At 50.6% G+C, this 131,043-nt stretch overlaps 3 protein-coding genes and 1 long non-coding RNA gene across 17 annotated transcripts; 2 read left to right on the plus strand and 2 right to left on the minus strand.

Moving 5' to 3' along the window:
• The first annotated feature begins 15,343 nt into the window (after positions 1–15,343).
• On the plus strand, positions 15,344–39,940 carry CYS1 (cystin 1). Its single transcript, XM_059078424.2, has 4 exons — positions 15,344–15,679; positions 32,639–32,691; positions 37,117–37,601; positions 37,640–39,940. Exons 1-3 carry the CDS (start codon positions 15,344–15,346, stop codon positions 37,220–37,222), a joined length of 495 nt encoding a protein of 164 aa, XP_058934407.1. The 3' UTR covers positions 37,223–37,601; positions 37,640–39,940.
• A 3,271-nt stretch (positions 39,941–43,211) lies between these two features.
• KLF11 (KLF transcription factor 11) lies at positions 43,212–65,818 on the minus strand. 10 transcript variants are annotated; one of them, XM_067008159.1, is made up of 8 exons: positions 65,303–65,634; positions 61,562–61,731; positions 59,750–60,248; positions 59,056–59,220; positions 58,430–58,525; positions 51,748–52,017; positions 49,521–50,484; positions 43,855–46,512 (listed from the first exon to the last, which is right to left on the minus strand). In XM_067008159.1, exons 4-8 carry the CDS (start codon positions 59,173–59,175, stop codon positions 46,232–46,234), a joined length of 1,731 nt encoding a protein of 576 aa, XP_066864260.1. In that variant the 5' UTR covers positions 59,176–59,220; positions 59,750–60,248; positions 61,562–61,731; positions 65,303–65,634; the 3' UTR covers positions 43,855–46,231. The 10 variants fall into 10 exon arrangements, with proteins under 10 accessions (XP_066864268.1, XP_066864265.1, XP_066864260.1 ...); XM_067008162.1 differs by having other exon boundaries at positions 59,056–59,100; positions 59,750–59,891; positions 65,303–65,537; XM_067008167.1 differs by lacking the exons at positions 58,430–58,525; positions 59,056–59,220; positions 59,750–60,248 and adding an exon at positions 43,212–43,762 and having other exon boundaries at positions 46,307–46,512; positions 65,303–65,650.
• Positions 65,819–66,001: 183 nt separating this feature from the next.
• Positions 66,002–73,546, plus strand: LOC136792189 (uncharacterized). Of its 2 annotated transcripts, XR_010835652.1 has the most exons (6): positions 66,002–66,729; positions 68,916–69,172; positions 70,252–70,311; positions 70,413–70,700; positions 71,304–71,545; positions 71,944–73,546. It is a non-coding gene; the product is annotated as an uncharacterized lncRNA (long non-coding RNA). The 2 variants fall into 2 exon arrangements; XR_010835651.1 differs by lacking the exon at positions 68,916–69,172 and having other exon boundaries at positions 66,019–66,729.
• A 1,321-nt stretch (positions 73,547–74,867) lies between these two features.
• On the minus strand, positions 74,868–121,551 carry GRHL1 (grainyhead like transcription factor 1). 4 transcript variants are annotated; one of them, XM_059078379.2, is made up of 16 exons: positions 121,339–121,518; positions 117,908–118,094; positions 115,316–115,386; positions 112,994–113,384; positions 111,866–111,942; positions 110,251–110,407; positions 109,953–110,064; positions 108,887–108,981; positions 90,079–90,237; positions 85,996–86,047; positions 84,572–84,711; positions 83,450–83,487; positions 80,945–81,036; positions 80,522–80,607; positions 77,970–78,034; positions 75,138–76,792 (listed from the first exon to the last, which is right to left on the minus strand). In XM_059078379.2, exons 1-16 carry the CDS (start codon positions 121,356–121,358, stop codon positions 76,678–76,680), a joined length of 1,857 nt encoding a protein of 618 aa, XP_058934362.1. In that variant the 5' UTR covers positions 121,359–121,518; the 3' UTR covers positions 75,138–76,677. The 4 variants fall into 4 exon arrangements, with proteins under 4 accessions (XP_066864259.1, XP_058934362.1, XP_066864257.1 ...); XM_067008156.1 differs by having other exon boundaries at positions 75,146–76,792; positions 85,960–86,047; positions 121,339–121,532; XM_067008158.1 differs by lacking the exons at positions 111,866–111,942; positions 112,994–113,384 and having other exon boundaries at positions 74,868–76,792; positions 121,339–121,551.
• Between the last annotated feature and the right edge of the window lie 9,492 nt (positions 121,552–131,043).

Here is a 131,043-nt window from a genome sequence, read left to right on the forward strand (position 1 = left end):
GCCTGCCGATGCAGGGGACGCGGGTTCGTGTCCCGGTCTGGGAGGATCCCACGTGCCGCGGAGCGGCTGGGCCCGTGCGTGGCCGCTGCGCCTGCGCGTCCGGAGCCTGTGCTCCGCAACGGGAGGGGCCACAGCGGTGAGAGGCCCGCGTACCGCAAAAAAAAAAAAAAAAAAAAAAGAGCCTAGTGATTAAAATAGGGCTCGACAACAAAATACGTCTCTTTGGTATTTAGACAATATTCCCTTAAAAAAGGTATATGCACACATATGTAAAATCATGCATACATATGGTACATGAAAAACAAAACCTCGTGCCAGCTGTTTCCTGCCCGGCACTGGCTGATAGCCCCAGGGTTTCAACTCACTTCTTCACTAACTTCTCTACCTGTTTAGACGCCTTTCCACAGTTACAATAATCTTACAAGACCAAAATTAGAAGAAGTGTTTCCTCACACGAGCAGGTCCAGGTTGTGAGCTGGCGCGGGCGGAGCCACGATCCGGGATGGCGAGTGGTCTCGGCTCGCGGTGATCCGGACCCTGCTGAGCCTCGGGGATCGTTTTATGGGGTCAGCACGACGTATCTTCCCTTTGGGAGTGTCACATCCCGAGCTGAGCGCTCTCCCCAGCTTGCTGGCCCTACACACTGGGCTTTTCATCCCTCCTTAAAGGACCACCCAGAGGTCACCCTCCAGTCCCTCACGAGTCCCGCTCTTCTCCCTCCTTCCATATTTGAACCTCCTCCTGCCTTTCCGTTGCCGGTGCGGCGTCCTGCTCGGGCCCTGGACTGTGGCAGGAGCTTCCCAAGGCTTCCCGCTCTGGCCCCTCCACTCCATGTGCCTCGCAGGACCAGAGCGAGCCTGCTCATTGAAGCACCAGCCCTCTCTCCTCAAACCCACCCGCCCCAGCTCCAGGTGCAGCCCCGCAGTTTACCTGGGCCCTGAGCCCCTTGCAGCCGCCTGAGGCCGCAGCCCCCCGCTCCGTCCCCCGCTCCAGCACCGCGGACCCACTTGTCCCGTGCTCACCACCCAGCTCTGCCTGGTGCCCTCGCGCATGCCTCCCCGCTTCCTGCTCGAGTTTCCCATCCGTTTTCAAGCACGCAGCTCAGGCGCCATTTCTAGGGAGCCGCCCCTGGTCCTCCTCTTACCTGTGGAGGGCTCTTGTCCTGCCCACCTCAGTTCCTGCTGTGCTGGGAGCCGGGCTCTCCAATTTTCCGATCAGTTCCAGTCTCCATCCCACGAATTACTTTTCTGCTTACGGGCTGTAGTTGCTGGCAACCCACAGGCCTGACGCACGCTCACTGGGGCAAGCCACCCCTTCTCCACGATGCTCCCCGGAGACCCCACTGGTGGCATCCCAACCCTCTTCTGAAGGGTCTGTCCCCCACTCTAGACCATGAGAGCCTTAGACCTTGGGTCTGCATCCTCAGGGGCCAGCCCGGATGCTCAGTGTTGGGAGAATTAATTCATTCTGTAGCCTCGACCGTCAACAAGCCTGAGCTAGAGCCCTGTCTGCTGCGGCCTGTCACTGGCTGGCTTTCACTAACGCCAGGGGCTCGGCGAGGGCTTTAGAGCAGCTCATCCATTAGAGCAGCTGTCTTTCTTCCTTCAGACTTTGGTTCAAGGAATTCCAAATACGGTGTCATTGTCTGGATGCCACAAGCAGGAATAGTGGCTTTGACTTCAGTCCCTGGGCTACTCCTCATACCCGAGGAAGCAAAACCACTTAAGAACCCAATGTTATTTGTTTACCTTTGGGTCCCTTGTATGGGTTGCTTCAACTGCACCTATTTCCAGTGGCTTGTTTTGAGCTTTCTGTCAAAGGAAGAAACAGACGCATCTATCAGCCCCTGGTTACATCACTGCTGTGTTTAGTGACCCAGCGCTCTGAGATTTCAGCTGACTGTCCTGGCAAAGGAAGAAGAGACCCCACTGACAGTGAACCTGGACAGTCCATCCTGCTTTCAGGGTGATCCCTTGGTCACCTTTGTCTGAGGCGCTGCTCCTGAGCCTCGGGAGAAAGGCTCTTTGGGGCAGCTTGCCTGCGTCCAGGGCTGAATTTCAGAAGCACCAAGGACAGCTGCCAACCTGGTTGGCCTTACAGGGTCCCCACAAGGCCACGGGGACTCTATTTCCCCCTCTGAACACTCGTCCCTGAGAGATGCTCCTTGACAAAGGATGCCGGGAAATGTTACCTCCTCTTCTCCCTCCTGGAGGTCACGTTAGCAGATTAAAGGCCCGAGAGTCCCGCAGGAAAGGACTCCATCAACCTCAGTGGCCGAGACTAAAATTGGTGGCCTGTACCCTGGGCTCCTGGACCACCACCTGGCCTTCATCCTCTGGATCTTCCTCAGCTGTAGGAGGAGGTGTGGGAAGAAGACCCCACTCCACTCCCCCTGGCCTTTCCAGGAAGACGGGGGAAACCATCCAAGCTCAACTTCTTTTTTCCAGCACCGTGGATGCATTAAGAGAGAAAAAGCATTTGAACCAAAAGAGTTATAAACATACACATACATGTGTGTGCATGTGTGTATATGTATGTATATACGTGTATGTATATGTGCGTGTATATGTGTATGTATATATATGCACCCGTCATTCCACTGGAAGCCCCGTCTCCCACTCTGGGACCTGCAACGTGTCCACTCGTCCTTGACCAGCGGTAGAGCTGATGATCGCTCACACTGACGGAGCACAGGCTGTGAGGTGTGTGTGCCCCGTCTCTTGGTTCAGGTCCCAACCCTTGTCGCCTTTAAACAATCGCACAGCACGCTCCTCAGCCCGTAGCAGTGCTCCAGAGGTCGAATGGAACACTGGGCTGTGTTTTCATCTTTGGGAGTATGCATCTTATGAATCTTTGTATTTCCTACTGCCCTGAGCACAGTGCCTTGCCCCTGGTAGCACCTGAAAAATACTAATTTCGTTAAGTGAGGTTGAAGGAACAAGCCAGCGGTGGTGTGAATTTGGGGGATGGGGCATGTCTCCTAAGCTCTCCTCAAATAAGCAGACAACTCAAAGCAAACAGTGCATTTTCCAAAGGGCATCGGTCAAGGCCCATAGCCACTCCAAGCCCCTCCACGTAAGGGCAGGTGGGTGCCCCTCAGCCCCTCCCATATAGAGGTTCTGGGAGCCCATGCTCTGCTGGAACTGGGCTTGTTGTCCTGGAAAACGTTTACCACTAGTGGTCAGCAGGGGGTGTGCTTAGCCTTTGTGACCTGAATGAGTTCTCGCCCTCAAGGCTGGGAGCCAGCCAGCCAGAAGGCGGCCTCGCTGCTCTCCAGGAGCTGTGAGAGCGACCGTGTTATGAAATGTGACAGAAAGAAAGTGACACTGGAGAAGGGAGCTCGGGCCACGCAGGCCGAGGCCGAGAGCAGCGGCACAGTTGTTCATCACAGAGAAGACACCAGGCTGTGTTTACTACAAAGGAGACATTTTAATCCATGAAATAGTTACTGACACAGTCATGATGAGCATCCGAGAGGGCATGATTCTGGAAGCAGGCGGACCTGTGTTGAACTCCTCTTCTCCATCGGCTGGTGCGAGCCTAGGAAGCTATGTACTCCGTGTAACGGCCACCTGGCTGAGGTCCATGCACGCTGTCCAGTCCTTAGGGCAGGACTTGGAGGAGGGCCATGGTGTGAGGCACACGCCAGCTGTGTGACCCTGGGCAAGGTATTTACACCCTCTCCAGGCCTCGGCTCGCTCATCCTGAAGGATGGCATTTAGACTGTGTCATCGCTAAGGGTCCTTTGAGCTCTGTCCCACTCTGCTTTCTAATCCTATTGATGAGTTCAGAGCCAGAAGGTAAAACCAGGTTGTGCACTGCGTAAGAAATAAGTCCTACCTGTCACCACTGCACTGGACGGTATGTCTCCAGTAACTGTTCGCCAAACTGATATCAGCCTCTAGTTGATTATACATCCTCAGTTCAATTACCAAACTTTCCTCACGAGCTCTAGGGAAGCATTATCTTTTCCATTCATTCTCTGGAAAAAACGTATTTTGGATTTTAAACAGTTGCCTTTTACAAATGCATTATGAGCTCACATTCTTTGAGTGCTGGTTATGGGCTAGACGCTGTTCTGTGCCGATGGCTTGACAGGCATTACCACATTTTATTTTATTTTTCTAAATTTATTTATTTTTTATTTTATTTTATTTATTTTTGGCCGCGTTGGGTCTTTGTTGCTGCACGCAGGCCTTCTCTAGTTGCGGCGAGCGGGGGCTACTCTTTGCTGTGGTGCACAGGCTTCTCACTGCGGTGGCTTCTCTCGTTGTGGAACGCGGGCTCTAGGCCTGCGGGCTTCAGTAGTTGTGGCACACAGGCTCAGTAGTTGTGGCTCGCGGGGTCTAGAGCACAGGTTCAGTGGTTGTGGTGCACGGGCTTAGTTGCTCCGCAGCGTGTGGGATCTTCCCAGACCAGGGCTTGAACCCCTGTCTCCTGCATTGGCAGGTGGATTCTTAACCACTGCGCCACCAAGGAAGCCCACCACATTCAATTTTATTCACTTCTCACAACAACACGATGAGGCAGGTGTTATTAATCCCCATTTGACAGATGAGGAAACTGAGGCATGGTGAGATTAAGCTACACAGATGGTACAGACCAGATTCACACCAGAGTGTCTCCATTTCCAAGGTGCCACTGTCACATACCCCTTCTCTCACACTAATCACCGACTCAACCAATAGTTACCAAGGGCCAAGTGCTATTCTAGATGCTGGGGTCATCACCAGGAACAACAGTAGGAGGAGCTGTGTGCAGTATGGAAACAGAAAATCCCGCCCCTGGGAGCTGTATTCTAGCAGGAGGAAAACTGAAGCAAATTATCAGCATGATTAATAAGTATATCAAACTTATGTTAGAAGGAGAACGGGCTATGGAAAGAAAATAGAGCAGAATAAAGAGAAGCTGAAGTGTAAGAGGGGAGATTTCATTTAAAGTAAGCCTCCCTGCAATGATACGGAGACTGGGGACGGATGTGAGCCGTGCAGCTTTCTGGAAGAATGACGCAGACACGGTCAGTGGAAAGGCCCTGAGGTGCGTGTGTGTCTGGTTGAGGCCGAGCAAGGACTCCGGCGAGGCTGGAGAGAGATAAGGAAGGGCTATGGAGGTAGTCAAAAGTGGCCAGATTCTAGATATGTAGTTGGAAGGCAGAACTAAGGGAACCTCTGGTGGTTTGAAGGGGGGATGTGAGAGAAGAGGAGTCAAGGAGGACCCCAAGTAACTGAGTGACTGGAATAATAAAGAATTTAGAATGATGCTGTAGCATCAAGAAGAGGCCCGCTGTTCTCTTCTCTGTAGCCCATGGCCTTTGTGGACCTTTGCCCAGTGGTCTGGGTGGCATGCATGTGCCAGAGTTATAGGAGGAAAGACAGAAGGCAGTACGAGGGCTGGGCTTCCCTGGTGGCGCAGTGGTTGAGAGTCCGCCTGCCGATGAAGGAGACACGGGTTCGTGCCCTGGTCCGGGAAGATCCCACATGTCGCGGAGCGGCTGGGCCCGTGAGCCATGGCCGCTGAGCCTGCGCGTCCGGAGCCTGTGCTCTGCAAGGGGAGAGGCCACAACAGGGAGAGGCCCGCATACCGCAAAAAAAAAAAAAAAGAAGGCAGTATGACAAAACTATTTTACAGTGTACCAAGATATGGAAGCCAGCACCTCCTTCTATTTCCATGAAGGAAAATACATAATGTTTTAAACTTTTCATTTTGAAATACTTTTAGGCTTATAGAAGATAGTACAGTTTCCATACTGCAAACAGCTCCCCCTACTGTTAACATATGGTATAACCACAGTACAGCTACAAAAATAAGACATTAACTTTGGCGCAATACTACTAAAAACTGCAGACTTGGGCGTCCCTGGTGGCGCAGTGGTCGAGAGTCCGCCTGCCGATGCGGGGGACGCGGGTTCGTGCCCCGGTCCGGGAGGATCCCACATGCCGCGGAGCGGCTGGGCCCGTGAGCCGTGGCCGCTGAGCCTGCGCGTCCAGAGCCTGTGCTGCGCAACGGGAGAGGCCACGGCAGTGAGAGGCCCGCGTACCGCAAAAAAACTGCAGACTTTACTCACATTTCCCGAGTTTTCCCCCTACTGTTGTTTTCGTGAGACAGGATCCCTCCCTGTGTTTTGTTGTCATGTCTCCTTACTCTCCTCCAATCCGAGACAGTTTCTCGGTCTCCTTGGCGATTGCCAGGCATCTCTCTCCTTTCTCCTTGGGCCCCAGGTCTGGGCAGGAGTCTGGGGCCGGCGTGAAGCTCGGGCTGCCCACCCAGGGAGCCTGCCCGAGAGAGGAGCCGCCCAAGCCGCGTCTCTCCCTGGCCTGGGCCACTGCATTGGTCTGCAGCTCACTGGAGCTCCTAGCCCAGGGACCACCAACCCCTGGTCACCACGGCCACTTCTGATCAACAGAGCCGGACCTGGGGGGCAGCAGAACGTCCCCCTGTGTTGCCTGTTTCCCAACAGAGCACAGGTGGTTAAGGGAAGGGTGGGGCCTCCTGAACTCTGTCCGGATCAAAACACTGACTCTGAAATTTGCCCTGAAGCTGAAGAAAACCGCAGCCAGTAAGGAGAGGCCCAGCTGCTCCTCCTCGCCCCTCCCTCCCTCCCTCCTCACCCCCTCACCCCCTTTCCCCCGACCAGGGACCCAGAGTTCCGCAGCGTGCAGCCAGAGAGCGAGCTGCTGGAGGCACAGTTTGGAGTTAGGACCACCGTGATGCTGCTGGCAGTATTCAAGTCAGGAAGAGGCTGATGGCCCAGTGACCATGGCAACCAAAGTTTGCTCTCAGGGCAGCTGGTGTTCAGCACTTACTTGTTGTTTTTGTGTGTGTGTGTGTGGGGGGGGTTCTTTTGCACTTTTAAAAAAATTTATTTATTTTATTTTTGGCTGCATTGGGTCTTCGTTGCTGCGTGCGGCCTTTCTGTAGTTGCGGCGAGCGGGGGGCCACTCCTCGTTGCAGTGCGTGGGCTTCTCATTGTGGTGTCTTCTCTTATTGTGGAGCACAGGCTCTAGGCACAGGGGCTCTAGGCTCGCGGGCTTCAGTAGTTGTGGCACGCAGGCGCTGTAGTTGTGGCACACGGGCTTAGTTGCTCCGAGGCATGTGGGCTCTTCCCGGACCAGGGCTCGAACCCCTTGTACCCCGCATCGGCAGGTGGATTCTTAACCACTGTGCCACCAGGGAAGCCCCGCAGATAGCACTTTTTGATCAGTTACTTTGTGCCCTGTTCTTGTGTGTTTTTAATTTATTTATTTTTGGCTGCACTGGGTCTTCGTTGGGTGTGCGGGCTTCTCATTGCGGTGGCTTCTCTTGTTGCAGAGCACGGGCTCTAGGCACGTGGGCTTCAGTAGTTGTGGCACACAGGCTTAGTTGTTCCGCGGCATGTGGGATCTTGATCTTACCGGACCAGGGCTCGAACCTGTGTCCCCTGCATTGGCAGGCAGATTCTTAACCACTGCGCCACCAGGGAAGCCCTGCTTCTCTTTCAAAATCCAGCTCTGGTGTTTTCTCCATGATGCTTTATCGACCTCTCCTAGACTTCCTCTGATTTTATACCTATTTCACATTTCTCTCTTTAATTGTTCAACACAGCTGTCTCTCTTGCTGGTCCCTGAGCTCCTGGAAGGCAGGGATTATGGATCATTTATTTGTATATTCCCCAAATTTACCATATGGTAAGTGCTTTGCAAATGTTTATAGAGTTGAATTAAATTGCATCTACATACAAGGGGTGTATCCTTGTTCAAACAGACTGAGTTTCTTTTCTGATGATTTCATTTTGGTGTAAGTTTGCTTTCAGTTTAAATAATCAAAACATATTTGGATAAGTATTCTTGAGTGGATCAAGAATAACTTTTAATATATTCCTAGTGTTGATACTTGCAAAAAATCGAAAAGATTTTTATTTGTATAAAAAAGATTTGTATTTGTATCCAAATAAGAGAGCGAACAAGGCAGGGAAATGCTCTTAATATTTTATCTGTAAGGAAAAAATACTATCCAGAAGTAGAAAAGTAAAGGTGACTTTCAGATCTAGTTTCTGGTTCATACACAAGAAGGAATTTAAACACTGGGAAGGCTGATTTGTCTAGAAGAACCTTTTCACTTTGGGTTTCGTAACTCAGCGATCTCACCTGGGGGCCCAGGTAAGATGGCTGAGTTACATGTGAAGGGCGAAATAAGTTACTAAAAATTGTAGGTGGTTAATATTAACTTCCTTTTCTTTCATGAATAAACCCTATCATCCAGGACTAATGGGTGAAACTCAGAGCAATTTCAACTAAACCAGGGCTCCACACACTTTCTGTAAAGGGCCAGATGGTACATGTTTTAGGCTTCATAGGACAAATGGTCTCCAGGGATTGAACCCTCACCCTTGGCAGTGAAAGTGCACAGTCTTAACCACTGGACCTCCAGGGAATTCCTTTTTTTTTTTTTTTTTTTTTTTTTGACAAATGGTCTCTGAAGCAACTACTCAAACTTTCATACACTAGAAGTGTTAACTTTCTGAGAAATGTAGGAAAGTACATTTGCTTCTTTTATTACTCAGAGATTTTATGTGGCTTCTTGTATTAGTAAGGGTTCTCAGAGAAATAGAACCGATAGGATACAGATAGAGATGTATAGAAGAGGAGACTTATTCCAGGAATTGGCTTACAGGGTTAGAGAGGCTGAGAAGTCCCACAACCTGCCATCTGCAGGCTGGAGACCCAGGAAAGCCAGGGATGTAATCCAATCTGAGTATAAGGCCCGAGAATGAGGTTGGCGGACGTCCAAGGGCAGGAGAAGACTCTGCTGCAGCTCAAGCAGAGAGCGAGAATTCTCCCTTCCCCACCTTTTGGTTCTCTTCAGGTCCTCAGCCGCGCTGGCGAGGGCCTCTGCTCTACTGAGCCCAGAATCCAATGCTAATCTCTTCTGGAAACAGCCTCCCAGACACACCCAGAAACAATGCTGTGCCAGCAATCTGGGCATCCCTTAGCTCCGTCAAGTTGACATGTAAAATTAACCACACATCTACCATTAAAGTAACTTTTACTAAAAAAAAAAAAAAAGAAGAAGAAGAATATATTTAAGACTAACCTTATTATTAAACTTATTCATGTTTAAAATACCCAGTGAGATAGAGTAGGGTGGTCTTTGAAAACTGCAAACCTGGCTCTCTTACTCTCCAGGGCCCCGCATGGGTCACAGAATCGAGTGTCACTGTCTTTACCGTGGAGTATCAGCGAGGGTAGGCTGGACTAGGCCGCAGTAGGACACACACCCAGTAGAACTCGCTTGGGAAAGCCAAGATTTCGTTCTTACCCAGGCTCCACGTCCTTCATGAGCTGGCCCCTCCAGGACCCTGGCTGACAGAGCCGCCACCATCTTCAACACAGCCAGTCACCGAGGGACTCTTTCAGCAAGATTGATTGCTCTAGTTCAGAAAAGACACACTCACTTTTGCTCATGAGTTATTGGCCAGAGATTGCGCCAGGACCACCCAGTCCCCAGCGGGGAAGTACATCCCTCCCACCATCCAGGGATGGGTGGTCCCTGGGCTAGGAGCTCCAGTACATCCGGGAAGAAATGTTCACAAAGCAGCAGCACTCATGACCATCAGACGCGGTGTTCTAGATCTGCCATGGTATTTCTCCAGCTTCAATTCCCATCTGTGACAGGACTAGTTTGTAAGAACATGATTAGGACTTTGTGTTTTGATCCTCTGTGTGTGTGTGTGTGTGTGTGTGTGTGTGTGTGTGTGTGTGTGTACACAGGGATTGGGAGAAATTCTCTGGCAAGAGAGTGTAAAAAGGTTAGTTTAAAATGAAGCCGTTGGGGCTTCCCTGGTGGCGCAGTGGTTGGGAGTCCGCCTGCCGATGCAGGGGACACGGGTTCATGCCCCGGTCCGGGAAGATCCCACGTGCCGCGGAGCGACTGGGCCCGTGAGCCGTGGCCGCTGAGCCTGCGCGTCCGGAGCCTGTGCTCCGCAGCAGCGGGAGAGGCACAACAGTGAGAGGCCCGCGTACCGCAGAAAAAATAAATAAATAAATAAAATGAAGCCGTTACCTTAATCGTTGAACTACTTAAAGTTCCGGGTCAATAGTGCCAGAGCAACCAGCGGGGCCTTGGTGAGACCATGCTGCCCTTTGTCTAGGGGGATACAGCTCTGTTCTACAGGGGCAGCTTGGTGAACGGAGCGTGGGTGGACTGCAGCCTCGACTTGCTCTTTGGTCAGATACTTTTGTGCAGTGAGCAGCCTGTACAACCCTACATGTCGGGCGACCTACTCATCCAGTTGAAAGTCCCATGACCTGGGAATACTGCCAGACCCAGGCAAGCAGGAGTGGTTGGTCACCCTACCTGCATGGTAGCCCTGGGTACCAGGGCAGTAGTTCCTTATACTCAGAGGTCAGCTTGTCTATTCTACTAGGTTTCTCATTAGTCTGGGCATAGCTAGCATAATGAAAAGACCCTGGGTTTGAGTCCCAGCTCTGCTACTTACTAGCTTTGAGACCTTAGGTAGGTCCCCCGCTCTCCTGAGCCTCAGTTTTGCATCCGTAAAATGGAATAAGTTGATATCCACATCAGAAGGATGTGTTGAGCGGCTCCTTCAATGAGTTACAGCCTGTAAGGGAACCAGGGCAGCTTCTCAGGAAAGGGTAGTTGATGGCACAGAGGAAGAAGGTACATTCCAGAGGACAAAAGATCCTTCCCAGCAGGAGGACTTGTGCAAACAGCTCACAGGCGTTCATCAGGAACAGATGTGAGCAGGCTAGGACCTTAACTGCACTTTATAAGTTAAGGAGCTGCGAACCAGAGAGTCAAGAGACTTAACGTTTAACCTGAGCTTTAAGCGGAGACCTCTGTGCCTTCAGCTGATTGCCTCACTAGTTAAGTCTTAGGTCTCCAGCAAGAAGTGGGACTCTAAGCATCTTCCCAGCTCTCTGGAACCACGGGCTGTTTCTGTGCAGAACTGACCATGCAAACAGGGCCGTTTCCACATTGCAGAGTTGCCATTCATGGTGAGGACGTTTGAGCTTAAAGTTCGACATTTCACGTATGTTGCACACTCTCTTTTAGCCAGTGGTATTGCAAAGGTTAACTTCTGTGATAAACAGAGCGTGTTAATGGCCACATGTGCACGGGCTTCATTGCCCCCTCCTCACCATTGCCCTCCCCGCCTCCCCTCCTGCTACACAATTTCCTCGGGGTGATAAATAACCCTAACAAAGCCTGGAACCTGAGTATGCTTTGCGTAGCCTCCAAATCTCCAACTCAAAACTGTGGGTTCGTGGCAAGAACACTCAGCCTGCGGCTTCTGTGCAGCGGCTCTGCAAGGAGCAGAGAACGGGTTCACCACGGCCAGCAGCCGTGGATACTGTACTGCACTCACGATGCCTGCCCTGTCCACAGCCCCTGGGAAGGACAGTCTTTCCACACAGGCCATCACCACAGCTCAGTGGGCAGGTGTGAGCACTGGAGGAACGCAACTCCAGAGCGGCCAGCGAACACCCCGTCCACACACAACTCCCCACTCCAAGTAAAAGCTCAGCAGGAAAAGTCTTATTCGCACGGCAGCAGAGTAAAAGCCACAGCGGCGACCTGCTCCTTTCTGCTTACGCGAGAACGGGCTGGGGGCTGACGCACCGTCCGCAGGAAGAGTCCCAGAGCCTCATAATGGCAGAAGGCTGACCCCTGTTTCCTCTCCAGCCCCTGACATCATAGCTTAGGTTGTAATTTCTCTTCCTGTTTCATCTGGCAGCTCTCTACTGTCAGCTTTCCATCTTCCAGAAGTGTGTTGAAATCTCTCATTTGTGATTTCCTCTCCCCTTTACAGCTCGATCTCCGTCCCTTTTTTTTTTTCTGAACTTCCTTTTTAAAACTTCAATATCTTAATTTTAGGGGGGTCTCAAGTAACAAGAGAAGCAAATCAAACTCTGCCTGTTTTTTTGTTTGTTTGTTTGTTTTTGATACGCGGGCCTCTCGCTGTCGTGGCCTCTCCCGTTGCGGAGCGCAGGCTCGGGCCATGGCTCACGGGCCCAGCCGCTCCGCAGCACGTGGGATCCTCCCGGACCGGGGCACGAACCCACGTCCCCCGCATCGGCAGGCGGACTCTCAACCACTGCACCACCAGGGAAGCCCTGATCTGTCATTTTGAACCAGAAGCCCGTAGATGCTTCTCTAAGCAGTGAGAACTGGTCAACTAATGAAAGTCTGCAACACAAATGCCACTTTCCGTCTTTTGTTCAAACGGGGTATATGTCATCCATGTTCTACCGCAAAGGGTCAGAATCTTTTACAATGTTGTAGAACGGGCCAAATCAGTCATGATGTAAACATGCCAACTCTGAGGACTTAAGATAGGTTATTTCTTTTCTTTTTTTAAAGTTTTTAATTTTTGGCTGCATTGGGTCTTTGTTGCTGCGTGCGGGCTTTCTCTCCTAGTGGCGAGTGGGGGCATCTCACTGCGGTGGCTTCTCTTGTTGCGGAGCATGGGCTCTAGGCTCAGTAGTTGCGGCATGCGGGCTCTAGAGCGCAGGCTCAGTAATTGTGGTGCACGGGCTTAATTGCTCCGCGGCATGTGGGGGTCTTCCTGGACCAGGGCTCGAACCCGTGTCCCCTGCGTTGGCAGGCGGATCCTTAACCACTGCGCCACCAGGGAAGTCCAAGATACGTTATTTCTGAATAAATCTTGCAAAGGAGTTCTGTAACTCATTAATAGTCCTTAATGAATGGTGTTGACTCTCCTTTACAACTTCTCCCACCCCTCTCAGTGGTGAAGCCATGAAACCAAATGCAAAAGCTTGGAACTTTGCAAGAAGACGATAGCAATTATATGAGATACTGCTCTCAAAAGGTATGAAGGTATCAGCAATAACCGATAGCACTGTGGCTCTCTCAAGTTACTGATTAAGCATTAAAAATAGAAACATGGCTTGCCTACATTTCAAATGCTGTCTCATTTCTCATCTGAATACAAACACTACCCTTCTGCATATTCATAATGACGGGCACCTATACAATATCTCTCTCCTATGTAATAGCTAGTGATGGGTCAGGGATGGTGGGAAATCATAGAGGTTCTGAGCAGAGAGATCTAGAGGGTTCCTGAAGAAGGGCACTTGAGTGGGGCTTTGCAAGGGGGGCAGGGGTCGCCCGCCCACTGCAATGAGGGTGGTCCTCAGGCTGTGGTAAGGAAAGGACCCGCTTCATCTCCAGATGCCAGGCTAGTCCTGTTGCCAAGGGAAACATCACTCAGGACACATCTCCTGCCCAAAGTATCAACAACTGTAGTTCTCTCGCAAAGTTTAACTTATTCATTGCAGGATGTTCTTATTTTCCAGGAGTTTAAGCAGACAGCTCCCACCCTGGGCCTCATCTTCCACCGCCCTCACCAGCTACCACCCCAGTCGCTGCATAAAGAAGTCCTTTAGCTGGAGAAGTGTGGCTGCCAGTATGGCTGCTTCCTTAAGAGGGATCAGACCCCATTTTCAAGGTCCCAATATTCCTGGGACTTGGCCAACCCTTGGGGACAAAGAGACTCTTGTTTATTTATTTGTTTATTTCTAGAGATGATCTGAGGTGGCATTGGTCCTGTGGGAAAACGCAGGTTGTTTGCTTGTCATGGGAAGCTTCTAATGAAAGCAGTCTGGGTTTTCAGCACAAGTAGGTGGAAGCCAGGTCCCCAAACGTCGCTCATTTTAAATGCACTCTCAGAGTGGAAAGAACAGAGGCTTTGGCGGTTTCGCTCACTGAAGCTGAGTGAGCCAGACAAGTCTAGGGAAACAGGGCTGGAATCAAGAGCGTTCAGAAAAATCAGTTGCCCTGGGAGGTGAACACAGGGAGCTCTGGATATATTTAAACTGTGAGTCACATAACTAGACTCAACTTAGGCAGTAGTAAAACATGTTTTCCTTTAAATGATTAAACTTAGTTGAACTTAGTACAAGGAAGATTTCTTTTCCCTGTGACTGTTTTTCTACCAAGTTTAAAGAGTTTCAGGCTGAGATTTGTTTTCTTAAAAAGAAAACATATCAATAGCTTCCAAACTAGACACATCTGTGGAATCAGAACACCCAAATGACACCAAATAATGCATGGGGCCCATCTCCTGCATCTGGATGGTTAAGACAGCACATCAAAAAACTGTAAAAAAAAATAAATAAATAAAGAGGAGTTACAAATACTTCCTTAGTCTCTTGATAATAAAACAAATGGATATAGACTCGAATCCCATGTTTATTCCATTGTCTTGGGCATAAAGCTTTCAATGCCTACTCCTGAAGTGACAAAATAGTAAAATTTCAAGTCTATGGTAGGGAAGCTTTAGCCAACATTTCATTTTAACAATTATTCTGCAATCCCATCTGGATTCAGGTTAATGTCTTCAAATTTTTTCTTTCCCCAAAGTAGTTACTTTTTTAATGAGACTCGGCATTCAAGCACCGGATCTCTCTGGGGGCAGGAGGAGAGGGACGGGAAACCCAGGGCCCACCACTGCCTGCTACCGCCTCCCTTGCGGAAAGGCTGCAGCGGGGAGTCCGGTCCGGGAGAATGGCCCCCCTCCCTCCTTCTGTCCTGTCTTAGGTCGCGCGAGGGAGCAGGGCAGAAATGGAAGGGTGGGAGGCACGGCACCTTCACCATCTTACTCCATCCTCAGAGGTATTTTTACCGTCCGGCCCCTTCCCCCAGCTTAACGAGTGAGGAATAGGAGGCTGGGAGAGGTGAAGTCCCCATCGCGCTCTAAGCTCGGGAGGGGCCCGGCTGTGCAGTCACCTCCGCACTCATCACCAGCCCACGCAGGCCGGTCTGGGCGTGTTGCAGGAGGCCCAGTGCCTGCAGTTCTTCCAGGCGGCGGGGACCCGGAGGGTCGGGGAGCCAGAGCCTGGAGGGCTGACCCCGCAAGGAGAGGCGGGGCCCGAGAAGGGCCAGAGGGAGGAGGAAGGAGTCGGAGGAGGAGGGGACGCCGCGCCCCAGTGCCCTCGCCATCCAGTGCCCGGATACCCGGCCCTCGCTCCCTGCCCCCGGCCGCCGGCTCCCCGAGAGCCCTCAGCCGCGGCTCTCGGCCCCCACCTGCAGGCCGGGCTCAGCGCCCCGGCCCCGGTCGCGCCCCCTCCCACGTTCCCCTGTCCCGGGATCTAGTTCCCCCACCGCGACACCACGCCCCGCGTTCCGCACACCGGTGGCTTCGCCCCTCCCCCAGGCCCGGCTCGCGTCCCCGCCCCCAATCGCGTCCCAGACCCGGGATCTCCCCCTCCCTCCGCTCACGCCCGGCCCGGGTCCGCACCCCCGGCCCGGCCGTGCCCCCTCCCGCGTCCCCGCCCCCGGGCCGCGTTCCGGCGGCGCCACAGGCCTGCTCGGCGGGCGCGCCATGGGCAGCGGCAGCAGCCGGAGCGGCCGCGCCCTGAGGCGGCTGCGCAGCCCCGACAGCCGGCCGGCGGGGCCCGGCGGGGCAGCCCCGGAGGGCGGGACGGGGCTGCCAGTCTCGGCGACGGCGGCGGCGGCGGCCCGGGAGGAGGCCCGCGAGGCGGCGGAGGAGGCGGCGGAGGGGGCGGCCAGCCCCGGCCCGGTGGCGCCCCCCGACGGCGGGGACGAGACGCTGCGCCTGCTGGACCAGCTGCTGGCCGAGTCGGCGGCCTGGGGCCCCGGGGAGCTGGCCCCGCGGGGCCCGGCGCGGCCCCGACCCGCAGCCGGCGCGGGGAGCCCGGTGAGTGTCGGAGCCCGCGGAGCCGGTGGGGTAGCCGCGCCGGTTGCTGCCCCGGAGCCCCCTCCCCGCCGGCCGGCACCCCGCGCCCTGTCCCTCCGGGGCTCCCGCCCTGTCGCCCTGTCCCCCAGCCCCCGCGGCCGTCCCGCCGCGCCCTCCCTGCTCGCCCCCTTCCCCTCTCTGCCTCCTCTGGGTGCTGGTCTCACTGCCTCCGATTTGGGGGGTGACAGTGCTGGCAGCAGCCTTAAAAGGCAGGGAGACAGACATCCCTTAGCAGAAATGCATCTCCCAGGCTTGCTTCTGGCCAGAGCTTGCCTTTTTTTCCTTTTGGAACTGTGGCTCCTTCCAGCCTAGGTAGGGGCTGGCCAACGGGGCTGCTTTCTTCTCGGGTACCTTCCCCTTGGCCATTCCCCGGGCACTGTCGGAGGAGGATGCTAAGAGGTGGGAGTGTTTACAAAGGCCCCTCGCGCGACACACATCAGGATCTTTGCCTTGTGGTCAAGCAATTTGCATACTACTGGCTATTTTTAAGACGCTGTGCAATTTCTTTTTGGCTTCCTTCTTCTGTCTTCCAGAACACGTGTAATAACATCCCCGCTGTTCTAGAAAAACAATAAAAGTGAGCACTCTCGTATGGCAACAGCCTTCGCTCCAGCAGAGCTGAATGAACAAGATCTGTGATATCAGCTCCTGGGCTTGAGGAGGATGTCCAAGGCAGTTCCCCCCCTTCCCCGGAGTCCTGCAGGCTTTGCTTAACAACTGCTGGGACCAGAGGGAGGTGTCTTCCGGGGCAGCCACCAAGCAGTGGAATCCTGGAAGCGCCTCAGTGAGGTGGGGAGGGGTGGGTGGAACCACCCAACCACCCGGGTTGGGTGGGCCAACCCGGACACTGCGGGGTCTTCCTCCCCTGTCCTCCTACCCATCCCCTGCTACCCTCCCAAAGCGAGCCGCAGCAAGTGGGACCCAATTATATAACAAGATTCCTTTAAGATTACATCAGAGTTCCATTATATAACCCTCAAAATGGATAAACAGTTGAGAAAATTGGGGGGAAATTCTGAGATGGCATGGAAGCAATCTTTTGGGGATCAGTTGTCAAGTGCTTTGGAACCTTCAGAAGCGAAAATGAAAAGAAAACAGAAAGAATGGCTTTCCCTCCCCCGTCCCCACCCCCATTCGCTGAGTATCACAGCAACTCCTAGGGTGCATGGGCTGCCTTACTCATTCTTTCAGTCATTTCTCAGGTATTGCTTGAGCACCTACTGTGTGCCGGGCACCACTCTGGGTGCTAGAGATGAACACTGATGGCACGCAGTCCTTGCCCTCAAGGAGTTGACGGTGTAATGGGGGAGAGGGATCTGCAAACAACAAGTAGAACACCTGTGGGCAGCCTGTAGAGAGAGTCCACAGGAGGGGCAACTGGTCCCCTGGAGAAGTCAGGTCGGCATCCCAGCAGGACAGCACTTGACCTGGATCTGGAAGGGTCTATGGCACTAGCCAGGCAAACAAGCAGCGAAGAGCATTTGGGCAGAGAGAAGCGTGCGTGCAAAGGCAGTGGTGGCCGGGGCATATGGTACCCAGGGTGTGGGTGGGGGCACTGGAGTTGGAGAGGTTGGGAACGGTGAGTGCCAGGCTACGGACAGGTCACGCTAGGAGTATCCCCTGCTGAGGAGTTTGGACTTCACCATTAAAGCCGTGGGTGTCTTTGGAGGACTAAGGGGAGTGACATTTTGTGTCTTAGGAAGGTTGGACCGACAGCCATGGGGAGGGCGACCTGGGCAGAGTAAGGGCCAGGAGCAAGATGTCCAACTGCGGCCGCTTCAGTGGTCCAGACGAGCAGGTCCTGAGGGGAGCAGCGCAGCGAGGGGGCTGAAGGGGAGACGGAGTCCAGAGAGATTAGGAGGTGAAGTCAGCCAGCTGTGGTTGCTCTTCTGGGTGTGGATTGTACGTCTCTTCTGTACCATAGATGTTTCTTGAATGAATCCTAGCATCTTAGACTATTAGAGCTGCGAGGAGGCTTCTGAGTCCAGTTCATTCTTTTCAGGTCTGGGGACATGAAGTAAACAGGGTGAAACCTCTTAATTTCCTGGCTCTAGAGGTCACAGGTGGAAGGCTAACTGCCTGTATGGCCAAGTGTGGAGGCTGTGCCTTTTTGCTTTACAGTTTACACCCTTCAGCCGAGTCTCTGGCAGCTGTACATTTTACAAGACTCTGCGTTAACAAGACACCATTGGCCTAGGAAAAAATGGGAATTTTGATGAGTCGGTATCGAAACCTGTATGTAGAAGTTGGCCCTTCTTCAGAATGTTAGAAATGACGTTGCCATGGACAGAGCAAAAGCCTGACTGAGCGTGTAAATAAACACTTAAATTTCTTTGGAAGGAAGGAAGAAAAGCCTTCTTAGGTTCATAACTATCTAGCATTTTGGAGGAGAGAGGTAGTCTTCATAAGAGAGTGTCAAACTCAAGTGAAATTATCCCTTTAAGCTCCCACATTTAAAATTTTGACCACTGTTGATGACGATTTCTTAGAGACGAATTATGTATCTCTGAACCCTCATTCTGAATCTTATGTACTATTCTTGTCTGTGTCCAAGAATAATTGTAGCTAGTATTTCGGTGAACACTTGGGTCTCACACGTGTATTAACTCGTTTCGTGTTTACCGTTATTATTATCGTCCAGTCTTACAGATGGGCAAGAGGAGACAGGCACCGATGAAAGTTAAGTGGCTAAAGCCACATGGTTATGGCAGAGCAGAGATCAGACCCCCCCCGACCTTGACAGTCAGACATACCAAAATGGCCCTGGCAGCTGTGAGACTTGCTTGTTACTGCCTTTCTGTCCTTGGTCCAGCCTCAGTCTTACAACTGTCAGTCTGTATGCAACCAGCCAAACTTCTCTGTATCCCTCGCCCAAATAGACACCTCTCTGAGCTGCCCCGGGTGGTAGAATCACAGACGCTTGCTCGCTGGCACTGAGCTTAAAGGAGCAGAACCCTCCAAGGTCAGGCCTGGGAGAGGTTTCCTCCCTGGCCTGAGGAGTCCTCTGTTCAGTGAATGAGCTTTGTGGCAATAATTTTAGTTGATCAAGTGCTCTTTTTTTGTCTTATTTCTTTTTTTTTTTTTTTTTTTTGCGGTACACGGGCCTCTCACTGTTGTGGCCTCTCCCGTCGCGGAGCACAGGCTTTGGACGCGCAGGCTCAGTGGCCATGGCATCCTCCCGGATCGGGGCACGAACCCGCGTCCCCTGCATCAACAGGTGGAATCTCAACCACTGCGCCACCAGGGAAGCCCCTATGCTTACTTTTAAGTGTTTGTTTTTGAAGTTAGAATAGGTAATATAAATGCACATGAGAAAAAAATTGTTCTTGGTTGTTCTCTGCAATAAAAAACTTAAAATGATCTTACTCATGAGAGATGTGGGGGGTTTTAAAAAATATTTTATTCATTTATTTATTTAGGCTGCGCCAGGTCTTAGTTGTGGCATGCGGGCTCATAGTTGTGGCACGCGAGCTTCTTAGTTGCGGCATGCATGCGGGATCTAGTTCCCTGACCAGGGATCAAACCCGGGCCCCCTGCATTGGGAGCGCAGAGTCTTACCTACTGGACCACCAGGGAAGTCCCACATGAGAGGTTTTAAATAAAAAAATAAGCCCTATATTAGCTCCACTCTACAATTGTAAAGGAATATATGCTCATTGCAGAAAAATTGGAAAACAGAAAAAATATGTACTTAAAAAATATATAGAAAAGGAAATAAACATTGCTCATAGGGCTTTCCTGGTGGTTCAGTGGTTAAGAATCCACCTGCCAACGCAGGGGACACGGGTTTGATTCCTGGTCCGGGAAGATGCCACATGCCACGGAGCAACTAAGCCCGTGCGCCACAACTACTGAGCCTGCGCTCTAGAGACCACGAGCCACAACTACTGAGCCCGCACGCCTAGAGCCCGTGCTCCACAACAAGAGAAGCCACCGCAATGAGAAGCCCGTGCACCGCAACGAAGAGTAGCCCCTGCCCGCCTCAGCTAGAGAAAGCCTGCGCGCAGCAACGAAGACCCAACGCAGCCAAAAATAAATTTAAAAAAATAATAAAGTTCCCTTAAAAAAAAAGAGTGTAGTGTATGTAGATATACAATTTATAGCATCCTTTTATTTAGCATCATAGTATTTCTCCTATCATAATGTCTTCATAATTTGCCCACCATCCAGAGGTAGTGTTATTTAATTAATCTCTTATTGTGAGATATTCAGGCTGTTTCCAGGTAGGTTTTTTTGTTTGTTTATTTTTTGCCAATACTGAGAATATTTTTTTTTGGCCATGCCACGTCGTGGCTTGTGTGATCTTAGTTCCCTGATCAGGGGTTGAACCATGCCCCCTGCAATGCGAGCGTGGAGTCCTAACCACTGGACCACCAGAGAATTCCCATAATGTTGAGAATCTTAAGAAAATTGTATAGGCAAAGACCATATTGCATCATTAACAATTTAAAATGTTACCCAGTATACTCTTTAACTTATCAGCTGTCACCTGTTTTCATTTCTTTTGTTCTTTTAAAGATATATATCATTGAATTATAACAGTCTTAAAATTTTTTTACGTAAGCTATCCCATAAGCGGCTTTTCATGCTGTTGCATAATATTCTTCATTATTATTTTAATGAATGCAAAATATTTCACATACTTTAATTCACTAAAGCATTTGTTACTGTTCTAGACTAATTTTCAACTTGTTCCTGGGCAGTCTTTGGTGCCCAAGGCAGAATTCCTTTCCAAAAGTCAGAAGAACTTTAAAATCAGCAGTATTTTAGTGAGATATTGAAACTGAAAACTATTTAGGGTGGGAGAATTATGTGTGAAAATCTAAGGGTTTGGATTTGTCTTGTATTAAGTTATGTAAACAAATTGTGATTTTTTTAAAAAGAAATGCAGCAGTATCTCTCTCAATCAGTGGTCTATTAATTAGAAAAGTGTACCATCTAATATTGGTCTATCCATTCAACGTTTACTTTTTGAGCACCTACGTGTGCCAGGTACTGTTCTAGGTGCTGGTTATACGTAAGTGAACTAAACAGACAAAACCTTCACTAACCTTCGGTCATGGAAGTCCAACAGTGAACAAAATAAAGTATAAAGGACAAAAAAGCAGTAGGGGCTGGGGAGAGCAGCAGTGGGCCTGCGCTCAGCAGGTCAGAGCTGGGAGAGACAGGGGGGTGGCCTGGTGCCCGGGCAGAGAACCGTGAGCCTTGTGGCCACCGGAAGGCCTTGGCTCTTTTGGGGGGCTAGGGGGTGGGGTCATACCGGTGCCCCCTGCATTGGGAGCGCAGAATCTTAACCACTGGACCTTCAGGGAAGTCCAAGGCCTTGGCTTTTACTTTGAATGAGGTAGAGAAGGCTGGAGGAATTCTGGAAGCGGATGACATGATCTGGTTTGTTTTAAGGCTCACCTGGCTGCCCTGTTGAAGACAGCCTGGGATGGGGGTGGAGGGGCCAAAGCTGGAAGCAGAGCTGGGAAGCTTTTGCAGGAATCCGGTTTGGACCGGAGTGGTAGTGGGCAAGCTGGGAAGGACTGGTTGGCATGTGGACCTAGACTAGAGAGAGAGCCCGTTTACTACTGGACTGGCTGTGGGCTGTGTGAGAAAGAGTCAGAGGACGCCAAAGCTTTTGGCTTGAGCAGCTAGAAGGACGTAGTTGCCATTAACTGACATGGGAAATGTGCAAGGGGCAGGGTTTGAATGTTGTGAATCAGGAAGTTGTTTTAGGATATGTTAAATTTGAGATGCGTGCTAGACTTCTACCTGGAGAGATCCACTGAAAAGATCTTTGTAAGAGTTTGGCACTCGGGAGAGGCTGGGTTTGGACTTATAAATTTGGCGGCCATTAAAACATAGAAGGGTTGAGATTACATCGGACCACCAGTGATACTGAGGTCAGCTAACACCTGAGTGTGTGCCAGGCACTGCTCTGGGTGTTTATGTGTGTGGCCTGTGTTCAGAGGTAGAGAAGACGAGGGGACATCCTGAAGGGAAGCAAACCGAGAGGATGCAGGTCTGGAAGCCAAGGGAGGAAAGTATGTCAAGGAGGAGGAAGCGACCAGCTCTTGTAAATGCTGCTCGATGGGACAAGTGAGATGAAGTCTGGGAGCTGACCGTTGAATCTGGCGGCTTGGAGGGCCCTGGTGCCCTTGGCCAGCGCCGTTTCAGTGGAGCGGCACGGGAAGCCTGACAGGCTGGACTTCATGGAGAATATGGGAGGCAAGGAACTGGAGAGTAGCCAAGGCTTTCAGGAAGGTTCTTTTTACAGTGCAGTGCTGGTGGGTAGCCATAAAGATGGCTCCATTAGGACACTGAATTAACCATAAAATCTCAGTCCCAGAATGGGCTAGATAAAAGAAGTTTGAGGGATTAAACGTGCTAGTGAAATTCAAGGGCACCCTTAAAGAGGATATTCTGATTCAGTCTAATAGATATAAATTCAGTGCTTTTACTACCAGGTGATAATTCATACTCTCCCCCCCTGCCACCCCCGCCGCCTAATAAATCTTAGTCACTCAAGATTTAGGGAAGATCATTATCTGTCTTCTAGGCTGAATGAATCCACTGTCCACCATTTTTGCAAAGGTTCCATTTCGCTCTAGCAAAGGAGGGCCAGGGTAACTCTTTCTCGCCTTTTACCGTCAGCCAGGGCTTCACAGTAATCCTGGCTCACAGCTGCTGTGGGATGTGAAGGTGAAAACAGGCATCAAAATGATTACGTGGCGGGAAAGCAGATCCACCAGAGGGATTTGAAAGTGATGGATGCTATAGTGGACTTTGGGCAAAAAGCCAGTATTTTGAAGACAGTTACCGTCTGTCTGCTTTCAGATCTCTAGCAAAGAACACAAATTTAAGTGGCAGTAAGTGGTATTTGATCAACCTAGGAGTCCTAGGCGAGTAAAGCATGGCGCTGCCCCCCCAAGGCTCACGCTGGGTTGGGGGAGGGTTGTGAAGTGAGCGTTCATCGTGGAAGCCCTGGAGTGGAGGTGAGTAGGAATATTACATACAAGGAGTTGAATAATCCCATCCAAGAAGGCCTGGCATCTGAGTTGGTTGTGAAGGATCGGTAGAGTTTTCCAGCAGTCAGTCAAGGAGGGAGCTTTCCACAAACAGCGAGCAGCAGGTAGAAAAACCCCGAGGGACCAAGTGCTTTAGGAGAAGCAGCGTGTTGTCCATCATGGCTGGACATCAAGGTGATGATGGATGGAGCGCAAGAGACGACGAGATCGGTTTGGGTCACGATTTCACAACCTTCTAGGCTAAAGGAATGAACTTTATCCTGTAGGCAACAGGGAGCTGGTGGAAATTTTGTGTTTTTCATTTTTAAATGATTATTTTAAAAATCAGAATAGGTAATATACATGCACATGAGAAAAAAGGTAACAGGTACACTGAAAGGAAAGTTTCCCCTCCTCCCTGTCCCCCACTTTCTCCAGTTCCCTTCTCCAGAGACGCCCACCTTATCGAGTCCTTGTGTCTCCTCCCCAGCCTGTGTTTAGAAAGACAAGGGGCGGCAGGAGGGTGGAGGATGAGGGGAGACGGCGCGGGAAGCAGGGTGCCCAGGTGGGAGATTCTGCAGAAATCCAGGTAAGAGGCGATGCGAGAGAGCGAGGTGCACGCTGGGTGTGAGAGCAAGGGAAGGCGGGCTGCCGCAGAGGCGCCCGGCTCTCCTGCTGGTGTCGTAGAGTCGCCAGTGACGCTCAGAGTTGTGCAGGTTGCCTTTGGGGTGTGAGGCAGACCAGTTCGTGGGCCGCCGGAAGCTCAGGTCCACTGTACAAGGCGGTTGGAGCTGGCATGTAGCTCTGTGAACCTCAGCATCTAGATGGGGCCACGAGGGAGAGCATGTGGGTGGAAGGAGAAGGGTCCTTCCACCAGCTTTCCAGCTGGAGCCCTGGAGAACTCCAGGAACCGGAGGAAGGCACCTCCTCCCAGGAGATGTACGGAAACAACCAGATTTAGAAGTGTTTAGAAGCGCTTGCCTGGAGATGGGGTCAGAGGTGTGACCCCAGAGGGCTCCCTCCCTCCGTGGTTCCGGGATGTGGGCTTTGTCCGTGGGCGGAAGCCTGGCGGAGTGAAGGTTGTAAGCAGGGTGTCCCAGCGCCTTGCCGGAGGGAGGCCGGGCCCAGCGGCGGGTGCTGAGCGCTGGTGCGGGGAGGTGGAGGAAGGAGGTGGATTGGGCGTCACTGCAGCGTCTCAGGGAGGCGCTGAGGAAGGCTTCCTTGCACAGGAGCTTCGGGCTCCCCCGGCGCCTGGGACGAGCCCACCCCGGTGAGGAGGGTCAGCAGAGGTTTGTGCAGACGGAGATTCTTAGCGCCTGAGTGCCGGGAGCTGTCACCAGCGCAGAAGGCAGCCTCCAGCCCAAGGCATTCCCAGCAGACTCGGCAGCTTTGGTTTCTTGGCAGTTTGAGAATCACAGATTGCTGGAGCTGAAGGGACCTTAGCGACCGCCGAGGCTACCTTCTCATTTACATCCCAGGCCCTTGGGTTCCTGCAGGGTCACTGCCCAAATCCCCAGCAGGACCAGGATCCGTGCCAGGTCACCTGCCTCGGGGGCTGAGGATCCGGCTGCCCGTGTGAAAACGCGTTTGCAGGTGCTTCATAAGGTGTCAGAACGCTGTAGATACGTAACTTATTGTTATTTTCCTTCAGTCCCACCCTTTACCTTCTCCAGGTCTCCTTGGCCTTCTGTCTCTGGAAACACTTTCCGGAAGCAAGGCCTGGTGAGGGGAGGTGGGCGCCCTAGGACTGGTGGCTTCAGAGTCAGAGCCCCCTTTTGCAGGAGTCCTTTGTCACTTTAGGAACGCAAAGCAGCCCTCACAGCGGAGTCCACTGGGCCCGCAGCACGTGCTGCCTGGGAAGCCGTGGAGTGGAGCCGTGTGGGGACAGTAGCGCCCCCGGCAGTGAGAGGACTGAACCCGACTGGCAAAGTGCTGACACTGGCCGAGGCCGGGAGATGCGGTACCCGGAGACGGAGTTCACTCTTCTCTCCACTGCGCGTGTTAACATTTCCATAATGAAACATAAGCAAACCTGGGCTTCGAAGAAGGACAATTCTTAGAGAGGAAGGGGGAAGTCTACTGATAAAACACAACAGGGTGGACGGACCTCAGGCTCGTCATGCGGCGTGAAAGAAGCCAGGCAAAAAAGGGTGCATGCTGTCTGACTCCACGTCTTTAGGCTTCTAGAGATGGCACACGGCTGTGCGGTGACAGGGGCCAACTAGTGGCCGCCTGGAGATAGGAAGGCGGGGGGGTGGGTGGGGGAGGAAGGAGCATCACCCGGGGTGATGGATGTGGTTTAACAGTGGATACACATGTCAAAACCTGTCAAATAGTATTCTTCAGACATCTGCAGCTTGTTCCATGTCAATTATATATATTATTGATATGGGTACATAGATACGTTTAAAGCTGTTAAACTTTAAGAGTGAATGGGAGAACTCTTTAAACAGAAGAAGCAGGATACACATATTGTTAAATAAAATATCCAGTGGGTTTTGTAAAGATTAACCACTGATACTTCACTTTTTTTCAAAAAACCCTAGTTGTAAGGGTCAGAGGAGACTCTTTTTTTAAAAATTAAATAATTTATTTATTTTTGGCTGCGTTGGTCCTCATTGCTGCACGCAGGCTTTCTCTAGTTGCTGCGTGCGGGCTTTGTTGCGGAGCACGGGCTCTAGGCGCGCAGGCTTCAGTAGTTGTGGCTCGCGGGCTCTAGAGCGCAGGCTCAGTTGTTGCGGCGCACGGGCTTAGTTGCTCCACAGCATGTGGGATCTTCTCGGACCAGGGCTCAAACCCGTGTCCCCTGCATTGGCAGGCGGATTCTCAACCACTGCGCCACCAAGGAAGTCCCAGAGAAGACTTTTAAGAAATCATCTTATTCAGTTCTTCCTCAGATGTTTTCTGCTTCTTGTTCAGCTGTGGTGTGAGTTTTTCAAAGCCTCCCTAGGATCTCGAATGACGACACATCACACGCTCATCCTGAGTTCAGCCGGGTTCCCACGGCCCCAGTGCAGGCGCCATGGCCTCCCCGGGGTCCAGATGTGTCCTACTGACCAGGAGTGGCAGGCCTCCTGCTGGCTGGGAGCTTGTGTCTGCACTAGGCCTGGAGCAGCCACCAGGGGCTGCTGTGTCTTTGCTTTTCACAAGCTCCTGAGCTGCTTCGGCAAGCTGGATCTTCTGGGAGGCCTGTCTAACACATTTTGCATCTGAGGAAGTCAAGTTAAAGACTTAAATTACCAAGAGGAAGAACCACACGTTCAAACCACAAAAAGAAACACAGGTAAAGAAAGGAAAGATACAACAAAGCTGAGCTGTCAGGGAAATTATAAAAGAAAGAGTATGGCCTTCTGTTTGAGCGCAGCTTTGGGGCGTCCAGTCCACGTACTTGATGGACCACGTCATCGCCGCCCTACAGCTGGCAGTGTGTCTCCATTAGTAGTGAGTAGAGCAGCGCAGGGAAGCGGAAACTGGCTGGCTGTGCAAATGTTTGATTCCGATTTCTTGCTCTTTCACCCAGTTGCCCTCCTGAGGGGAGAAACCATATCTGTAACAAGTCTTACAAAACCTGGTGATGAGACGAAAAGCCCCAGCAGGTGATGGCAAAAGCGGGTTCCAGCAGAAATGGACAAGAGGGAACTAGGGTCCCTGTTGGATGACTTCATAAAAAATAGCTGAAGGGTAGTTGAGTAAAAGTTTGACTTGACTTCTCTGTTGTCCCTGAAAAAATAACCAGCCTCAGAGACTGAAAACTGCCAGGAGGAAGATTGGTGTCAATATTATACGAGAGAACTTTCTCACATGCCCCAGAGAATTGAAAGGAGGGTCTCAAAGAGATACCTGTGCACCCGTGTTCATAGGAGCATTGTTCACAATAGCCAAAAAGTGGAAGCCACCCAGGTGTCCCTTGATGGATGAATGGATAAACCTAGCGTGGTATGTACCCGTACAGTGGAATATTCTTCAGCCTTAAAAAGGAATGACGGGGCTTCCCCGGTGGCGCAGTGGTTGAGAGTCCGCCTGCCGATGCAGGAGACACGGGTTCGTGCCCTGGTCCGGGAAGATCCCACGTGCCGCGGAGCAACTAAGCCCGTGAGCCGTGGCCGCTGAGCCTGCGCGTCCGGAGCCTGTGCTCCGCTACGGGAGAGGCCACAACAGTGAGAGGTCCGCGTACCGCAAAAAAAAAAAAAAAAAAAAAAGGAATGACGTCCTGGCCCAGGCTACAACATGTATGAACCTCTAGCACGTTATGCTACGTGAAATAAGCCCGGCACAAGAGGGCCAGTACCGTGTGACTGCACTCAGGCGAGGTGCCAAAGGACTCACGTCTGTCGGACAGGAAGGACAACGCTGGTTGCTGGGGTTGGGGCGATGAGAGTTGTTGTTTGATGGGGACAGGGGTTCAGTTCTGCAAGATGAAGTTTGCGAGATTGGTTCGTGTACTTCACTCTACTGAACTGTACGCTTAAAAATGGTTAAGGTGGTAAATTTTAGGTTGAGATGGTTTAAGATGTGTGTATTTTACCACAATTAATTTTTTTTTAATAAAAAAAAAATTTAAAAATTTTCAGCTAGTCTGAGCCGCCCGAGCAGGAATGGGCTGCTTCAGGAGGTGGTGGAGGTGAGTGCGTGTGTGTACGTGTGCGTGCACTCGTGTGTGCACGTCTGTGTGATCCCCTCCCCTCTCTCATCTTCATCGCCCCTCCCTACCCTCTGTCTCTCTTCCCATTGTGAGTTCCTTGCTGACGTGGGAGTCATCTCCTCTTCATCTGGACACTCCCCAAAGGCCCGAATATTCAAAGGAATATGCAGGGACTACTGAGTCCCCGAGGCAAGATCACTAGCCACTAGCAGGTGCGAGCCGGCCCCTCAGGTAGCCCTGGAAGGAAGCAGTGCACCTGTGCTGTGCAGCGCGCCTCCACGTGGAGAGAGCGCCAGGAGGGCAGGACAGGCTCTTCTGGCCAATGCATGGGAGTGCCCGTGGTGGCAGGCGGTGCCACGGCCCATGCCACAGGGCCTGCGTGGCAGGACACACCCGGGGCCAGCTTGCTTCTGTTTACCACCACTCACTAACATTTCCCAAGAAACACATCGGGACTAGTTTCTCAGGGAAGCGTATGCTGTCCTGGAACCTCTCGGGCCTTGAACACCAAGATCTTCCTGTGCTTTCCTCCTCCTCCTCCTCACGCCTTCAGGTTCTCTTCTAGCAGGGCTGCGTCAGAGGCTACTCTGGGCTGGACGTTGTTGGGTCAGACGTTCATAATGGTGTTTACTGGTCACTTACAGGATACGCATTATACTAAGGATGAGACAGAAGAGAGGGAGATAATCTTTCATCTCTCTGCAGCCCTGAAGGCTAAGTGCCTGTTCCACAAATGAGTAAACCGAGGGTTAACCTGATCGCACAAAGGTTTACAGCCCCCGGTCTGTGCTCTTATCATTTTGCTCATTGTTAACATGTCTAAGACTTACTTCTCCGGTGACATTGCACCTCAAAAGTATAGGGTGTGGGTCTCCACAGCAGCTGACAAAGCACTGGGCACACTGGGGCGCTGATGACTGGTGATGGATTCCTGGGATTAAGCCTCAGGATAGGAGGATGGAGGGGGACTTTAAAAACGAATTTGGAGAGAATGTAAGCAGCTTCCTGTGGGGGCACAAGCCCAGTGCTGCCGATTGGCCGTGTAGGATTACGTGCACAGGGAGCACAGTAGGAAGCTCATCCTGCTCTACTATTAAAAGGAAAAAACAAGGGCTTCCCTGGTGGCGCAGTGGTTGAGAGTCCGCCTGCCGATGCAGGGGACACGGGTTCGAGCCCTGGTCCGGGAAGATCCCACACGCCACAGAGCAACTAAGCCCGTGCGCCACAACTACTGAGCCTGTGCTCTAGAGCCTGCGAGCCACAACTACTGAGCCTGCTCGCCTAGAGCCTGTCCTCTGCAACAAGAGAAACCACTGCAATGAGAAGCTCGTGCACCACAATGAAGAGTAGCCCCCGCTCGCCGCAACTGGAGAAAGCCCACGTGCAGCAACAAAGACCCAACACAGCCAAAAATAAAAATAAAAAATTTATATTAAAAAAAACCTTGGGCTTCCCTGGTGGCGCAGTGGTTGGGAGTCCGCCTGCCGATGCGGGGGGCACGGGTTCGTGCCCCGGTCCGGGAGGATCCCACGTGCCGTGGAGCGGCTGGGCCCGTGAGCCATGGCCGCTGAGCCTGCGCGTCCGGAGCCTGTGCTCCGCGGTGGGAGGGGCCACAGCACTGAGAGGCCCGCGTACCGAAAAAAAAAAAAAAAACCTCTACTTCTAGTCTTGCAGTACTGTTAGAGATTTGTGAGTTGTTTTGTTTGTTTTGTTTTGTTTTTGGTTTTTGTTTTCTGCTTATGGCCTTTTCTGTCATTTCTAAGGATTTGGGATGAAAGCGGGAAGCAGGCCTGCATGTTTGGTTTACCATTGAAATCATGACTTCTGATGACCCGTGCACTTGTAGCCCACACCTCGGGGTCTGGCATTGGCTTTTTCTCTAGTTGTGTCATCAAGCTGGTTTTTTTCTGCCCAGCTGTGAGCTGCTCTGGGCAGGGACCATATCCTGTATGGGTAATAGAACATGGTGCACAACAGGGCACATGGACTTGATGAATGCTTATTCACGACCACTGCCAACTCCATGTATTTGCATATGCTGTTCCTTATCTGAAGTGCCCTTCCCCTCTTTTCCACCTGGTAAACCCCAACTCTGTCAAAACTCCAGCTAAAATGTCACTCTTGCCACTCTTCTTGGAAACCCCCCATGGTGTTTTTCCCATTCAGAGTTGGTTTCCCCTCCTCTCCCAGCCCTTCATAACTCAGCTACAGAATTTATCACACAGCATCGCATTACTTTTTTTTCTTTTTTGGTACGCGGGCCTCTCACTGCTGTGGCCTCTCCCGTTGCGGAGCACAGGCTCCGGACGCTCAGGCTCAGCGGCCACGGCTCACGGGCCCAGCTGCTCCGCGGCACGTGGGATCTTCCCGGACCGGGGCACGAACCCGCGTCCCCTGCATCGGCAGGCGGATTCTCAACCACTGCACCACCAGGGAAGCCCCCGCATTGCATTTTTATGAGACTCTCCCCATGAACTGTGAGCTCCTTGAAAACTGGGTTCTTGACAGTCGTGGCCTGTCCTGGAGGGCACTGCTTGTGCCAATGGGGCATCTTGTGCACAAAGCAGGCTGACATCTGGCTGGGCCGTGGCCTTGCTCAGCTTCATGGGTCAAAGGCTGGTGTCCACAGTGCCCTCAAGTGCCTTATGCTAGGAACACAGTATGGAAGGTTATTCAGACAGATCCCTCTGCTGCTGAAAACAACTTAATATACTGGATATAATTAATGTCTTAAGAGTGTCATTGAAGCATTAAGTGGCTGGTGAGATAGTGAGGAATTACCAGCCCAGATCCAAGAAAGGCAGAATCAGAGATGCATATAAGACGTTGGGCTGCATTTGCCTCAGGTGAACTTGAGCTTTGGGTCTGATGGTGTCCAGCAGTAAAGGAAACAGAATTTAGGGCCCAGTGAAAGTAATAGGAGATCCTTCCCTCATAAATCCAGGACCTTCGGGGGACTGCAAGGAAAAGTGTCACAGCACAGAACAGTGCAGGAGGGTAGAAAAGCCACAATCTAGCTGCCTCTTAAGGTTTGCAGCCCCAGTTCCCATCGCCTAGGTGGTCCAAAATACCTGAATGCATGGATTTAATTTCAAGTGGCCCCAGACCAGGAGTGCCCCCGGGTGCCTGGACAGAGCAAGCTCATGTCCTCTCTGGAGGAAGGCATGTTCCTCTCAGGGCAGAGACCACCCCCAAAGTGTTCTCAAGGATAATGAGCATCAAACAAGAAAAAAATAACCAACCAGCCAGAGAACCAAATGAACACCAGAAGAAACAAAGACAACAAAAATAGACCAATGAACACTTCAGTTATTTATTTGGATTACCAGACACAGATTATAATCAGCTGTGTTTATTTTATCTTATTTAAGGGAAATACCTTCGAAGGACCAGGACCTCTAGAAAGTGACCTAGCATATTATAAAAAGAACCAGATAGAACTTGAAGAAATGAAAAATACAATAAACAAAATGAAAGATTCTGGGCTTCCCTGGTGGCGCAGTGGTTGAGAATCTGCCTGCTAATGCAGGGGACACGGGTTCGAGCCCTGGTCTGGGAAGATCCCACATGCTGTGGAGCAACTAGGCCCGTGAGCCACAACTACTGAGCCTGCGCGTCTGGAGCCGGTGCTCCACAGCAAGAGAGGCCGCGATAGTGAGAGGCCCACACACCGCGATGAAGAGTGGCCCCCGCTTGCCACAACTAGAGAAAGCCCTCGCACAGAAATGAAGATCCCACACAGCCAAAAATAAAATAAATAAATATTCTGATGGTTTGGGTTAACAGGAAATTAGACAGAGATGAAGAGAAGATCAGTGCCCTGGAAGACAGAGCTTAAGAAATGACCTACACAGAGAGACCAGGATCTGATAAAGGACAACTTGAGAAAAAGCCACAGCAAACCTAATATTACATTTGAAATAATGAAAACTTTCCCTTTCAATAAAGGAACAAGACAGAGATGCCTGTTATCATTTCTTTTCAAGGTAGTACTGGAGGTCCTAGCCAGTGCAGAAGGGCTAGGTGAAAAGTGTGTAGAGACCCGAGGGAAAAAAATCAAATGGCCAAGGGACTTCGCTGGTGGTGCAGTGGTTAAGAATCCGCCTGCCTGTGCAGGGGACACGGGTTTGAGCCCTGGTCTGGGAAGATCCCACATGCCGCGGAGCAGCTAAGCCCCTGTGCCACGACTACTTAAGTCCTCGGGCTCAAGGGCCCGCCTGCCGCAACTACTGAGCCCGCGTGCCGCAACTACTGAAGCCTGCACGCCTAGAGCCCGTGCTCCGCAACAAGAGAAGCCACCGCAGTGAGAAAGCCCGCGAGCGGCAACGAAGACCCAACGCAGCCATAAATAAATAAATAAATATTTTTTTAAAAAATCAAATGGCCATTTTTCTCAGATAATGTGAACGGGAAGAAAGAAAGTCCAAAAGAATCTATAAATAAGTTATTAGGACTAATAAGAGAGTTTAGTAAGACTGGTGAACACAAAATGTATATATTTCAATCATATATCTGCAGAAACAAACAGGAAGAAAGTAAAATTTTATTTCAAAAAGGATAATATCAAGTATTTAGAAATTGGTGTGAAAAGAGATATCTATGACCTCTACAGGGAAAATGATAAGACTTCTTAAAAGACATTAAAGAAATCCTAAATGAATGGAGAGATGTTCCCTGTTTATAAACTGGTAGACTTGTTATTATAGATAGAAGTCTGCCTAAAATGATCTGTGTATTAATTCAACCCCAACAAAATCCCCACGGGGGACAAACTGACTGCAGTACACATACAAGGAGGTGCAAAGAACCGGGAAGAGTCCAGGCTTATTCTAAAGCTGTGGTAACTGAGACGGGGTGGTGCTGGCACAGGACAGGCATGGACCCTTGGAAGAGTTTGCAGACAGACACGTGCGACATCTGTGCACCCTTGACTTAGGACAGAGAGGGCACAGCAGAGCAGCAGGGCAGGCTGCCAGGCAGTGCTTAGATGGAGGTCAGGACTTTGACCCCTGGAGTGAGAGATGGGGACATGCTGGCCGTTAGCTGCCGGGGAGGTGGGGAGTCTCTCGGTGTGAGCTGTGTAGGTCACTCCCCTCTCCCAGCCTCAGCTTCCCACATGCAAAACGGGCGGGTGGAGCCAGACAGCAGGGGAGCCTTTCCTCTTTCCAGCTCTGGTTTATTCAGCCCTGGGTTGAACGTGGTGGCATCTGTCAGCACAAAGCCAGGGCAAAGACAGGCTGTACCACCGACGACCTTCTCATGCCTCTTCCTTTCGTCTTTCTCAAGGTGTCCCCCAAACGGAGCACCGAAGGCCACGCAGAGAGCAGCAGTGTCTCTGAGTAAGTACCGTGGGGGCGGGGGGAAAGCACGTCTCTACCAGAGTCACGGCCACCCTACCCCCCACCCCCGCCCTCCCCACGCCTCTGCGTCCCCCTTCTGGATGCTCCCCAGCCCCGGCCCCACCCGTTCGCTCAGAAACTATCTGCAGTGGCTCATCTGTAAGTGAGGCACAGTCCTTGCTTGGCCTTCAGGAGTTTACAGCCTGGAAGGATGGCAGGTGGGTCCCCGTAATCTCATTACAGTGTTAGCAGGAAAACACATTTAAAACCCCTGGGAAGTGTCAGCTGAGGACCCCAGGCACAGAGACCAGGCCTTCCCTGCCTGCGCGGCCCTGGGCTGTGTGAGGATTCCAGGGCCCCGGGAGCAGCCGGCGCCAGGACGCTGTGCTGGGACGGCCTGGGCCTCTGGCTCATTCTGCCCTTGGCTTTCTCATCTCTAACTGGGTCACAGTGATCGGCCCTGGGTCCCTGGGGGATGGTTGATTGTGGTGCTCAAGACCAGAGATGTGAAAATGCTGGCTCAACGGCTATTTTTATTACCAATTCCAAACGGCTTCGGGGCCAGAACTTGGCTGGTTTCCCTTGTTTAACAAACCTTTGAGGCGACCGTTTCCTGAAGGTTGGGGTCTCTTCACATGGGCTCAAGGGAGGTCTGAAAGGGGACAAAACTGCCGAGGGCTCGTGGAGGAACTGATGTTTAAATGGCTTGCAAGATACGTATTTCCACCAAGGAGAGAGGAGGGCAGGTGTGTTCCAGGTGGTGGGATCCACAAGCAAGACACAGGGGTCTGAACAGGACACCACGCCCAGGCTGGTGACATTTAGCACAGGGTCTGGGGGGAGAAGGAGGGCCTTGAAGGCCAAGCTGAAACCGTGGGCCGCTGCTGTCCGGTCAGAGGACGCTGGGGTCAGCTCTGGGCGCTGGGACTCCAGCGTGGCCGCGGAGGTGAAGCGCTGAGCACGTGTACGCGGGCTCCGCCCCTTGCCAAGGCCAGAGCTTCGCTCAGCAGAGAGGAGCACCGCTCGCCGTCCTCCCTCACAGCCCCTGCTCTTCACTTGCTTTGCAAACCAGCACAGGCTCTCCTCTGGGTGGGCTCAGTGCCCCCGTGCACTCCCGTGCTGGACCGGGCGCCGTGCCTCGCCGCAGTGACCGGGCGCCAGGGCCGGCTCTGCTCCGCTGACCGGGACGCCCGAGCACGTGGCGCGGCCGAGGACCTGGGCCCGGCGCGGTGCCAGCGGAACTCGGTCCCGCCTGCATATTCCTACTGATTGTAAAGATAACTGGCAGTGACTTTCTTAAGTTTTCATCACCGCAAGGACTTTAGGAGGATTAAATTCTGCCTCGAACAGATTAGCTGTTTCTTATTTTTAAATGAATAGGTCCCTTCGCCTCACGCGCAAACTCGAGGCCATCCCTCACCAGGAGTACTTCATTCATTCATTCACTCCCTCGCATACTGTAGTGCGAGCGTCCTGAGTACCACGCTAGGCCCTGGACTCCGGGCCGGGTGGGTCCCAGGCTGGTCCCGGCTCAGTGGCTTGAAGGTGAGATCAGGGCTCTGCCTCCCGGGAGCAGGCTGTGAAGCCGTACAGGCCTCCCCCAGGGTCTGCACTGGCAGCAGCCGCCTCCCTCTGTTCCCCAAACTTGGGCTCCCCTGCCTGTAGGGGAACCTCTTTGAGGAGGGAGCGGCGGCTGTCCTGCTGCCACATCCACTGTGGCTTCTCACCGCCACCGGCCAGCCCTGGGCTCCTCCACACAGCCAGCGTGCACCTCCGTCCCTGCCCCCCCAGACTGAGTGCGCACAGAGCGCAGCCCCCGGCACCCTCCCCTCCTGGTTCCTGCGGCGCCCGCCCTCCTGGCCCCAGACAAGCCCACCGCCCCCTTCTCCGCCGCCAGAACCCCTCAAAGCAGCGCTTCAGGGAGAAGTGTCCTAATGCGTGCAGTTTACTTTGAAATGCATCCGGAAATCAGATAAAGGAATAGGTGTGATAAAGTAAACCCAGCAAAGTGTAGCAGAAAAATTTTTACTTAATTGTTGAATCCATGATTTCAACTTTTCGGTATGCTTGGAAGTCTTCGTAATAAAAGGTTGAAGGGGAAAATCCGCCCAAACTCAGTTCAAATATCTCCTGCTCAGAGACTGTCACCCTCCCCTCCCTCCGTGTCGACCCGGTGAGTCTCCCACCTTCAGCAGGGCCGGCTCCGGTTTACACCACACCTGTGCCTGCAACGCAGCGGGTACCTGTGACAGCCTGTCTTACTTACCTCTTCTCACTCTCAGCCACATCTCTGGGCCCTCACAGCACCAGGCACAGAGCAGACGCTTCATAGATGCAGCTGAAGGGAATGTTCGATGTGAACCTGGGCCTGCGGGCCTTGACCCCCGAGCCCTGACCATCCTCGAGGTCGCCACGCCCTTTCCCCAGGGTTGAGGTGTGGAAGCAACAGAGCTGAGCCAGCCGGACTGGCTTGGAGGACAGGGCTGCGCTGGCCCGACCTGAAGTCTGTGAGGATCTGCTAACAGAAGCCGAGGGCCCGTGGAGGGGAAACAGGGATTCAAGAGCCTTCTGTCTGCGGCTGCTGCTGAAATTTGCTCATTATTTATTCTGTAAAAGCTTGTGGGATACCTACTATAAGCCAGGCCTAGGCCAGGCACCCCATTTCCCTAATGAGTAAACAGATAACAAGGTATGATTTGCCCATGGTCAGAGGGCCAGTAAATTCCGGACCCAACAGATAGTACAAATGACTCAGGCCTCATTTCGCGTGTGGCTCTGTGGCCCAATTATAACTGATTTGCTCTCTCTGGGGAAGAGTAATGGGTTTTTGTTTTGCGTGACTTCAGGAACCTCTGACATAGTGCATTATAATTTAAACAAAGATTCAATTCTTGACCCCTCAGTCCCTCTAGGAACCATCTCTCCCTTTTAATGTCGTGCTCCCCTCCCCCAAGTAGGGGGAGACCCCATCTCGGTCTTCAGGCTCCCGGGCCAGCAGCCCTACGGCTGCTGGTGGAAGTGTTGCTCGTCAGACAGGCAAGGCTGGCCTGAGGCCGAGTGGAGCCCCAGCTGCGGGGGCTGCAACACCTCCCGTCGGCCTCCCCGTCCGGCCTCCCCTGCCGGCCCTGCCTCCTTGTCCCCTTTCTCCCCCGTGTCCCAACTGCAGGGAGCGTCGGGTGCCTAGAGAGAAAGGCCTTGCTGAGCTGTGGGACAGGGTGAGGACGGTCTGTAGCCAGGTCACCATGGGACCCGTGGGCAAGGCATTTCTCCCCCATCCACACAGAGGGGGCTGGCCTGGGTGACCCCAGAGGGCTGTGCGGGAGGCATGTGTCATCTCTGGGCTTGGGGAGGTGGAGTCCCGCCGTCAGACCCCCATCCTTGCTGTTCAGCACTGGGGGGCCTGTTAGGCTGCACACACCCTGAGGTGACAGTCAAGTGGCCCAGAGCCCAGCTCCTGCCCTGCATTCCGGGACAGCAGGCAGGGTGGTGCTCACCTGTTGCCCCCGGCTCACATGGCAGCACGTCTCTGGCTGGCAGGTGGGAGCTCACGGTCCCATACCTGGCAGTGGGCAGCTCTGGCCTAACTCCTCCTTCAGAGGCAGCCCCTCAGGCCGGCAGCACCCAGTTCGGCCCAGGTTTCACACCCTCCCACCTGTCGAAGGTGCCGAATGGGGCAAGGCCATGGCCAGGCACAGGTGGACACCGCCGTGGGACACCCTGCAGGACAGGGAAGTCGGGGGCACAACAGAGTCCAGAAAGCCGGAGGGGGGCTGGGCAGCCGGGTCCAGGCTGGTGGGAACCGCTTCCAGGAGCCCAGGCGGCAGGATGAGGGTCTGGGATTTGGTCACTTAATACATTGCCCAGCGGGTTGGGGGAGTGGCCGGGATCCTGACGCCCAATCCTGTCCCAGCGCGGCAGCTCCTGTGAGACACCCCCGCCCACGCAAGGAGCAGGCCCAGGGAGCGGGTCGGGCCGATGGATAGTCGGGACACAGCTCGCCTTTGCTGAGGGCTGTGCAGGGTGCAAAATTCGGGGTCACACGCTGTCCACGCATTATCTCATTTATGCCTCAGAATGAATTTAGGAATCCAGCTCCATTTTAGAGGAAGTGATCACTGAGCTAGTAAGTGGCAGATCTGCGATGCAAGCTGGGCCTTTCCAGCCCCGGGCCCTCAGCCTTAAGCATCACAGGCACTGGCTTCCTCACAGCGTAAGGTCTTGGGGAACGTGGGGGAGATGAAACCAGAGACTCAGGCAGGGGCCTGCTCATGGAAGAGGTTGAGGAGGTGTTCCCAGGGCAGAGGTTTTCAGTTTGGGTTTTAGGATGGCTCAGAATTCCATACAGGGGCCACCGTGGTTGTCCAGTAGAGATGTGGCGTTTGAAGGTAACATCTTGTTTCCCATGTCCATGTTTCTCACCCACAGAGCCCCAGGCAGCGGCCACAAGAGGCCTGAGAGGCAGTCAGCCATCACGTACGACTACTCCGAGGAGGAGCTGATGGCCAGCATCGAGCAGGAGTACTGCTGCTAAGGCTGGTGCTGCAGCAGCCCCGTGGGCACCCGGCGGCCAGTGCGCCGTTCCTCCCAGCCCCAGCCCCAGCTGACCGGGTCTCTTAGGAACCTAGGCTGGGTGCACACATCGCCCTGCCCTGCCCAGGGCTCTAGCTGGAGCTTAGCCACCTCCAACATGCAGTTACTCCCAGATCTTTCACAACTGCCCTCTTCAAATCCATATTCAGACAGTCCTGAACGTGGCCGGCTGCTGGCCATCACGCTTGCTGGCAAGAGGTGATCAGCTGTGCAGATCCAGGCCAGAAGGAAGGCACAGGTGCTGCCCCACAGGTGCATGGGCAGGTGACCTGCCAGATACCTGCCCCTCCTCTCAGTCTCTGGGGCGATCCGTCTACAAGGTTCCTCCTCTCAGTCTCTGGGGCGATCCGTCTACAAGGTTCTCCTGGATCTTGAAATGCTTCCCCTTTCTGAAGTCCCATTTGCCACCTGCTCCGAAGAAGCCTCTTTAGCTGAGCGTGGCTCAGACTGGACACTTCGGGAACTCTAACACACGTCCCAGAGGGCCGGCCCCGAGGAGGTTCCGCTCCGGAGGGCACACCCAGGAGGTATGCCTTACCGAGCTGGAGGGAGTCACCCCCTGTGCTGCAAATGAGTCGCCTGGCGATGTTATTGAACTGCAGATTCGGATTCTGTGGGTCTCCAGCAGGGCCTGAGAGTCTGCGTTTCTAACCAGCTCCCAGGTGATCCCCAGGCAGCTGGAGCCCAGCCATGCCTGGGGTAGCAGGGACCTTGTCTGAGCTTCAGGCCTGGCTGACTCTTCCTTCCCCGGTGCTGGAGGCCGCCCAGAGCCACGAGCCACCCGCCTCCCCAAAGAGAGGCCTGTGCCCCTGCAGTGGGTGTGGCGGGGCAGGAGCCAGAGACCCCAGTTCCGGCCCTCGCTCTTGCACTAACTTGCAGTCACCTCCCCTTCCGGTCCTCAGTGTCCCTCTCTAGAAGGTGAGTCCTGGAGGCGCGCCCCGTCCCCCAGCTCTGACCATCAGGGATCGCCCAAGCTCTCGTCCCCCGGGGGCACGGGACCACCTTCCCCGCTGAGGGTGACCACTGGCCACCCCTGGAAAGGGTCTTCAGGGCCGCCGGCTCTTCCCACCCGGCAGAAGGTAGAAAATCACAGCAGTGAGGCCAGGAGCGCCTGCGAACATTCCCAGCTGACCGATGAGAAAGCGGACACCCCGTGAATCAGGCAGGGCCTGGAGGCGGGTGCTTCTGGCACTAGACGTGCACAGAGGGCCTCCTGGGCGCCGAGCGCAGCTCCAGGCCCTCCCTCGGTCGCTGGGTGTTGCTTCTGAGCCCCAGCCTCGTGCTCGGGAGCTGAGTGTGGAACCTGCTCATGAAGTGGGGGTGGGCGGGCGGGGCGGGGCGGGGATTTGGCTGAAATAGAGGCAGGAAGGAAAACATCTCCATGTCGAAGGTGACAGTGACCCATCGATGTCTGGAGGTCTCAGTGCCACACGCGTGTCTCCTGGCTTCTGTGGTGCTGAGTTCCTCTGAGAGGCTACAAAGCCCAGGAATTTAGAAAACATTAGCTCCATTCCCAGCTTGGAGAAGTGTTGTGTCCGTCCTCCTGGGGAAGAAGCCAGGCCTCGGCCCTGCTTCTGCCCCTCGCGCGAGCTCTCAAAGCGGTCCCGCCCGGCTCAGGCTCCCTCTCCTCACCTAAGGGGAGCTTTGCCAAGACACCCCCCTTTGATGTCCAAAGTCTCAGAGCCGCTTCCCACTGGGCTGCCGTCCAGTGAGACAGCGCCCCTGGGTGGACGCCCCTGGGGAATTTCTGTTCAACCCCCCCACCCATTCTCACCCTCTGAGCCCCTGCTGCTGTGAGCCCGGCCCCCTGCTGGATGCCAGGGTTCGCGTAGCAAGATCTGCTCTCCACTGGTGAGGACGTGCTGTTTCTAGTGGCGCACCGGTAAACGTGAATTCACACCAGAGAAGCTAAAGGCTGTCAAAGAACTGTAGCCAAAAGCCCTCTGAAGATCTAGCCTATGTGGATCGGGGATGCGGTTCTTTTTCTGGGCTGGTGATAGTTAGGCAGGAGAAAAGCCTTCTTGGTTGCCTTTGAGAGGACAAATACCATTTGAGGCTCTGAAATCCTGTGCTCTCCCTAGGAAGGAGGCCATGTAAAACCAGACCTTTGGGGTGGTGACATCCGGACCCCCTGGGACCAAATCAGACCTTAACTGGTGGGTGGGGCTCAATTCTCCGGTGTGATGAAACCCCTCTGGAAACAAAAAGCTGCCTTTTCTGTGACGCGTGGACCCTGGGAAGGAGCGGTGACACACTTTAAGTCCTCAGGAGGTGGATGACATCCGATGGACGCCCTGTGGAGCTGGTGCCCCGGGGTGTGCACACGAGACTGAAAAGGCACGTGGTTTCGTGTGGCACTGAGGGCACCCAGCTGCGCTTTCAAGGTCCAAACCTCCACCAAAATCGGGCCTGTGGTCGGCTGTCAACAGCGGCACCACGTGGCAGCAAGGCGTCCACACAGCAGGATGTCCGCGTCGACTGGGTGTCTCTGTCCCTGGGAAGTGGCGGAAACAAAGACCCCGGCCTGGGGTAACTAAGCCCGAGAGGTTTAGGACTATTTGCAGGGAACGGGAGAAACTGTAGAGGGAGGGGCTGACTTTTCTACTAATCTGGTGAGGAGAGGATTTGAGTGAAAAATAAAAATAACATGACCTTAGTAGCACAGGTTCCGGACACGTTACTTTTTAAAAAAATTTATCCAACATCTACTTGAAGAGGGCGGGCTCCAGGCCAGGCCCTGTGCCGGGTGGGCCCCGGGGGATAAAATAAAGACGTGATGCGAGTGGGGAGAGTGAGGTGGGGAGAGCCGTCGCCGTCGGGGTTCCAGCATCCTCGCTGCTCCCCGTCCTTGGGCAGCTTGGGTGGCGGGGACCGGGCTCCGGGGGAGGCCCTGCAGCTTCTCCCTGCCCAACGGCGCCTCGTCCCCCGCCCCGGTCGCTGGGAAGCCTGAGGGACAAACGGCCGCCGGGCGCTGTGCCCCCGAAGAGCCGCGCGGATGAGAGGTGGGCGGCTCGCGGGGGCGCGGAGGCCGCGGGCGTCGCGCGGAGGGAGCTGGGGGCGGGGAGGCTCCCACACAGGTCTGCAGACCCTCAAGGGGGCCCTGGCTTCGAGCCCGGCCCCGTGCCGGCAGGAAGTTTCCCGGCAGAAGCGCTTCTGAGGGTCCCCGGAGCTTGGGGTTTCCGCGGCTTGGGTCCCCCGCGCGGGGAGCCGAGCTCGGGTGCGCCCCCTCGAGGCCGACCGCAGGCCCCCCGGCCCGGCGGGCGGGCCGCGCGGCTGCTGAAGCCCAGGCCCCGGCTTCTTCGGGGGCCCAGAGGTGCGTGTGCGGACTTGCTGCCCCGCTGTGGCCCTTTGGTAGGGGTGTCTCTCAGCAGAAGCGCCTGGGCACCACCCGTCACGGCTCGTGTAATTCCCCCCCACAGAGCCATCTCCCTGGGTTCCAACATCCAGCCGGGTGGGCATGGGGTCGGGGACCGCGCACACTGAGCCCGAGGCCCCGCCAACGCCCTGGCCCACCGCGGGCGCCTTCTGTGCTCTCTCCGAGCGCCGCATCCGCTAGCGCGGCCCTCTAACCACGTCGGGTGGCCCTTTGAGACGTGACACATGAGACACGGCTCCTCAGCCCGGAGACGGACACACGCCGCTGCGCGCAGGACTCGCCTTCGGTTTCAGGGTGCTCCCCTCCCCCCAGGCACCCCGTCTGGAGATCTCCAGGGTTTTCTGGACCGTCCTCTCTTTCTCGGCAGTCTGCCCCTCACCCCCAATGCCTTGGTGTCCCTGGACCCTCAGCTCCGTCTCCTCAACTCGGGGACTCCTCTGGGTCCCTGCTGAGTTCCTGTCCCTGCACCACAATCTGGAAACTTCCTCAAGGCAGCAAATCTGGGCACTCACAGGATTCACTTGTTTCCTGTCTCTCAGGGTCACTGTCTTTCATGACCTAAGGTCCAGCTCCTGGAAAACTCTCATTTGATACCTTTTGTCTGGGTATTTTGGGTGTGAGGGTCTGTTTGTTTCCTGTTACTCCATCATGGGCAGAAGCGGAATTCATATTACTGTCACATTAATGTTTAAACGGTCGCAACTTGGCCACTTAGCACAGTCCCCGACCCTCCTGATGGCAGCTGTGGCAACACAAGGATACTCTAAGCGCGTTCTGTTATTTCGGGGCCCTTTTGCTCCCTTTGCTAGAAAACTAAGGTTTTCTTCCACGTACAAAGTAAAAAGCGCCAGACCCTGAGACAGGCACACTACCTGCTGTCTCTACCTAGTCTTCACGTTATAAATAAGGAGACTAAAGGCAGAGTACCTTTCTCAGCAACACATAGCTAGGTGGAGTCAGACCTGCAGCCAGGCCTGCCTCAGGCCAAATCAACTCCACCTACGAAAGCATCCTGCCAGGGGTCTTGCAGACCTTCCCAGGGCCCCTCTTCCCTGGACTCCTTCAAGACTAGAGGTTCTGACCACTCCAGTAGGAACTTGCCATATTTTACTGAACATTGCAAGTCTAACCTACCTGCTAAAATATAAGCTGCCCCGTGATAGAAATCGTATCACATCCATCCATCCATCCATCTATACCCCTACCCACCCGTCCACAAGTCTTGTGGGACCCACAAGACTTACAATCAAATTCAGTAAAACTGGCAAGTTCTTCTGAGTGGTTAGAACCTCTAGTCTTGAAGGAGTCCACAGAAGGGGAGCCCTGGCAAGGCTCCCGGAGGTGACCGCCAGGGCTGGGCGGTGAGAGCTTAGCTGCCACCACCCGACCTTGTCATCATCCACTCTGCCTGTGCATCTCCTCCCACAGCACCACTGGACATGTAGCAACCTGTTTCTTTTTTTTTAAAACACAGTCTTCTTTTTTTTAAATTAAATTACAATTAATCTACAAGATTATATTAGTTTCAGGTGTACAACATAGTGACTTGATATTTTTCTACATTGCGAAATGATGACCCCTGTTAAGTCTAGCTGCCGTCTGTCACCACAGAAGGTTATTACGGTATTATTGACTATATTCCTTATGCTGTACATTACATCCCTGTGACGTTTATTTTATAACTTGTTTCTTCTTTATCATCTTTGCTTGTTGACCACAGTTTGTCTGCTGAGCTGAGAACATGCTGGGGTTTGCAGAGCCAGCTCTGGGCAATTCTGCGACAACTAGGCTTCCTAGAGAGTGGTGAGAGGCTTTTGAGAACGAGCCTCCCTAACTTAGCAGGGACTGAGTGTGTCTCACCCCCCCTGGGGTACGGTGTCCTTGGTGCCCGGACTTCCTCCCAGGATGGGGCCTGGGTGTTAGCAACATGTCTCAAGTCCTTAATTTAAAAAGTCCCTAAACAAAGAGGCAGGTTGAAAGCAAAGGAACAGTGGATATTACAGCCAGAAAGTAAAACCTTGGTGACACAGAGGGAGGAGAGCAGGTACAGAGTCACCAAGTTGAGGCTAACAGGCGTGTGGCCGGCACCTAGGCGCAAAGGGGCTTGGAGTTGGAGAGACTTTTCTAAGTGGATTGCTAAATGCAAAGCACACTGTGATCCTTTACCGCCTCCCCACACACCTGCACGCACACACACACACGCACGCGTGCACACACGCATAACCGGGACTAGCGTGGCCTATGGAATCACATTCCAGAATGGCTGGCTTGGGAAGGCAGTCGGTCAACAGGATTGTGACAGGCTGGCTGCGGAGCGGGAAAGGAGCCCAGGGCGCCTCCGAGGTTTTGCACCTGAACAGCTAGAAGGATGGACTCCCTGTTCTTTTTAAAGGCAGCGGGGTCACTGTGAGAAAAGCAAGTGTGGAGGAGATGAGGGGTTCAGTCGTCTCAAGTTTGGGATGCTGGTTAGACAGGTGTCAAGCAGAGAGCTGGATACAGGAATTTGAAGCCAGGTGCAGAGTGTAAAGGAGAGACATACATGCGGGGCTCTTCATGGTAGAGAAGTTATTTTTATCCAAGTCCCAAGGCTGGCAGAGATCACCAAGGTTGTCAGGGGAATAGAACAGGGGTCAGGGAGAGGAGCGGGACCAGCGACGGAGCAGTGCGCTAAGAAGGGAGCAGCACAGTGCGGCCTGCAGGGGAACCCAGCAACCGTGTCCAGTGCCGTTCACAGACAGGCACGACGCGGACCAGGAGCTGAGCCCACGCAAGTGCCCGGCCACACCCACGGGGCCATCCCCTGTGGATGCACAGCGCCAGCAGAGCAGGTTCGAGAGAGAACGTACTCCAGGAGCAGGAGAGAAGACTGTGGCTCCCTGACGTACCTTTAATGCCTGGGCTGGGGGTGGGGGAAGGGAGGGAAGAGGCTGCCTCCCATACTCCCCTCTTGACACACGGAGGGCACGAGGGTGAGGGTCACGGGTTACCCAGCAGCCACGGTCCTCTACTGCCCAGACCGGTCCTGACGTCAGACTGGCCAACACAGAAGCCGCTCCTTCACTCATTTCTTTCAGAAACGACCCTCCAAAGAAGCCAAAGGGTGCCCTGAAAGCAGAACAGAACCCCAGAAAACAAAGAGGAGGGTCAGGCACTGGGTACACTGGAGTGCAGTTAAATGACACAGGACACAAGTCCAGTTTGCAAATCAAAAAAGTTTTATATGCTCCCAAGAAAACAGTTACATCACACATACTCATTTAAATAATAAGTCAAAGTCTGTTACATAAAACATAATTCTGAAACATTTAAAATCGTATTAACTACTTGAAAGGCTCAAAGTCAAAACAGATCAAGCACAATTGCTCAGGCAGTAAAGTGCACTGGGGGACGTGCCGCCCGCGCCCTCCTCCGATGCCCGGGCCGCAGCGGAGGGGCTCCACGCTGAACACGCACCGCGGAGTTCTGGTTCTCACGTTGCATTTTTCAGATGAAGCTGTTTCCCAATTTACAATCTTTCAATCAACAGAGGGCCAAAAATGTTGTTTACAGAAGGTATTTCAAAGTCTAATCAGGAAATGGAAGTGTAAATCAAAACTTTTTTTTTAAACACATCTATCCTTTAGCAACAACACTGCTCAGAGAATGAAGTTCAAGGTGACAAGCAACCGAATACTCAAAGGACGTCGTATTATATCTACCAGAACATTAGTAGGACTAACATTACTTTGTGTGAGTAAGGAAAATATCCAAATTTAATGCCACGCACAGCATACACACAGAAATGCTTATGCTGATTCAAGATATGAGTGCAAGAAAGAACTGGGTGGTGGGGAATCACGAGCTATAGGCATTTAATTCTGGTTCTCTTCCAACTGCAGCACGTCTCATGCCCAGCAGGATTACTCAACTACAGAAGTCTCCAAAGACACGGAAGCCCACTAAACGCACGGCCGGCGCTTACAGACCTGTCTGTCAATTAGCGGTTGATACTACTTCATGGGTATCAAGTAACGTATAATGAATGACCAGGCAAGGGTTATTAGACTAAAAAGACCTGAACACAAAACCTGATTATATTTATTCAATATTTCACCTTACCGTCATTTTAATAAAGGTAAACGCAAATAAATAAGAGGCAAAGACAAAAATCTAAATACATACGGCACAATAAAAACCATTCCCAGGCTCAAAGGGCAGAGCAATATCACCGTGTTCCTTACATGCACTCTCTTGCCTGGATTCCCAATGCTGCCCAACAAAAGCAGCCTCAGCAGCTTCCTGGACACCTGGACACCGGGGTGCAGTCTCTGTAATGCTAGGACCTGTGCTCACAGCTTCAAAGTGATGCCCACGGTCTATTTTCTAGGCAGCCTGCAAAACACCCCATTCCAAGTAATTTTCTGTTTGAGCAAAACAATTTCCTTCAAACAAAATGAACAAAAGGACAGCTTGGTAGCATTACCGCCGCTTAGTGTTAACTTGCATTCCCCATCGTTCTTAATACTTAGTAAATAAAGGAATCAGAGCACTGGAGCTGGACCATATGCATGTCCGCTTCACCTCACATAAGCTTTACTTTGGTGGAAAGTTCCTCCCACTACTAAGGACATCTTTTTCTCTAAGAAGTTACTCTACCCACAAGACACCTGGATAAGGCCACAGCAAAAGAAGTCAAACTGACAACTGACAAAGCAGCTGGGTTTGAGTGCTTACATTTTCTTTTTTGGGGGTTTGAGGTACAAACAGGAGACTCTGAATGGTCTGCTCTCAGCAAGAGTACAGACACTCAGACCCTACAGCAGCTCTCTGTTCACCGGGTATCTACCGAGTATCTACCGAGTATTTTAAATTAATCTCTGGGGTACATTCTTCACAAGTCACACCATGGACACAGGTGACTAAGTTCTACTTAACGAAAATTTTAATTCCTTGGGCTACAGCCTTAAAGAGATGGTTGTCTGAAATTTCCCTTGAAAATGTTATGAAGAAGCTGAATGCAAAGTTCCCCCCCCTCCATTTCTTTAAGAGGCCTCTATTCAACCAGTTCTGATTCAAAAAAATTCTTAGATCTAAAAGGCCTGATTACAAAGTTGTAAAGTTTTGTTGTCTGGATAATGCGCCAACTTTACTAAAAGTAGGGTTATTATAAAAACGTTGTTAAACATTGAAAAGAAGATTGTAAAATCATCTATATAGAAACTGGTAATTTGAGAACAATATAAATTTTTTTTATAAAAAACAGTATAAAAATTAGTAACCTGTCTCATTTATACAAAACAGGAATAGGAAGGTTGTAAAAAAAAATCCAGATTTTGTAAAATTTATTGCCGAAATGTTTGTTTGAATGCTGGTGATTTAGAGTATCAAATTTTCTTCCATTTTCCTTAAAAGAACTTCTGAAACTACAAAAGATATCGAACAGGGTTCCCCACCAAAAAAAGACAAGTTAACATACTTTCATCAGAACCAGCTCCCCTAGCCGTCAAGACAATTTCTTTTGGAGGGAAAACCATCACTTCCATTCCTGAAAAAAGGCTTTGAAAGATTCCCATCCACAATTCCCTGGAGGGCCTTTCATGCAGAGGCTGGCAGGCGCACCAGCGGGCCCCCAGGGTTCTCTGCCGAGGCAATTCTGTTCAGTTTGCCAACCTCCGCCTGCCAGCCAGGCATCTTCTTGGTGGTCATATGGCGCCGGGCATGCTTTGTCAAGTGGTCGCTGCGCATGAAACGCCGATCACACACCGGGCATACGAACTTCTTCTCCCCAGTGTGAGTTCTGCGGTGGCGAGAGAGTTCATCTGAGCGAGCAAATTTTTTATCACAGCCGTCCCAGCTACAGGTGAAAGGCTTCTCTCCTGAGAGATAAGAAAACACAAAGTAAAGAAAACATAAATGCTCAGCACCTTATTGGACAGGTTAATTCACGTCGTTTTAAACCTGTATTCATCAAAACCTAAGAAGCGAGTACTATCCTATTATTCTGGTATCAGGTTATTTGCAAGTCAAGATGCATTTCTTCCCGCCGCACCTAAGATGTAATATGTCAGGGCCCAAAGACGTCAAACTAATCTAATCCTTCTAAAGATACTTTTAAATAAAAATACATCTTTGACTGTGAACTTGGGGTAGGAGGTAGATTCTTGAAAGGAATGACTCCTTACCCCTGTGGAAGATGCACATCTAAAAAAACTCCCTCCAAGGACTTGCACATCTTCTCAGAATCAGTCATTCCATCTTCATATTTTGTCATTACACTGACAAAGAGGTGAATTGCAATCAGAATTGCAATAATTAGAATTCTAACAGCTACCTTCCTGTTGTTACAAGCTTCAAGCATCTGTCATTCGCTCAAAGTTCCAGAGCACCCGGCAGGTGTCCTGCCCGGACTGTGTCTTCCTGGGGGTACAGGGCTGAGCGGGAAGCCCTCGTCCGCAGAGTCCTCCTGGGCCTCTCCGGCCAGCAGGAGCGCTCCCTCCCCTGCATCCTGAAGCCCTGATCCTGACCAGGTTGTGACAACCATAGACCGCTTGTGCAACCTCGTGAAGGGATTTGTTAAAAGCCGTTGCGTGCTGTCATGTGACCTACCTTCCCGAAGGTTTATGACTTGTCTAGTTCATCCATCTACGTGCAGTTTAACCCCCAGCACAGCACTTTGTATGACAAGTGGTGAATAAATAGTTTTGAATGAATGAGTGTTGGAGAGAGATCAACTAAATTATCTGATGTTTTTCAAAGCTGATTTAAAAGGAAAATTCATTATCACAGTGATGCTGTGATGGATTTCAAAGACCCCATGTTGAAAGCATAAGGCTACCTGTTTCCAGGAAACTACCACCAGTGCTGGCAGCATACCAGACGGCCAGATGTTGGACAGAGAACCACCACCCTTTGGCGTGGGATTTATAAAGTGCCCTATGCTTTCAGCATATCAAAAATGTAGCCTTTGCTCACTCGACCTTATCCTAATTGAACAAATTTTCATGTTGGTTCAGTGAAAAACTATCTTATCTAAGGTAAACTTATCCAAGGTTTCTATTTCTTATGAAAACTCCAATTTAGTGTTTGTGAAATAACACAAGAATTTGATTCTTCAGAACCTTTACGGTTACTTAAATTTAAGTACTTTGGGAAACCTGAAAAGAGCTTCTATGATCACCTTATCTTCCCACCAAGGGAAGCTGACTGAATAAACAGTAAAACCTCATTCCACTGCTTCCCCACATGTGGAATCTGTGTTTGGATGTGATCTGAAGTTCACCTCAGCAGTCTCAGTGAAAAGCAGGGCTGGCCAAGTCAATGAGCCCCTTAGGGGTGCCCGTTCACACCGATACAGCCACAACAGCGACCCTGCATCACCAAGGACTAGCGTCAGGCTCTTGGGACAGACACCAAGAGTCTATATCCAGTGAGATCAGACACGTAGGTGAGTAACTAAAAATACAAAGGGAGAATAAGGTGAAAAACACAACAAACCACTAGGGTCAACTAAAGAGGGAGAGATCAGGAGAGGGTTCTAAGAACTAACTTTGGGACGGCCCTTAAAGGGTTGTCAGTAAGTAGAGACAAGCAGAGGGTGAAGCGCAGCAATGTGGAACTGGAGAGAGACGGTGAAGGAAGGGAGGCACGTTCTTCACAGGCCAGGTTTGGGGCCTTAGCCCGGAAGCACACAGCCCCTTCCACAGTGCGGAGGACACGTAAGGCCCGCCTTCCAGATGCGGCTTCCTTCTGCAAGCAGGAGCTGCCACAATTGGGAGTTCTAATGTGCTAATTAGAAACCACTCTACCAGGAAAGCATTTCAAAGTAAAGTACTATGACAACTCCCTCCAATTCAGCCTTTCCTAAACTGTATTTCACAATTCACTGCTGTCCCCCAGGCCACCAGCCAACATCTGGGGTTCCACGATCAAGACAGTTTACGAAGCACATCTTTACTGCAGAACCTGCGACATGCTAACCGGGCTTCTTGTATGTACGTATGAGTGTGACCCTTTGAAAGGTGAGTTTAACAAGCGGACTATTTAATCACAGGACCCTTGAAAACAAAACAACTGACACTAACTCACAGAACAAGAATGTCACAGAACACCCGAGACGTCCTGCCCTGATCAACTACAGCAGAAGTTCTATCTACCAGGCAACCTCAAACCTCCGCTAAACATGGTAGCCACCAGCCCCATGTAGCTATATAAATGCAACCTTAATGAAAACATAAAATTCGGTTCCTCAGACACACTGTTCACATTTCAAGTGCGTGTGGCTAGCGGCCGCCCTCCTAATGGACAGAGAACGTTTCCACCGCTGCCGAAAATTCCACTGGACGGAGCTGGTGGGACAATAAAGAGATCATTAAGTCATTGCGGTTAGTTTCTTTTCTAAGTCCTTCTGAATTAAAACTACATTATTTCATATATATATATAGTCCTTTAAAGTTCAAATATTCTAGAACTCAAACTTTTCCATACTTTGGAGAGCTCTTTCCGCACAGTAAGCCTAAGGAAGTCACACTGATGTTTACTGAACGTGAATGGACACTTTCTAAAATGCAAAGAAAGAATGTCCACTGCAATGTGAAGAGAAAGGGGGAATGTGAACCTCACCCTACAAGCCTCTCAATCACAGGTTCACAGTCACAGAACTATATTACATTTTAGCTACTGGGGTGACCGGATACCATGTTCTAGGAAAACCACTGACAGCTGTGCTAACGTTCACCCCAAGACTACGAAGGCTTTTCAGAACCAAAGAAAGATGGCCCCCTTCTCCAGTGGTTCTCAGCTTCGCTCCCACTCAGAGGCGGCTGGACGCGTGTGTCCCGATCACAGGGCCCGACATTCCCCACGCCCTACCTGCTTCAGTCCTCACCTGTGTGAGTGCGAAGATGAGCCTTGAGGTGGGAACTTTTGAAGTAGGTTTTCTGGCAGCCTGGGAAGTTGCAGACATAGCTCCTCCTCCGGGAAAAGTCCACCTGAGGGGTGCAGTTCTGACCGGACGCGATGAACACTGGAGCCGGGGCAAGGGGCAGTAACCTGCTGTTCCCCACTGCCATGCCACGAGACGAACACGCGGCAGGCTGCGGGAGGGCCCCCTGGGGCAGAACCAACATCACAGTTCCCTGAGGCACAGGCGGTCCCACGAACACGGGCTGGGGCACTGGAGCAGCGCGGGGTAACATGGGTTTGACGGTCCCTGCAGACACTTGGGGAGGTGGATTCAAAAACGCTGATAACACGCCACTCTGTCCAGTCACAGGGATCATTTGGCAAAGGACAGGGGGACTAGGAATGGGGACAGAAATCAGAGGGGTGGCTTTCCTTGGCAAGTCATTTTCATAATTCTTTGGTGAGCAGGTCTGAACTGCAACGGGCCACCCCGCCTGCTGGCCTTTGTCGGTGGGGCTCAGGCCACTGGACTTGTGCAAACAAGGCTGACAGGACGCTGAGTTAACGCTGAGCACACGGTCTGCGAGGTATGTGTCCTGCACAGCTTCAACATGCCCCAGAAACCGCGCTTCTCCTTCTGCGCTGGCCAAAGGTTGGTGTGCTTGAGTCTGGGTGGTAGGAATGTAGGCATTAGCAGGACCACCCCCAGTGTGGCAAATGACGCTTGTCACCATGGCCCTGCAGTGAGGGCTGACAGCTGGCTCCAGCAGCTCTGGCTTCCAACCAGGCAGGGCCCTCTCTGCCCTCTTGCTCAGCACTCCGGCTGCCCCAGTAGAGGCTGGGGGGACGGCCACGACCATGGGTGCTTTGGAATCAGTTACTTGGGAAGGAACAACTGTCCCTGTTGATGGCTCCAGGAGGTCAGGGCTCTGAGGAGGAGTCATGCACTTTAAAAAAAAAAAAAGGAAAAAAAGTACTGTGTGAAAAGGTTGTTGTGGTTAAATTTTAAGGAACTTACTTTGATCATGTTGTCCCCAAGGTCTTTACAAAGAAGTATCTAGAAAAGACCGGTCAAAGTCTGCTCACAATCGCACCCAGTGGATATAAAAGCTGCTCGAGACACTTTACTTTCTAGCTTTCTCCCCCTTTCCCGACCTCTCTCAAACCCATCCATTTGCTCGGTTATAAGGACGCCAGTGCCATTCCTGGCCTCGCACAGCTACTGAAATGAACAATTTGCATATTAGGGTTACAAATGAGAAATCAAACATATTCAAAATGAAAGCTTTACACGATAATTTTAGATTCTCAAAAATTTTTTTTAAATCTCAGTGGTAATCATTTAACACACACGTATCCAATCAATCACACACGTATCCTGTGCCTACTGGATGCGAGGTAAAACCTGTCAGAATGATCCATAAAAGGCCCTGCTCTAACTAGGGGTTCTGCCTACAGCCAAGCCTCTGTAACACCTCCCCCACCACTCCCACTTATCTTCAGCCTCTCAGTGGACGATCCCAACGCTGAGACGTGCTCCGGGCAGCCAGGCCCACTACCTGTACAATCCTCTCCACTACCCACAAGTCTCTTCTCATCCCTCTCCAAGTCGGTTTTCCACACTCTCCTTCCAGGGTAGGCTTCCAGTCCAGGACAATTAGATTATAATTTTTAGTTTTGTTAGCAATGACAGCTCTCGACTTCTCCAAGTTAAGAAGCAGTTTTTCCAAGTAACTTCATAGCTGTCGCAAGTTAAGAAAACAAAAACCAAAACCAGTGCTTGACTGCACCCAATTCACCCAAGAAAGAAGCTGGCTGCCAAGAGGCCAGGGTCTCAACCCAGCTAACAAAGGCTGTCTGGTGCCAAAGCACAGGCTTTCGCCAGCTGCGGCAGCTGATCCTGACCCTGGCCTGGGGTATCTGGGGGAACCTAAGCTTCCACCCTCAGTTCCCCAGGGCAATGAGTACATTTTGCTTTCTCCCATCAATCTGTACGTTTCAGCCTATGGACGTTTTCACCCCGTGGCTGCAAGCTATGATCAATCAATGGAAAGCAAGCATATTTTCAAAAGATAAAAGAAGTTTTCACCCTTAGGACCCATACAGGGGAGGGTATGAACTTGCTTGCCAGTTTCAGGTGAATCTCCCCAGGATCTATTCAGCATGTTTACTGAAGGTACTCCAGCCATTGCACAAATCGCTCCTCTTACCAGAGTAGATAAAGAATGGAAGTCCTTTGGTAACTCGGGTGTGGCTGCGTCCACGTGCACAATGGTGGAAACATCCCCAGAGTCAGAGACAGGTGTGAGGGGTCTTATCTTTAACAAGTCCCCTTTCTGGGATCTCTGACCCCAGGAGCTCATGCAAACAAGAGCCTCGACAGCTTCCATGTCGTTCTGCTCCAAGATGCTGCACGTAGACCTCTCGCTGTCGTGCCGCTTCCTCTCCAGGATTGACTCGCATATGTCCATGATGTCAACCTAAAGTCGACACAACACGGCGGCTGAGTCCCTGGAAACACAAGGAGGGGCACCGGGACAAGACGGGGACGCGCACACCAGAAGCCCGCCCCGCCCCCCGGCAGCACGCGCACGCGCTCTGGCTTCCAGGGAAGGATGCCGGCCGAGCGCCGAGGACCACTCTCTCCGAGGCAGCGTTCTGAGGCGGGGGGTGGGGGTGGGGGTGGGGGTGGGGGGGGTGGGGGGAGAAGAAGGAATGGACTTGGTCCGCCAGCAGCTTCCACGTAAAATCCTGACTGTTAACAAAGGTTATTAAGCTAGTGTTCTCCTTCGGGAAATGATTAATAACACCTACTTCCAGAGATGTGAGCTGCAGTGGCTAGTACCAAACTGTCCCCGGGGAAGGAGGAAAAGACACTGACGGCTGAGGTTGGGTGAGATGAGAGCACAGCCCTTCTGAGTCGGTGAAGCCACCAGAGAGTCCCCACAGACGCTCCTGCGACAACCCCGGAGGCTCCACACCAGTGAGGCCGTCACTCAGCAGAGCCCTGGGAGGGAGAGCCTGCGCTGGCTCAGCCCCGGTCCCCACACCCAGGAGCACCGATTCACACCACAAGGCCAGCGCGGGGAGAGGATGAAAGTGTAAGATGTGCCACAAGCCCGGGCCCCGAGGACTTTGCAGCGCAGCAGACCGTCTCTTGTCAAGCAAGATTGGGGCGGGAAGCGACTGAAACTAACTGATCTCTTCGCAGAGAAATTTTACACCTACAGATACACACTTCCACTCACTTTGCCTAAACATCCAACCTGTCCTGCCCAGGTGCCCCCCAAAGCACACAGCCAACGCCGTCGCCTTTACAAACGCCGCTCTGGCCCCACTTCTGCCCGCAGCCCGGGCCTCGGGACGAACTGTGAAGTCACTGACGTGCGGGCTGCCGCCTGCTTGGCCCACGGGCGGGCAGGGACAGGGCGGCGCGGGGCTCCCACACCTCTCTCTCGGCCTCTCAGCGGTCCGCGCGGCTCGACCAGGTCCCCAGGTCCAACCAGCAAACTCCTCGCGGCCCTGAGGCCCCGACTGGAGCCCGCCCCGTGCAGCCTTCCCGCCGGCCTTTGCCCCGCCCCTTGCCCCGCCCCCACGTTCCCACAGCCCTTGCCCCGCCCCCACCTTCCCGCCAGCTTTTGCCCCGCCCCCTCACCCTTTCCACCGCCCGTGCGCCGCGTTCCCACAGTCCTTGCCCCTCCGCCGGCGCCCCGCCCCCGCCGCCCGCGTGCCGCGTTCCCGCCAGCTGCGCCCCGCCCAACGGCCACCACCTCACAGGGCCTGGTGACGTCATGGCTGGAAATAGCCCCGCACCTGAAGCCGGCGGGGCGGGGCCGCTGCGGGAGCCATAGACAAAGCTGCGCAGAGAGCAGTGCGAGGCACACGCCCACTTCCCGCCCCTCCCAGCGCGGCCTCGTGTGGCCACCGCCCCTCTCGGCTCCCGAAGCCGCCCGAGCTCCTAACGGTGCGCGCGCGGTAATGCCCCAAGCGCCCCGGGCCCGCACTGGCAGCGCGTCCCCGCCTCGCCCCTCGCTCCAATGGGCGGCCACTCACCGCGCGTGCGTCGCCCGAGCCCGCGGAGGCCGGCGTGTGCATGATGCCGGCGGCCGGGAGGCAACAAAGCGGCCGCGCGGCGGGAGTTCGGTGCACGGCAGCTGCCGCACGTGCACGGCGGGCGGCGGCGACCCAGAGCTCCAGCAGCCAGCGTGCGCCTCCGCCCGCCCGCGCGGCTCTGCCCTGGCGCGGCCCTCGCGGTGCGGGAGGGGCGGGGCGACCGGGGAGGGAGCGGCCGCAGGGGCGGAGCGCGGAGGCAAACCAAAATACACCGCGCCCCTATGGGGCGGGGCCTGGTGGGCACCAGCCAATGCGCGCCTAGCCCGTGCGCCTCCGGCCAATGGGCGCCGCGGAGAGCCGCGTGATCAGAGCCTGGCAGCGGCGTGATCGGGCAGGGCGGGATGCGGCATGTATTTTGGTGGCGGCGAGGGGGCGGAGCCTGAGGCCCTGGAAAGTAGGGGAAAGGTCCCGGCGGCGGGGGCGCGGGCGCCGGGGGGCTGCGGCGGCCGGCGGGGACGGCGCAGCTGCGGCCAGGGAACTCCCCGAGCGTGTTGCGATGGCTGGGAGGAGGATTACGCTTAAAGGGGCCACCGCCCGCAGCCTCCCGGAGTGCAGGTCCCCATGAAGTGAATCCGTCCAGCAGAGGCGGCTCACCTGGAGACCTCAACCCAGATTTTGCTTTCTTGTTTTTTAATTGGTATTAATCTACCGTCGCTCTTCAGAGCGCATCCCTGGCCTGGACGAGTTTTGAAAGCTGGCTAGCCTCAGGTGACATCGCCTGCGTCTGCTCCTTACCGCAGGCACCCAGAGCCCGAGCTTCTAGGCCTGTGTCTGCCACTGACCCCGGTCCCCAGGCAGCTCTGGGCTGCAGTTTCCGCTTAGCTCAGTAGGGGTGGAGGTCAAGACGGGTGCCCACCCGAGAGGCACCTGTGAAACCCATTCTTCCCAGACCAGGTGTAAGCGTCACCCCCTCTGGGAAGTCCTCAGGCCTGAATGAGAGAGATGCCTAGGACACCTTTTTTTCCCCCACTACTTCGGTTGCCTGTTTCTCAGGGTGCGGTTTATCCAGTTCTGCAGCTCCAAGTTCCTGAAGTGCAGGCTGTGTTTATGTGTACCCTCACAACCTGCAGCGAGGCATGAGACAGCCCTTCATCCATCCACGTGGCCCACATTTGCTGGGTTTGGATATGGGTTGGCACAGCGCACGGTGCAGAGGCCACAGTGAGGAAACCTTGACCCTAAAAGCTAAGAGCAGGTGAAAGTCGAGGATCCCTGCACTGTGGGGATTGGCTCTGAGCAAGAGAAGCCCTGGGCCCAAGGAACAGGCCGTCAGAGCACCAGGGGAGGGCCTCCCCCTTAAACTGATAAGGAAGCAGGTGGGACCCAGGGCTCCGGCCAACTTGTTCCTCAACAGGCCTTCTCTGTTGGGCAGAGGGCTGACCTGCAGCTTCTCTCCGTTTCATCTTCAGATCCTTCGCAGTACCTTTCATGGCCTGTAACTTCTGTTTCTTTAGTTATTAGTTAATTGTCTCTCCACCAGAAGGAACCCTCCCAAGGTTAGGGAGCTTGTCTAATTCATTGTGAACCCCCAGTGCCTGGCTCGCTGCAAGTACACAGTAACCACTGGTTGGATGAGTGAATGAAGGCCAACACCATCTGGCCTACCCACTTGGACATGCTGCAGACCCCTCTACTTCAATGTCCTTGAAACTGAACTTCCATTCTACCCCAATCCGGATTTCTCACCTTAGGAAGGGCACCACCAGATACCTCATTCCTTCACCTAGAAATCTGAGAGTCACCTCTGACCCTTCCTTTTCCTGCACTTGATTCCTTCTGCCAATTACTTTGTGTTCTTCTTCCTGAATCTCTCTCAAACTCTTAACTTCTCTCCATCACCTACTCCTGCTCTGGTCCAAGCCACCACCTTCTCTCACCTGGATTATTCCGCGGCTTCCCAACGGGTCTCCCTACCTCTAGCTTCACCTGTAACCTGTGCCTCATCTCACTGCCACAATGATCTTCTAGAAGTAGAGATGATACCAAACCCATAATCAAACCCTCAGCTGGGAATCCAAGCAGCTATGGGACTGAAACGTACTCCTTAGGTGGGAATCCATGAGTCAGCGTAACCAGGCCCCAGCCAGTGCTTCCTGCATCACTCTGACCAGTTCCCCAAATCCCTTTCCCTCCTGCCCCCATTGCCTCCGGACGGAACCCTGTGCCGCCCACGTCAGGTCAGATCACTGTCTTCTGCTTGGTACGTGGCGTTCCTTCTGTGTGGAACACCACAACCCTTCTCCACTTTTACTCTGTACGACTGCAGCGTGGCTCCTCAGCGAAGCCCTTCCTGACTCCCGAACAGCAGCACGGCTCAGCCACGTGCTACGTGCAGGGTTTTGGAGTCACACCTGGATGCAAATCCCAGCTGCCAGTGTGGCCGGGCCACGTGGCCGGCTATGTCTCTGCAGAATAGGAGGTGGCATCGACTCTCCAGGAGTCTGGAGCACAAGCTTCTCTCGCCTCCAGCTCAGTTTCTGCTCCCTGGACAGCAGGAATACCTGGCAACTTGGGCAGCAGGCTGGCTCGGGGCTCTTCAAGCATGAGGCCCTACCCTTCTGACATCTGTCCATGTGACAGAGACACAGGTCTTCGCTTATGCTTGTTCCTCCTCTCTTCTTCCCCACCTCTACCCAGATACCGCTTCTCCATGATGCCTTTCTCCTCCCCCCCCACACACATACACACACACACACACACACACACACACACACACACACGTCTGTGGTTGTCACGCAGAGCCATCACCGAGGCCCTCATTGGCACCAGGCCCCACAGACCCTCAGGCAGAGCGCGGTCCAGCAGGCAGACTGGGCCTCGACACAGGTAACTCCTGGATAAAGTAGAGCACGATGCCCCCAGCTAGACTGCCACCACTTTCTCATGGGTCCTCCCAGAGAGTCTGTGTATACGGAAAAAATACTTTTACACAGAAGGTAGTGTTCTGTGCACCTTCTGCATCTTGCTTGCTGATTTCACAACATGTCTTGGGGCCTGTTGCAAATCAGTACAAAAGAGTCACCCTCGTGATTCATCACGGTTAAATACTATTCTGTTATATGGACGTGTTGTACTTTATTTAACCACTCCTGCTGAAATCACTGGGGTATTTAGGCTATTTCCAGTTTGCCAGGACATCGTGTCCATTCATTGTTTGCCCACACGCAAAAATAACTACAAGATTACTTCCTAGAATTGGAATTGCTGGAAATGCTCTTGCATTTCTTTTCCTTTTCCCCTTTTTTCCCTTTTGATAAATTTTATCGAAGTATAGCATAGATATAGGGAAGTGCAAAAACTTAGGTGTACAACTCGGTGAATTTTCACAAGGCAAACACACTTGTGTCACCAGCAGGGAGGTCAAGAAACAGTATTAGCAGAATCCTAGAAGCCCCCTCCCTGACCCCATCCAGGATAATCCCTATCATGACTTCTAACACCACAGGATGTTTTTGCACGTATTGAAACTTGTACAAAGAGAATCATATGGTTTGTTCTCTGTTGGGTCTGGCATGGAGTTGCATGTAGGTGAAGATCATTTATTCTTGTTGATACAAAATACAGCACAGTGTATCCATCTATTCTCCTGTCGATGGACATCAGGACTTTCCAGTCTGGGGCTGTTACGAGTAAAGCTGCTATGAAAATTCTGATACGTGGGTATGTGCATTTTGAATTGAGGAAAATTGTCAAGTTGCCCTCCAAACATGCTTTTGTGTCCATTTACCCCATGAACTGAACTGCAAAGCCAGTCCCCCCTCCCTTCACTAATACTGAACCATCTCGAATTTTTGACCTCTACCAAGCTCAGTGGAAAAAATGAGAACTCATAACAGTAGACTGCATTTCTCTGGTGGAGTTTCCTTGAGAGTTTTTCATGTATTTGAAAGCCATCGTGATTTCGGTTTCTGTGAACTTGGAAGGAATTTTAAATGACAGTACAGGAACTTGAGCACGTCTGTGCGCTGAAGTGAAGGGCTCAGAGGAGGAAAACGAGGGGTGCAACAGGGAGAAGGAAGGGACGGAGGTTGGGGAGTGGTGTCGGGGGGGGGGGGCTGGGGGAGCGCATAACAGGCAGGGTGGCCCTGGGCGGGAGGGAGGACCCGCTTCATCAGAGAACAGCAAGGGGAGGAGGAGAAGGGGGCTGGGGAGTCAGGAAGATTCTGGGATGCAGAGGAGAGACGGCCAGGGTGATGACCTGTGATCTACCTTCTTGGTGATGTTAGGAGCCATCTGCTGGGGAGGGGGCCCTGGGGAGATGAGAAGGGTTTGGAACAGACTCAGCGGGAAACGTGTTAAGGACTTGGCCAGGGAGAGCAACAGCAGTTGCCACCGCGCTGAGGACCCGGTTAGGGTGCTGGAGTGACCCTGAGCAGAGTATTGGGGTGGCGTCCGAGCTCCTGGTGTTAAAGTGCCGGATCACCTGGGCAGGTCCCTTTGTCATCTTTGAGCCTGTTTCCTGACCTGCAAAACAGCCGGTCGTGAATTGTGACCAAGTTAGCTTTCAAGGTTTTGTTATGGACGAGAAAAAGAAGGGCAAAGAATACATTTCTTCCTATAGTTAAGCACCGTTTAAGGACTATCATTTACTCAGAGATTGTATCCTCCTAATTGTTTCTTGTTACAGTGTCATGTCTTTTCAGGAAGCGATGGTGATAGCAGATGGTACATCATACTCTAAGTTGTGAGAACAAAACGTTGGCAACCCTATGGCAGCCCCTCAAACTTGTCCTGAAATTTTATGGTCAGTGAAATGCCCAAACCTGGGAAGCCCTGTACCAGATGTTTCCAGAGGTCCGTTCCATCTTGGGTAACCGTGGTTCTACGAGGGTCGTCCTCTTCCCATGTTGAACTTGGAGGGGCTGATCTCAAGGCCTAGTCAGAAACAGGTGGTTGGCGTGACTCCACTTCACCCTGCCCTGGGCCTGGCAGCTGCCAAGAGGCAAAAGGACCCACAGCGGGCGGGCAGACTCTTCCTTTAGACCCTCAGCATCCCCTGTCCGGCTTGCACACTGGCCAGCCCGGGCTTTGCCAGCTCCTGCATATTTCAGCCTTTGGCCAGAGCCCAGCTGTGGAGCCAAGAGGAACAAAGTGAGTCTAGAGGCTGCCTTCCCTGCCCCGACTGCTGCTGGGGTGGGGGGGAGGGCCAGGGAGAGCTGGCTTGGGAGGGGAGAGCTGGCTGCTGGCAAGGCCTGGGTCCGGCCCATCCTTCCTGCCTTTCTCTTTCGCTGGGCTGAGCTCACCATCTGGAAGCCACACAAGGACCGGAAGGAACATGGTGTGAACTGACTGGCTGCTTGACCGACAGGCTGGTTGACTAAACGACCTAATCAATGATTGATGAGTGGACGGATTCATGAATCACCGACCCACCAACCCCCCTGTTGGATGACTGATCCACCAACCTGACAGCAGGCATCCGTCACTCCTAACACCCTCAGTTTCTTCATCTGTAAAATGGGGTAGTAACTGAGGACTAGAAAGGTGAAGCAGCCCTGGCTGGCACAGGTGGAGACAGGCTCCATCTCTCAGACCCACGTCCACTGCGTCTTTCTCCCAACCATCTCCTCCTGGAAAACAGGTGCTAAGAGCACGTGTGAGTCCTGTGAGTGGACCTGGGTGGTGGTGGCGGGGGCCTTGGCAGCTCCCACGAGACCCAAAGGCCAAAGGGGAAGGTCAGCTCCTCCCTCTACACACACACACACACACACACACACACACACACACACACAACACTTCATGGTGGCTGCGGCTGCCTTGTGGCTGCTGTGCTCTGCCTTCTCTCTGTGTGTCCCCAAGGCCAGGGCACGACCTCTCTGTGTATTGCATCTTCAGACCTTCTAAGAGGGAGAACCGGGCTGTGTGTATGTCAGGTCCCCAGGCCCGGGGTAGAGCGGCCTCCAACTTGCAACATTTGCCAAAGGAAAGCTCCGGGATGCGGCCGTGGGCGTGGTGGGCCCCTGGAGGCTTCTCAGAGGGGATGGCTGCTCAGTGGGGCCTTGAGAACCTGGGCAGGACAGCCTGTGGTGCTGTGGGGACCAAGGAGGGACCAGCCCAGCCCCTCCCCTTTGCTCCCACCATTTGGCAGGAGAGACTGACCTACAAACGAGGGAATGTGCTGTCCACAGCGGCCACACCGGAGGCGCAGGTGCGGGGGGAGCAGAGGGCACCTGATTCCCTCTGTCTGAAGAGCTGGCGGGAGGGCCGTCTGGGACCATTTCCGCAGGAGATGTCATTGGAGCTGGTGTTAAGGGATAAGTGGGAGGTTAGCCGTCCAGGGAGCGGAGGTGACGTTTCAGTGTTGACAACACACCTCATTCACCTGTGCGTAGGCAGCGGGTGCCCGATAGGTGGAAATAAGCCTGGGGAGAGACCTGGGCTGAGAGCAGCCAGCCCAGCGGTTCTCACGCTTGAGCAGCATCAGAATCCCCTGGAGGCTGCGTGCAAACACACTGCTGGGTCCACCCGGCGCGTCTGATACAGCAGGTCTCCCGTGGGGTCAGAGAGTTTTCATTTCTACCACGTTCCCAGACGTCGTTGCTGCCACCGGTCCAGGGGCCAAGCTGCGAGAAGTACTCCTCTAGTCCGCCCTCCTCATCTTGTGGGAAGAGAAACAGACCCAGAGAAGGGGAACGACTCATCCAAGTCACTCCCAAACGACCAGAAGCTACGCCTCCGGGCTCCGTGCCCTCCACCACACCGTGAGGCCCCCTGGAGGCCACCCCAGGGCCTCTGTCCTGAGAGCAGCCCCAGAAGAAAGCCCTCAGAGGCCAGTGCGGTGTCGGGCAACAGCACGAAGTACCTGCTGGCCGAGGCGGGCAGCCTTCCAAGCGTCCCCGTGGCCGCCCAGGCTGTCTGCCCGGCCAAGAGCCTGTACCTGGGCGTGTGCCAGCCCGGCTTCCCCAGTGACCCAGTGTGGTGCTGGCACCAGCCCAGGCGGGCAGCAGGGCCAGCGGGGCGGCAGCTCGAGGTCTTGGCAGAGTGGCGGTGGAGAAGCGTCTCACAGGGGGACCTGCATGGGCCCGCGAGTTCACACTTCCTGTGTGTGGTATAGAAAGTGCCTGGGCTGGCTCCAGGCAGAGTGCCAGAGTGAACGTGGAGCTGCCCTCACGTGTCCTTCTCTGGGGACCACTGCCATGCAGTGTCACCCAGTGCATGAAAATAGTTGCTTCATATAGTCTGCCCACTTTTCTAGTTCTTTATGATGGGAAGGTAAGACTGACGCCTGTTACCCTCTTATGGCTGGAGCCGGAAAAGAGTAGTACTTTTTTTTTTTTTTAAGTTACTCATTCATTCATTCATTCATTCATTCATTTATTGGCTGCGTTGGGTCTTCGCTGCTGCACGCGGGCTTTCTCTAGTTGTGGCGAACAGGGGAGCTGGAAAAGAGTAGTACTCTTTTTTAAAAAAAGTTATTCATTCATTCATTCATTCATTCATTGGCTGCGTTGGGTCTTCGCTGCTGCACGCGGGCTTTCTCTAGTTGCGGCGAACGGGCTGCTCTTCGTTGTGGTGCGCGGGCTTCTCTTGCTGCGGAGCATGGGCTTTAGGTGCGCGGCCTTCAGTAGTCGTGGCACACGGGCTCAGTAGTCGTGGCTTGCGGGCTCTAGAGCTCAGGCTCAGTAACCGTGGCGCACGGGCTCAGCTGCTCTGCGGCATGTGGGATCTTCCCGGACCAGGGCTCAAACCCGTGTCCCCTGCCTTGGCAGGCGGATTCTCAACCACTGCGCCACCAGGGAAGCCCGAGTAGTACTCTTTACCTTTAGCATCTGGGTTCCTGTTTTATTCCTCACCAGTGCACGTGCATACGCTCCCCGCTCTATGCTCCGTGAACGACTCAGAATGTCCCATGCTCGTCCTCTCTGCCCAGAACGCTGACCCTGCCCCCACCACACACATACTCTTACTCACCCTTCAGCTTCTGTTGCGATTCCCCGGGCCGGGGCCCGTCACTGGGCTCCTGTGTCTCCCTGTGCATCCCAGTAACATCCGGTTTGCCTCCCCTGCAGCCTGAGAGGCCCGAGGCAGGTTCCACCACCTTGTTCCCTGCTACATTCTCATGCGCTGGGCCTGTTCAGCATCTGTTGAGCAAAGGCGTGAGGCAGCGCAACACACGCACCCCCCCCCCAACATGAGTGCGAACGCACATGCGTGCGCACACACACGTGCTTCGTGCAGTCTTCAGGCCCTGCCCTGCGGCTCGTGGACGCCCAGGCCCTTGGCCGTGCTTCCCGCCCTGTGTGAGGTGCAGCTCCGTGGGGAACGGCCAGGCTCCTGGGCCCCTGGGCCCTCAGATCCCTTCGCCATCCCTACCCTGGGTCCCAGCAAGCGCTGGGGAAGCTAGGGAGCCCTGTCGGTGTGGCCGCCGCGTACACAGCCCTTTCTCCCGGAGCGGGGGCCGGGGCACAGTGGGAAGGGCAGAGAAAGGCTGTGCGTTTGCTGTTTTGGTTCTTCCAGCAAATCAGAGCCACCTTCCCAGAAGGCCACCTGGCCCTGAGCCTGCTGCCCAGGGCCCTGCTCTGGGGGAGGGGATGTCGCGTGGGAGGGCTGCTGCGGGGACAGGCCGGAGGGACTGTCCTGCTGCCTTCCCTCCGACGGGAAGGTTTGTTCAGGTACAGCTGTGTTCCACCAGGCATGGAGCCCCTCTCACGGGTGTCCCCCACCATCTTGTCTGTGTCTGGATTTCATCTCAGCCTTCACAGCCCTGCCTCTGGCCCTACTATGTCCTGTGTCTGGTCCAGCTGGACCCAGAATCCTGTCTCTGTAGCCCAGAGCGGGTTTGCAGCTCCCCTGCTCAAAGCCCCTCAGTGGCTCCGCCTCCCTCTGGGCCAGTTCCAAACACACACGGCAGCAGAGTGAGAAATTCAGGTCCCAGGCCTGGGTCTGCGCCCTCAGGGTGTCACGGGAAGCCACTGGGAAGGCGCCCACATCAGCAGGAGGGGGCCAGGGCCAAGGGGTGGACATGCGCCCACCCCTTCCCGTGGAAGGACACCCTTTAAGGGGGAGGCAGACGGCTCCATCACACTGTTCCTCCAGGTCTGCAGCCTGAGTCCCCGCTTGAGGCCCTCACAGCAAAGCTCGGCCGCTCCGGAGCAGGCCCGGCTCTCCGCTCACGTTCTCCATGTTCTCCTCCCAGGGAGCTCCTGCCCAGCCGGCACGGTCCAGCATCACCGTCACCTCCTCTGTGAAGGCTTCCCAGATCACAGTCTCCAGGCCTCCCCACACAGCTTCTACCTCTCTAGACTCTGGTTAACTCCCCACCTTTCTGAGAGTCCTGGGACAGGGTCATGGGGGATGTGGGCATGTAGGGCCACCCTGCATCCCATCCTTCCAGAAACCCTGCCTCCGGGAAACCCTGGGTAGGAAGTCATGGAGTGGGACGGCTTGCCTTCCTCTGCGGAGGCCCAGGCTCACCTCCCTGCTCTTGCACAGTGGCCAGGGCCTGGCAGTGACCTTGGTTTAGCCTTCACCCTGAGCGAGGCCCAGGGGGGAACTGGGGGCCAGTGCAGGGCCCTGCAGCCACCAGTGACGGGGTAGGTGGAGGACGCGTCCGGGGACGCTGCGGGTGTGGCCTTAGCTGTGGTTCTTTCCTGTTTGCCGTGCTGGTTTCCCAGCTTTCTGACGAAGAGTATTTTCTGTTGCTTGCAACCAGGACGCCTGCCGAGATGCACGGAGAAGCCAGAATCCCCGCACTCGGCACCACATGCCCAGGGTGAGGCTAGAGCCCAAGAAAGTTAGCCTCCCCCGCCCTCTGGCTCCAGACTGGCACCCCACCTGCTGGCAAACTTCCCTGGGGCAGGAACAGAATGGCTGAAAGTGTCCCCGGAAACAGGCTGACTTTGCATAGTTCCGTCAGGGATTCCCGAGCGGCCCCAGGCGGCCCGGCCCACGGCACCTCTTCCCAGAGTCAGAGGCCAGGTCACTGCAAACCCACCAGGCCACCCACCCTCCACAGGCACAGGCACACGCACGCACGTCTGTCACGGCCGCGCCTCATCTGCGTAAGGCATTGGGTGCCACTTGAGACCCTGCCCTCCCAGCACTCTCATTGCGGGGGTGCTCGAGCATCCCCAGTTTCAGGGCTGCCTTCTCTCAGGGCTGCCTTCTCTGACTACGCTGGACCCAGATGTCTCTCCCAGTCTTCTCAACCCTCCAACCCCTTCTGTCTCTTGGGGTCACACACCTCTCCTGTCCCCCCCATGAGGCCTTCATGGATTTGGTCACAGTTCTGTCCTGCCCCCTGCAGGCCCCTCTCCCAGGCTCGCCCACAGCTCTCTGTCCAGAATCTGACAGCATCCTTAGAGAGACGCTCCCTACAGATGCGCTCTCCAGCACGCTGGCTTTGTCTACACTGGCAAGGTGAAACGAGTACCCCCAGGATGGAGGAGCCCCTGAGCAGACGACATCAGACTACGTGAGGAAGACGCCAGGCCGGAGGATTCTCCGAGACGGATGATGCCCGCTCTGGGCCTCCGCTGGGGCACCGCTCCCCACCCCTGCTCCACGGACTGCCTCCCCACCCTCTCAGGCTGGCCGGGCAGCCTCTTCGCCCCACACCCACTCCAGGCCGCTGTGTCCAGGCCGCTGGCTGGTACCCCCAGCCAGGTACCAATGCCTACCTTGCTCTGCCTCATCGAAGCTCTGGACCAAATTGTTAGTTAGGAAAGGGAGAGAAGACGAGAGGAGGGGAGAGGAAGAGCCGTTGTTTCTTAACAGAAGGTGGGGGGCAGGCGCTTGGTGCCGGGGGACAGGACGTTCTAACGGCCTCCCTGGCTCACAGACCCTGAGCAAGCTCAGCACCCTCTCCATTTCACAGAAGTCCCCGAAGTTGGTTTTATTACGGCTCCTGTTTTCAGACTGCAGAAACTGAAGCTCAGGAAAGGCTCAGTGAGCATGCCGTTACCCAGCAGACAGCTGCAGCGCCCAGGCATCGGCTCCGTGGGTGTTTCTGTGTGCCTGGGACACCTCTATAAGTACCACTGGATTCTGCTTCTCACCGGTCCCAGGCCCCCAGCTCGGGGTCCCCCTCCCCTGGCACCACGTCCTTTCAAGCTCTAGATAAGAAGGGCTCGCTCAGGGACTGCAGTCACCTCCCTGCAGCCTGTGAGCCCCCAGGGGCTGTCCCCACAGGGACAGGAAGGCAGGGAGCAGCCCACCCAGGAGCTGGGCAGCTGCAGGCAGACCAGCGCTTGCCTGGAGCCGCAGGAAGGGTGCAGGCCCGGGGGATGCCACTTCGCAGTTCGCTAAGTCCCCACGACTCTCCCAGGAGCAGGTCCCTGACTCTCGGTGCAGAAGCAGCCGGGGAGAGGCACTTTCCCAGAGGGGACAAGGGGGAGGAGGGGCAGCATCCGACGTCCTCAGGCTTCCATACGGACGGGGCTCCCTCCCACCATCCTGCTGCCCTCTCCAGACGCCCGGGAGTAGCCAAGGTGACCTCCCCACATCCCCGCCCAACCAGGGGGCTGCCCGGTGCAGGGCGCAGGGTCGAGGCTGGCCCGGCACCCTCCGGGAAGCGGCTTCCGCCCCTCGTGCAGGCGTGACGCCGTTGGGACCGAATCCCTCCCGCCTCCCGCAGCCCCGTTCTGTGCTCCAGGGTCCAGGCAGGGTGTGGAGCTGGGGTCACCAGGCCCAGTTTGTCTGGCCCCTGCTTACCTCTCGGTGCCTCCGTTTCCCCATCTGCGCCTCCAGCTGTGCCTCGGGCAGACCTGCGCTCACACCCGGGCCCTGCTGCCCCGAGGTGGCTCTGTGACAACGCCCCTTGTCCCCGTGTTGTCGCGGGCCTGATGGGAAGAGAGGAGCTGTCCCCCTCTGTCCTGGGGACTGTCTGGAGTGTGAGGGCTGACGGCGCCCAGTGGGGCTGTGACCCCGGGCGCGGGGCCCGGGAGCCGGCCTGGGGGCGTGTTCAGGGGCCGAAGAGCGTTTGGCGGAGGCTCCCGGCCGGAGGACCACCCCCAGCGTGGGCAGCGTGAGAAAAGCGGGTCACTGAGCCCCGCCCCCAGGGCTGGGGCCCACGGGAGCAGGACATCCGGGGCGGAAGGCTCCTGCTGGCGGCGGGCCGGCCCGGGGCCGGGGCACTGGGCGGGGCCTCAGCCTGGCATCCTGAGAGCCGGCCCGCTGCGGGGCCAGAGGTCCTGCCCGCTCCCCCGGGCGGCCTTCAGGCCCCAGCGACGAGCGGGGAGGAGGGCGTGGCCGGGGAGGCCCTGCGCCAGCCGCATGTGACTCTGTCAACTGCAGGGGCCTGGAATCATCTGGAGGCCAGAGCGGGAAGCGGGGGAAAGGTCGGAGTGCCGCTCCAGCGGCGACCGTGCGCCAGGGCCCGCGGGAGGAGGGCGGCCGGCGGTCAGCTGGGCCAGAGACACCCCCGGGCCGGCGCCTGCCTGGCTGCCGGCCGCCCCGGGAAGGCGGCACAGAGCTCGTGGGGGCCGGGCCTGCCCCTGCCCTCCTGGGCGGGCGCCTCCCCGTCCTGCCCGGACCGGGGCTTCTGCAGCCTCGGGCCTGGCTTCCCAAAGGGAGGGCTTCCTGGGAACGGAGGGCCAGGTGCCGGGGGGCGGCTGAGGGGGGCGCTGGTGGGTGTGAGGCCCCTCAGAGCTAACTGTCTGCCCCTCCGCACCGGAGGCGGAGGCTCTCGGAGGAGACACAAGGACAGAGAGGAGAGGTGAACGGGGCTCAGCTTCGGAGTTTCCTCCCTCGGCGAGGCCTGCCCGCGCCAGGCCGTAGCTGGGAAACGGGTGGCCCGTGGGGCACCCGTCCAGGCATCCCGCCTTTTCCCATCCACCGACCTCACCCGGGATGCCCCCGAACCTCCTGACTGTCCGAGCACAGAGCATCCCACCGAGGGGCGCCGCCAGCCACCTTCCCGGGCCTCCAGGGTTGAACATTGAGGTTGTTTCCAGAGTCTTGCTGAGTTTGCCTCAAGCAGCGGATGTGGAAGCCCGGCTCCTGCTAAGTGCTTCCCGGGGCCCGTCCAAGAGCCTTCCTGCTCCTGACAGAGGAAGTTAGTGGTACGAGCAGGATTCCAGGATCAGGGGGTGGGCCTGGGGTGCTCTGGCTCAGCTGAAGGGCGTGTAGACATCCACCAGGTAAGGGGGAGGGGCCAGTCGCGGGAAGGCATGCGGACCAGGGGTGCAGCAGGGGCAGAGGCCCAGGGGCTGGAGCGGGAGGGGAGGGGGGCACATGTCCACGGGGACCTGGCCGGTGGCCTGTGACTTAGGGAGACGCACCTTGGCGTCAGCTCTGGATGCGGGTGGAGTGGAGCTGTGGGGCATGGGGAGAAGGGAGAAAATTGTTTTCCGATAGTAGATAAACCCCCGTAGTCGTTACATTAAAAAAAAACTTAATGAGGTATAATTCATATAACAAACTGCCCCCACTTAAAGGGTACAATTTGATACGTTTTGACTGTGTATACACCCGTGAAACCACAATGAAGAGGACAAACGTCTCCATCACTCCCAAAGCTCCCTTGTGCCCTCTGTACCTCACCCACCCCTCCCTGCCCCCATCCAGTCTCAAGCATCACTGACTTTCCTGGCTCTGTGGATTAGTTGGGATTTTCTAGTTTTCTGTGAATGGAGTCATATAGTATGGTTTTTTTTTTTTTTTTTTTTTGGTCATCTTCTTTAACTTGGCATAATTATTTTGAGATTTACCCATGTTTCTGGGTGTGTCTATAGCTTTTTCTTTTCAGTGCAGAGTAGTATCCTGTTGTATTCTTCAGCTCTAAGGGAGTCTCGGAAATCCGAAACCCACAGCCTTGATGACAGCCAGCGGCCACCGCAGGGGGCAGAGAGGAGCTGGAGTTCCTTCAGAGCCGCTTTCCCAGAGAACGGTTTTTATTTGGCCTACCTGGGGGTTCCCTGGAAGACCCTGCTCGCAGAGCTGTCTGTATCTGACCCAACTGAGAGCCCAGCCAGTGCAAAAACGTCTTCCCCGAGGGTGCTTGTCGAGAATATCTGGATGGAATTGTCCAATTTCACAGCTGCCTAAGAAGCCGGATGACAGGGGGGCAGACAAAGGCCAACCAAAAGGCTTACGGGGGAAAAACTGGGCCATGACAAGGCAGAGGTGCTTTGAAGGGCTCCCGGGAGCCTGGAAGGCCAGGCACAGTCTAGGGCTGTGTGCACACCCAGAAGAGACCCGAGGGGGCCCTGAGCCCTCGCCTCTGGCTGAGCTGGAGGGCTAAGGCAGAGTTGTGAGTGGCGGGCCTGAGAGGGGACACTGCACCCCGGCATCCACACTGAGCCCCTCCGCAAAGACTAGGCGATTCATTGGTTCCAGGCGTTTCAGGAAATCTCTGGCCGTCGGTCAACCACTAAACTAAGTGAGCAGAGATTTCAGTGTCCATGCTCAACGTGAAATGAAGACTCTACAGAATTAGTTCAGAAACGTCACTGAGCTAACAAACAACAAACCCTGGGAAAGCAGGAGAATCTGATTTCCAGAGTAGCCGTGCTGCCGTATCTAAAATGTTCAGTTTCAACAAAACAAGTTACAAGACATGAGAAGAAATAAGAAAGTATGACTCATAAAGAGGCAAAAAACCCAACAAATAGAAACTGTCCCTGAAGAATTCCAGATATTGGACTTACTAGACAGAGGTGTTCAGTCAGTTATTTAAAATGTGTTCACAGACCTACAGGAAGCCACGTCTAAAGAAGGAAAAGCGAGAGGATGACGCCTCACTGGACAGCAGCCCTCGTGCTGTGGGCTTGTGCATGGTCACCCATGCTGCCCCCCGACCTGCGCCCTCTGAGGGCTGCCCGGAGATGGCTGCCCTTGGAAATCTGGGCTGGGGGGCACAACCGCCCCTCAAGGCCCCAGCCCAACCCAGAGGGTGTGGGAAGGGAAGTAGCAGGCCAGCCGGCCTCCGAGGAAGCAGCTGGTTCAGCCTGAGGGGGCATCCTGCCTGGGCACACCAGGCTGGGAGGACAGACTCCACGTGAATAAAAATGGGAATGGGAGTCAGCTGCTGGGAGCAGGGTGGACACTGAAAGGGACACGGCTGTCTTCAGACGCCGGTGCCATGCGGCTCTGGGGAGGGCTGAGGGCCGGCCGGCTCTGTCTGCTACTGTGTGATGTAAGGGCGGATTCCTCTCTCTCTCTCTCTCTCTCTCTCTCTCTCTCTCTCTCCCTCCCTCCCTCCCTCCCTCCCTCCCTCCCTCCCTCCCTCCCTCCCTCCCTCCCTCCCTCCCTCCCTCTCTCTCTCTCTCTCTCTCTCTCTCTCTCTCTCTCTCTCTCTCTCTCTCTCTCTCGGCTTTTCCCCCAGGACCCTCCTGGAGAGGAGCTACTGTCCCTGGGGCACCTCCTCTTTCTGGAGCCACACCCCTCAGCCTGCGTGGCCTGCAGGATGTTTGCCTGCTCTTATCGCAACCCGCATGCAAACAGAGGTGGGGAACTCCGTGTGGGCGCCTGGTAACAGGGCCATCTGTGCTGGCTGCCAGGCTCACCTCGGGCTCCATCTGCGGCCACGGGGCAAGGAGGCCACGGCCCCCACGTGGTCCAGCAGGACGTGGACATGGGAGGGTGAGTCCGGGAACCGCAGCAGAGAGAGCTGACTGGCCTCAGGTCCTGGGAGGCCGAGAGGGCTGTGTCCACCTGGACCACCCTCCCTGCACGGCTGAGCCCAAGATCGGGGCTCACAGGCCACCTGGGGATAGGGTCACCCCAACACTGCCCAGGGACGGGGAGCCAGGACAGGCGGTCTGCGCACCCCCAAAGGATCACTCTTTGGCCTTGGCTTTGGGTACGCGGCCAGGAGGGGAGGGCGGGCTGGGTTCTGGCCGGCTGCACATTCTTGGGCACCTCAGGCCTGAAGGAGAGCAGGTCTGTGCATTTGTGTGGGAAAAACATTTTTTTAATTAGGACTTTATTTATTTTAATTATTTTTTTTAAGAAGATGTTGGGTGTAGGAGTTTATTAATTAATTAATTTATATTTGCTGTGTTGGGTCTTCGTTTCTGGGCGAGGGCTCTCTCTAGTTGTGGCAAGCGGGGCCCACTCTTCATCGCGGTGCGCGGGCCTCTCACTATCGCGGCCTCTCTCGTTGCGGAGCACAGGCTCCAGACGCACAGGCTCAGTAGTTGTGGCTCACGGGCCTAGTTGCTCCGCGGCATGTGGGATCTTCCCAGACTAGGGCTTGAACCTGTGTCCCCTGCATTAGCAGGCAGGTTCTCAACCACTGTGCCACCAGGGAAGCCCAGGACTTTATTTTTTTAAGAACAGTTTTAGGTTTACAGCAAAATCGAAAGTACAGAGATACTCCATGTATTACCCCCCTGCCTTCACACGTGCACAGCCTCCCTCCCCCATTATCAACATCCCTCGCCAGAGTGGGACATTTGTCACAGTTGATGAGCTTCTATGCTACATCATTATCACCCAAAGCCCACAGTCTATATTAGGGTTCACTCTTGCTGTTGCACGTTCTGTGGGCTCGGACACCATATGATAACATGTCGACATGACATGTATCCATCATTATTGTATCATACAGAATATTTTCACCGTCCTAAACATCCTCTGTGTTCTGTTATTCACCCCTCCCCCATAAACCCTGGCAAACACTGATATTTTTACTGTCCCTATTGTCTTGTTCTTTCCAGAATGTCATATAGGTGAAATCATACAGTACGTGGCCTTCTCAGATTGACATCTTTCACTTAGTAAGTAATACGCATTTAAGTTCCCTCCATGTCTTTTCGTGGCTCGGGAGCTCATTTCTTTTTAGCTCTGAGTAACACTCTGTCGTCTGCACGCATCACAGGTGATTTATCCACTCACCTCCTGAAGGACCTCTCGGTTGCTCCAGGTTTTGGTAATTATGAATTAAGCCGCTGTAAACATCCATGTGCAGGTTTTTGTGTGGATACAAATTTTCAGCTCCTTCGGGTAAATACCAAGGAGCATGATTCCTGGATCATGTATATGGTGAGAATACGGTTTTGCAAGAAACTGCCGCATGCCCACCAGCAACGTCTGGGAGTTCCCGTCGCTCCGCGTCGTCGCCGGCATCTGGTGCCATCAGTGTTCTGGATTTGGGCCATTCTAACAGGTGTGTGGTGGTGTTTCTGGGTGGTCTTAATTTGCATGTCCTTGATGACCGATGATGTGGAGCATCTTTTTATATGCATATTTGCCATCTGTATATCTTCTTCGGTGAAATGTCTGTTAAGGTCTTCAGCTTCTTTTTTTAATTGGGTAGTTTGTTTTCTTATTATTGAGTTAATAAAGTTCTTTGGAAACTGTATTTTGGAGAACAGTCCTTTATCAGATGTGTTTTTTGCAAATATTTTCTCGCAGCCTGTGGCTTGTCTTCTCATTCTCGTGACATCGTCTTTTGCAGAGCTGAACTTTTTAACTTCAGTGAAGTCTAGCTTATCAATCATTTCTCTAATGGATCATACCTAAAAATTCATCACCATACTCAAGGTCATCTAGGTTGTCTCCTATGTTATCTTCTAGGAATGTTATAGTTTTGTATAATATTTTACATTTAGGCCTGTGATCCATTTTTAACTAATTTTTGTGAAGGCTTTAAGTCTGTGTCTAGATCATTTGGGGGGAGAGCTTCTGTGCCCATTTTAGGGTGTAAAATGTGAACTACTCTTGGCACTTCCCGGCCCTCCTTTTTTTTTTTTTTTCTTTTTTTTTGCAGTACGCGGGCCTCTCACGGCTGTGGCCTCTCCCGTTGCGGAGCACAGGCTCCGGACGCGCAGGCTCAGTGGCCATGGCTCACGAGCCCAGCTGCTCCGCGGCATGTGGGATCTTCCCGGACCGGGGCACGAACCCGCGTCCCCTGCATCGGCAGGCGGACTCTCAACCACTGCGCCACCAGGGAAGCCCCCGGCCCTCCTTTAAGGTGGCCCAGGCACAGCAGTCTGCGTGATCAACAGCCTGGTGAGCTTTAAGCTTTGGGGACCAGAAGGGATCATGCCTCACCCCTGCAGAGGGCTGTTTACAGGGAGAGGCCTCTCCTCCGGCCTAGATAGCCGGCCACCTGGAACCCTCAAGCATTTTCTCTTCCCATCATTCCCCTGGTCAGCGGTTGAGTTCTTAATATATGGGAAGGAAGGAAGGGAGGGAGGGAGGGAGGATGGAAGCGAGGGAGGGAGGGAGGATGGAAGCGAGGGAGGGAGGGAGGATGGAAGCGAGGGAGGGAGGGAGGATGGAAGCGAGGGAGGGAGGGAGGAAAGCCTCAAAGGAAATAGGGAGTAAAAAGACAATTATCGTGCACTATTTTAGTTTTTATCATCTACGATTTTCCTGAAAATTAATTAAGCGTGCTTTTTTTTCAGCGGAGCCATACAACGAATGGAGAGGTGACCGGATGTGACTGTGTAACTTGCTGTCCAGCCTCAGAGTCTCCTGATCCCAGGGGCTGGTGTGAACTCGTGTGAGGAGGCTTTGGACTTAATTTTCTATAAAGAGAAAGAGGAGACCATGCACGGAAAGGAGTAGAGGCCAGAGGAAAAATCCACCCAGATCGTTGAAATAATCTTCCTTCAAGTACACAATGAAACCTGAACACACGTGTGTGTGCTGGTCGGAAACATTTTCGGGAAAGTCCAATTTTCTTCCCTAATCTCTGCAAGAAAACCCACCCACCCACCAGAGGCATTACCCGCCTAAAAGCCTGCCTAGCCTTCCTCAGCATTTTATTCTTGAAAGAGAGTATGGTAGAACTCCTCAAGGAGAGTAAAATTTAGGATGGAGCCTCCAAAGGAGGAAAGAAATTAAGCTGCTGGTGACATCAAGGTCCAGGACCAAGCTGGGCCACCTTTCAGCTTGGAAAGCAACACATTTCCTTTATTGTTTAGCCAGCTTGGAGAGTTTCTGATATTTGCAACCCAAACTTTCTAGCTGCTATACCCGTCACGAAAGCCAAAGTAATTTAGAAGGTTTTCTTTAATGCTGAATGTCCGAGACAGAGAAAAGGGCAATTAGGTTACCTTGAAAAGAGCATTTGCAGTGGACACAGCATGTGACAGTGGAAAGAAACAGAGGCTTGGAGTTGGACGCACTGCTGTCTCTCCCTAGCGGTGTGATCTCCTGAACCTCCTCTGTGAAATGGGGCGATATCCCCCCTCACTGGTCCTGTGAGCATGAAAGGAGACCATCAAGCACCCGGCACAGAGCTCCACAGATGGTGTGGCAGGGACAGAAGTCAGGCTGCCCCGGGCTGGGTGCGTAAGTGAGGAAGCAGCACAATACACGGGTTATTCCTTCGAGGAGGTAAACACACAGTTCACAGAACAAACAGCCACTGAGCACGAAGTTACGCTCACCTGCACTCAGAGGCGCACAAATTAAAGCAGTGAGATGCTGAGAACCAGACTCACCCTCGGTGGGCAGGAATGTAATCGGTTTACTCCGGGTGGCAGTTTTACAGTCTCTACAGAACGTTTACAGACCATAGCCTCTGACTCAGTATTCTTCTGCTGAGAACTCATCCTACAGTTCTACCTCGCAAGCATGTAAGGACAGAGCTGCCCACAGGTTCTTCTGCAGCAGCGTTCGTAACGGCAAAATCTTGGCCTAAATGTCCATCGGCAGGTACTGATTAGATGATGGTTATTTATACGATGGAACACAAGGCAGTCATTAAAAAAGAACTCACGTCTAAAGAACAGTGATAGTGTTTCTGTGAAAACGTTTGCAAAGAAAAATAGTACGACCCTACCTGCAAAACAGTATGCACGTTACGCCTGAGTTTGCCTCGAGGACTCTTGTGTGGCCTTAGAAAAATGATCGGTGGTTCTCTCCGAGGTATGGGACTGGGGTGGCAGGAAATTCATCCCTCAGAGAGATCCTCTCATGGAGCTCCACTCATTCTAATGGCTTATGTTATTTTCTTAGCCATGTGTTACATTTATAAAATTTTTAAAAATTTGGCTAAAAGGTTTGAAGGGGGTGATGGCTAAAGGAGTTCAGGGCCAAGGGTGTGTGTGTCAGACAGAAGTGACCCGAGCAGAGAAGGAACAGTCTGTGGGCCTGTTGCTCACACCTGCCGTGACGCCCTTGGAGAGGGGGAGGCGGAGGGGAGGCGGGGGTTCAAGGCCTGACGATGCCCCCTACCAGCCTCTGTTTGCTGTATCCTGGTGGCCGACATCTGCGGGTGAGACGCCACACGGCTGATACCGGACGACACCAATGGGCCGCCCCCACGGGGTGAACAGAGCACAGCGATCTCGAACGAGGGCGCGCTTGGCGGCCCCGAGCAGGCGTGGTCCAGCCCTCCACACCAGCGGCCGCGTTCACCTTCTCCTGCGACTCCTTCCCCACGACGGCCTCGGCGGCTCTGCTTTCCTGGCTACCGCCAGGTTAAGCAAACGACCCCCCGCTCTGTCCCTACAGGTCCAGGTCCAGCCTCGCTCAGCTCTGAGCTGCTAACTTCTAAACCGTCTCCCTGATGATGTCTGGCAAGGGATGGGGCTCGTTAAGGGCACCAGCTTGGCACTTAATCGTTGCAAAATCAGTTACTGAGCGCCTGCCACGTGACCAGCGCCAGGCTGGGTGCCAGCGATCCAGGGAGATGAGAGGCACTTTTGGGTCACAATGTGCAGCAGGAGTGCAGGGACAGGCGACCCGGGCGCGTCCACCGTGGAGACTGGGGAAGCCCCTCGCCTCCGGGCCAAAGCCAAGCTTTGAGGCAAAAGAAAGAGCTAAGTGACCAAGGGAGAAAGAAACCCAGAGGCGGGAAGGCAGGGAGTGTGAGGGGACCGGGCAGAGGAGTCTAGGAAGGCCCCGCAGGGAGAGGACGTGTGGGCCTCAGCCCACAGGCTCTGGAGCCGCTGGGTGACCAGGAGAGGAGTCCGCGCCTCAGAAGTTCTGACGCGTGGCCCAAGGATTAGAGTGCAAGGTGCACAGGTATTGCAGGACATCTATCAGGGAGTTTACTTCCTTCACGTGATCATGTGTTCGCTAGAAATGTATTTTAGTGTCTGTCACGTTTAGGCCCTGGATTACCTGCATATGCTTACAACAGCCGTTTGACTTAGAAATTCTGGTGAACTGAGACATTACTGGTAGATTTTTATTCCTTTTTTTTTTTTTTTTTTTTTTTTTTTGTGGCTGCACTGCACAGCTTATGAGATCTTAGTTCCCCGACCAGGGATGGAACCCCGGCCCTCGGCAGTGAAAGCACCACCAAGTCCTAACCACTGGACCACCGGGGAATAGACGTTTTCTGTTAAGCTTTTAAAAACCAAGAACACTAAGGTTTTAGGTCTGAAAGCGTTTATCTTAAGCTTTGGTGGTTAAATTTTGGTAGTAGTTGAAAACTAATTCAGGGCCCCCTCAGTTAACAATTACTCGGATCATTTCAGACCCCTCTAAGGAAGAATTAAGAGGAAGGAAGAGACCCAAATACACATGTTGGGAAATAAGGAGAAAATGCTAAGGTGATTCTTTTCAGCTCTACTATTTTAAGATCTCAGATTTTGCTTTACTGACTAATGAAAGGAAAAAGTCAAACTGAATAACAGGAAATGACCTATTATGAAATAGACATATAAAATTTAATCCCTTTGGTTTAACATACATCTTCAATTGTACAATTAAAAACAAGACAAAATCGATCCCATAAAACAAAATATAAAACATTGTATATATGACCCGTGTCCCATAATATCTTATCTTAGAAAACCAGCAATTTAGTTCACATACTTCATTAGAATATTTTAATGTAACTATCAACCCTACTTACACAAATAACCTACCTCCCTGAGCCTACAGGTACCTGCGATTTTAGTTCCGTTACAAAATTAAACTTTTTAGGGATTTTTATGTATTTCAACTTGTGTACAAAATGTTCCCCTGCCATAGTAACACAGTCTCATAAATTCATGAATGCTTTCTAGAATTGTTAGCATACTAGACAACCAAAGCTTGAAGGTTCTGGAACGGGATGAAACAGAAGTCATTTCTCATAACAGGAAGATCAGGAAGAACTCCGTCTTGAGTTGTGTCACCGGTTCACAGTAACCACAGTACGTGTTACGATTACTGTGTTTATTCCCTCCGTCAGGTCCACCTGACTGATACTAGCAGACACAGCAGTCACGAGCTGCAGCGGTGTTTTTTCCTTTACTTCAGTTGTTAATCAGTGCTGACATCCACATAATAACATTTGCAAGAGCAAACAGAATCTCTGTCGTTTGAGAAGGTTTTGCTATGCTACCGAATGGCTGCTGTGTCTGGGAAAACGCAAAGAAAGCGTCGGAGTGGGTTCCACTAAGCACAGTATGCTATCTGCTGGGTGTAGGTGATCGAAAATAACTTATCCTCTCGTCTCAAGAAAGCCTTTAAAGTAGCCCTTATCACATCCCTTCACTATATGTACACGGACACCACATGTATATATTATCTATTTATATAAGACAGGTATGTACACATTTACAGACACGGGCCTTCAAGACGTATTGCACTTACATACACGCAGCTTTAGCTTTGACGGACGCACACTGTAACCGTTTCAGTTCTTCACGAGAGAGGCAGTTGATATGTTCAAGAGAGTTGCAAAGGAAGACTTCGGTAACTTGCCTTACTGGAGTAAACACTTACTGGGGAGTGAGAGGCCGAGGGAGAAAGGGCGCACCTGGTCCTCTTGGGGTGCCGTGCCCATAACCTGAGGCAGTCATAGTTACACCGAGTCTGACGTGCACTAGTGAGCAGGCCCGCTGGCACTGAAGAGACAATATTTTTATAAATAACGTAGCAGATACCTTAAGGTTCCCAGGTAATCTAGTAAATCTTGGAACAAAGTTTTCACTTTTAATGCTAAGTATTTATATCAGAAAATTCAAACATCGTGGTATATGCTTTCTCTGTCATCTGAAAAACGCCAATGCAATATAGTCAATGCTATCTCCAAGCCAAATGCGGTGCCATCTCCAACTGGAAAGGTACCCCTTCCGCTGACATCCACCCACGTTTGGAAGGTGGCTGACCGGGGAACCTGCGGCTTGCCAACCCAAAGGCCCACGTGACCGCTTCCCTGAGCTCGCTGGGAGTCGTGGGCCGGGGCGCCCTCAGATCTCGGTGAGGGTGAGTTTGTACAAGCCCCCGGCCTCTTCGATCTGCAGCTGGAAGGTGTCTTCGTTGGAGTAATGCTTCACGATGTTGTCGTCCATGTTCACCAGGATCCTGCGAGAGGGGAGCCAAGACAGACCCACTCAGTCCTGCCCGCTCGGCAGGCAGACCCAGCCTCCACCGTCAGCTCTGCCCCTTCCTAGCTAGGATGCGGGAGGCAAACGGCTTAAACCTCCCTGCGCCTCGGTTTCCTCATCTACGAAACGGGTATAACAGTGGTGCCCACCTTATAAGATTATTGTAGGCATTAAACGAGGGACTCAAGTAAAACACTTAACATGCAGGGCATGTGACAAAGGAAACACACTAGCTTAGTTACTGTTATTATTTCAGCATGTAGTAATCATTCAATAAACAGCATTTATTATAATGAACAAAATAAGTCTACAGAGGAGCACTTCATTGGTCCAGCTTTCGAAAGCACATCAGTAAGATTAACCTACATGATCTGAAGCCAGAGCTCCCTGACAAATTATCTTCCCTTTAATTTAACTACCCTTAAAGTTTAGCTGAACTACTATCAGGTCCAATCGTTCCCACTAGGCCCATCTAGAAAATTCCATTCGCTTTACAATTAAGCCAAGAAATTCTTATTCTATACCCTGCTCACCCATGCCAAACAGCACAGACGCTTAAGTAAAACAGTACTAAAAATATTAACTTCTGGACAAAGAAGCAATATTCTGCGATTGAAAACATGATCCAGGGCAGGAGGATGGAGTGGGAAGGGCAAAGGTTTTGCAGTCGGTCAAAACAGAGCTTGAGTCATGGCCTCGGCACTAACTCACCACCTGCTCTTGGACGAGCCTCTCAGGCTCTCCAGGCCTCGGCTGCCTCGTCTAAAAACTATGAGTAGTAGCACCTGTCTGAGGGTAACATGAGAATTAAATAACACACGAGGTGCCCAGTCCAGTGCCTGACTCAGGACAGGGCTCAACCAACGGGGCAGCGATCGCCGTCATCCTTAGTAAATTTCATCATGTGTTCTGGAATTTGGAGCCACTGCACTGCAGCCAAGCATGCGAAGAACAAAGACTACTTGAAAAAAACCCACAAAAATGTCCTAGAAAAGTAAATAAACCTTATGGGATAATTTAGTAAGAAAAAATACATTCTTGCATTGATGCTTCTATGACTGGTTCTCAACTGGGCACAAGTGCAGGTGAATAACATGAATGTTATATAATATTAACACTATTTAGAGGTACTAAGAATGCCAGTCACTGCTCACCCTTTTTTACACTTCTTGAATATTTTCCCAATCTTGTCTTGGGGAACATCATACTTGTCTGAGATCTGAAAGAGTAAAAGAAAAATAATCACAAAATGCTGTTTTCATGGCTTGAAAAAAACAAACATGTATATTAATATAGTGGTACAGACACTCGACTTCCCATTTGTCACAAGTGCACATGCAAAGACACAGATGAGAGCCCGTCTGTATCCTGGGGAGGGGTGTTACCTGCCTTTGGAGAAAGCTGGAATCGGGTGTTTGTTATTTCTCGTGAGATTACAGATGTCCTAAGTCTATTATATGGCCATCGTTTTTTTAAAATTAATACCTCACAGAGCAGTTTTACGTTTCTAGAGAAACTGAGCGGAAAGTACAGAGCTGCTCACTGCCCCCCACACCAGTGTGCTGCACTTGTTGTGTGTGATTGAGCCGACACTGTGGCGACTCAGTCGCCATTAGGAACTGAAGTCCACCATCCACTCGGGTTCCCTCTCTGAGCTGTACGTCCACGGGTTTTGACAAGCGTACAATGACACACATTCATCTTGTCACAGGTACTTTAATCGGCACACAAAGGCCTCGCTTTGGAGTCAGACACACCTAAGCGGGGTCGGTTCTTACTCACCTTCCATTGGCAGGTGACCTTTCTAACCCTCAGCTTCCTCTTATCTCACCTCGCCCACCCCAGGACTGCTGTGGGATTAAAACGTGCCCAGCACGAAGCAGGAGTTTATTTCGGGTACAGAATTGTGGGAAGGAAAGAAACGATTTCACGTCCCACAGCCCAGAAGGAACACCAAGGCCCCGGTCACAGCAAGGCCTGCACCTCTGCCAGGGCTGCCCAGAGCCTCTCCAGAGGGCAGCGAGGCTCCGGCCAAGGTGTGGCCCCTCCTCCCCTTCATGACCAATGGGTGGTCCACACAGTGTGATGAAATCAGTACGGTACAAACTTTGGAGGTTTTCCTCTCAGGGCACAGGCGCTATCTGTACAGGAAGGGGATGGATTACTACAGGACAGACAGCTGATTCAGCCGAGATCAAACGCTTTATCGGCACTGCTGTCCAGACCCCTCCCACACTGGGGTCACTGCCCACCCAGCCTCGATCTGAAGAGCACAGCTCCAGGGGGCCCTGAAAACGGGGCCTCAGAAGACCAACCTTCAGATCACTTTCAATCTAGCAAAAATACACATTTCAAACCACATCCAAGCTCCCATCATACACACAAGTTCATTTCTGTATCACTGGATAGTAATTCTTTGTATATTTATGTAATCCCCGCCCAGGAGATGGAAGACTGTAATGAATTCCTCATGAGTTGTGAACAAGTTCTATTCGGAATAGTGAGTCTTTTTTCCACATTCTCCTCTCCCCGTAATCAAGAGTTTGCGTGATTCTCAAGAAGGGCTGTCAGAAGGTAAGCCAGAGGGACCCAGGAGAAATCGCAGGAAGCAGAGGGCTACGGGTGGCAGGACGGGCTTAGAGCCACTGTGGACGCCGAGCTCCCTGAGGGGCTGAGCGATAGCGCCCCCAGCCTCTGTCCTGCTGCCCTGCTTTCGTTTTCTCCATCGCATTTATCAGTACCTGGCAAATGACACAGTAATGTCTTTACTTACGTTATTGTCTCTATCTTCCTAACCAGAATCTAAGCTCCACTTGGCACTGTCACGTACCCTTCTAACTCCAGGGCCCAGAACGGTGCCTGGCACAAAGCAGGCCCTTAACGAATGTTTCTTAAATGAACCCAACACACTGCAGTAGTGGGGGGTTGGGGGGGGCCCGGGAGAAACCTCTCTCCAGCCCAGTTATGGGCGTGCTCCGAGCTCAAAGATCCCGATGATTTACAGGGGGCCGAGGTTGATAAATATCAAGACACAGCGCTGATTCCTTGAATTTCACCCTGGGGCAAAGCCAAAACGGGGAATCAGCATGGCACCCTTCTCACATCTCTCTCTGATGTCTTAAGGGCAGGCTGGGGTCAGTTTGCTGTGGGCCCTTTGCTGAGATCCTGCAGGAGGGGCTGTGGTCGTCTCTGGTCACACGTCTACATTTTCATGAATAGGCTCCGAGTAAGATCTTGACACAAGTTCGGTCACGCCCCAGATCAGGAGTTTCAAAGGCAGACCAAGGAGCCACTGTTTTATGCGTGAAGTTTTTAAGATTTTATTCGCTAGAATTAACTTTTGCTGGCTTCTAAGTAGTTTAGGTGGCTATCTCCCTTTAACCAAGTCTATGAAAATTAAACTATTCCATAGGTCATCACAAATTCACTCAATTCAGAGGATTAGACATTGCTGAGTGATTACTATCTACCAACCAGTGCGCTGGGTGCAGCGGTCTGAGGTGGGGACAGCCCTGCAGCTGCTGAGGACCTTGGGACGTGGGGTAAAACGTGGCACGTGCTGCAGCCACAGACACGGCGCTGGGCCTCAAGAAAGGCTTCAGTACCACACACAAATCCGGATGGTCTGGTCAGATTTGTTCCAATCACATTCTATGTAAGTTTGTTTTTACTTTTCGAAGAGGACCACGCAGTCCCTCTCACTTACGGCTCCCATCAGGCCTCTCAGAGATGGAGTCTGGAGCATCAGGGCGTCGAAGACCTCTTCCGACTCCTTTCGCACATAGAGCAGCACTGGCCCCCAGTCGGGAACAAGGAGGGAGAAAGAAAAGTGCACTTCATTGACAGGAGCCAAATAAGAAGCAAGACCGTGGGTATTGGTTAAAATAAAAGGAGATGTCCACATTCAGGACAGCAAACATGCACCGATATAAAATCTGTCTTAAGGAACACAGCTTTCAGCTTCTTTGAACTCTGCCGGAAGTCCCAGCTCAAGCCAGGAGCTGGTCTGATGGAGGAACACTCAAGGAAGTCAACACTTATGGGATCTGTTTGAGCAATTTATGCTTTTGACAAATTCAGAGCTCACTTCCCACTGAAAACTCCCACGAGGAAATGTAAAGCAACGCACCTCTCTTTGGTTCTTCTACCCGGCTCAGCTTAGCAGGAGGAGGGACCACAAAATCGTCTTCCGAGCCATAAGGCCCCCTTTTCAAGTGAGACCTGCAGGTGGACCCCAAGTATATGCACTTAGTGACTCCACCTTAAATCGCTTGCAGACACAAGAGGAGTTTGGGGGGGGGTGTGTGTCGCTGCATCTTAGCTTGAAAATGACCTTCGTTCTCTATCTGGTCCAGCTTCCTTATTTTGTGGATGAAAATCTGAGGCCCAAGGAGAGGTGCCAAGCTAACCAGGCTCGCACTACTGAATATGGCAGAGCTGGGGCTACACCCAGGCACCTGCCAGACACCCTGGCTGCTCGTACACAGCTCAGGCTGCCGGTGCGGGGACGCAGTTTCTTTTCAGGAAAACACTTATGAAGGATGTGGGATCTGAGACGCACATGAAGGTGGTAACAGAGGAGAGGGCACGTCAAAAAAGGGAGGAAGTGTGAGCAGGAAAATGCAAAGCCAGTCTGGCTGAAACAGAATGTTCCAGAAGAAGATAAATCTAATCTGGGAAATCTTAATCATTCAGCTCTGAGGAATTCTAGATTTCGTGCTGCAGTTATCAGGGAGCCTGAAAGTGCTGTGAGACAAGAATGCTGTAATCAGCGTGCGGAGGGAGCGGAGGGGCTCCAGGACCTACAAGCAGAAGAACCAGTTGGAGGGCTTTGGAGACAATCGTAGCATAAAACTCCAAAGGGTTAAAGTACAGCAGTGTCAGCGGAAATAAAAAGGGGAAATGTTTACAGTACGCTTGGAGAAAGAAGTGAAAAGATCAGAGTGCCTGGCTTTCAAAGTCACAGTTACGCGGTGTTCAATGTCGGGAGGCTCAGAGTAGGTGAGCAAGAAAACAGTCAAAAAAACCTGAAAATGAAATAAGTGCTTGCTTCTGAGCAGAATCATCACTTCAAGAATAGAGGCTGGGGCTTCCCTGGTGGCGCAGTGGTTGAGAGTCCGCCTGCCGATGCAGGGAACACGGGTTCGTGCCCCGGTCCGGGAGGATCCCACGTGCCGCGGAGCGGCTGGGCCCGTGAGCCGTGGCCGCTGAGCCTGCGCGTCCGGAGCCTGTGCTCCGCAATGGGAGGGGCCACAGCGGTGAGAGGCCCGCGTACCACAAAAAAAAAAAAAAAAAAAAAGAAAACTCCTTCTTGGAGGCTCAGTGGTGAGCTGATTCTTTTTTTTTTTTTATAAAAAAAAAAAAAAAGACTAGAGGCTGGGCCTTAAAACACCCTGTCTCAGCTTCCAGCAATAGCAGGCCTCCAGCAAAAGCACCTGCAGGACTCACGTCTGAGAACACAATGAGTTAAAGAGGCAGAGAGAAGGCCTGTGGCCAGTTCGGGTGGGCACGGGGCGCCAGGGTGGCCCAAAGAGGGGGACTGGGCCCTCAACACAGTGGAGCGCCGAGCGGGGGGGCTGCTGGCGTGGGCCAAGAAGGGCGCCCCGGGGCCGGGGAGCAGCACCAGGCACACCCAGGGGCCCCCTCTGGGTTTTTAAAGCCCAGTTTCTCTTCTTGGAGAAGAGGCTGATTTGAGGGCCGGAGAAGGGAAAACGCAAGGGCCCGGAACACACTCTGCCTGAAAGCGAGGAAGTGCTCGAGCAGTGAGGACAGGAGGGTCGTGTCAAAGGGATCCAGGAGCAAGCTGGAGGGACCCCGTAGCCCCGGGACAATGTGAGCAGAGTAAATGATGCTGATGGATCCGAACTTAGTGAACAAAATGAGAAACCGCGAGTCCATACTGATATAAACATGTAAATAAAGAAATGCAAAGTGGGGCAAGGAATGAGATATTTACAAAGCTACAAAGCCTCTCCCCTCGAAACACTTACTACAGAAGGAGAAGAGTAACTCCACAGTGAGAAGCCTGGTAGACACCGCCCGAATCAAGCGATCAGAGCGAACGTCACCGGCCGCGGGGTGCACCGAAAGCGTGTGCCCCTGACAGGACACACTGAGAGCAGGGCCTTGTCTGTGACGTTCCCGCCAGGACGCATCACCTACCCCCAACCAAGAGGAAACAAAGGACAGACCCAGACAGAGCGATGTCCTACAAAACAACGGGTCTGTAACCTTCAGAAGTATTAGCTCAGGAAAGTCAAGGAGAGATTGAGGCCGTTCCAGATTGAAGGAGATTAAGGAGACAGGACAACTAAATACACTGTGGGAGTCTGACCCGGACCCTTTCTTGCCATGAAGGATAATCACTGGAACAACTGGCAAAGCCTGGATGGGAACGTGGACTGGCTGGTACTCAGGTCTCAATGTCAATGCCCTGACTTCTTTATGCAGGAGAACATCCTCATTTGTGGAAACATACACCAGAGTATTTAGGAATGATGGATGGGTCACTGGGTCCACAACTTACTCTCAAATGGCTCAGGAAAAAAATGAGTTCTTTGTATTATAATTATTCTATACGTTTGAGATTGTTTCAAAATAAAAATAATTTGCTAAAACCAAACATAAATCTTACCCTTCACCCTCCAATTCTTCTGAGGCAATGGGAAGGACCTAAGACCAAAAAAAAAAAAAAAAAAAGATTGCTTTTCAAGAATATGCTAAAATACTTCAGACCTTAAATGAATTATTCCTAAAATGAAAATAATTTTGAATGTGACCAATCTCATACAAAATCCTCTAGCCTTATTTTTCAGTGCCCAGATTCTTGGGGATGTGTTGAACCCCTCTAACTCAGGGGCTGGCAAACTACAGCCCACGAGACAAGCCTGGCCCCGTGCCTGCTTATTATTGGCACATGGCCACACCCATTCGTGGCGCAGCGTTTACGGTGCTTCTGACCCCACAGCGGCACAGATGAATGGTCACAACAGAGACCGTCTGACCCCCAAAAGCCCACAATGTTTATCATTTGAGCCTTTACAGCACAAGACCGCTGACCCCTGCTCACCCCAAAGCTTCTCATTAGAAACTGAAGACACTGGCAGTGACTTTCCTGAAGAATTCTGAAAACTCATCTGTCTGTAGGAATCCATGTACAAAGCGCATGGCAGATGTCTTTGGGGTATTTCTCGGAGCTCAGCTTGACGGGCACGCTCCACTCCACCCAGGTCCTACCTCCACCGAGCTTCTGCTCCAAGCAAAGCTGACTGCATATTTGTTACATTTCACATTAGTCGCCAAAACACAGCCAAACATGTGCCAATGGTGACCCCCTAACTTAAACCATAGAGAGAGCCCTCCGATGTTCTTTAGCCCATTAAGGATCCCGCCCCCAGGCATTCCTCTGGCTTTTCCCTCCTGTCCAGACCCATGTAAGTTACATTCACAGGATCACAGACTCAGACTCCAAATTCTGTTACTATTCCAGTATCCTTTAAATGAGCTAAGATACAAACAGATAAAGTCACACGGAATTAACTTGCCGGGTCTTGTACTGTGGTTCCACCAACAATGCTTACACACACTTGACCGCATGGACATCACGTTGCCCAAACCGAACACTCCAAAGAGCTGACACCTAACACTGGCCAGACCTCACGAAGTTTTGGCTTTTGTTTGCCAGGAATAATGCCAAAGACTTTCTTTCTGTGGAGTTTCACTTCCCTGCAGCCACCCTGGGATCCTGGTTACCTACGTGAGCGCCCCGCTGTAGGTTGGCGAAGTGCACGTCAGGAATGAAAAGCACAGGCTGCGTGTCGAGATCTATGAAGGGCTTGAAAACCGTGACGTCCATTCGTTTGTGGGAGGGCAGCAGCGGTACTTTGACATCAGAAACTTAAAAAAAAAAAAAAATGAGGATGCCACAGTCAGCAGCTTACATACGCAGACCGGATGCAGGCCACAGAGCATTTTCCTCACTGTTTAAGAAACTTAAATGGTAGCAGAATATCAAATACAGGTCATGCTGCCTGAACGGACAAAAATCACAGCTTATGGGAAGGAATAGGTTGTTTGTATCTGCACTAAAATCAATTGCACGTCTTATCAAAATCAGGAGAGAAAAAGCCATCTTTAAGCACACACAGACACACACAACCAGAAGACCCAGAACAGAGGCAAACCATGTTTAGCTTCTGCCTGAAAGGCTAAAACTTGTGACTGTATAAACATAATCTGGAAGTAATTTCACCCTAGTTCTCCTCATTCGATAATTTGTTCTGACGGCGATGTACGCCTGAATTCAGAACACGAACCTCAACTTCAGACGTTCATCTTCAGAACCGAACCCCAGGGAGGCCGAGGGTCAGCACGACCATCTATCTACCTCTTATTAACGGAACTACAGACTCCATCACCCCCCAGCCCGCGGCGCTCGGTGACGGGCTCTCCTAGCCAGTTAGCTGCTCTCTGAAGCGACGTCGTGAGGCTGCAGCGTGATGCCGGAGAGCGAGCCCTGACCGTCGCACTCAGGCCGCGTCTGCTGGGCGCCAGCCGCGAAGAGAACAGGTGCGCCCGCATACCGGGGATGAGGCGCTGCCCGCACGGAGCAGCTTGCTTTTTTTTTTTTTTTTTTTTTTTTTCCTTTTAGCTGAAAGCTACAGGATTTTCTGAACATGAATGCTGGTCACATTAAAAAAGAAAAAGAAAAAAAGCTTTCCCAGTGCCATGTCCAAACAGAAGCCCTACAGATTCTGCAAATGTCAGAATACTCAACCCAAGACCACCGCACTCATTTGTCATGAAGACACCCTGAATTCCTAAAAACCTAGACACGTTCCAACTGCATCATGAGCCGCTCGGGCAGACTGTGTGTTATTTTTCAGGACCGGAGCCAGCAACCCGAACCAGAACTGACAGCCAAAATTGTCTGAACTCGGGAGAAACTCAGGAATCCTTCCTGCAGTTCCCCAGAAAATGACTTAGTTCAGCCCTCATCTGTCCTTGTACCTGGGTAAGGAAGCAAAGCTGCCACCTCACAGCAGTAAAAAAAATATCCACTACTCTGTCTTCTGCCTGAAACCTTCAAGTCACTGTTCTAGATGGAAAAGGTCTAAAATGCTTGGTGAAAACACTTCTACTTACAGGCATTCAACTGGGAGCTGGGGTCAGGACACTTGCCTTTTCTTTTGCTTTGTTTTCGTTCTTCATCCCTGATTTTCCGTTCAGCTCCCTAGGTCAAGAGAAGACACGACATGGTTCTGTTTATCTGATCCTCTTGAAAATATTTAACTCTCATCCTGACCTATGGGGGAAAATATCTCCTCTTTGGAAATGAGCTGCATTGCTCACTATACTCACGAAGCTTATCACAGTAGTTTCCTCTAAAAAGCCCATTCTTAAAACTATTTTTAACTACATGAAATCACGGGGAAACACTTATTTAAAAAATAAACAAATAGAGCAAAATTCCCCTCAACAATGGACGTGGCCAGGTTAAATGGAAAGTTAAGAAAATGCATTAACGTACCACGCACTGGCTTCAAAGACACAAGTGACTTTTCTTGTTGTCTATTAACAAGAAAATGAAAGAAAAAACACAAGTTAACCCTGCTTTGAGTGTACTTTCCTGTATGGGCAATATGGTCACTAAAAACCGTGATTTTGTCCAAGGACTTGGCATCTACTAAGTGACAGATAGGACCAACTGCGACTCACAAAGGCAAACATTTAACTGGAAATCTGCAGTCGCCTAAAAGAGAAAAAGCATGCTCCCAGGCCTACAAAGAGGACATATGTACACAGTGTGCTCCAACCACACAGACAGCGGCACTGCCACACAGCTGAGCCCACAAGCCTGCTAGTGACAAGCACGACCTGAAAGTAAGCAAGAAAGTGCAATAAAAACAAAACTATTCGTTAGTCATTTTGCTTTTGACCTAGTGGCATTTTTTTCTGGATGACGTAGACTTCTTTACAAACTTATTCAGGTATGAACTTACTTGACTTAAGGTGACTTACTTTTCTGTAAATAAATTCCCTAATAGCAAAGAGAGGCAGTAAAAATCATCCCACTGATTTTGGCACGATTGTACAACAAAACCACATTTTAAAATACGGAATACAAAACACCCTTCTGCCTTTTAGAAGGTGTTGCTCCACTAATGTACCAGTAAACATACATACCTGCTTATCAACATTGCTACGTGATACTGACGCCAACACCATCACCTCCCTGACGGAGGAGAACAGGCGGAGATCGCCGGTCTCCTCGAGTTACCGGCTGGAGTTGGTCGGCATCTCTCAGGTCCTTCTAACAGTCTAACAATAACTTCACGTAGATGGTAAGTTATATTCCCTAAAAGGAAGTTTTGCCAAATAGGACACTTTCCTCCTTATTTATCAGCTACATCTACAAAGAATGAAAAGGGGCTTTTGTTTCCACTCAAGATCTACCCTCTGCTCAGAAACAACGGACAGAATGACAAAGTGCGTGAAACAAGGATTCCGAAGGCCCAGCCACCAGGCCACGAAGAAGAGCAACTCCCTAGAAACGGGAAACCAGCGAGGCGAGACCCCCAGGTGCTGAGCGCCCTCCAGAGTTTCCAGGCTGCGGCCCAGGGAGGGATGTCCGGGGGTCTCCGTGAGCCAGATTCCTCAGAATGAGAAGGCAGAGGCGGAGCAGAGAGATCAAGGCGGCAGGCCAAGTGGCAAAGAGGAAGAAAGCTGGGAGAGAAAGAACCCTGCATGTCTTCCGAGGGCCCCACACACTCAGCAGAGCACCGCGAGCACACGGTGTGAGGAAGCCACCCGCAGTCGGGAAGCAGAAAACATCTGAAAAGACTAGAGGCCAGGGCCCAAAGCAGCGCCTGCTCCCAGTGATCAGACCGGAAAAACGGATAATTCACGGGCACTGGGTAGAAGAGTCAGGAAGAGCTCGCCTCAGCCGTGGGGAAGAACGGCCTGACACTGAGCACTGCTCCAGACCCGCCCAGCAGACGGGAAGCGGGAGACCTGGGGAGATCAGCCTGTTTCCAAGGAACTTCACTAGACCGCAGGACAAGGCTCAAGAAGATTCACAGGATGACAGAAACATCCAGCACCCAACAAGGTAAAACTCACACGTCTGGCATCCAGTGAGATGCCAGGCATGCAGGGAGGCAGGAGACCAAGAGTGAGGAGGCTGATCAAACCACTGAAACAACCCAGAACTGACACAGAAATCAGACATGAACACGGTTACCAGAGCCTCAGTCCACGTGTTCAAAAGCCAGCGGATGGCTTCCCTGGTGGCGCAGTGGTTAAGATCTGCCTGCCGGTGCAGGGGACACAGGTGCAAGCCCTGGCCCGGGAAGATCCCACATGCCGCGGAGCAACTAAGCCCGTGTGCCACAGCTACTGAGCCTATGCTCCAGAGCCCACGAGCCACAACTACTGAGCCCGCGTGCTGCAACTACTGAAGCCCATGTGCCTAGAGCCCGTGCTCCGCAACAAGAGAAGCCACCACAATGAGAAGCCCGTGCACCGCGAAGTAGGGTAGCCCCCACTTGCTGCAACTAGAGAAAGCCAGTGCGCAGCAACAAAGACCCAACGCAGCCAAAAATCAATAAATAAACAAACAAATAAATAAAAGAAACAGCAGATGTCAGAAAAAATTTTAAACGGATAAAACTTTAATTTCTCCCTAGATTTTTTTAAAAAGAACATGGACATCGCAATAGTTTGTCTTTTGGCTAAAAAGAAGAAAGTGGTATGAAAGAAAGAGATGCGACTTAGGGTCAGAAATCCCTGCTCTACAGCAGATGTGACTTGTCATTTGTAAAATGCAGCACATGTTAAGGCACTGCGGTGGGTAGACCAACGCCCCTCAAAGCTGTCCACGTACGAACCCTAGAACCCGTTGACTGTCAGCTTACACAGCAAAGGAGAAGGAGGCTGCTCCCCAGCTGACTTTAAGACAGGAAGAGCATCCTGCGGCGCCTGCGTGAGCCCAGTGTAATCACAAGGGTCCACGACAGCAGGAGAGCCGGAGGAGCACGTGTGAGGATGGCTGTGAACATGGAAGGGGCCACGAGCCAAGGAATGCGGGAGGCCTCTGGCAAGCAGAAAAGCAAGGAGACAGGTTCTCCCCCAGAGACTCCAGAAAGGAATCAGTCTTCCAACACCTTGATTTTAGCCCAGTAAGGCTTGGGTCAGACTTCTGACCTACAGAACTGTAAGATGATGGACGTGTGTAATTTTGAGCCACGAAGCTTGTGGTAATTTGTTAACAGCAGCAGAGAACCGATACACCTAGCACATGATCAGGCACGTGGCCGGCACTCGGTAAACACTGCTGAGCCTGGGTGTTGGAGGGCGTCCTCTGGGCCTAGAGGGCCTCAGGCTCATCCACGTAGGGCCGCGTGCTTGCTCTGTGCACCCAGAACACAGGCCAGGACACCAGACCCCTGATGGCAAACACACTGCCAGCTTCCTAGTACCTTCTAAAAATCTTAGTAACAGAGAGGTTTTAACGGGATGAAAAGAGGAGACTGGCAAAAACAGTACAGTCCGATATTTCTGAGTGGGAAAAGTCAGAGTCTTCTTCGGTCTTAGTTCAGCGGACGGCTCCGCCCCGTTCTTGAGGCTACCACTGTCTCCAAACCCCAAACCAGCGTGGGCCTGTAGCTTCTCTCTGGGTTTAATCCAGCTCAGCCCCTCGCTCTGCACCTGGCAAAAGTGCACGTCTCTTCTCCGGCAAGAAAGGCGTCATACCGGAGAAAAGAAATGACACTGACATCACTTGGGCCTATGCGCTCTCTTCCTGCCTACCTGCTGCCGTCGAGAAGAATCTGCATCTCATTTTCTCCTGCCAAACAGCCTGGAGGGAGGTGAGCCAGTGATAACACACGCGCAGAGTCCTCAGACCCAGAGCTCAGGAAGAGCTCCAACACCGCAGCCGGGGCCTGCGGGTCCCGTAAGCGGAGGGGTCACCTAGGACTGGGTGCAGCTGGCACGAGCCCCCGTGTGCCACCCTATCGGACGCGCCTGACAAAATGTGCTCATCGACGCTTCCAGCTTTTCAGTCAAAAGGAGATTATTTTTCTCCTCTACATAATGTGATTTTGCATGGCTAAAACATGAATTGCTTATTTAAAATAAGCTCTTTTATATTATCAGCACTACATTCTTATTGAACTTAAACAGCTCCTGGTCTTTTCCCGTGAGGAAGGGTGCCCCTCGCACGCTGTATCCGAAGTGTCCCTGCCGAGTCGGCGGCCTTACCTTGTCACAGAAGACTTTGATCTGGCAGTGCGCCCGGTGCACAGGCTTGTTGCTGCGGTTGTTATAGCTGTAGGTGTCGATCTGAATGTTCAGAGGCAACCCCTTCACCCCTTTCTGAGAAGAGAAATCTGTGCTTAAGCAGTTCACGGAGATGAAAACCTGCGAAGCGAAGAAAAGGTTCTGTAAGCACCAGGCATTGACGGTCAACCTTTGCACAACTTGTAAAAACAGTAATGTCACTGAACCTATCCAAGTAGGTTCTAAATGAGAGCCCAGCTTCTTGTTTAAAAGATTTTTTAAAGAGGTAAAAAAGGGTTTATTTTAAAACCACCTTTGGTCATAAGAATGCAGACCTTACAGGGAAAAAACAGACAGCGGCTTTGACCCCCTGCCAATTCTCCCCCAGAACACTTATTTAGTGTCATACGGTGGGGCTGGGGCTGGTTGTCTTTCTGGATGTCAATTTTTTTTTTTTTTTTTTTTTTGTGCTACGCGGGCCTCTCACCGTCGCGACCCCTCCTGTTGCGGAGCACAGGCTCCGGACGCGCAGGCTCAGCGGCCGTGGCTCACGGGCCCAGCCGCTCCGCGGCACATGGGATCTTCCCGGACCGTGGCACGAACCCGTGTCCCCCGCATCGGCAGGCGGACTCTCAACCACTGCGCCACCAGAGAAGCCCTGCTGATGTCATTTTTGAATGTTCCAAATGGTATACATTCTCTTTGCAGCTATTTTAGAGCTTGCAACAAACTCTTTGGGGATCCGCCTGTCTTTATGTCTATACCACCTCCTAGGATGACCTGTAACATCTATGTCCCAATATTTTGGAATTTAGGAAACTGTTCCTTAGAGAGACCAGGTGAACCTTGTACAGAACACGAACACGCTCCGCTTCCCCCGCCACCACCACCACCCCGCCCTGTATTTGTGATCCTGGATTTTAACCTCTCCACACTCGGGCACAGGTTTTTGAGCTCCCCGTCAATGCTTTAGTTTTAGAATTTATTTCTGATGCATGAGCACCACATAGTGGGTATTGCTGGAATTACAGTTTTCAAAACCGGTTGGCGCATTTCAAAGACCCTAGACCCTTACTCTGGATTCCTGCCAGACCTGCGTGAGGTGACCACCCTGTAGCCCTAACCAGATCGGCCACAGTCGTGCGGGGTGCCGCTGGCTGAAGCCAGACCCAGAGAGGGAGGGAGACGTTTCAGTCAGCAGAGGGGGGGAAACCTGTAAGAAGGTAAGATAAGAGAGCACGCAGTGGGAACAGAGGGTAAGGAGAAAAAATTATAGCCACAGGACAAAGAACGCTCTCCAGAAGGTATGCAAAATGCTGAACCAGGGTTCCTATTCTTGCTCTAGTCTATATACTGTTTTTAAGTAGGAAGAGCCCAAAACATCCTAAAAAGACTGAGAACTTGTCCAAATAAACAGACTGAGAAGTCGCCTCTCACTCGTCCCTCCACTCAGCCCCTTCCGCCCTCTCGTGCCGAGGGCTCGCTCGCCGGCAGCGTGGCCCTGCCCCCCTCTGTCCCTGTCCCTCTTCCTGCTGCCGTCCCCTCCCGTCGCAGTCCGCTCCCCTCCACAGCTCCTCTCTGCTGTTCTCCATCTAAAGGTCCAACTCAAGGCCCTGCTCCCAGACTGTCTGCATTCAGCCCGCACTGTGACACGGAGCCGACAGCACCGAGCCGTCGTGCTGGGCGTGCACCTTACCCACGCGACCTGGCGGCGTCAGCACAGCCCGGAGGGCCTGTTATCCTCTGCTTACAGGTGAGGCCTGGAGAGACTTTATAAACTGTCCCCAGGATAGAAAGCAAAGGGCTGGGATTCATATAAAAGACTTTCCCCCTTCACTCCTGGCTGCCTCTGTTTCCCAAACCAACTTTTTATCCTATAGACAAATCACTTGGCTTTTCTTTACTACCTGGAATGGTTTGCCATTTTTATATGTGTACGTTTTATGTCCCTGACTAGATCGTAAATACTCAGCAGGCTGGGTCCATTTCTCCACTTGACATGGTTCCTGATCTAGGACTGCCTTACCTTACCTACGATTTTTTCTTTTAAGTAATTTTCAGCGAATAAGCAAATTGCTCTAACTTTTTAAATACATAAATCTAGATATGTAGGCAAAACTGGCACACATGAATTTCAAATCCACTACAGAAACTTAGTGCTTTGACTTTATCTCTTTTCCTATACGTTTTTTAAAAACCATTTCATATATAATCCATAAATCAAAGTTAAAAAGACAGTCTATGGAATAGATGAAAGAAGGACAAACAGAAAGGCAGACAGAAAGACAATAGTTCACTCAAACAACTGAGCACATAAAGTAACCAAACCACCACATTTTTCATTTTACAACTAAATGGAAAATCTGAAATTTTCTCCATCATTCCAGGCCACCCGGTTCGATTCCTAACTCAAAAACAGCTGCCTGGGAAAGTTACACTTTACCCTCAACAATTCCAGGAAGTCTTTGACCCAAAGTGACGTTCCCTTTACAAGAAGATTTCACGGTAATCCAACCTAAAACCTAACCTGCCCTTGCTTCCCAGTGTCAAGTTTCTATTCAAAGCAGAAATAAGCAGGAGCCAGATCCCAGGATCAGTATAAACATGGAGCCTTCAGAGAGACATTACTCTCACTGTTATTCATGATCACTTACAATTGCTTTCTTATGGACATGCTTCTCCTACTTTCATATCAACTCTTTCTAAACCTGGCGGTGTTCTAAATGTGTCAGAGAAAATGTACGGCGTCCCTAACTCAGCATTAAAAAGGAGCCACCTTCTCTAGATAAACACACCAACATACCAGTAAACAGTGAACGGGTTGTGCGGTATCTAGGCCAGGGACACGAGGTACAGCGATAGTGGGCTGAAGCCCAGCAGGAGAAAAATGGGGGCGGCACAAGAACAAGCCGGAAGTCACGGGGACAGCTGGCCCCGAGGGGGACACGCATGCCATGCTTAAGCCTCAGCCAAAGGCTGGCAAGGGTGCAAGATGCCTTAGATATGTTCTAGCAAGAGGTAATGTGGTCAACAGGAAAGGCTTTGGTCTGAAAGTCAAAACGCCTAAGTTTTGGTCCCAGCTCTGTCACTAACTGTGCTGTGACGTGGGCAAGGGTCCCCCACTGTCAAACACAGGGTTGGATTAGACAACGATCTCTAGATGACTTTTAACTGCAGTCCCAGCATATTTACACTGAAAGATGATGAATCCTATATCCCTACTCTATTTCTAGTGACAATAATTTTGTGAAATACGTTGATCAATCAACGTTTTACAAGTCATGTTCTTAAGAGTACCATGTGAAGTTGCCACTTAAAGTTACCATATTAGCTACTTGTATAAAATTAAGAATCTTACAAAGCAGTGGTTCTCGAAACGTGGCCGGAGCAAAATCCTGCCTGGGAGCTGGAGTGCTTCACACCCTGACTCACCTGGAATCCCCGGGCTGTCAGCATGTACTGGAGACGGTGATGGTGAGGCCACGTCTACAGTTCCTGCTCCCACGCCTGGGGTGGGTTTCGGGCTCGAGAACTGTCTTACGTCCTCCCTGGGTAATTCTCATGATCAGCCAGGATAAAAACCACTGCTGTCAAGTAATTAATCTTCTATGTACTTACACACTTTGAGCGATAAAAGATCTCCTTTGGCTCCAAAACTCTGAGGTTATTAAAACGAGTCCCAATATATGGTTTCCTTTCTTGAAAGAGTTCCGATGTGCTTACATGTATTTATATGTATCCCATCAGGTTGTTTTTAATTTAAAAAAATTTTTTTTACAGAGGTACAGCCCTATCAAATAAGAATAATATTCACTTAATCAAAGGAAAGAGAAAGATGAAAGCATCTGCTCAACTTTGCTATTCAATAAGGTCGTGTAAATCCTCAAGAACTCCTACTTTAGAAGACAGAGACCAGAAAAAAACCCATTAAAAACCTGTCAGACTTTACTTCTTATGTTTATCCCTCATGTGACGTTTGATTTTCACGGGGGTTGACGTGTATGGATGAACTGTGCGTTCGGGTGGCAGACTGGCCGGCGGCGTCGTGCCCACGGAGGACACATACAGCGCTCAAGCAGCTGTTCCTGTTCCCGGGGCCCGGTACACAGCACACGCGAGGCACACAGGTTTTGAGCAAGAGGAGGAAGATGCCGAGGGAGTAGTGAACAAACACGACCAAGAAGAAGTACAATGCAGACACCCAGAGCAGCTTTCACCTATTTATCTAAACCAGCAGCTGGTTACCTTTTTCTGCAAAAGGGCCTGATGGAGTTTTCGCCTTTGCGGGCCACACGCGACCACCCAACTCTGCAGTTAACGGTGCGAAAGCCGCCACGGATGACACGTGAACAGATGCGGGTGGCGGTATCTTGAAAAATCTTTATTCACATAAACAGGCCCCTGGCTGGCCAGGGCCTGAGAGCTGCAGTTTGCTGACCCCCCGAGCTACACCATTCTCTGCGCTGCTGGGATAGTGATGGAAGCTTACGACATCGACATCACAATGTGGCAAAAACAGCGAGGAAGCACTACCCCCCTTTCTGTAATTCAGTACTTCCCCTTTGCCCGCGGGTGACCTCCTGAGAAGACACCCGCTACGGACCTCCCATTAGCGTGACCTTCCCCCCCACACCCACACTCTCGATCAATGCAGCCCGCGCTCGTGGACGGACTGCACTGAGTTCTGCTGCAGGAGCTCAGTCAGTGTCTGTGAATCTTTAGGAAGGTGACCATCTTTAATCAGCAGCGCCCAAAACAGGGAGAGAGCAAGTGTAGGAGCACGAGGCAGAGCTGTGCTCTGGATCCTGGGGCAGCAACATGGTGGATGTGCTCTGTTCCTCACCGCGGTAACACCTGGGGTGGGTTCTACCTTGGGTGACTTGGCCTTGACTTGGCCTTGGACAACTGGCCAAGTCACCCAAGTCTGGATAAAACAAATGTTCAGACCACACTCATGGTGCAGAGAAATATTTTCTATGAGATTACAGAAAAACTCCAATATCACCTACAGAAGGTGGGAAAGAGGTGAAAAGGAAGATGGATTATTACACATCCAACTCCTCTTCTATAAAATACACGTGTGTGTGCACGCACACAGACACACACACAGACACACTTAAAACGCCTTATTTCTGAAGTCTGAGAGTAGGCTGAAAGATACACAACCTTCCTTCTCTAGAATGACGTAAATAAAGATCTTTAAGAACTCAAGTAATGACCTTTTCTCTGTTTTCATACTTCCTTGCCACTGATTGGGAGGAAAAGCTTGATTTTATTCAAATAATTGGAACATAAATCTCAAAAGATGAGCAACTAATGTTCCCATCTAAAATCACTAGAGAGGGCTTCCCCGGTGGCGCAGTGGTTGAGAATCCGCCTGCCGATGCAGGGGACGCGGGTTCGTGCCCCGGTCGGGGAGGATCCCACGTGCCGCGGAGCGGCTGGGCCCGTGAGCCGTGGCCGCTGGGCCCGCGCGTCCGGAGCCTGTGCTCCGCAACGGGAGAGGCCACAGCAGTGAGAGGTCCGCGTACCACAAAAAAAAAATAAAATAAAAATAAAAAAATAAAATCACTAGAGAGAAAAAAATACTAACCACAAAAAACCCTGCTAAGCAGGTGGAAAGATGCTCAGCAAGATTCCTCTTCAAATGTCCAGCCCACTTTTCTAAGACAGTTCCTCACTCCTGGCCAAGAATTCATGCATTTAGAACTTCTCAAAAAATTTAATTTTGTTTTCATGCACTTAGAATTTTTCAAAAGATTTAATCTAGTTTTCAAACCTCAGTTTGAAAATGAGAAAAAAAACAACAGAATAAAGATTTACATTATCAAAGGAGTAGCTTGTATAGATTTTTTCATTCCAAACGTTGAGAAGCACAGGACCAACAAGAAATCAGACCTTGAACTAATTTATGATGATTTTTCCAGGAAGCATTATGGCAGCTGCACAGTACTGTTCACCAGCCAGCTGCCGTGTCCACTGTTACTCCTCAAATGGAAAGAAAAGGAGAAGAAAGACACAGGGAACTAATCTGCTCAAGACACAGGTCACAATCAGCAGTTCATTTCCTGGTTGGTAGAGTGAAAGCAACTGAGAACAAATTTTATAAACCCCAAACTTGCCTGTTCTTTGAGGGCTTTGTCATCAATACCACAAACCAAGGCGCAATTCCAGAAAACTCATGGACTCTCTAGTCTAAAGGGAGTAGTCAGATGTATGAGCTTTGACAAGTGAGTTTCATTTGTGGGGAGATATTCTAGAAATAATTTTTCACCCACCTAATTCACAGAAAGAAAGCATTAACAAAGCACTTGGAATTCATCAGGAAGAAGTTACAAAAATTATAAGCAGGTGAGTCAGAAGCTAAATGATGAAACTGACTAACTTAAACCCATTAGGATAATTTTCATAAACGAAAAGGCTGTTCCTTTTCAAAAAGTTACCACAACAGTAATACTCATTCTATATTATTATTCCTGTACAAGAACCTGACGGCCAAATAATATAGTTTTAATTTTTTTTCCCACTGAGAGATTTAGGTGGAATTTTACACGTTATTGTAACATTGCTTCTCAAATGGTGAAAATCATTTCCTTTGACTTCCATAATATGGTTTTCTCAATGAGTGGAATAAAACATTTCAAAATGTGAACCTTGAGATTCACTAAGAACATTATATGAACCACTCTTACGACAGTCTGGATAATGTTTTCTTTTTAATTAAGTTTTTTTAAGGGATAAAGTTTTCATTTTAAGGGCTCTGATTTTTACAGTACAATAGAGTAACAGAACATAATGCTCTTAAGAGTGAGAGGTCACAGGAGTTCAGCCACATAATGTCACCTCAGTGACCGGGACAGCTAAGTCATTAACAACCTGCAGTGCTTCTCCAGAGTCTGAAGGCAGGGACCCAAATTCTTAAGGCCCTCCGAAACCCAGCTCCAAACTCCCATTCTAGTTTCACACCTCCTTTACAGGAATTTTTACACACACTTTGGGGATCTTTATTTTCTCTGCCCCTCAATTTCAAATAACTTTTATTCCATTCTCTACTGACATCTCTCTTATAAATAAAGACCTAGTAACAACTGACAGAACACTTCTCTGAGATGCATTCCCTAACTACCCCAAAAGAATGAACAACCCCGTTTTACTATCTATCACATTGTAATAAGTAGCCCTGCCCCCAGCACCCTGTGGCCCTACTGTGAGCTTCTACTTCAGGCCAAGGGCCTGGTACCCACCCCCCTGTCACCTCTACTGAACACTTGGTCACTCTGTCACACTGTGATTATAAGTGCCCTAAGCCCCTTGATGGCAGGAATTATGTGTGACCCACTTAAAAAATTTCTTCCAGTGTTTAGTATATTTTTTTTTGTATTCTCCTAATGCCTATTACTACTAAATGGTACTGAATTAAAAGCTGCTAATGAGAGATAGAAAAACCATAAGTATATAAAAATCCAGCTATTACCTCCAAATCTTAATTTAACAAGCTTCAAATCCTCACAAAACTTTAAATACACACCACAGTGCTCCTCCCCCCACACACAAAAAAACAAATGAAAAGACTCAACAACAAAAAAAAGAGCTAATATAAATTTACATAAATTAACCCTTCTTTCTTCCGGCCTCTAGGAGAGGGCCCTTTAAACAATAAAATGGCTACAAATCAGGAAAAGAAATGAAGAAGGAGAGACTGCTTCCCTGACATTAGGCAAACACCAGCATCACCACAGAATCTTCATCATTTATTCTTACTCAACAATTTTCAATCGCTCACCACTGCCTGTGCAATAGGCTAAATTCCTCAGCAGTCAAATGCCGTATGTGACGCAATCCACCTTTCCAGCCATATTTTCCACCACCTAGAGCAGTACTTCTCAAATGTGAATAACACACGTATCCTTTTTAAAAGAGAGAAAAAAAAGTTCCTCAACCCCTAAAAACATATCCAATCCTAGTCTGAGAAATACGACTCTATGCAAACAGCTACATAATGTTTGATCACACATCACCCTACCTATTCACCCGGCCTTTATCTAGCTCAAGCCCAACCCCTAAGCACAAACACTAGCACTGAAGCCTCCTGGCAGCAATTGGCACCAGAATATAACTTGTGATTTTAGAAGTCTAATCACTGAATTGAAAACGCAAAGAAATTCCAACCCCAAAATACTTGGTCCGCAGACCCCAAGCGTTTGAGACAGATCATTTACGGGGAGACGTCCAAGGTCCCCACTAGGGCACCACAGGGCCTTCAGGATCTGGTCCCTGCCTCCCCTCCGCCCACTTGCCTTGGATGTCCAGCCCCGATTTGAGCTCTGCACTCACACACATCAAGTTTAGAGGCTCATTCTGGGCTCGGAATGCTCAGCTAGCTCCTGCTATCCTTTAGGACGCACTCAAGTGTCACCCTTGAGGAACCTTCTCTGATCTTCCTATTCCAAGGTAAGTTCTATTCCTTTGTGTTTACTTTTATCACTGTAAGTACCAGAGTGGCAATCTTCTCCACTAAATTCTGAATTTCCTGAGAACTGGGCCACGTCCCACTCACCTTTACATACCCAAGGCATCCTTGCAGTGCCTGGCCAATAAGAAATACATGTTCACTTAAGGAATGACCCCAAACTCCTAAACTCCAGCCAAATAAAACTACATGCTGCTATGATCTTTGAGTTACATTTACTGTACTCTTGCAGTATACGGACTCTTTGGCCCTCAAAACAACCCATGAAATTGGTTCTACTCTGACCCCATTTCACAGATGAAGGTTAGAGGTCAGGTAACTTGCTGCCCAAGTTCACAGGTTATTTATGATCACATCCTTCCTCCAAGCAGATCTGAACACCTAGGTCATCTTGGTAGAACCTAGGATACCAAGCAGCTCTTTATACGTACTGGACATTAAATAAATATTTGTTGAATGAATAATTAGATTGACTCTATAGACCCCCTCAATTTGGAAAAGATTATGGAATTTAGAGGCTCACTGATGTATATATAGAGACAGACAGGTAAGGTCCAGGGCAGAGATAAATTCACATAGAGAGCCATGAGATAATTTTCTACTGCATCTATTCGCTTTTATACTTTAAAACATTCTCTACAGTGACCATCTTTCCATTACAGAAACGACAGGTACCTAACAGTCTGTACTTGATAACTAAACATGTTATCCCTTCACTGTAGCTTTGTGTCATATGGACAGGTGTGGGAACGTCTACAACTTTCTGGCAAGATTAGAGTGTTGCAGCAGACAAGTCTCAATGTTGCTTCCTGCACTGCAATGTCTGGGCCTCAACATGTCACAGCACCTCTGCAGACTAAGTAAGCTGTTCCAGGTGCCTCGTTTCCACTTAAATTCACAACAGCTACTCTGTGGGGGAACAATAAGGAAGAAAAAAGGTCCCATCAAGCAGCCTTTGCAAAAATATTCTGCAGCTACAGTCTCTCAAAGCATGGTGCCCAGTGCCATCTCCTCCACGAAGCCTGTGACTCCCTTAGCTGAAAGTATCCCTTTGCCCTGGAAATCTAAAGAGCATTTGAAAACCTCACTTATGACCTGTATCATCACACAGAGAGTGTCACCTCTTTGGAGGACAGGCTTTCTGCTTGCATCGTCTTTTACCCCCTCCCTTACTGCCTGCAGAGAGAAGCACAATGAATAATTTGCTGAATGAATGAACGTACAGCTGAGAAAGTCAACTCTCTGCAGCATGACTTCTAGCCAGTCCTTCCACACGGTAGCAATTGATAAGTACCCTGCATAGAATTTCCTGGAAGGATGTTAGAAATGAGTTACATTGATCAATAATGACTGAAAAAAATTTTCAAGGGAGAACGGTGTTTTGCTCTTTTAAGTCAGATTATATACAACAGACTCTTGGAAAAGTGTCAGCCTCCAGAGCTGAGAGCGTGCCTCATTACCCTGTGTCAAAGTTACACGTGTGCACCGTGTGCTATTATGGCGCACATTCAGATAGTTCAAGTGAGTTCTAACTGCTTGGTAAATACATGCAAGAAAAGAGAAAAGATCTAATAGAAGGAAGAGAAGAACAAAGAAAAATGGGCTGATTTAACCATGGAAGACACTTCACAGAGCTGCTAACCGAAAAATGTTTTATGTCCCAAGAGCGCACTTATCCTTGCTGTGTTCCCTGGAAACATTTACCTTTAACACGAGCATCACATGGTTCAGAATCTGGCTACTCAACGCCTTTTAATTCAAGACAGACAGTGTCCAACTATGGCTGAGGTTCAGGCCCTGAAGATACAGACAGTAAAAGACACACGGGACACAGATGACCAAGACAAAACCAGGACCCACGCCTCCTGCTCCAAATCTGTGCTCTTGAAACCACAATGAAGCACAAAGCTTGAAGAAGAACCTAACGGAAAAACTGTTCAGTGAAGTAGGGGGAAATGACCCCCAAATGGCTGTGAGCAGAGGTCCCTTTTTGCTCAGGAGGCACGAGGTCAAGGTCCTGTACCCCAGATCACGTGGCGAGTCTACGCCAAGTCCCTCTGTGACTTCCTAATGAGCAAGGGACTTAGAGATGGCTCGGCCCCGTCAGACAGTGACAGCCGTCACGGGCACCGTCCGGTAGGAGTCTGGGAGTCTTTATCACTCTAACCCATCCTAGTATTAAAATTCAACTTAGTCAAATAAAGAGATCACATTCCTAACCTCATTCCTGGGACGTAACTGATCTACTAAGTTGAAAGCAGAAGCCCCAGGACAAGTTTTAATTTAACTCTCTTCCATATCAGTCAAAACGATCACTCTGAAAGACTTCTCAGGAGCTTTTCTTAGAAACCTCCTGATAAATGAAATTACAATATGAGGTCAATAACATAGTTTATTCTCACCAACTCCAACAGTACTAATTAGAATACAATCACCAGTTTCCCAGTACGCGTATATGAAAAGTTATGCCGGCTGAAACCAATGGAGTGGGAAACAGTTTAAAGGAAGAAATCAAGGTCCAATTCTAAAGTCTAATCAGACAGGAACACTTACTGAGCATTCTACAGCAGACACAATCTTAATCAACATTCCCTCCCCCGCAACCAAAAAAAACCCCAAACCAAACAAAGCCTGATTATCTTAGTTCTGTATGAGCCTTGTCGCTCCCCTACTTTCTCCCCATGTGCAGGTCTAATTAATTAATTAAGCCCCAGAAGGTATCAGAGACGGAGCCAGAAACTCAGAAGCAGGATCTGGTTCCACCACTGGTTCAACGGCTAATCCTAGGAAAGTCACACTCCCCCCCCGCCATTCTCATGGCATGAGGTGAGTAAAAAATCCCACTACGGAATAACATCAGCACGATCGAAAAGCCTTCAAACGTGCAACTAGTATTTGTGTTCTTTCGCAGACCATCAAACGACCATCAAGAGAAAAGAACTGGAAGGCTGGGGCGCCGGGGAAAGGGGTGTGGGAAGAGCAAAGCACTAACCTGCAATCTTCTCACACGGACAGGGCACGGGGCGTTGCCCCAAAGACAAAACAAGGATCCAGTCATCACCCCTTACTGTTGCCACAGCGTTGCCTTCCCACGACGCCCACACGGCAGCTTCAGTTCCTGCACAGATTGCAGAGAGCCGGGGGAAAAGTCCCAAAGAGAGAAGAGAGGGAGAAACATTCCGGAGGCACCTGCGGCCCATCTTCCCTCTGTCATATCCCACAAGCAGGGCCTGGTGAACTTAAGGACACTTGCCAGATACAGTGATCGGGCACCTGTTGTCCCAAATAAGTAGAACGTTTGTTTGAAATACGAAGATCTGGATGCAGGTGTGACACAAGGCAAACACAGGCCACATTGCAGCATCTCTAGGCACAGAGTAGGGCAGGGGAGCAGACAGGTCATAAGGGAAGACTTGGCAGGAAGCTGACTTCCAATCAAAATCTCTAATTAGATACTGTGAACTTTAAAAAGCTAATGAAAAAGTCCCTGAGTAATTAACATAGAGGTCACTTATATTTACTACCAGATTTGGAGTCTCGGATGAAGAAGATCTGTCTGCCATATAAAAAAAACCCTGAGCTCCCAGACCCTGCATTGCCCTGCAATCTCTATTCCAGGTAAATTCAGTTACGACTAAAAATCTCTAGGCAGAGTCAAAGCCCTCTGGTTTAGCTCACAAGTAGCAAAACTGGTTGAAATGACAGATTTAGAAAACCACTGGAGACGGAATTTCCAGGAAGGACCCAGGAACAGGAGGGTTAATGTGACAAAGTGTCAAAAAGAAAAAGCTCTAGAGAGGAGCTCATTGTTTCATGACATGCGCGGGGTGGAGGATGGGGAAAAACCTGACCTCTCCCCCACCAAAAAAAAAGACTGAAAAACAAGTTCAAGTGACAGCACTTTTCTAGTGGCTGACCAGACACGGTGCCTCAAATCCGTTTCACAAGATGCAAGTTTCACTACTAAACCGAGGCTTTCTTCAGCTGCCACGTGTCCCCCTTGTCCAACCAGAAACATCGTGACTTGGCCCTCACCCTCAGGTGTGTGCGGCGATAAATGTGTGCTTTTGTTACCTGCAGGTTCTGAAGGTCCGCCGGATTCAGGATGGACCTCTTGCCGAGACACTAGGGTAACACATGAAACGCTTTGCAGCCAAAGCCCAACAACCCTCGGTTTAAAAGAGAAACCTCCCTCGTAATCAGACTCAGAACAGGTTCTTCAAAGTCAGCTTTCCAATTGCCAAGTAAAGAGTTTATTCTGTATCAGCCAATGAAAAGCATTCTCCACACATTTCCAATCAAGAAAAATTTCTTGTCACTTCCCATACTGGCCAAACCACAACTCTAGAGACTATTCATTTCCCATAAAGGAATGTGACTATCTTTCTGGCACCAAAAATTTTATTTTTTACTTTAATAAGTATGTATTTGCCAACTGCATGGAAGGACACCCCTGGAGTAGAAAGAACGTCAGCTAAGAAGCCTCCTCGGCTACCTTGAGTTTCTCTAGGGTCTAAGGACAGGACACATGGAGAGTCTAGCCTGCATCTGTCTGGACTCTGAAAGTCTCTTACCTTTGCTTGCTTGTTTATTTATTTTGGCTGCTCTGGGTCTTGCGGCATGCAGACTTCTTTAGTTGTGGCATGTGAACTTCTTAGTTGCAGCATGCGGACTTCTTAGTTGTGGCATGAAGACTTTTTAGTTGCGACATGCGGACTCTTAGTTGCGGCACGCATGCGGGATCTAGTTCCCTGCCGAGGGATCAAACCCGGGCCCCCCGCATTGGGAGCTCAGAGTCTTAGCTACTGGGCCACCAGGGAAGTCCCTTACCTTTGTTTTAAAAGTAACAATGCTTCCTGGATTCCTTTTCTAGTTAGGCCAGGGAGGATACACTTTTGTTTTAAATCTCCTGCCTATATTTAATTGCAATTGCAAGTAAGACGTTTGACTCACCTCTCCCTCCTCCCATTCATACTGGAAATGTAAAGTTGAGAAACAAACCAAACCTGTCCCTGCTTAATGCAACCAAACTGGCAACACCTTATTTTACTGGAGCACTTGATGGATGCTTCACCAGAATGGAATCCCTATAAATGCGAGCAATACGCTCAGTCCAAAGAAATTAAAAATTACTCTCACGATGAATTCCAAATATTATGCTTAGACAAAACAACAAACTGTTATTAAACTCATAAACCTGCATCCCACGGCACACACAAAAAGCCTTAAGTTCAAGTTACCAGCATGGTTCCACCCCTCGGACAGAATGAACTCTGGGAGCCTCAATAATCCCTCGGCAGGAACCCCATACACTTTTGCTGAGACAGGAGGCCAAAGGGAAAGATACCAGGCCCCGTGCTCAAGCCTCTGGGTACTCCAGACAGGCTCTGCATTCTACTTTAATCCTCTCTCTTTTGTAACACGAGCCTCTCCATGACAGAAAACATTTGTTTCCAAAGGACAATCCTGCAGAATGCCTTGGAGTTCCTCCCTAGAGCTGACAGATTCATAATTAAAAGTAAAAGCGCCAAGTGTTCTCTCACTGAGGGTTTTCTCCCTATGGGGAAGGGGATGCTCTGATTTTGTCCTATCCCTTCGCTGCAGGCCAAGGCACCACTCTGAGGTGAAACATGCGAGGCAAGTGAACCATGAAGAGATGAACAGCCTGCTGTTCATCTGTCCCGCCGGATGCGAACCTGCCCCACGGACAAGGTGCAGTTCCCTCGGCCCGCGAGAACGCTCATCACACCTGAGCCGGAGTGCCTCCTTCTGTGGGTCTCATGAAGAAATCAGGAAGCACCGGCTTCCAGCACGGCACAGCGGGACAACTCCCGAGTCTTCAGGTCGCTTTAAGCCACGGGTGCAAAACCCAGTATAAAGAAACTCAGAGACTCCACACCTAGCCCTAGTCTGACTCTGCTCACGCCAGGCGGAGCTTTAGTGCGTGTCTGAGGCAACAAGCTCTTTTCTGCTGCTATTTAAAAAACGAAAGGTATGAATGGTCGCTGCACCCCAATCCACCTTCTAGTAAGGATTAGAAGTCACCTCTGGGAAAAACATGTTAGATATTTTGTATCCCTGGGGTTTCATTACATCTTTAAAAGGTCTGCTTCATACTCATGGAGATGATAGCCACATACAGATGATCAAAGCAATCTTGAGCTCTGCTTTCAACTGCACCTGTTTTCCCATTTCCCATATTGTCTAGTTAAGTATAACCATGTCCTATACCATCGAGAGATCTCCCTTCCTCTGAGTGCCCCCCTGGAGGCCAGGGCTCCCTCAGAGCTGGCTGGCTCTATGTTCCCTTGATTCTATACAGAGGTTTTTTTTGGTTTATAATTTCCTCTCCTTTGTGGGTAAACATCATTCATCCAACGATCAACAAAAAATGTTTCCTTATAGCAGAAATGCTCTACTTACCACGGGAATTTATATTACTGAATCCATAATGCTGCTCTATTAATAAGGATGCTGACACTTTTTAATATTCCCCCCCGTCAGGAATACCTTCTGTCCATTACAAGGTGTAAATTCTTACCTCCTCAGGTGATCTCATTTGGATGACCAAGCAGCCAACATTTTCCCACCTGGAGGACTAAGTACTTTCTCACGGGTACTGAGCAGGCAGCACTGACCCGCTAAGTGCGAGCACAGAGGAGGCACCTCAGCACAGTGCCTGGCATAAAACCGGCATTCAAAGAAGTTCATTCTCTCTCCCTAACTTCTTCTTCCTCTGTTTATTTTAGATCTTCAGGCTTCATATCACTATCCAAATCTCAAAGCTCTTGTAAACCCTTAGATTTACAATCCAAGCAAAAAATTATACCCTGGTCCACGATGTGCAGCCTACCTAGAGTTACTCACTTGGTTGTGGAAATACTGAAACTGGTACAGAACAGATAACCCCAACTTATAAATTATTTGTGTCTCCAAAGTTCATTTGTAAAGTTTCTTTTCCTTAGAAACATGATGTTATATTTAGGATCTCAGGCCACAAACGCCTATTTAACACACAATACATCTGAACTACAACACCAGCGTTTCTGCGGGGACGAAGCACAGTACCGTGGACACAGCAGGCACTTGGATATTTGCTGGGCAAAGTTATGAATTCCTGCAACCGGAGGCAAGGTGCACAGCTGGCTTTGGATGAAATCTTTGTATAGTCTAAGTCTGTGCTTATCTCCCCCCCACCTTCCCTGATGTCTCCCCATGCCCAACAATTTCCTAATCCTCTCTTCCCCAAGTGACCAGTGCCCTCCTATCTTACAAACTGTAAACTTCAGCATCTCACCAGAGTGCCGTATTTTCATGTTTCAAAGGGAACCGCTTCTCCTCCCTGCCAAAATTACCTCAAGCAGCTGATCTCAGCCATAAATCAGGAGGGAAGAAATCTGATTAAGTTATTTCTCAATGAAATGTGAATGTCAGATAAACTTCAATTTGTGTAGATATTCCTGACTCTTAAAAAGATGCCCGACCACCCAAACAAATCTAATTTTGTGTGGAGTACAGAAAAACGAATGAAATAGGTCTATACAGTAGAGAGATCAGGGCCGCCGGGGGGGGGGGGATTGCTTCTAAGATATTTCTGCTTTTCAAAGCAACCTCCTTCTCCCCTGCTGCTTTGAAGTCTAATAACTTTTTTTTTAAAACAAGTTTCATAACATCTTCAAGTTTCCATGGTAACAGCAAGTATATGATTATGCTGGTAATGGAGTGTGTACAGGGACAGGATAAGGTGAGTCTAGCTTGGACAGTGCTTTTCCCAAACTAGAACCTAAGCCAAGGTGTTCAAGATTCAACCTGACACGTCCTAAAAACAATCACCTCCAAAGAGCAGCAGAAGCTACGGAGAAGATTCTCATGTTGACCCTGGGCTGGAATTCTGGTTTTACTCCTCCTGGCTTGGCCGGCCCAAAGGGTGTATTAGATATCTTTAAAAGGTGGGGGGAGAAGGGAATGCCACATGTCTCCAAGAAACCCTATGTTTGTGGGGGAGAATGAACTGGAATTAAGAATCAGCAAATGTGTCCTAAATTAGAACGAGAAAGTGGGTTGCTTTCAAAAAAAGAAGTAAAAAAAAATCTACACAGGATTCTGCATGTATATCTATTCCCTCTGTTGCCCTGGGGCATCAATTACTTTCAGTGTGAAAACAGAAAACATCAACTTGGCCAGGGAAAGCAAAATATCTACAGACTTAATTTCAACACACGCTTGAAGCTGATGCCTGATATCAGCTTCAAAAGGCAGCAGCCTCATTAAGAAATGACACGAGCCCCACCTTGGGGCTGGCAAAGGCTTAAAAAATCAAGTCAGTGCTGGGGGTCTGGAAAGGAGAATGAAACGGAATTAACCTACATCAATTAACAATGCTATTAAGGCTACTTCAGGCATGCCTCCGACAATATTTCTCTTTAATACAAAGAAGCTGAAGGCCTTCAGAGTAAAACCAGCCATTATCCCTACCCGTCATCTGGACTTTCATTACTCCCACCCTGAAGAGTGACACATCAAACAAACAAAGCACCCTGCCCACACGCAGGGCCTTTCCGCCAAGATCTCCATGTACCCTGACAAGTGCTTATCAGTCCTGACTACACCCCAGCAAAGAAGAGACTTGACCACTGTGGCCTTCTTATTCTCCTAGGTGGAAAGAGGGGGAAAACTGAGCCAGTGAATCAAGGGACTAATCTAAGGTCACAGGTAAGTCAGAAAAATGAACTCAGGACTTAGATGCGCTTGATCAGCTCCTCCACAATTTCTCCATCAGCCCCTAATGGCAAGTAGGACAAATTTCCCTAGCTTGATTTAAGAACAGAAGCACCCAGGGGGCACACGGCCAACTCTTCTTATAGGCTGCCTGCACGTTGAGTTCTATTATGATATTTAATTTCAGAACAACTGTAACAAACAATTATATAAAACGAAATGTTTCCTTTTCCTTCTACTAGCTTCTCTGTAGTGAATTCACTCTTCAATCAAGCACCAAACTCTGGACTAAGCAGCCTGAAGACGTTTGCATAGGATGGAAGTGGTCAGTAGGAAAACTTTAAGGCAATTACAGCAACTTAAGCTTCCTAACAGACTGGCAGACCCCACTTACTATATCCTGCACTCTTAAGACACACTTTTGCCTTAGACACCACGACCACAGTAAGAAAGGAAAGTAATTATAATACAAAGTTAACATGGGTCTAAAGAATCCAGTCATATGATTTTTAAAAGCAAGTCTAGGTGGGAAAAAATTAAATTCTACAATACTTAGCACCTAACTCAGTGTCTTATTCCGTAATTGCTAAAATTCTTGTTGAATAAATAAAAGAGAAAATAGAAGAAACGTTGAGAAAGGACAGGAATGTGATGGTAACTTTGTACCTGGTCCTTGATATACAAAAGTATTCCTACGACTGCAACCAACAGTAAAGATCAGTCTGACTTGAGCAACTGCCCGAAATTAATGTGTTTCTACTGTGGTGCCTGAGCTCCAACTTTTAAACTAAGGCAAAGAAAAAAAAAATTCCAGAATGCTAATACTTTAATGAAGAGATGGGTTCCCCTAAAAGGGAAGAAGGCTGTAGGAAGGGCAGCAATGACTGAAAAATTTAATTTTTCTTAAAAGGTACTAAAACTTGCGAATACAATTATCCAAATGACCATGTGAATTGGAGGCAACTCTTCACTTGTCGAAGGCCAAGAGAGAAGAACCGTAAGCAAGCTGTATTCCCAGGGTAGCGACCCAAGACAGAGCACTAATGACAACCTGTACTCGAGGGCCTTTCTGAAGATACGCCACCAGCTTCACAGGCCCTGTTCCAATCACCCTTACTACACACCTGGAGGAGGGAAGAGACAGGAAGTGATTCCACTCTGCAAAGGAGGAAATGGAGCCCAGAGTGAGGAGTCAGAGTCGAGGCCAGACAGTGGCTGCCGGCCCTGCTCCAGGAGGAGAGAACAGACAGGGCAGAGGGTTCTGGTTCTGTAACATCTGGGAAAGTGCCATATGTCCAGAAAATGTGAACCAATGAAAAGACAGAAGGTGAGAACCAGCTGGCTGAGGAACAGGACACAGGGACAGGCTGAGGAGGGGCCCTCCTCAGGAACAGGGGCCCTGTTCCTTCTCCCGGAGTCCTGTCCTGCTCCAAGCCCCTCATGACCATGGCTGTGACCTGCCTTCCTCCTTAGCAAAGGAGTGAAAACAAGTAAAACTGTAAAAAAAAAAAAAAAAAAAAATCGGTTGTCAAATCACTAAGTTCCTCCCACTCCTCCTCAAAGAGCTGGTTAACACAGGAGTCCCTGGACTTCGTTACCTACCTTTGCTTCATCATTAATGTCCCAAGTGAAAGAAATGGCATTATAAGCAATCTCCTCAATGTTACTGATGGTGTTGAAGCTTTCTTTGTAGTCAGCTGTATGAGGGATGACAAAGAAAAAGAAAGTCGTGGTTTCTAGTTTCCAACATGAGACTACAGCAGTTCAACGTTAAGATTCAGCTTTTAATATTATCACTGCTGGATACTTTAAATTAACATTTGTTGGGTCGAAAGAAGTTCAGAAAAGGAAGAAAAAGAATCACAGAATTTTTGTAATGGAGGCGAGCTCAGACATATTTAAATTTATGCCATTTTGTCAAAATTAGGACACTTAGGTCTAAAAAGTTTAAATAACTGTCCCAAGGCCACAAAACTAGTCCAGAGAATCAAGACGGGAACTCAGTTCTTTTCGTTCTTCTGAAAGAGAACGTGAATATTACCACCGGCAAAGAAAAGAAGTAACACAAAGATTAAGAGCCATCTTGCGATACAGACAATGGTTTTACATGAAAAGTATATACATGGCAAGAACAGGGGTTTTCACAAAGCTTCCTGACTAAATACGGATTTGCACAGGTCTGCTGCTACACTCCAGGTGATGAATCTCTGGGTCTATTGCAGACAGAAGAGACTTCCGACGCAGTTCAGCATGTAACTAGGGAAGACTGTGTGTGTTGCTGCACATCAGCAGTATTTTCTTTAACTCAGTGACTTTTTTTCCTCCACCTTATTATCATCTGCAAATAATTAGAATCTCTTAAAGAAGACATTACCCCTCAAAAGCTGTGCAGACTGAAAAGCAGGACACTCTTACACGAGCTGGCTCTACAGCTCCTGGGCCCCGTGTCACATGGTAAGCCAGCACATGGGGCATGTGTCCTCATGAAGGAAGTAATGTTAAGAGCACCGATTCCAGGAGGCCAAGGACAATGTCTGGAACAGATCAGTAGCTGGCATAAAAATTCAAATGCGCTCGGCAGGAAGCTGATCACTGCCAAAAATAACTGGGTTTAGAAAACCGGATGCTTGCACCCCTGGGAATACAGGCGGGCTCCGGAGCTACTTACCGATGTCAATGCACCTCTGTTTAGCCGTGTGCTGCCGCGAGTGCCAGTATCTCCAGTGCCTTAACTGGTCTTCCCTGCTTTTGTCCTCGGCAAAAACCACCATGATCACGCTCTGCGCAAGAGAACGCATCACGACATAAAGACACGAAGGCGCGAGAATCTTTCGGAAAACTTAGTTCTCCATTTTGCGGTGGATTAAAACTGCAAATTTTAGACCTTAATTTGGCTCTGCCTCAGAGCTGGAACTAGTAAGCCCTGAGCAGCTTTCCCAGAGGCGAGAGCTGAGAGCAGGACTTACTCGGACTTTGCTGATGGGGTGGAGGATGCCCTCAGTGCTGCTCGCTTCCTTCAAGGTGACAGGATAGAACTGGCCTTTGTTCAGGTACGTCATGGTGCTATCTCCCGGCTTCTGTCGGAGCGATTTTGAGGCTTCTAGGGTATATTCAAAGTTGTTCCTAGAAAACAAAAACACGCACAGATCTCTGAATTCGCTCTCTTGGAAGCTTCTCAAATGCCTGAGCTCAAACTTGACAGGCTTTAGTGTGGATGTATGCAGAGAGCAGATGACTAGAAACATCCAACCGACCATGTCATGCTATAAACAGGTAGCATTTGCTGCTTTTTCCAAAGTAAATATAATCTTAAGCAACCCAGAAATTCTCAAATCTCTCAGGTGTGGGACTACTAAATGCCTACTAGAAAATCTGTGAAGTGATGTTAACAAATTAGAAGTTTGGAGGCAAAGGATATTAATGATATGAATGAGTGAAAAGCGCTCCGGAAGCAACTCTCACAAGACATGCTACCAACCTGGTATTTACCCAGCAAAGGTTGCAAACGGGAGGCTGGGAGGCCTCTGACTAAATGTGATTTGACCTGCACAGCACTTTTTGGTTGTTTTTGCTTATAATTTCAATGTACTCCGATGGCGCTCCACGGCTGTCTGCATTTCCTTCCATCTTACAGCACCGCGTATGTATTTATTCCCCTGAAGTTGCTTAATAACCGTGTTGGGCCAGGGGCTGGCAAATTACTCCTCTTTTTATAAATAAAGTTTTACTGGAACGTAACCACGCCCTTTGTTTACACATTACGGCTGCCTTTGTGCTTCAGCGGCTGAGCTGGGCAAAGCTGGTCAGTTGCGACAGAGGCTGTATGGCCCACGAAGCCTAAAATATTTACTATCTGATCCTTTACAGAAAAAGTTTGTTGACCCCTATCCTAGATCCTGAAGGCATTTGAGTTTGTGACTCCTGTGCCTTGAGGCACGTCTATAAGGCAGCCTCAATTCCCATAAAATCCTAGACTTTTAAACAAAACTGTTATTTTAAAATACAGCACACCTAAAAATGCATAAAACGAGATTACACTCCTAAAAAAACGAAAGATGTTTATATATAACTTGGAAAATATTGATATTTCCAGAGTGAGATGCAATTTTGTGATGTATAAACGAGGTTAGGTTGTCAGCCCAGTAAACAGTTGACTTCATTTATTTTATCATTAGTGAGACTAATAAAAATCTAAAAGCCTTTATCCGCCTGATGTTATTCTAAATTCTCACTGAATTAGACACTTTTGGAAACAGAAGGGACCTCAGATCTAATTTAATCCCTTCATCTCTTCTCTGAGATTCCATTCTACTACCACTACCACTACCATCATACAAAGAAACCGGAGGAAAGGAAAAGCACCAACACCAAGAATCAGAGAAACATGAAACACAGTGCAGAGTGCAAAATTGAAGGCACTAAAGCAAATGTCCTCCAGCAAAGATCTCACCACACTAACTGCAAGAAAGTAAAGTTGAAAGCTGCGAAAGCCACCTCTGATTTTTCCAAGATCAAATTAACAAAGAGGACACAAGTCGTACAAGCTGAAAGTTAAAAATCAAATTAAAAGACAACTATTACCCAGAAACACTGTCAAAAACATAGTCCTCTGAATTCATGCCAGGCATCCGCAGACTGAGATCCGAGGGGAAGAAAACCTGAAATGGCAACGTGATAAAAGCCACAACGGTGTCACTGGTTATGAGGCTCACTAAAGACCAACGTCTGGTACAGCATCAGAGCATGTGGCTTACAGCAACCCACCACTCTTTCAAAATTTGTCTGAAACAAAAATTTTAACTCTACAAAAAATTTTAAAAGAAAATTAAAAGGAAAAACATATCCATTTATACACCCCTTGATTAAATTAAGACAATTTACATAAGTGCTCCCACAAAGCGCTTCCTTCTTCTCTTTTCCCATCTTTCCCACACATCCCAATTCTGTCCAAACTCCGGAATGTGCAACCAAACTCTCACGACTTTTAGAAGTCAGCTCTATCGCTGCACCAAGTTAAGATACAGCATCAAGTCGGCACCATGGCTGGATGGATCGGTGCACTTTCCCAGGAAAGGTTACTACTCCACTCACGCCGTAAGTGGAGACGGATGCTCCTTTCCCCCATTAAGTCATTTAGTACAGTTCCAAACGTCCTCAGCCCTTAACTTTTACCTGAGTGACGTGTTCATCACCACGGAGCCCTCAGAAGTACTTGGAATTAATTGGTAAATGTCACACAATGCACTTGTCATCAAGCTCTACCCGCCTCCCCGACAATGTACCAAGCAAGAAACACTAAGCAAATATATGATAAATCATTTTATATTAAGACTAGCTGCAGGGAGCTTGTTTTGGTCTAGGACAGAAGCCGAAAACAGACTGTGTGTCTATGTCTGCTGTCCACGGAAGATAATGTCTGCGGCTCTCCCTCTCATTCTCCAGCAAGTCACTTTGCTGAAATCATAACTGTTAACTCAGCTGCTTGTAAGATTAGCCATGTGCCCTTGATAATAATTTCTGGTTTTATAGGTTTAGTTTACAAATTATACCCATGGACCTTTTCTCTTTAAGAAAAAAAGAAAAACAACTCTTTTGTTCCCAATCCACTGACTTCAGGCTGAGTTTCAAGCTTACATAACAAGGAAGAGGTGGAACCCAATACTTATACAAACACACAGCGTCTTAGGAAGATGCTTTCATTTCCTGTACCTCCTGAACGCCTTCCTTGAAGGTCTCTGAGAAGGTAGAGTCTGGAGTGCGCCTTTGAGCATTTGGGGGTGGAGCGCCAGAGCTGAACTGGTCAGCATTCAGGTTCCGGTCGAACACCACCACGCGCTCTGTGGGCTCAGGGGGATACACTGTTGGGGGGATCCCCACAGCAAAGCCGTGGTGCTGGGTCTCCGTCTTGATGGAGTGGGTAGGCATCGCTGCTATGGAGACAGTGACCGTGGTGTCAGGAGCCGTCAGATGGCCCCTCTTGTCGATGCCCAGCTGGTTGCCATGGGGAAGGACAATGTTAAATGGCACATTTTTCAGCACTTGCACTCTGTTTTCTCCAGCAGAAATGAGGGGCTGCTCAGTCACGTTTGATATGCTATTTCTTTAAGAAAATAAAATAAGATTGTGTTTTCAAACTCAATGCCGATACAGTTCCTTGACAATTTTCATTTTCCTAACGGCATTGGGCTATTGGGTCCTGTGCAATAAAATAATATACTTGGTAGAAACCAAATAAATAGGAAATGGCAGAACAACCCATTACCAGAGAGAGGAAAACAAGTGCTTTATCGTTACAGGTCAAGTAAAACCCCAAAGTATTGAGTAAAATTTCATTTGAAAGGCTGAGAACTCAGAGCTTTCCTCTACTATATTTTATTTCCAATAATCCTAATAAAATTATCACACTTTACTAGAAGCCTGAAGCTACAAACGTGATTAACTGGAGCAGTAGAGGCTGGTGGTTGAAGTACAGACCCTACAGTCAGACAATGTAGATTCAGAACCGCTCAGTAACTACATGCTCATCTATAAAATGGGGAGAGCGATGGTACCCATCCTCACAAGGTGGTGGCGAGGATGAAACGAGAATACACTGAAATGCGTGCAATGATGCCTGGCTCACAAGGGCTCAGGACGTGTGAGGTACTGGTCCTCAACCACCACTTCCCCCAGCACGTAGACTCCCTTGCTTTCCCGCTCACAGAAGCAAACAAACCAACAAACCACCCTACGATTACATTGTACCAGCATAATATTTGCACAAATTACTTTTGGCTTAATAAATATCCTGCGCAGTATAAGATGATTTTTAGTTGAGAGTAAAATGGATACGTTTTCAAACCCCCTCAAACCATACAGGCTGATACCTTTAAGGGAAAAAAGCTATTTGGCAACTTTACACATTTCAAGATCAATAAAATATTCAAACCTTAAACCGTAAGTTCACTCCCAAGACTGTCTTAAAGAAATTTCTTTAGAGAAAAAGGAAAAAGCTATTTAGAAAGCTGTTCTTTAAGGCTTTGTAATAGCAAGAATCAGATACAGCCTTAATGTTAAGGATCGCTAGGGTCTGCCTTAAAATACTCTAGCAAAAATAAATAAAATTTAAAAATTAATTAACTAGAAAGTTGGAGAAGAGGGAAGAGTAGATCCAAAAGGATAAAGTAAGTTGATAACTGTTGAAGCTGAGTACCCACTGGCTGATACTATTTCTCTACTTTTGTTATGTTTGGAAGTACCTATAACAAAAATTTAAAAATAAAAGCCGTAAGCCCTTTTCCAAATTATGAAGATTAAAACAGCAATATGGAAAATATTTATGAATACACTGAGTACAAGAAAATCCTATCTGTGAATATAATCACAGCCCCATAAAATGCGCCTGCACGCCCAAACGGCAAACGATTCAACTGCGAGCACAGTGGGATTCTGAGTGATCATTCTTTCTTCAAAAATGTTTTATCCTTTTATTACTAATAGAACACAGGGCAATTTAAAAGGCACATTTAACTTTTTTTTTCATGGCTATAAAGTCAAGCCTTAATTTGAACTTCTGAAAGTTTTAACCTAAAAGATTTCAAAAATAACCTCAACAGCAGTGTGGAATACAGCTGAACATACTTTATTAAATTTTACTCAGTTAGGCAGTTATTCAAGATTGTTGATACTTATTTTTTTTAATGGACCCCCACCATTGCCTTAAGCCACATCCTTCTTAAGAGAACCTAAAAGACAAATAAGCAAACAGTGCACTCAGTGATTACTAAAAACATCCCTTTGTGTGAGGAGAAAGTTTTTGTTTTTGTTTTCTAGAAAAGGCAACTACACCTAAAGAAACGGGTGACTTCTCAGCAACAGAATCGTAATTACTGAGAGACAAATCAGTAATGAAATCTGAATTCAGATGTTAAGAGTCCAACTTGCCCGTCTCTTCCACTAGCGCCTGCTCATGTGAACAAGCTTTTGCTTTATTGTCTCAGAAACCCGGCATTTTCAAGCGCACCGTTGTGTGTGCTCTACATCAAACCTTACCTCTTGCTGTGACCTGGCTCTGGGCGCTCAGCATCCGGCTTGGCTGTTGATGACCTTCTCTCTCGCGGAACCTTAGATATGAACACACATGACAACAATTTAGTTCTTACTCATTAAGTAGAGATACAGTCCTTACTTTTCAGTAAGCTCAACCATTCACATGTCTACTGACTGCCTACCGAACCCCAGGCTCTGAGGACACACGATGAATAAGACAGTATCTGCCCTCAAGGAGTTTACGATCTGGTCACCAGGTTGATATGTAAAAACCAACTTTTATTTAGTTGCCAAATAAATTCAGAATATCCCAAATTTACTTTGTCATTGAGTTTGGGTTTTATCTGTTAAAAGAAATACCTCTGGTCTGGTTCTACCCATTTATCTACATAATGTAATAGAGAAGAAGCTACTGAAAACACAACTTGGCTCTTTCAACATTCTTCCTGCTCTTCTCGGCTACCCTTCCTTTCAGATCAAACGCAAAATCAAAAGGATCAGCCATATTAACAGTTCACTCCAAGATCCAAATGTTGGCTCCAAATGATAAATTTCTTTAGATACGTTGGGATTCACACTGTCTGTTACCCAGAGGACAAATCAAACTCTGTTGGGTCTATTCCTTTTTTGATTCTGCTCCTCTTGGCACAGGAGGTGACAGCAGGCAAACATTACTGGGTGTACTGCAGACATCAACCCAGCTGAGACTTATTCCCAACATGTGCTCCAAAACTGCTAAGACGTCTGAAAATGGTTTTCAATGTGAATGTAGTAATTCTCTTCCTACATTCTGATTCTACCCTTAAAGACAAAATAAATGATTGTTTCACGTATTAACAACCTGCTTTTAAAGCTTTACCAAAGTTATTATATAAAAATGACTGATGGTTACACCCAAAGAATTGAAACAAATAAGTCAGTTTATTTAAAAAGGAAAATAAATAACCCTACAGCTATTGCAAGAAGGCTGACATACAGTACTACTAAGATTGCCACCCTTAATGGACAGACATGAGGATTTATCTCCTCCTAAGGTGTAAAATACTTTTAGGATGACCCTTTATTTAAAATACACACACATACAACCACTGCAATTAGGTCTTTCTGGCACTAAACTTGTTGGGTTTCTCCCATTCTCAAAAGTTTCAATTAAAAATATGTAACTTCAAACTTCATAATTAATACTTAGAAACTTATGGTTTTACACTGAGTCAATAAAACAAGCCATAAGAAGAACAGATAATATAAGTTCTACTTCAAAGGAACCCTTTGTGGCACACATCCCAGGCAAGGGTTTCTTTTAGCATCCTTGGTTACTGTGCAAGTTTCCATTCATATTTAAGGGGAAAAAAAACTTACCTCGGACCTCAAACAGAAGCTGGACACATGGCTTCATACCAGAAAACAATTGAATCTTTTGTTTAGGTCGCCCCCTCATTTTGATAATTAAACTAACCTCTCTGCTTTTTACCCTCTGCATTTCTTGTATTCAGAGAATACAGTGTCAGAATGTAACAGAGGGCAGGCAACTGGTGAACCTGGGTGAGAGTATCTGGGAGTTAATTATCTAGTTATTCTAAGTTTTCTATAGGTTTGAACGTTTCAAAAACAAAGAGATGGTAAAAATAAGCTGTAATATATAGCCATTCCTGGGCTATATCTTACAGTTTGTATATATATGGGCTATGGGTCAGAGAGAAGAACGCCAAAGTGAACCCAGCAAGCAGAGCCTGTCCCCCACAGGGCAGCAAGGCACACTGAGCAGAGGGGCTTGGGCATAACCTGAAACCCTGGCTGCAACACATACTAGTTGTGTGACCTGAGAATCTTATTTTTATCATCTGCAAAACAGGGATAATAGCACATATTTCCCAGGGTTGCTGGAGGGATCTGAAATCGCATGCATTCTGGTCACACGGCTAGCACACTACAGGTAATCAGTAAGTGGTTGCTAGTATTATTAGGATAATGATGATGGTACAGATCAAGGGTGTCATCTCCAGCTATGAACACCAAGTAAAACTCCAGGCGGAGAACAGGCTGTGTTTAATTAAGACTAATCCAAATCTCCAGAAACAGGCAACAGAATACATCCTGATCTTAGAACTAGAAAGTCCAAGGCTAGAAAACATGGCTTTTGTTTTTTTCATGAATCCCACAATCAAATCAAATCAAATCAAATCAAATGCTCTGTAATACCATTTAGGGAAAAGGAAACCACTCTGACTATATAATAAAGGTTAGAGCACAGGTAAATGAACCAATGTCCACTCTTGATGGCACTAAGAACTACCTTTGGAAAAATGATCAATCTCATTAAGGCACAAGTAACATCTTCTTTTACGGGAGCTTCACCTTTCAGATAGAGCCAGAACAGCTGGCTACGTCACACATTTTTAAAATGACCCGTTGCTTCTATGATTGTAGATTTTCAGCTTTGAACCGCAGTAAGTCAAAGTACTCATTAAACTATTTAGAGTCAGTACAGAAGCAACCTGCATTACATTCTACCAGCAAACTACTGTTTTATACGCGGTTGAATCCAGTGCACCTTGGGCTGTTGCTATAGGGTTTTGAAAGAGCAGGCAAGCCTACCTTGTAGTAGTCATAGAGCAAGCCCAGCGCGGCTGCACTGTCTTCGTCTCCATTGATGCTCATCATCGCCTTGGTTGCTGCAGTGAGAGGGTTTTCCAGGAAAGATTTCCAGGCTTCATCCTCACTAGTGTAGGAACGACGCTGTGGATAAAGTGCTTCATTCTGAAGAACCAACACTGGCCGTTTGCTTAGGAGAAATTTTTTTAAAAAGAAAAAAAATATATATATCTCTATCTCACATCTTTTTCTACTGCAAGTCATCATAAGCTAATTTTTAAAAAGGCAAACAACCAGTTCCTTCATGTTCCAATAAAATAGTCCATTGTTTCATCAATGACCCTAGTAAAGTTAAATTAAGACAAGATCAGAAGACAACCCACTTAAATGCAGCCCAATGGGTCACCCAGTAAGATATAAGGCATTTAGGCAGCCAGGGAACCTGCAGTTAACCTGCACGTGGAACCCAGGACACACTACCTGGCACAAAAAAACCCCAAAACCAAAAGTCAAAAACCCACTCCAAGAAAATGTCAGGCTATGCAAATACTTTACGAAAACAAACACAAGGACAAAGTAAGGCAAAACAGAACATTCACTCTCTTCAGACATATACATACAGGACTGCACCCTCTTAAACAGAGTATATATGGTTCAGTCACCGTGCTGGTATATATCTCCCTCTTTCTCCCCGTGATGCCATACCTTAAAAACTACAAACAAAGGGGAGAGGAGGAGAAGACGGAAAGAAAAAGGGCTACTTGGTTTAATCCTCGGGGGTATATGAGAAAGTTAGAATATTCTACTGATTACCAGCAGATTGCGCATGGAATGTGGCCAAAGGGGACTGTAAATCAATAAGGAGGCACAATTCTCTGGCATGGGAGTTAACTGTTTATCGTAGAGATAAACACTTAAGAATCTACAACAATAAATGCAGCCACTGAACAAAAAGAGATTTTTAAGGAAATAAGTGGGGAAATCAGTTTTTAAAAATCTTTACTGTTTTTTCATACTGGGAAAGAACTGTTCCACTTTCACACTGTAGTTCGGTGGGAAAAAATCCAGAAAAATCAACGGAGAACTTAGTAGAGTCTTATAGAAGATTTAACTTAAAAGATTAAAGCAAACATTACTGATTCCAAAACTTGAAATGTAAACAGCCTCAGTAACTGTTCAGTTGGTTCTATTTAGTAAGTCAATAAAGAGAAAAAGTGGAACACTACCTCTAGCAAAATCAAGCAGTTTTTTTTAAGAAAAGCTTTTTAAATATTCAGAACTACTCTGACTTATCACCATCCTAACAAAGCAAATTAAAGGATCAGTTCTCATTGCAACACACAAATGAAATATGTAAATTGCCTAAAGGTGACCTACCTACTCTAAAAGTGAATGTAGAAAGATTATCTTCTCAAGTAATCAACAAGGTTAGGGTTTGGCAGTCACCCAGGCCCTTTAAAAACAGATATAGATTCAGAAAAAGGAGAACATCTTTGAAAAAAAGGTGGGGGGGGGAAATCCTACAACTTAATTTATCCTCAGTCAAAACTGTCTTATTTCAAAGCCAATGTTTTTATTCCTAAAGTCCTAGGAGCTCACGTTTGGTAGGAAAAGTTCTGAGGTGGTATACTATTTTAACACAAAATAAACACGATGGGTTGTTCAAAGCACATGGTTGGTTTAAAAATGAAGACTTTCCACAAATCTCAAATTTAAAAAAAATTATGTAATATATAAAGGGGCATTCCCTGTGCCATCAGGAGGACAGAACAACAGCTACTGAACCAGTGGTACCTTGGGGGCGATTTGGTGTCCTACGCTATTATTAACAGTGTAACAGCTACTTCCAGAAGATTATGACAGCACTTGGCTCATTCAATTCCCATAATGCTAGTTCTTCAGCTTCCCTTCTTCTCCCACCCCCACCCCAAATCTGCACAAGCAACAGAAAATAAATATTTTTTTGGCCAATGGTTTTGTTTGTGATCACCCTGAAGGTGTCTTACATTTCCAAACTGTGCCTAAGGCCAAAACTGGAGCTCTGGAAATATGCCTTATCTAAGCTATAAGTCAAGAAATAAACACGAAACCAGCTGCCTTTTTTAGTCTACTTCCTCATGACAGTCAGGCTGTTGTTAGACCCCTAAAGCCTCATCACTGCCCTCTCCCTGAGTCTTAAACCCTTCATCAATGATCTCTGGAAGACTTCGGAAATACAGTTCAAGCAATAATTTATCTGCATATTCTACACCACAAGATTAATTGAAATCGAAGTTATTCATACATAATAATATCTAAACCTCTCATCCACAAGAAGAGCACCCTTAAACAAAGTGATCCTCAGCAAATAGTTATAAAGCTGGGAGAGTTACCCCTCTGCCTTGGATTTACTGAACTCAAATACACTGACTGCTCTGGTGCGATTTACTTGGGGTTTTGGGGGAGTTTTTTGTTTCTTCTCTTTTTTAGAGCAATTTTATATTTACAGAAAGGCTGCAAAGAAAATACAGAACTGTCCCTCACCCAGTGTCTCTTAATGTTAGCATCTTACATTATCGCCTTACATTTGTGAAAATATTTCTTTAATCACGATCGCCAAAACGCACGTTAGTAAGCACAGTGCTTTCTAGTCTACCATTCTGATTTCAAAGTTCCATCCTCTTGATATTTCTGAGCATTGCTAGCTGCAATAATCTGTAATTACCATCAGTGAGGCAAGTGGGGGAAAAAAAAAAAAAAACTCCTGCAACAATTTTCTCAGCCAGGGAAAAGAAAATGCCAGGACACCGGAGCACTACACTTTCCCCTCATTTTCTCCTTTCGGAAGTTCTAGCAGCCTGGCCGAATGACGCGGCTGAGCGACAGAGATTACCTGAGAAGCTCTCCCTTTCCAGCCGCGGAGCGCGTCCCAAAGAGCTCCACTGTCACCCCTGAGCGAAAACACCCCGGTGGGGACACGGGGCCGCCGGCGGGCAGAGCGCCAGCCCGCGAGCGGGGCGCCCCGAAGCTCCCGCCGCGCACCCGGGCCACCGGAGAGCAGCAGCAGGGCGCGCCCGTGGGGTGGTCCCCCAGACCAGGACGCGGAGGCCGTGAGTGGCGGTTCCTCTCCGGAGTCAAGGCCCCCAAGGCAGGGGTCCCCTCAGGGGTCTTCGGCGGAACAAAGGCGGCCGGGGGTGCGGACAGGCAGAGGCCGCGGCAGAGAAGGCGGACAGCGAGACGCGCGCCGCCCGCCCTCCCAGCCTGGCACCCCCGCCTCCTCGCCCGGCCTCGCACCGGCGACCCCCTCGCGCCAGCCCGCCAGACCTCGCACCCGCCGCGGCCCTCGCCTCGCCCACCCACCAGCACCTGCCTCGCGGCAGGTGCGGCCAGCCGGCCGGCCGGGAGACAGGGGCCCGGCCGCACGGCCGGACTCGCCCGCCGGCGCCCTCACTCACTTGTCGTACTCCTGTGTCATCGCGCTCTCTCGCCGCTGCCGGGCCGCAGAACTGGACTTTCGGGTTGGGACAGTACACCCGATCCGGGGGGAGGAGGAGGAGGAGGAGGAGGAGGCGGCGGCGGCGGCGGCGGCGTTGGCGGCGAGTCCAGAGCGGCGGCCCCGACGGGCTGGGTTCGCTTTTCTCGTTCTGAGCCGGCTCCGCGCGGGCAGCGAGCACAGGGCGCCAGGGCTCGGCCTCCCATTGGCTGGCGGCGCGCCGGCACGGGGCTGGGCCTCTGGGCCGGGAGGCTGGCGGCGCTGCCTGATTGGCCGGCGCGCCGGGGCTCCGGGGCGGGGCCGAAGGGAGCCGATGGGGCCGAGCGCGGGCGGGGGCCTGCCGCTCCGCGTGTCCGCGTCCGTGTGGCGCGCCCGGCGCTCGCGGCCTCCCTCCTGTCCGGACTGGCAAAGCCACGAGGCTTCCAGCGCGCACCTGCAGCCCCTCGGCCGTCTTCCGCGCGCCCACGGCAGGGCGGCCAGGCGCTGCGTCCCCGCTCTGCCCCACGGTCACGGCCCTCGGCCGCCCACCCTCGGGACGGGCCGTGCCCTGGCGCCGCCTTCCCGGGCGCTGGGCGCTCTTCCTTCCCCGCCCGCCCGCTCACCCAAGCCACCCGCTGCTCCAGTGATGGAGCTTCCCCACCCGGCGGCTGCGCCCCTCACTGGTGCCCGCGGTCCGCCGCTCGGCTGCCTCGGGCACTTTCCCGCTTGGGGTCTGTGGAGCGCCCCACCCTCCTCGTGCCTCCGCTCACCTCTCAGTCCGTGTGCGCTTACTTACGAGGCTCTGGCTTTTACCCGAGGAAGCTCAGATGTCTCCCTGCTCGTCTTGCCCACCTACACTGTCTGGCTTTAGAACCCCCTGTTCTGGAAGACTGCCACAGCCTCCTAACCCGTTGTCTCCCCCGCCCCCGGTGCGGCCAGCGTGGGCGCCCATGGTGTGGTCGCCCCAGCCTCGCGGGAGCCGCCTCCGTCCCAAGTGCCTGCCCCTCCCCTCTCCTGGGCCCCACCTCTCTGGACGACCCCAGCAGGCTCGAACTTCCATCTCTGCCTACGTCTTAGCTCTCTGGGAACCACATCCCGACTTCACCGGCCACCCTGCACTCTCCTCCCCGACTGCCGCCCCTCCTGGCACCCCTAAAGCTGTCTCACTCCTCTCACCAGCCAACTTCCATTCATTTCCACCCCTACTTACTCCTGAGCCGAAGCTCCCTTCTCCAGGGTCTGCCCTTCATTCAACAAATATTCTATGCCAGGCACTGTTCTAGATGCTGGGGATACTGCAGTTTAAAAAGGGGATGAAATTCCCTGCCTTCTTTCAGCATCCTTCTTGCGGTAACAGACCGTAGACAAAATAAATTGTATGATATGTTAGAAAGTGGCAAGTTCTGCAGGAGAGAAATAAAGCAGAGAGGCAGCTGGGGAGCAGGCGGTGGCCTCGGTTTTGAAGACTTGAGGGAGGTGAGGCCTTCAGGAGGCGGGGGAGGGGTGGTCCAGGCGGAGGCTCAGCACTGGGGAAGGTGGGGGCGCCCGGTGCGTTCGTTCGGTGAACAGCAGGAGCCCAGAAGGGCTGGAGGACGGAAAGACAAGGGAGATGCATTCAGGGAGGTAATGGGGGCTTGGGTTCCGTTGTACAGTCTTTGGCATCTACTGAGTGAGATGAGGAAGCATTGGAAGGTTTGGAGTAGGGCAGTGACATGACCTCACTCCTGTTTGAAAGTCAATAAGCTGGCTGTTGGGTGGTAGGGGACAAATGTGGGAGCAGGGAGACCAGGCCAAAGATACTAGTCGCTCAGCTTAGGGTGGTAGGGTGGAGTGGTGAGAAGTGGTCAAATTCTGGATCTATTCTGGAGGTAAAACCAACAGGATTTCCTGCACGTCGGATATAGGGTGTGAGAGAAAAAACGGAGAGCCACAAGGACTACAAGGTTTTCAGCTGAAAGCTGAAAAGAATGCTTGGCCATCATTGAGATGGGGAAGCATGTGGGCGGAGAAGTTCTGGAGGAGGCCGGGGTTTCATTTGGGTCGTGTTAATTTCAGGGTTTTTATTAGAGATCCAAGTAGATGTATCAGCAGATGGTTTGATATGAGCCTGGAGTCCTGGGAGAAGTCAGGTTTGAAATGACATCCGGGAATCATCAGCACAGAGATGGTATCGAGAGCCTGGAGATGGGATGAATCTCTGTGGCAGAGAGAGAGGAAAGAATGGGCCCAACACTGGAGGAAAAGGAAGCAAGGAGGAAGGGTGGTCAGCCAGGTCACATGCTGCCAGGAGCTTAAGGAAGATGAGCATTTAGCAACATGGAGGCCATGAGGGCCTTTATTCAGTGCCAGCTGATCCCTCATGCGCTCCCAGCAACTTCCTGCTCCCTGTTCTCTAGGCCTCTTGGGACCCAAACCGGCAACCACAGCCATGTCTCACCATCATGCCCTCCTGCCGTTTCCAGTTTCTGTCCTCTAGCCCTGGGTACCACGCTGGAGCCGGGGAGTCTGTTCTTTTTTATTCTTCACTATCCTGTTTAAATAAATTATATTTTTAAAGTGGGCTAACTTAAAAAAAGTTAAGTAAATAATAGTCCAGGTGCTCCCCAGATATGGCGCAGATCAGCAGAATTGTGCCGCAGACGTGACTCAAGTTGGGAAACAATGTCTCTTTACCTCATCCTTCCCTCTTCTTCCTCTAATCTGTCTCCAGATGTGGCCAGAGTGACCTTTATCAAGCACAGATTCTGGATCGTGTCACCTTTTACACTCAGGATAAAGTCCAGACGCCTTAGCAGGAGTGTGACTGAGCAGCTCCGCCCACCCTTTTGCAATTCTGTTCTCGCCTCTGCTCTGCTAAGAACCCTCCCTGCCCCCCAGCCCCTGCTCCTCCTCGTCCTGCTTGGCAGACTCCACTCAGGCGGCCAGGCTGGGCTAGGACCCCCTCCCCTTCCTCCAGCTGTCCTCCCCGGCCTTCTAGCCTGGGTTAAGTGGCCCACGTGCACCCACGGTACTTGTGCATCACCCCATCACCACACCGACCACATTCTGTTTGTAACACTCGATTTTCTGTTTGTTTCTGTCTCCACCATACGTGGGAGCTTTTCAAGAGAGGGCAGGGATTGTACCGCTTTCATTTTACTGTCCCCAGCCTCCTGGTGTTCACATAGAAGCTGTCCAGGAAGTGTTCACTGGAGGGTACATTCCTCTGCAGGCATCTCTTCTGGCCCTCAGCCTCCTCCCATCTGGACCACATCTGGGATTGGCTTAAATGACTTTCCTATTGCAGAAGACGCACGACCTCGTGCTTCAGTCCCACTGCCTGATACGCGATAGGCACAAAATAAATATGGGATGAATGAATAAATATCAAGCCATAAATCCAAAAACAAGAACAGTAAAGGTCCGAGGTTATTAGAACTTAGATGTACTAATAAAAAACACTGGGTCTATTTTGTAAATCTGAGTATTGGCTTATTTAGTTTGTCTCCAAGAGCTCTCTAAAATAGAAGTTAAAATCCTTATCTATGAGCTGTTGGCAATACCATCTTTATTTTAAATTTTTTTACTATTCTTAAAATTATAAAAATAGTACATGCTTATAGTAAAAAAAAAGAAGGAAATGTAAGCAATACAGAGGGTTTAGAGCACAGAGTTGCTCCCTTGTCCCTCCTGTCCCTCTCCCCAGAGATAACCACTGTTACCAGTTTTCATATAACTTTCCAGATATTTCATATGCATCCGCAAACATACATATGTTTTATTTTCTTATACAGTGGGATTCATACTATGCACAGCCCTCCTCAGCTTGCTTGCTTTCACTTTCTATAGGGTCTTGCACACTTTCCATGTCAGCACCTATACATCTACTGCACCTTAAAAATGGCCGCATATTATTTCTTCGTATTGATGTATGATAACTAGACCCTATGAGTAAGCAATCAGTGTTTTTTTAAATTAACAATTCTATTTTAAATTTTATTTATTTTTGGCTGCACTGGGTCTTCGTTGCTGTGCATGGGCTTTCTCTAGTTGCAGCGAGCGGGGGCTACTCTTTGTCGCGGTGCAGGGGCTTCTCATTGCGGTGGCTTCTCTTGTTGCAGAGCACGGGCTCTAGGCGCACGGGCTTCAGTAGTTGTGGCACACAGGCTCAGTAGTTGTGGCTCGCGGGCTTTAGTGCACAGGTTCAGTAGTTGTGGCGCATGGGCTTAGTTGCTCCGCGGCCTGTGGGATCTTCCCGGACCAGGGATTGAACCCGTGTCCCCTGCATGAGCAGCTGAATTCTTAACCACTGCGCCACTAGGGAAGCCCCTGGGTCCTTTTTTTTTTTTTTTTTTAAGAGAAGGAGGATCTTTGAGGTAACTTCCCAAGTCGTGGGCTTCAGAGTAGGAAATGAATTGGGGGCCCCTCTCCCGTAGGAGACCACCTGGTTTTAACAGACTTGTGGAAGTAAAGAGGCAGACCGGGAGGTGGATTGGGAGAGTCACAGACCTGTGTTCTAGTCCAGGTTCTACTGACCTGCTGGTGACCTCAGTAGAGTCACTTCTCTTTGGGCCTCCTGAAAAGGATGGCGTTGGACAGGCCATCTGGTCGCTTCCAGCTCCAGTGTCCCCCCAACTCTAAGAATGGTTGCTAAGAATAGTTCTGATCTTAGCTACCCACAGTGTACAGACTGCACTCCAAGCTCCTAAGCCTGGCATTCAAGTTCCTTCCCAATTTGGCCCCAACCTACAGTTCCAAATTTATGTCCCATTTAAAAGCCCCCCAATGCCCTGGACCCCATCACAGAGTTCCCTGAATACATCCTGCAATTTCAGGCCCCTGGTTTCCTGTGCTGTTCCTTTTCTCGACCTCACCACCCCCGTCCTGCGTCTTCTTTCAAGGCCAACGTCCAATGCCATCTCCTCCAGGAACCCTTCCCATCCCATAAAAATTCCTCCCCCAGCTCCTCAGCTACCCCTGAATAACCACTCATCACGAGCATCTGTGCCTTTTAGTTAATTCAGTTGTGCATGAGTTTGCGGGGATGACTTTAAGTGCATTAGATCTGGATTCAAGTCTCAAATCTGCCTCCTGTTTTCACTTGAAGCAGTCTACTTCACTGCCAGTACCCAGTTTTCTCAACTGTAAAATGAGGAGAACAGTATCAAGCTTTGCAGAGTTGCAAAGGATAATGCAGTTAAAGAATCTCACGCAATGCCTGGCTCAAAGGCCCTGAATGGTTGGCTTCCATCTTTCTTAGAGACCAGCAGGGCAGGAACCCTGTCCCATCCGTCCAAGCACTTGTTGGTTGGCCATGAGACCTAACTGTAGCCTGACCAGCCATTTGCAGGGCTTGTCACAGGCAAGGACCTCACCCTGAAACAGCCCATAGTGAAGGGACAGCTGAAGTAGTAGCAAGACCAGGGCACAGCCTCCGTGCCTGACATCCAAGAATCTGTACCAGCCAGTTCACCAGAGCCACCGTGTCTCACCCCGTTTGCCAGTGCCTCTTGTGAGATGAAAGTCATCCACTCCGGACAAACGGGGTGTGGAAGGGGGAGTGTGGACTCTCCACCCTTGCCTCCCAGCTCTGTGATTTAGGAGATTCTGGAACCTCTGAGCCTCAGTTTCCTCAACTGGGGAATATGAGACATCCCTATCACCAAGGGCTGATAGGTTTGTTTTGTTTCACGAAAAGTGTTTCAGGCAATGCCAGACCTATTAGAACTCAATAAACATTCAATGTTCCATCTCCCCATTTTCCTCACTGTATTATAAGCTGCTTAAGGAAGAGAAACTATATATCATATTTTTTTAAATCCCTCATCATCTCGCATGGGGACGAGCAAATTACAGAGGATCAACGATTGTTGTTATTCAGAATGGTGATGACAGTACCTTCTGGAGGTAGCCGGTGTTCAAAGCAATCGCGTACCTGAGTCATCGGATTCTTAAAGCAACCCTGTGAGGTAGAGAGGGTTACGCCCATCTTGTAGATGGAGAAACGAGGTCCAGAGAGACCAAACAATATTTTCAAAGTCTCATAGTCAGTAAATTTGGGACATGAACCCAGGCATCTCACTTCCAAATCCCACACTTTCCCTCTAGGTGGTGGTGCTGCTGATATGTGAGTGTTTCTGCCTGATATTCTGGGGTTTCGCCTGTGGCCCCGTCATAAAGCAGCCTGGACACTTTAAATGTGGCAGGGCCATGGCTGCGGCTCCTTGTGACAACAGCGGGCTTGGGAGATGGTGTTCGATTGTCCTCTAAGTTGGTTCCCGAGCACTGACTCCCCACGCCGTGGTCTCCACACTCTGTCTTTTCAGATGTCTTCGGTGGCATTGCTGCAAACGCGCTTGCTCTTGGAGACTTTGCTCCTCCCCCACCTTGGCCACCTGTTGGGCCAGGATGACTGTGGTCTCAGGTCAGTCTCGTCCAACACCTGACCCTCCATCCAGACTCTCCCCCTGTTTCTGATTGGAGGCAGGAGCCATGTCAAGTTGGGCGTCACCTTCCTTCTGGCAACTAGAACCCAGATATCTCACATTCTTTGCTTTTTCTTTTTTTTTTTTTCAGCCGCTCCGTGGCACGTGGGATCCTCCCGGACCGGGGCTCGAACCCGTGTCCCCCGCATCGGCAGGCGGACCCTCAACCACTGCACCACCAGGGAAGCCCTCACATTCTCTTCTTATGGCTTCACTGTAGATCAGTCATTCCAGTGAAGGCTCGACAGTTGCAACAGGAAACCTCTCTTGCCTGTGACTAACGCTGAGCGAGGTGGAGCCATGATGCTTCCTGCCAGTTCAAGAAAACGCCACAGGCAGGGGGGCTGGGAGGCCCTGGCTCTGCTTGCTGGCTCACAGGTGCATATTTTACTCTTCGAAGAAAAGGTGTCTAGTGGTAAAACATCTTCAACTATAAAATAATGTCCATGTAAAGCCGTAGCATCTCATCAAATTTTAATACAAGAGATATTAATCTCATAGGTAGGAAACAGGGAAAGGGATTGTCACTTGCCCAAAGTTGACATTTCATGAACTCGATTTTTATGTGTAGATACACTCACTTTTGTGTATCTTTTCTAAACCATGAGACTATCAATTCCAGTATCTGGAATTTTGAATTACATCTGTTGGTGGTAATTAGAGAAAGGAAGATTTAGAGATTGGAAAAAGGAGAAGGGAAAAATCAGGAGAACTTTGAGACAAGCATCAAGAAAGAAGAAGAAGTAGAAATCAGGATTGCTTTCCATGAGGGGAAAGGGACTGGTGTGTGTTTGATCTGAAATTATTGTGGGCATCACTATGGCTGTATTACTTGGGAATTGGGAGACAGTTGAGCCTTACTTACTTAGGTATCCTTCAATCCTTCTAATAAAAGTTCCTCAAAGCATCACAGAACTCCATGGGACCCCACTCTGGGGTCATTGTGGTGATCAGCAGATGAGGACACCAGCTCTGAGAAGAGAAATCAGAGGCTCTAACAAGTAGATGGAGGGCCAGGCAAAGCACAAAAACTGCTTTTTAGTACATATGCTCCTTAGTAAAGCAACACCGATTACAGGCATCTCACTGGAAATGTGTAGAAGAGAAATCCTGCAAAGTTTCTGATGAGCTATGGTGGTAAGTGGAAATTACTTGTATAAACCTCATTATCACCATTAGATGTGTAAAATCTCCTAAATATGCTTCTTCTGTGGCATGTTACATATATCATTTTATCTTTGTGAACTCTGTTTTTCATATAAGGTCTCAAGTGTCTTAACCTCAAAATCTCCCACCCAGCCCCAGGTGTATAGGTACGTACTCAACTCACTATCTGGCAGTCAGATTGCTCCATCTGGAGACCAAGGCACGTTAGCACGAATGTTGTAAATGCCCTAATGAAACGTGTGCTCAGTGCATTGGGAAGGATGGATTCTGCCTGGGAGCTGAGGTGGGGAAAGTGGAGGAGATGGCATTCAAGCAGTGTCATCAAGGAGGAATAAAGGTTCTCCTGAGACAAGGGAGGACACTCCTGACAGAGAATCCAGCACGAGAAAGGTCCCGAGAGTGAGTGTTCAGGAGGCCCCTGCCCGAGGTGGAGGGAGAAGGGGCAGGGCGTGAGACGGGGAAAGTTGTGTGGGAGCCACATTGTCATGGACCCCAGGCCACCCCATCAGGTTGCAGGGAGCCATCAAAGGGTTTTGAGCCTCAAAGTGCTATTAGATCTATTTTTGGAAAATAACTGGCAGAGGAATGAGAAATGTCTGGAAAGGTGAGAGGTTTTGCAATCTACCAGGAGGGAGGAGATGAGGGCCTGAGGTGGGCGGTAACTGTGTCGACAGAAGATTGGACACTAGCCAGAGAGAAACTCGGTGGTGGAACTACCAGGGCTGAGTGACGGATGAGACGTTGGTGGTGACAGGTAGCGAGGGCTGGCGACATATAGCTTGGGTGGTTAGCCAATGGAGCTGTGATTGAGACCGGAGCACAGAGGACAGACAGGCTTGGGGAGGAGGCTTGGAGGAGGGGCTTGGTGAGGATACACTCTCCTCACATTTGCTAATGTTTTCTTCTTTGGAGTAGCATTGGGGTTCCTTAGATTCCAAACTGGCATCACCAGGGGTTGAGGTCTTCCAGAGATAGCTCTGTAAGTTGGCATAAGCCCACGGATTCTGGAGCTCGGCTACCTGGGGTCAGAGTGTCTCAATGTCCTTATTTGTAAAATAATACAGTACCACATCATCTGAGACGATGAGAGGATTAAAAGAGGTGATTTGGGTCAAGTGCTTAGGACAGGGCCCAGCACATTCTGAGTACTGTATAGATAGTGGATGAGGCCACAGGTAGACTGTGGGCAAAAGTTATGCCCATTTCTTTCCCCCTTCTGTCTTAAAAGCACTTCAGTTTGATTCCAAACCAACATTTGGAAGGCAGACAACCAAGTTCATTCATTAGGTAGTGATCATTGCACCGTGGTAACGGATAAGAAAGTAGGAAGCTTTCTGTAATTTTCCTTTTTTTATCGTCATTACTTTCATCAAAGACATTTATTAAACAAATACTGGATGTAGGGTTCTATATGGAGCCATGAGAAACGGCCCCCAGTCTCCAACTTCCTGCCTAGTTAGGACAGCGGGACACACGCTGAATCAGGCTATACTCAATGCCGAAAACAGGAGGCGCTGTGGGCGCAGAAGAACTGAAAGAACGGAGCTCCCCTTGATGCCTTTGCAGACAGAGGGGCGACTGAAGTAGGCTGGGGTCGGGGAGGTGGAGGCAGGTGGGGGCGGGTAGTCCCTACACACTGCACCTGGGGACGGGCGGTGGGGTGCCAGGGGATAAAATGCAGACTCTGAGGCCAACCCACCCACTCTGATCCCCAGGCAGTGGTGAGGAGGGGGCAGGCAGGGGAGCCCCGTCTTGCTCAGCCGCAGATCCCTGGGCTGCGCTTTGAGAAAGACATTGTGGCTAGATGGGCGTGGCGAGGGGCTGGCCCCTGCCTGAGGGCCCCAGCAGGCTGACTGCTTAGGGTGCCAGGGACCCCAAGCAGAGACCTTGCCAGGGAGACTTTTATTTCTGGTGTGAATTTTGAAGAAGAGAAAGGCGAAAGTCAGTAAACATGTTTTATAACATTTTCTTGTCCTCTAACATGGTAAAGAACGTATTTTTCCTACTTTAACTTTGGGAGTTTTAAAATTCAGAGACCGTTTTTTTCATTTTAGGTA

This window comes from Kogia breviceps, chromosome 11 (genome assembly GCF_026419965.1).
Source record: "Kogia breviceps isolate mKogBre1 chromosome 11, mKogBre1 haplotype 1, whole genome shotgun sequence".
Classification (NCBI taxonomy): domain Eukaryota; kingdom Metazoa; phylum Chordata; class Mammalia; order Artiodactyla; family Physeteridae; genus Kogia; species Kogia breviceps.

Coding starts and splice junctions, on each gene's coding strand:
- CYS1 (XM_059078424.2), top strand. CDS start 15,344: ATGGGCAGCGGCAGCAGCCGGAGCGGCCGCGCCCTGAGGCGGCTGCGC. Junction 15,680..32,638: donor CAGCCGGCGCGGGGAGCCCG/GTGAGTGTCGGA, acceptor GTCTTTCTCAAG/GTGTCCCCCAAACGGAGCAC. Junction 32,692..37,116: donor GAGAGCAGCAGTGTCTCTGA/GTAAGTACCGTG, acceptor TCTCACCCACAG/AGCCCCAGGCAGCGGCCACA.
- KLF11 (XM_067008159.1), bottom strand. CDS start 59,175: ATGGAGCCTGTCTCCACCTGTGCCAGCCAGGGCTGCTTCACCTTTCTA. Junction 58,526..59,055: donor TGACGGATGCCTGCTGTCAG/GTTGGTGGATCA, acceptor GTTTCTGACTAG/GCCTTGAGATCAGCCCCTCC. Junction 46,513..49,520: donor TCATCTTCGCACTCACACAG/GTGAGGACTGAA, acceptor CTTATCTCTCAG/GAGAGAAGCCTTTCACCTGT.
- GRHL1 (XM_067008156.1), bottom strand. CDS start 121,358: ATGACACAGGAGTACGACAA. Junction 110,065..110,250: donor ACCCCATCAGCAAAGTCCGA/GTAAGTCCTGCT, acceptor TCTCTTGCGCAG/AGCGTGATCATGGTGGTTTT. Junction 84,712..85,959: donor CAGCTCCCAGTTGAATGCCT/GTAAGTAGAAGT, acceptor TTTTTTTTTAAG/TTTCTGATGTCAAAGTACCG.